At 31.8% G+C, this 144,179-nt stretch overlaps 12 protein-coding genes and 1 long non-coding RNA gene across 22 annotated transcripts; 9 read left to right on the plus strand and 4 right to left on the minus strand.

Annotated features, from left to right (window-relative positions):
- The first annotated feature begins 3,549 nt into the window (after positions 1–3,549).
- Positions 3,550–9,159, plus strand: LOC146942726 (uncharacterized). 3 transcript variants are annotated; one of them, XM_085756781.1, is made up of 15 exons: positions 3,550–3,746; positions 3,836–3,876; positions 4,314–4,404; positions 4,502–4,650; positions 4,885–4,980; positions 5,095–5,165; positions 5,941–6,002; positions 6,084–6,147; positions 6,275–6,359; positions 6,612–6,738; positions 7,281–7,363; positions 7,506–7,584; positions 8,012–8,139; positions 8,337–8,513; positions 8,664–9,159. In XM_085756781.1, exons 4-14 carry the CDS (start codon positions 4,516–4,518, stop codon positions 8,508–8,510), a joined length of 1,104 nt encoding a protein of 367 aa, XP_085612907.1. In that variant the 5' UTR covers positions 3,550–3,746; positions 3,836–3,876; positions 4,314–4,404; positions 4,502–4,515; the 3' UTR covers positions 8,511–8,513; positions 8,664–9,159. The 3 variants fall into 3 exon arrangements, with proteins under 3 accessions (XP_085612907.1, XP_085612905.1, XP_085612906.1); XM_085756779.1 differs by having other exon boundaries at positions 4,335–4,404; XM_085756780.1 differs by having other exon boundaries at positions 4,335–4,404; positions 6,615–6,738.
- A 1,589-nt stretch (positions 9,160–10,748) lies between these two features.
- LOC146942727 (phosphoinositide binding protein) lies at positions 10,749–13,866 on the plus strand. 6 transcript variants are annotated; one of them, XM_085756788.1, is made up of 9 exons: positions 10,749–10,993; positions 11,286–11,554; positions 11,762–11,815; positions 11,953–12,021; positions 12,126–12,495; positions 13,023–13,187; positions 13,326–13,375; positions 13,491–13,548; positions 13,633–13,866. In XM_085756788.1, exons 2-9 carry the CDS (start codon positions 11,396–11,398, stop codon positions 13,830–13,832), a joined length of 1,125 nt encoding a protein of 374 aa, XP_085612914.1. In that variant the 5' UTR covers positions 10,749–10,993; positions 11,286–11,395; the 3' UTR covers positions 13,833–13,866. The 6 variants fall into 6 exon arrangements, with proteins under 6 accessions (XP_085612914.1, XP_085612913.1, XP_085612910.1 ...); XM_085756787.1 differs by having other exon boundaries at positions 10,855–10,993; positions 11,759–11,815; XM_085756784.1 differs by lacking the exon at positions 10,749–10,993 and adding an exon at positions 11,017–11,117 and having other exon boundaries at positions 11,759–11,815.
- LOC146942728 (lactoylglutathione lyase GLX1-like) lies at positions 13,760–16,263 on the minus strand. 2 transcript variants are annotated; one of them, XM_085756790.1, is made up of 9 exons: positions 16,120–16,263; positions 15,819–15,996; positions 15,449–15,573; positions 15,259–15,323; positions 14,842–15,054; positions 14,687–14,734; positions 14,444–14,551; positions 14,180–14,320; positions 13,760–14,058 (listed from the first exon to the last, which is right to left on the minus strand). In XM_085756790.1, the coding sequence occupies exons 1-9, from the start codon at positions 16,241–16,243 to the stop codon at positions 14,017–14,019; spliced, it is 1,044 nt and encodes a 347-aa protein (XP_085612916.1). In that variant the 5' UTR covers positions 16,244–16,263; the 3' UTR covers positions 13,760–14,016. The 2 variants fall into 2 exon arrangements, with proteins under 2 accessions (XP_085612916.1, XP_085612915.1); XM_085756789.1 differs by having other exon boundaries at positions 15,819–16,029.
- A 4,524-nt stretch (positions 16,264–20,787) lies between these two features.
- LOC146942729 (protein JINGUBANG-like) lies at positions 20,788–22,440 on the minus strand. The gene has a single exon (XM_085756778.1). It carries the CDS (start codon positions 22,304–22,306, stop codon positions 20,927–20,929), a length of 1,380 nt encoding a protein of 459 aa, XP_085612904.1. The 5' UTR covers positions 22,307–22,440; the 3' UTR covers positions 20,788–20,926.
- Positions 22,441–25,131: 2,691 nt separating this feature from the next.
- LOC146942730 (E3 ubiquitin-protein ligase ATL42-like) lies at positions 25,132–26,621 on the minus strand. The gene has a single exon (XM_085756791.1). The coding sequence runs from the start codon at positions 26,384–26,386 to the stop codon at positions 25,262–25,264; it is 1,125 nt and encodes a 374-aa protein (XP_085612917.1). The 5' UTR covers positions 26,387–26,621; the 3' UTR covers positions 25,132–25,261.
- A 2,165-nt stretch (positions 26,622–28,786) lies between these two features.
- On the minus strand, positions 28,787–32,905 carry LOC146942731 (carotenoid 9,10(9',10')-cleavage dioxygenase-like). The gene is made up of 13 exons (XM_085756792.1): positions 32,691–32,905; positions 32,458–32,598; positions 32,278–32,380; positions 31,400–31,659; positions 31,071–31,250; positions 30,885–30,963; positions 30,716–30,797; positions 30,395–30,457; positions 30,161–30,299; positions 29,580–29,835; positions 29,393–29,463; positions 29,134–29,289; positions 28,787–29,046 (listed from the first exon to the last, which is right to left on the minus strand). The coding sequence occupies exons 1-13, from the start codon at positions 32,799–32,801 to the stop codon at positions 28,924–28,926; spliced, it is 1,764 nt and encodes a 587-aa protein (XP_085612918.1). The 5' UTR covers positions 32,802–32,905; the 3' UTR covers positions 28,787–28,923.
- A 3,626-nt stretch (positions 32,906–36,531) lies between these two features.
- Positions 36,532–40,118, plus strand: LOC146942732 (putative glycosyltransferase At5g03795). Its single transcript, XM_085756793.1, has 5 exons — positions 36,532–36,708; positions 36,820–37,541; positions 37,630–37,760; positions 38,389–38,737; positions 39,207–40,118. The coding sequence occupies exons 2-5, from the start codon at positions 36,858–36,860 to the stop codon at positions 39,870–39,872; spliced, it is 1,830 nt and encodes a 609-aa protein (XP_085612919.1). The 5' UTR covers positions 36,532–36,708; positions 36,820–36,857; the 3' UTR covers positions 39,873–40,118.
- Positions 40,119–40,919: 801 nt separating this feature from the next.
- LOC146942733 (putative glycosyltransferase At5g03795) lies at positions 40,920–43,691 on the plus strand. Its single transcript, XM_085756794.1, has 4 exons — positions 40,920–41,772; positions 41,864–41,994; positions 42,160–42,508; positions 42,832–43,691. Exons 1-4 carry the CDS (start codon positions 41,176–41,178, stop codon positions 43,489–43,491), a joined length of 1,737 nt encoding a protein of 578 aa, XP_085612920.1. The 5' UTR covers positions 40,920–41,175; the 3' UTR covers positions 43,492–43,691.
- Positions 43,692–46,133: 2,442 nt separating this feature from the next.
- LOC146942734 (uncharacterized) lies at positions 46,134–48,939 on the plus strand. Its single transcript, XM_085756795.1, has 4 exons — positions 46,134–46,446; positions 46,687–46,833; positions 46,920–46,990; positions 48,448–48,939. The coding sequence occupies exons 1-4, from the start codon at positions 46,267–46,269 to the stop codon at positions 48,740–48,742; spliced, it is 693 nt and encodes a 230-aa protein (XP_085612921.1). The 5' UTR covers positions 46,134–46,266; the 3' UTR covers positions 48,743–48,939.
- Positions 48,940–66,197: 17,258 nt separating this feature from the next.
- LOC146942735 (uncharacterized) lies at positions 66,198–67,898 on the plus strand. Its single transcript, XM_085756797.1, has 3 exons — positions 66,198–66,860; positions 66,955–67,374; positions 67,461–67,898. The coding sequence occupies exons 1-3, from the start codon at positions 66,750–66,752 to the stop codon at positions 67,761–67,763; spliced, it is 834 nt and encodes a 277-aa protein (XP_085612923.1). The 5' UTR covers positions 66,198–66,749; the 3' UTR covers positions 67,764–67,898.
- A 9,474-nt stretch (positions 67,899–77,372) lies between these two features.
- Positions 77,373–78,416, plus strand: LOC146942736 (dehydration-responsive element-binding protein 3-like). The gene has a single exon (XM_085756799.1). It carries the CDS (start codon positions 77,432–77,434, stop codon positions 78,002–78,004), a length of 573 nt encoding a protein of 190 aa, XP_085612925.1. The 5' UTR covers positions 77,373–77,431; the 3' UTR covers positions 78,005–78,416.
- A 9,083-nt stretch (positions 78,417–87,499) lies between these two features.
- Positions 87,500–91,153, plus strand: LOC146942737 (protein FAR1-RELATED SEQUENCE 5-like). The gene is made up of 4 exons (XM_085756796.1): positions 87,500–90,303; positions 90,388–90,515; positions 90,601–90,702; positions 90,786–91,153. The coding sequence occupies exons 1-4, from the start codon at positions 88,185–88,187 to the stop codon at positions 90,855–90,857; spliced, it is 2,421 nt and encodes an 806-aa protein (XP_085612922.1). The 5' UTR covers positions 87,500–88,184; the 3' UTR covers positions 90,858–91,153.
- Positions 91,154–113,439: 22,286 nt separating this feature from the next.
- On the plus strand, positions 113,440–116,140 carry LOC146942738 (uncharacterized). Of its 2 annotated transcripts, none has more exons than XR_015032842.1 (4): positions 113,440–114,039; positions 114,525–114,634; positions 115,655–115,753; positions 115,843–116,140. It is a non-coding gene; the product is annotated as an uncharacterized LOC146942738 (long non-coding RNA). The 2 variants fall into 2 exon arrangements; XR_015032841.1 differs by having other exon boundaries at positions 113,449–114,039; positions 115,846–116,140.
- The last annotated feature ends 28,039 nt before the right edge of the window (positions 116,141–144,179 follow it).

The following is a 144,179-nucleotide window of genomic DNA, read 5'->3' on the forward strand; positions in this document are numbered from 1 at the left end:
ATTTGTAATTTGAACCTGATTTACATAGTCAGAACTTGGACCGACACTCCAAATTGGGTGATTGTGTCAAAAGTATGATTTCCTAATAGTTTAGATCCTGGATCCAAGTTGGACAACTATATTAAATTGAGGCAATCAAGTTCAACAATGTTGGACGTGAGCAAAGGCCGGTTATGATGGTGTGCAAAGAGAAAGAACAACACATGACCTCAAAATTTTGAGGGTTCAAATTGAGATTTTGATATTTCATTTGGTAAAATTATAATGAAAATTGCTCTTCTCCCTTTTCATTTTGCTTATTCTCACCTCAAACTTTCAAAAATAATTAACTCACTCGGTACGTTCATGTTGACCCAGTGGCGGAGCACCATTTGAAATGCGTAGCGAATTATTTTAAATTTTTAATATGCATAGTTTAATTTTTATGTTAATGCTTACTGCAACATAAATTTGTTTTATACTATCATCGTTTACTTTCGTAGTCTACCCAAATATATATTTTTTTGGCTACGCCACTAACCCACCCATAATATGTGTCATCTCCTTCTTGCAAAAGATTCCATGTTCAACCTCGTTCCAAGACTCTTCTCATTTTCAATACTTTAATTAGTAGTATACATGTTATGTGTGTGAGACCAAACACTATTTATTTGGTCTTGTGACCATATTAAAATTTCTCTTTGAAGAATTATTAGTGGACAGGTTTGACCTATAAACGTGCACTTGGACACTTGTGCTCTGGGGGCCGTACGCAAAAAGCAGCACATTTGCGAAACTCCACTTGAGAGGAGGCACCTATTTTCTTTGACTAATCCACGCTTCTATTTTCAATTTTTCACCAACCTTTCTTTTTTCTTCTTTTAAGAGCTAAAAATAGTCTTCTGTCTACAGTTTAGTGACATAGATTCAAACAAAAATTGTTAAATATTTATAATTAAATTAAATTACTTTAAGTATAGTGTTCCATACATTAGATTGCCAATAGGAGTAAGAACAATCATCATTTCTATCTTCTAAAAATAATCAATCCATTCAAATTCAAAATAATACCAAATTAAGCTAAACCTAGAAGACCAAATTAAATTACAATTAAATCAATAATAGGAAACCACATCTACAATTAAACAAAATACCAATACCAATTTTGAGAGTGGAAAAAATCAATAGAACTGAAATTGCCATTAAATCAATGATTTAAAATTCTAGTTGAACAATTTGCCTGTAGTTCTTGAAATACAATTGGTGTTATGAGTTGTGATGTTTAAAGAGTGTTTAAAGAGTATATGAAACTTTTATGATCCGTTTGGTACACAAGATATAATGAAGATATGATATAAATATAAAATTGGATAAGGATAAGAAATAATAAACAAAATAAATATTTATTCTATCACATGTTTGATGCACACAATAACAAATATAATAGTATCATATATATCATAATTAAATGACAAAATTATCCTTGACATAAACTTAAAATTTAAGAGCATGCTCATCTTTAGATTTTAGATACTACTCCACTTTGTATCAACAACTTTTATTCTAAACCAATTTAAACTTTGCTCTAACTTCAATCGAATCTGGTTAATAAATGGCCAGATTAATCGGTCACCAGATTAATCTCAATTAAACAATCCGAGTTTAAAAGAAAAACACTAGCATTTGATTATAATGAACAGTTTTCTTATACACTTTGTCCAAAGATTTGATCAACTCATCCGCTAAGGCCGGAAAAGTTAGCAGCATCTAGTATTATAGTAAAGTAGCATGACGTTGATACCTCCCATTCCATTGGTTGTTATTTTTCCTTTCCTTCACATTCATTTTCCCCCCTTTTTCACCTTGCAAGATACGCTAATAATTTATTTTATTAAAAAATACCAACAAGCGTAATCAAAAAGCGGAAAATAGAGATTTTTTGCCTTCATATATCCAAAGAAGCTGAGTTATGTTAACAAGTGCTTTAAAGATATTTTTAACTTGTGAAGGAAACTAAAAATAATATGTTTATATTGGATTCAACAACTTTTTAACTTTTAAAAAGATAAATTCATCACTTTTTACCATTTTTCAAAACAATATTTCTTTTTTATCCTCTTATCTAATGTCTCAAATGCACTATTTAACATTTTCCAAGAATTTAATATGCATGTAAACTTTGTTTAAATGTCTTTATTATTTACTACTTATTTCTGTTTTATTAAAAAAAAATATTCGTTAAACTAAATAATTGAATTAATGTGGTTAGACTATCCTTGCCTCACGACCGAACTTCCAACTGTCAGGACCCCTTTCTTTAGGTACCAAATGGTTAAAAAAAATAATTCGTTCAAATTCTTAGATAAATAAGATTAACCGATCAATTGAACTCGAATGATTAATGAGTTTCACCAAACGATGAATTGTCCGGTGTTAGATTCTTGAGTGGAACAATTCTTGACTAAACTTTACTTTTCTCTAGCCGGAACTCCGAATTACTATGGTTCATTAACCACTTAAAATAGGAGGGTTAACGCAAAAAAGAATAAATAATATTTTTGTTTTAAAGGACAAATGTTGATAATTAATTGTTAGAATAATATTTTTTTGATGCATAAGTGAATTCAAACCGCCAACTCATTTAATCTTTAACGCAAATCAGCTGAACCATCTGTTAAAATAAAGGTGAATCAATGAACAAATTCACAACATTAAAGTTTATAAATAATATGATAAATAATGTACAACGTTGACCACGTAATTATTTGTTGAATCAACGATTAAAATTGATTATTCAAACTGCACCAAATAAAATCACAGTAAAATGGAAAATCAAACAAACATTGCACCATCGTAGTAAGAAGACGAAACCACAAAGGAAATATAAACTTCAAAGTGACTAAATAAATACCATGTAATTGAAATGTCATACTCCTATATTGTTGTTAAGAATCCAAAAATAGGATACCTTCCATAAAAACCCTTACCTATAATAACAGGATAAAACAACAGTAGTCTTTGGGTGTGAACTGTGAAGTTGGAGGGTCACAGGTCAATGACAACCTTATCCAATTTCAAAAGCAAAACGTGGCAGCTGTATTTTATTTTATCCAAAAATCCATATCAGTAAAGTATTCTACTACTGTATGATGATAGCAACCAATCATAATAATTAATAAAAATCATGCAAAACATAAGGTAATTTCTGTGCATTATTCAATCAATAATTGAACTTAAAGGAATTATTAGAAATGTAGAATTATCGAAAAAGACACGCAAATAAACTGAATTACTAGTATTATGGTGCTGAGTCAGATTATGTTTATCCAATGCAAAGAAAACCGTGTTTTTCAATATCTCCACATGGGAGGGAGACAGTAACGTACATTTACTCGGTTCGGAAACAGTTGAGACATTTGTTGTGTGTTATGTTGTGTTAGGTAACAGAGACAACTTAGCTAGATAGCAAGTACAGGTCAGCACCAACCGACTTTTGCTTTGAACAACGATACCTTCTATTTCCCATTTTAACCTTACCTTTTATATTCATTCTCTTCTTCTTCTTTCTTCATTTCAATTCAATCCATTTCTATCTTTGTCTCTACCAAACCCTCTTTTTCATTCCGTTCGTTCATCGCCGCCGCTGTTAACAACCGTCGTAACGTATCATCGCCGATCATCCGCTAACAACATGGAGTGGGTCGTTGGCGGAAAGTTTAAGATTGGTCGCAAAATCGGAAGCGGTTCATTTGGTGAAATTTATATAGGTAATTTATTATTATTCATTTCTATTTCATTTGTATTGTTCTATTCAACATTCATATGCGGATGCTGATTATCTTGTTGCTTTTTGCAGCCTCTGATATGGACACCTCTGAGGTCGTTGCCGTCAAAATGGTTTGTTTCTTTCTCTTTCATTTCCCATCTCTTTATCGTTCATCTCGTTAATTTTGCTTAAAGTTTTTTTTATGTATAATTTGTGAATGCTCCGGTAATCTAAGGAATAGATCATTTTATCCTAATGAGATCAACATTTTGTATCGGGTTTGATGGGTTTGGGTAGCTCAACTGATTAGGGTTAAAAGGAGTTTGAGGATCCGAGTTTAAACCCTGATCATCAAGGTAGCTACTAATTATTAAGAAATGAATGAATGTAGCTTGATAACATGGAATTAGGGATGTGTTTTTGGATATGCATAAAGTGAATTAATCACTACAAGTATAAACTTATACTTGCTTGCTAGGTGTAAGCTATGACCTTTATTTTTTACACACTTTCATATTCAATTGCTCAACAACTATTGTGTACAAGGCCTAATGCTGATTCGTACTAGCTACATTTCTTTATTTTGTAGGAGAAGAAGAGAACAAGGCATCCACAACTATTGTATGAGGCCAAATTATACAGTCTTCTCCAAGGAGAAAGTAAGTTATAAAAGAAGCATTTGGGTATATTTGGATCTCATATGGAAAAGGCTATGTTACTTGTTTTTTCTGATTCGTCTTACACTTCGGATTTTAGGTGGTATTCCAACTATGAGATGGTGCGGTACTGATGGAGATCATAATATTCTGGTTATGGATCTTCTGGGACGTAGTCTGGAGGACCTTTTTGTCTTCTGCGGGAGCAAGTTTACTTTAAAAACAGTTTTGATGTTAGCAGACCAGATGGTAACCACTGATTCATATCTGGATTGCTTGCTTTATTTTTCAATTGGCATCATTAGTTCCTTGATGATATTAAATATGGCTTTTGGAAATAACTATCATGTTTGTTGCCTATCAATATAGTAGCAGTTTTATATCGAAAAGTTACCTCTTGTAGGAAATGCTCCTATCCACAGGGACTTTCAATGAAAGCACATTAATGTCAGTTTATTTCTGCTTTATTGTACTTGACCACAGCTTTCGAGAATAGAGTACATGCATTCCAAGGGATTTTTACATAGAGACATCAAACCAGATAACTTCCTAATGGGTATTAGGAGAAAATCAAGTCAGGTAAAATCATCTAAATTCATTATCTTCACTGGCTAATTATGTTGATAATTTTCCCGTCCCATAATTCGTTTCATATGTCTTACATTTTCTTTCTGCAATTTGTTACATTTATAGGTTTATATTATTGATTTCGGACTAGGAAAAAGATATCGGGACCCCAAAACAAGCAAGCATATTCCTTATAGGTATATTTTGTTGTTTAATTTTAATTATATTTCTAATCTTTTATTATGGATCATGTTTTTACATGTTATAAGGTTTTCTTGTGTCCTAAAAATACTTGATTTGTTTACTTTTCTATTTACAAAAGTTCTAGAGGTTTGACCACATGAAACCAGATTGTTTTAATGTCACACATGAAGTAAAAAAAAAAAAAATATGAGAAGATAAATTGAAAGTTGATATTAATTATTCTTCATTGGATAACAGTTAATAAAGGTATTCAATTAAGTTTTCTATATTTCAAATCTTATAATTACCAAAAACTTCTGTAACTGGTGTGATCATTGCCTATTTTCTTATGGCATCCTTGATGTGTACCAGTACTACTGTGCAGTTATAAGCAAAAAAAATGTCTAAATTTGATGGACTCAAAGTGTCTACTGGTGTGATCATTTAATGTTACTATTACAAAAACACCCTTACGTTAATACTTTAATGTTGTGAGGAGATGACCATAATAAGTGTGGAAGTAGGTATTTTTTGCTTATAATGGAGTTTAGAGGGGGTATTTTGTGAAATGGTCTCTCATTTTTTTTTTTTTTTTTTTTGTAAATTAAATGTACATTGCTGTTTATCAATAGAGAGTCTTCCAACTTGTAATCTGTGTAATCTCAAATAATTCCTTTTCCGGACTCTTCTGAGTTCTGATTGTTTCATTCTCACTGCTACTTGTGATTTGCTAGTTTAACTAGTCAAGTTAATGGTCCCTAATGTTTTGACCTTGATAAACTTATACAGAGAGAATAAAAGTTTAACAGGGACGGCACGATATGCAAGTTGCAATACTCACTTAGGAATCGGTACGTAGAAATAACTTCTCCTTCTTTACAGCTAAGCTTGTAACCCACAAATTTCATTCTATTTTGGTTTAATTTATTCAGAGCAAAGTCGCCGTGATGATTTGGAGTCTATTGGCTATGTCCTTATGTACTTCTTAAGAGGAAGGTATGTTTCTTCCCATTCATTGTAATTTTCTTACATTTTGAATTTTAAAAAATGGTGCATATGAGTATCAATTGCACATTCTTTTTAGGTAAATTTAGGGCTTGACTATATGGTTTTTGCATTTTAGCCTTCCTTGGCAGGGTCTGAAAGCTGTCACCAAAGAGGAAAAATATGACAAGATTCGCGAGAAGAAGTTATCAACTTCCACTGAGGTATACATTTTCAATTCCATAAAATGATTAACCCCTGACCCCCAATCTAGTTTTTAATTTCCTTTTCTTCTCGCCCTCATACTTTGACCTACATGAATACCTGGAACTATTGACGAAACAATATTAAGAGCTTTTAAGGATTGCTATTACTGGATTTATCAAATTTTAGTTAGCCCCTCCTCCTGAGAGGTTTTATCATTGAAGTGTTTTTGTTACTCAGAAGTTTAATGAACCCATATTCCTTGTTCTCAGAAGCTTTGCGAATCATATCCCGTGGAGTTTGCGTCTTACTTTCATTATTGTCGCTCCTTGACATTTGATCAAGATCCAGATTATGGATTCTTAAAGCGTCTGTTTCGTGAGTTGTTCACTCGTGAAGGTATTGACTGCTTTTTTATCTTATACTTGATTTTAAGTAATTACTGTCAATTGGACATATAGGATATATGACATTGTTTGATGATATGATAATTTGCTTATTAGTTGGTTGTTTTAGCCTGTTGAATGTAGGAGGCATTATAAATGACTTCCACTAAGTATTTAACCTTTCTTCTTTCTCCTTTAGTTATGCAAATTTTGTGCCAGAATATCTCTACTTAAGCACATACTGCATACAGTACATAGGTATACGTTTGAGATGAGACCTACATGTGGTCTTGAGAACAAAGCCAACTATCTAACATTTTATGATTTTATTGTTTTTCATCCATTACTCTATATCCAAAAATTCATGTTTTGGAAATTTTATGAATTAGTTCGTTAATTCTTCATTTGTGTTTGCTTGGAAATAAATGATTTAGCTGTATCATGTACTAGTAACCAATCTTAGGGTTTCAAAGTTGTTTCTGGTAGCCTCTTGTGTTGTATTTATCTTCTCCCCCGATGTAATAAGAAGTTTATTTGGCTGAATTTAATGAGCAGGATATGACTATGACAATTTATTCGACTGGACCATCCTAAAATATCAGCAGACGCAACAGACAAGGAGACAAAAGCAATCATCGGTTAGTATTTTATTTTGAACCTTTAAACATTTTTATGGTCTAGCTTGCATTTACTGGAATGCATATGGATTGTCTGATAGCCCGATTATTAAACTTTCCTGATTTTATTCTCTTCCTCACTTGAATCAATGACTATTTGCAGCCTTCAGATGCCGTGCCTAGTGCTGTTCCTAGTGCTGTGCCTAGCAGTCTACAACCAGTGGTTGTGGAAAAGCATACAGGTAACTTCAGTCTTCTTATGTTCATACAATGAGGTTAAAACTTGAACGAATTCTGTTCAATTGTGGGAGATTTTTCCTAGATAATGTATATTGAAGTGATTTGCTAGATGAGATTTATTTTCCAGTAGAATGAGTTAGAATTTAAAGTTACATTTTAATGCTCATTGCAAAACGGAAAAAAGGCAATAGTTTCTATCTTAATATAAGCTTCTGATGTACAAAGAATTAAGATAGTTGCCAAGATTGACAGATATTTACCAACAAATTCCTTGTTATTATTATTATTTTTCACTTGGAAGTTGGAACTTGGAAGTTTTGCTTTGCTGTACCGCTGTTCAACTAAGAAAGACTAAGTTTGCAGTATAGTTGATTAATGCTGTCTACAGATTACATCCTGATGATGTACATGTCTTAATTTCCTTTTCAGGAATCAATAATTCACCTCAAGTTACTGTAACAAAACTGCTAACCAATCTTGATTGTCCAAATGTGCGTGTGCAGCCTAAGCCATCCAATCTAAAGAATCTAAATGCTAAGAATCATACGGGAAAACATGTAAGTCACAGTAATTTCTTCCGACTGCCATTGGATTTCTTCTTAATTTTACCTCTATATCCTCTATTAATTGCTAAGACATGGTGGCCTCACTTCTGTCGTCATGTTTGTGCTGTTAGTTCAATCACAAAGATATTTTGTTTTGATTTTTTTTACTTGGCTGAAGAAATTCAACTGATTGAGATAAATTTGTGCAGAATGTGAACAATGATCCGTCCACTTCATCGGCTTTGCCCAAATCAACTGCAGAAAATGTCTCTAAGCCTGAAAGGCCCACAGGAACTTCAAATCTAGGTCGTGTATTTGGGAATAACTCCCATATTTCAAGCAGCTGGATTCCTTCTTTACGGCGAATTTCTTCTACCAAATAGTAGGTAAGAAAATTGTTTATCCAGAGTGTGAAATTGGACTCTGTTATATTATTATCAGGCTTTCCCTGTCATTGTATTTTGACCGTCACAAATTCTATACCATAGTTGTAAAATATTTGGCTGATCCACCGCCTCTGTTTGTTTCTCATATAGGTATTTTGGAGGAGTCTGTTGGAGCTTCTTTTTTATGTTCACTGTTGCAAATATCATGCCGCTCACTTCACCAGAGGAACTGTAGATTATAATGACAATCAAGATTCCTGACACGATTAACTTCCTTCAGATGACACCTTCCCATCAAATGTAATGGCTTGTCCCACTTGGAGAGAGAGAAACTTCAAAGGATTTAACAATTTTGAAGGAGGTATGCCGGTGGATGTGAGACAAAGTCTGGCTGGTTTATATTTTCTCTATAAATTGCGATGAGTCAAACATGCATGAATGAGGGGAAGCCATAATTCTTCTTTTTGTATTAGACATTATTTAACTTCCTTTTGATTTTCTTTCAAGCATTTAGTACACACAAATTTGTTTGTCTTTTCACGTGTACAGTTAGGTTTGCTAGCATTCAATTTGATTGTAACCGTTCCCCCAACTAATTTATTCACAAACCAATCTGATTCATATTTGAAACAAACATTTTGTTGAATTTGGTGTTGGAAAGCTACTTAGACAGTTAGACTTGTCATCTTGGAATTGTGTCATCTTGGAATTGATGTTATTCTAATTTCTAATCAACATTCTTGTGGTATATGGAAGAAATTCATAACAAGCAAAATTGAATAATCCAGAATATTAGATGCTGATTGGGGGAGTTTATTTTTTTGCATTTTTCATGAAATAAGTACTCAGATTTTCAGTCAAGGAATGAAGAAGTAGCTTAGAGCTTATGCTTTTGAAAAGCTGGCTACGTTTTTAAATTGGCAACATGCAGCTTTTGGTAAAACACATTAGGTAATGGTTGGCAATGGTCACTTTATCGTTTTAATTTACTTGCATAATTTTGGTCGCAAACATGGTCCTCCTCTATCTAATGGACCAATTTCCACCTTCAAAAACCAGTATCATTTTCTATATTTTAAAAATCCTCCACCTCTAATATTTTTTGTTTAGGGATCTTCCACCTCTCTAATTTGTTTTTCAAGGTTCCTTATTCCACTTGACAATAGTGTCAGCAAATAATCCTTTCGTGCATTAGCCTACTTTTTCATAATTGTCTATGATATCAAGAATCATGTCATAATGCAATTTAAAACTTCTTTCTTAAAGGATTACCAATTATTTATTTTATACACGGTCAAAGAACAAAATTATGTATGCATATTCTTTCCCACTCCAACTAACGAATAGCAAAATTAAATCTTAAAACAAAAAAAAAAAAAGAGTAACAAAAATAAAGAAAATGAGGTAAAGAAGGAAAGAATCGTTTTGTCATTGATCTGAACGGGATAGAGAAGTTGGCTCTGTGGAAGACGGTTAAGCAGTGTTTCAAGTATGTTCATGGGGTGGTACCTGCAAACACTCCGACATCCATGTAAATAAGCAAAGCGAAAGAGATAGAAAGTGTGTACCTTTCCCTCTATCTATGTGGTTCTTATAGTTGGACTGAGGAGATTTCAAAGAGTTGGGCGCTTAATGACCGAATTCGTAACAGTTTTTACGTCTCCTTAACATCCACCCTTGTCCCCGCCTTTGTTTCGGTCGTTATCCTTGCGAGCCGTTATTAACTTGTTGAAGAAGCTTTGACCCTTGGTTAGGTTGTTTGCGTTATGTCAGGTTTCTTATGGACTGAGCCTAGGCCCTGTCCAGAACAATCATTTTATTTTGTCGACAAAAAAAGGAGAGCCACGTGAGCAGAATGACATCGTCAGTGGCGATGTAAAATGTTAAGTTGTTTTTTCTTAAAGCAAGGTAAAATGTTGAGTTGTTTTTTCTTAAAGCAAGGTAAAATGCTAAAATGCTGAGTTAGCAAGCACAAATGTACGTAAATAGAAGTTTATAAATATTTCTGTAAAACAATAAACTAAAGAAATAGAGCGTGTGCATAAATGGGTCCCTAAATTCTACTTTAAAAAATGATAATGGTGACAAAGAATAATCCTATAATGATGAGCTCCGCTGCCATAAAAACAGGTCTTTAACTCTTTATACATAAAGCACTAAGAGGTGGAAATGAAAAGATACAACTAAAGTGGAGTCAAATATAAATGGCCTTTCAATTGGGTCCTTTTGGTCATCACTAAGATTCTTTTATGTTGTTTTTTTATCATCCTAAATAAAAAACACTATTTTTTTTTCAGGTAAAATAATAGTGAATTTGATTTCGGAGGTTTGTCAGGGCCAGACAGACCTCTTGTCTCATAGAGCGTTTAAAAAAGTACTTTCAGATTGTCAACCAAGGTCATAACACTAACAGGTGGAGTTGAATCGACATCTCTGCGGGGTATGAGTCAACTCATTACCAGCTGGACCAACCTACATTGGTAAATATAAAGCACTTCAATACAACATCGCATTTTCTTTTTAAATATCTAACTATTGCTCATAAGTTCTCTCATCATATTGCTCTCTTGAGTTATTGAAGCTTTAGGGTATTCATCTTTACAAGTGAGTGTTAAAATTGGTAAAATAGAGAAAGTTGTTTTCCATTTCAACATGACTGACTACTTTAATTAATATGACAAAAATGAAACCAAACTACTTTTAATTCTTATGTTCAAGTTTCATTCTCATGAAAATATTTAACTCATTTTTTGTGATTAATTTCAATGACAGTGAACTCAGTCTCTAAATGCTCAGTTCATCAGCTGGAGAACATAGATGAGAATGTTCTTGTAGATAGACCTGCATCATCTTGCGCCGCACCTGATACCCCAACTGAATCTATGGAGTTCCTTGCTAGATCATGGAGTCTTTCTGCTACAGAACTCTCCAAAGCACTGCACAGCACCAATTCTACGACCTCCACCGGCATTGATATTCAACTTTTATGCCCTTCTGACCAGTTTTATACCAAGGGTTTTACTGCCTCAAAAGAAGATCCTGTAAGAACGTTTTCTTAAATTTTGTTTAAGAATTTAGCTACATCCTTTTCACAATGCAATGCAACACAGCATGTAAATTGAAAACCATGTACGTTGTAGATAGAAGTCCTAGGATTCTTCAATATTAAGAGGCACCTAATATTGTCTTGTGTTCCTGTTGCTTTTATGTATTGGTTCTCAACTTCTGATACAAGTTATGTTTAGCAGCTATCTAACGGACATTGTTCTCAGATTTCGCCAAGAGAAAGTAGCGAAACAAAGGTACCTAGTTTACTTACTACTCATGTTAAACTTGTACGGTTCATGAATATAATCATAAAGCACAAGAAATAATTTCGCACAGCAATTAAATCTTTAGTATATATAATTGGAATAACATAGTAATCGTTCATATGCAGGAATTATTTTTACTTCACCAAGCACTTTCTCCAGAATTCCTTTCCAGTCAAAACTTGCTGAGAAATGGGGTATCTTGCATTCAACTTGTGATTATATTCATCAATTATAATCAGATAACTGCTCAATCTGTAACTATTTTCATTAATTTTTTGTGAAATTTTTTGCTCATCAGCTTTACAGGAGCTTGATAAGAGGGAGGACTACGGGTAGGTGGTTGAAAGATCAGAAGGAGAGGAAAAAACAGGAAATCAGGACTCATAATGCTCGGTTGCACGCCGCAGTATCTGTAGTTGGTGTTGCTGCCGCTGTTGCAGCAGTTGCAGCTTCAATAGCATCATCCGAAAAGCCTAATCCCAACCAAAAGAACCCTACCATGGCTTCTGCTGCAATTGCATCTGCAGCAGCTCTAGTAGCCTCTCACTGCATTGAGATTGCAGAAGATATGGGAGCTGAACAGGACCAAATCATAACAGCAATTGACTCTGCTATTAATGCAAAAACCAATGGAGATATTATGACTCTAACAGCCGGAGCAGCCACAGGTATCAGACTCTAAAGTCGATTTATTCATCTCAGACAAAATTGAACCTTGTTTACTAACAGTTTAATTTATTTTTGAATTTCGATAGCTTTAACTATGTTTTTGGTCTCTGCAAATATATCAATTTTTGCTTTTGATTCTTGTATTTTTTTTGTTTTTTTTGTTTTTAGTCCCTGCAAATATACCAATTTTTGCTTTTGGTCGTTGTTGTTTTGTTTTAGTCTTTGCAAAATTTATTGATATTTAAACTGGTCCCTTTAATTTGTAGAGTATTTGATTTTAATCACAAAATAAGAACTAAAATGAATATTACAGAAACCAATGTAAAAGTCAAACCCCAGACCAGTTTTAATGGCTATATAAATTTAGTTAAGCTCAAAGGAGAATAAAAAGAAAGAACAATTAAGTATGAGCAATGTAATGGTATGAAAGTTCGAGCTAAAACCTACAAACTGAGTTCATTTCTATTAATTCTGTCAAACAAATTCTACGACAAAATAAGATAAAATACAATGAACTAAATGGCAGCATTGCGAGGAGCTGCTACTTTGAAGGCACGTCTGGAGAAAGGGCTTGGAGCTACTACGATTCCAACTGTTGAGGAGAAGTGCGGTGTAGCCAAAGAAGCAAACATCTTGACAGCACTGGACTGTGTCTTTAGAGGAGGAGTACTTCTCAAACGTACAAGAAAAGGTATGTCTAGTGTCTACTGCCATGTTTGTAACAATGACTTCATTGAAATTGAAGAATAAAAGAAGAAGAATACCAAATGTTTAAATCAGTTTACGCTTCTAATGTAAGTAACCATACTATTTTAAATGTCCATAACAGGAGTTCTTCACTGGAAGCAAGTCTCTTTCAATATTAATTCAAATTTGCAGGTAATTAATTGAAGACACTCCTACATTCATTAACAAATCACACACGAGTTATTGGTAGCATGTATATCTCAATTATATAATTATTTGAAATATCTATTCAACACAATGACTACAGGTAGTAGCCAAAATGAAAAGCAAGCATATTGCAGGAACATTCACAAAAAAGAAGATATGTAAGCCAAATTTCAGTATACAAAACTTACTTATTTTACTTTGTTACTGTAAGCAATGTTAAGGTATGGCCTATAAAATGGCAGATATAGTCACCGGAGTGTGCAGCGATATCCCAGCTTGGCCCGGAAGGGAAAAGGAAGACAACGGCAAAAAGAGAGCATATTTTGGAATAAAAACAGCAGATAGATTAATAGAATTTGAATGCGGAAGTAAAGAAGACAAACAGTTCTGGTTAGAGGGAATCCAGTACATGTTGAATTGCCGCGCCAATGTAACATACTGAAAAATAATAAGGATGAAATTGTGATTGCTGTAAATACATGTTTATTTTCTTCCCTTCCTCCTTCATATATAGTGATTGGAGGGACTTTTTATAGTTATAAGATTTTTCTGAAAAAATTGTTGGCCTAGTAGCCTACTATAAGTTTAGTGAAGAAGTGTAGGATCTAGCTACAACCATGCTATTGTCACTCCAGTTCCTTCAGAAAATCAACATTATCAACAAATACCTGCAAGAAGTAATAAATAAGTCAATCAGTGAAATAAACAATGAGCGACATACAGAGGTTGACACAGTAGGAACGTTTCAAAGAACATATTACATCAAATACAAGGAAAAAAATGCCATACCAATTTCCAACCATCAGGGTCTAAGCAAACAACAATCTTGGTGTTGATACCAGGTAAGGGTCCAGGTTCACGGATAATCTTCGCTCCACATGATTTGATTGCTTCTGCAGTCTTATAGACATCATCCGTGCCTATAGCAATCTGTTCAAACACAAAATGTCACATTCTTATAACGACATGCATTATACATTCATGGAGGACCATGTAAAAATCATAAAAATCATAAAAACCCTCTTCTGAAAATAGAAAAAGAATAGAATGTACCTGTGCATAGCCATTTCCTTTGTCATAGTTAGTGACGCCGTAGTTATACGTCAGTTCTAGAACAGGACCATTAGCTTCAGGACCATATCCCAACTTGGCTACTGTGTACTGAAAAACAATCATAATCAATGACAAAACAACAATCATAATCTTTATTATGCATATTACAAACATCAATCAAAATAGTAATCCCAGGAACACGGATAGCCATGCATCTGATTAATAACCACAAGTAGTTGTTACCTTTTCCTCAGGGTTGTCTATCTTGTGGAGAAGTTTCATGCCAACAGCCTTTGAAATTAACAACGACAAGAAAAACATTTAGCCTCTTGCATGTGTTTGCATCTAAGCAAGCAGAAAGAACCATCATAACAATTACATTAACTAAATACACTCACTTTTTCATAGAAGGCTATGACACGATCAAGGTCGCCTACTCGAAGCATCACTTTGCATAAGGGTTCGCGAGTAGGTCTTTTCTCCAAAAGCTCAAACCTATAACCACTAGGATCTTCAACGGAAGCAGTTACTATAGAGCTACCTTTGACAGACCCTGGTTCTCTTGTAACCTTTCCCCCTTTCGCCTTTACAATATCTACTGTCTTGGAAACCTGCAAAAGCGCAGTATAAAACCAAAATAGTCTTAATTGTCTAGTCTTTTCTTTCATACAGATCAATTCTCTCTTTTATTCCTTTCATTCAATGTTCATCATAATAAGGGAATTCAAAAATGCATAATAGAAATTAGATATATAGATATATGCTTTGCATTGAAGATAAACATTAATGCTTTATTATATTTTTGAAGAGCTTACATCTTCAGCTATAATACCAAAATGACCAAAACCAGTTCCAATGTCATAGTTATCCACTCCATAATCTGCAATCACCGCGAAATAGCAACTATGATGAGGGAGAATTTTGTGTAAGTGGTAAACATATACATGATATGCATAATAATGATTTTGCCGGAAAAAAAAAAGTAGCATTAAGATTTCAACTTACTATAAGTAAGTTCAACTGTAAAACTGGAATCTTCAGGCCCGTATCCAAGAAAAGCATTTGAATATTTGTCTTCCGGTATATCACGTTTTCTTAACAGCTTCATGCCAAGGCATTCAGTGTAGAATCTGTCAAATTTCACACACATTTGAATTGACTTATTTGAGCTTATCCACTTACATAAACACTTGTGAGTTTGATTGGAAGAGCTTATGGAAACAGCTTATATGAAAATAATTTGAGTTTACTTTAACTTTTGTTACAGAATAATGAAGAAATTAAAGTGATAAATGCTTATGTTATAAGCGCTTAATTAAGCTATTTATACTAATAGAGGTTAAGTGTCTATTTCCAAAATTGAAGTAGAACATACTTTATAGTCTTGTCCAAATCTCCAACCTTGTATACAACATGTAGAAATCTTCTATTATCATTTTGGACCCAGTTAACCAAGTTTTGGTCTGGTTGGGCAAGATTTACTGCAGCATTAGCCTCTGCTAATTTGAACAATTCTGATCCTTTTCCACCAAGTAATTGGGATTGTGGTAGAGCTAATAACCAAATGCAGCAGCAGCAGAAGAGAACTAACTAAGTCAAAGTCATAACAATATAAATGAATAAATAAATAAATGAAAGCTTTGAGAATGAGGTGGAGAAAAGTAGAGAGAGATTACCAATACCACCAGTGGTGAGAAGATGAAAGAGAGCAATTCTTCGTGAAGATGACGATGGAGTGATGCTACAACTACAACAAGGTCTTAATGTTGTAGCAGATCGTAACATTAAGGATGAGATCATTGTTATGTAAAATGAATGATACGCTTCTAACTTTGTTTGCTCCTATGTTAATGCTGCAGTTAGTTACACACCCGACCAAACATGTCTTGGATCTCCTACGTTATTATAGTGCCACGTTACTATGCAACCATTGGCTATGTCTGTATCCAAATCCAGGTATGTCATCTGTGATTTATTGGGGTTCATTTTAGTATTTTTTTTTTTTTTTGAAAATTGCTTTTCTGACATAGAATACTTAAATGACGATTTTACTCCAGCGGCAGTTAACAGCCGCTGGTTGCAGTTAACAACCGCTGGAGGCTTCCAGCGGCAGTTAACTGCACTACGTACGTTCTAGGATGCACCGTCCTTTTCACCATTCAACCTCTTTTTCTTCATTCATTCAACACATATTTTCCACATTCAACCTATTTTCTTTCAACATTCAACCTATTTTTTCTACATTCAACCTCTTTTTCCATCATTCATTCAACTTATTTTCTCTACATTTTTCCCCTATAAAAACCCTCACATTTCCTCACATTCTCTCCTCCTTACTCTCATTTCCTAGCATTCTCTCCTCTTTACTCTTTCTTCTACAAAATGTTTGTTTGTCATAGTCAAGTACTCAAAGAAACTCAACCAGAACTTGTTCATTGGTTATATATTCAAGTAAGCCTCTTTGAATTGGTTTTACCCCAGGATTTAAGGTTTAAGGTTTATGGTTTGTGGTTTTTTTTTTCCTTTGTTTTAACTCAAGCGGTAGTTAAATATATTATTAAACAACAAGAGTGCAAATGTGAGGAACAACACGAATTGCAGCATGAACCTTCTTATAAAGCTTCTCAAGGTCATCTGCCTCGATTCCTTTTTTAATGTACTCACTAAAGTGAGTCTGGTATTTCTCAGGCTCATCCTCAGTCAACAAATGTACGACGAAGATGACTCCACCTATTAAGGAATAAATGTACGACGAAGATGTTATTTTTAATGTTATTGGTACGACGAAGCAGATTTAGTTTTACCCCATTGTAAATTTATTATTATATTAATAAAATGTGATTATATATATATATATATATATATTACTTGTGTTCCTTTATTTTAGTTTTTATTTTCATTTATTTATATGAAATACAAAAATTCAAATAAAAAATGTGTATTAAAGAAATCTAACGTGAATCTAACGTGAATTTGAACAAAAACTAATAAAATCTAACGTGAATTCAAATAATTAAAATTGCGTATTCTAATAAAAACTAATTAAATCTAACGTGAATTTGAATAATTAAAATTGCGTAATGAATAAATAAATTCGAAAAGTGACTAAATAAGATAATTATCACATGACATTACATTACATTCCAGAATGTACCTTCCAACTACAACAATTGTCTTGCCCCTGAATGGGGTAAATTCAAACTTGCCAAACAACAGGACTCAAGCATTTTGCTCGACATTCATGCTTTCCTTTGAAAAGAATAAACTTTTGTCATGCTTGATTTAGATGATGGTATTCAAGTGTCAACGAAATGAGGTCCATTCCTTGACACTTAATACCATCATCTAAGCAAGCCTAACAAAAATTTAATCTTTTCAAAGGAAAAACATGAATGCCGAGCGAAATGCTCGAGTCCTCGCCGTTTGACAAGTTTGAATTACCCCATTTCAGAGGTAAGACAATTGTTGTAGTTGGAATGCACCTTACCCTAACTAATGACGATCTTTTGGCGGAATCAAGCTGTTGATGATATCTTCAGTTGATCTCAGCAACGTCACCTGCATATCGATCCACTGGAACTTGGTGCGCTCCCAAAACATGGTTGTCACGTTTTCGTCCTTCTTTAACTCCACCCAAGTGAATGATACCCTCCCCTCGTCGAGCGTTGGACGTTTATACCGGACGTGTTCCACCCTCCTTGTGTCTCTGGGGTTGACTCCTTGGTTGAATTCATTCAGTTGATCCTTGAGATCTCTTAACGTTACATCAAGGCACCGAACCTTCAACCTCTGAGATTCTCCGCCGTTGAATGTTGCATGAACGTCGATCCACCCGGCCATTGTTTCAAATCTACACACATAGAAATTAAAAATAATCAATGAAAAACCCATTTAAACACTTGTAGTGAAAATTTGACATAAACCCTAAAAATCCTAAACAAACCCTAAAAAATTTATAAAATTCGAAAAAAATTATAAATTCAATCAATATAACTTCATTATAACAGGTATTTATAATATATGTTAATAGCATTTCAGATCTACAACATAACTATATTAAAAACAAATATTCAAACCCTAAAAAATTAATAAAATTCGAAACAAAATTATAATTTTAAGCAATATAACTTCATTATAACAGGTATTCATAATATATGTTAATAGCATTTCAGATCTACAAACATAACTATATTAAAAACAAATATTCAAAATTTAATAATGGATTAAATATGTTTTTGATCCCTATAAATATGTCAACTTTTCGTTTTAGTCCCTCTAAAATTTTCCTTCAACTTTTAGTCCCTATAAAATTTTCAATCTTCACTTTTGGTCCCTCTTTTAAAGTAAACTCATATGTAGAATTCATATTATATAATAAAATTTTCCAGAAAAATTCAAAATATTATAAGAATCAAACCTAAAAAAATTCAGAATTTTTTAACAAAACATGAATTTAATATGAATTTTTATATTTTTTACGGTTAAAAATTCATATCTAATTTGTGTTTTGTTAAAAAATTCTAATTTTTTTTAGGAATTTTTTTTAGAATATTTTACACATTTGTGCACAATTTCATTAAAAAAATACAAAAATTAAATTAAAAATAGGGACCAAAAGTAGTAATTGAAAATTTTATAGGGACTAAAAGTCGAAGGAAAATTTTAGAAGGACTAAAACGAAAAGTTGACATATTTATAGGGACTAAAAGTATATTTAACCCTTTAATAATTAAACAACAACTAAAATTATAAACATATAAACACATATACTAACTAAAATGTATGACAATAGCATAAGTGATAACTTACTTGTGATTTAGTGGAAGAAAGTTTGGATGATTTGGTAGAGTTTTTTAGAGAGAGAGTGAAAATTTGAGAGAAAGATGGTGATGGTGAAGATGGAGACAGTGTCTGGATCACTTGAATATATCACGAACACAACGGTAGTTAACTGTCGCTGGAAGCCAACGGTTGTTAACCACCGGCGCTTATACCAGCGGTTGTTAACTACCGCTTAGGGTAAAAGCGTCATTTACTTGTGTCAATAGGAAGTATTCATTGTCAGAAAAACAATTTTTTTTTGTTACAGCTTCATTTTAGTATCAATAATCAATTTAATTTTAGTCATTTATAAAAAAATATTTAAAAATTAAATTTAGTATCAAAATACTTTCTTTAGCTATATATTGTTGTGGTCCTAAACCAAGGGGTCGAAGTTAAATGATTAATGAATTTCAGTTAAGAAGGAACTGTTCGTTTGGGACAAGTTTGAATTTTAGTTGAAACAATATATTCTTTTAATTTTAAGATAAAACTAAGGTGCATTTTCTCAAGAGGGGTTTTTCGTATGGTTATTCACATAATATACTCATCACTAACGATGATTTCTCAAATCTACAAATTTCTCATTGTATGTTATAAGCATAAAAAGTAAATTTTTAGCATAGAACCACACAAAAATCATATATAGAAATGCACATAAATTTTGTCTATAATTTTACTCATTTATATAATATTGTGGTCCTTAATCAAGGGGTTGAAGTTAAGTGATTAATGAATTTCTGTTAAAAACAAATCGTTTGTTCGAGACAGTCCGAGTTTAAATTTTAGTTGAAACAATCCTTATCAAACTTTACTTACAAATGCAGATTACTAGAGTTTTTTTCTTAGGAACCCTACGATTAAGAAAAATAAATAAATCTCACTGTCCTATATTTTTCTTAGGAGGCTAAGGTTCTCTAGAATTACCGCAAAGAAATTTCAAATTGGGCACTATTTTTTTTTTTTTTGGTGAACAATTGGGCACTATTTTTTATCCTTTATGTTTCTACAAGCATTTTTTTTACAATAAAAAAAACAAGCATAATTTGTTAGGAAATTCACATTTGGACGATAAAATCTATATGTTTTTATTTTTATTTTAATATGTACAGCTAAAATCATATTGAGAGATGTAGAATGTTTCTCTTTTGGGCTGTGCCTCTTCCGTTTCATAGGGGAGAGAAGACTATACAATTGTCCATTGATCAGTTACTTTGTTTACATCATTGTAAATTATCTTATGGAAAAAGCTATGTATAGCGAAAAATCATCTCACAACGGCATCCCGACATGTATTGTGGCCAAATTTGACTTTTATTCCCATGAATTATAGTCGAAGAATATTAGAAACACACTCTCTTACATACTCCTTTGAAGTTTGAACAATACTTTATTCTTTCAAATTCAATTATATATCTCACCATTTATATAATTAGTCCCACAAAATTGTGGATGGAACTTAAATTTAGTAGAATCTATCTAATATAATTTTCAACAAATAAAAGAGAGATTGTTCAAAAGAGTGAGATTGAAAATGTGCTTCATTTTGATTGATGGGATTCATGGAAGAAAAAGTGGTACTGGTTAGCATACATATATCATAAGATTAAGAACATAATGTAATAATAATAGAATAAAGATAATATAATAATATTATATCCTTTACTGAAAGGGACTACTACCCTGAAGTTTCTTCTCAACCCAAGAAGGTGACAAAACTGGACTCATATCATACTCCCTAATCTTCTTCACTCTCCCATCACACTTACTATTATCACCATCCAAACACACATTCTCATCCTCAGAAAAAACCTTAATCCTCCAAACCTTAAATGTTTGGTCCAAACTAGCACTGTAAACCAAAAACCCTACAACAACTTTCTCCATCTCAAGACAAGCAGCCAAACATCTAACAGGTCCTCTATGTCCATCCAAAACCATCAAACACTCATGATAACAACTATCTTCCTCTCTTCTCCACACTCTTATTGTTGTATCTTCTGATCCACTAAACACCATGTTCCCTACCGTTTCAACACAAAGTACCGCGAAACGGTGACCCTGCAAAAACCCTCCATGGTTGAATCTATAACACAACCTTTCCTTCTCCCAAAAATTTATCATTCCATCTGAACTTCCTGAGTAGAGGAAACAATGGTTGAATGAAGAACTCAATGCAAGTGTGTTAACTGGTGAATGTTGAAACTTCAGAGTCATTGTTAATGTGTGTGAGTTTTCTGTGTAGACCCTTCTCCATATTTTCACTGATCCATCAGAAGAACATGTGAAAACACAACCATCATCTTGGTTTACTAAGATAGAGTTTACATGATCTTCATGTGCTACAAATGAGTCGACGCATTTTCTATCAGAGATTCTCCAAGCTTTGACTGTTCTGTCGTGTGAGCCAGTGTATAAGAGTCCTTCTGAATGGTAATAAGCCATGCAAGAAACTAAATCTTTGTGTTTGTAATTGTGTGAGTTGTTGTTTTTTGTTCTGCTGAAGTTTAGAAAGGAGTTTTTGCTTCTTCTAGGAAGAGTAGCTACTTTCTTGGATTTGAAGTTTTCTGAGACGTTGAAGTTCCATATTCTGATTTTGTGATCTTTGTGTGAGGAGAAAACCATGTTGTTATAAGCTAAAATGGTGCGGATTTCACCGGAGTTTGATTTGAGATACCCTTTATCCATGCAATCTGGCTGCTTCCAAACACGAATTCGGCTACTGTTGGAGCCTGTAAAGATGAAACCCTTGGAAACTGCGATGGAGTAGATGTTTCCTTCGTGGCGGTGGAGGGAGGCGATGCAATGGTAGAGTAATGAAGGGGAAGGAGGTGGAAGAGAGGAAAGTGTCCACGGTGATTGTGGAAATGTGGTAGAAGGTCTTGGTGGACTAAATTGAATGTCTTGTTCATTTGATTCTCTGTGAGATTGGATTTGGACATGAAGATGAATGTTGGGGGATTCTTGTTGTTCTGTTTTTTCCTTCTCCATTAAGGTGAAGAGGGTTCTGTTGCCATAGAAATCCATGGCAATGGCATGCATAATGAGAACTGTATCTTGAATTTGTGGTACTTAAAAAGGCATTAGAATGGTTTGGTTGATGGGTGGTGTATTCATGAAGTATAAATGTTTTTCTAATTGTGCAATGAAACGAGTCTCTTTAACAAGCCGTTGTGTTGGGGTATGGCTAATAGTAGTATTTAATACAACCCTAAGTTTTGAAATCAGATTGCCTTCAGGCAAGAAATTGATTCACTCACAGATTTGACATATCCTGATCGTTAGATTGTGATTAGACAACTAAATTTTATCGCAGATTTTTTTTCTAAATAAACATACCGAACTTAAAGTTTGGACTATCAAATCTTGATTCAACGACTAGGAATGTACTGAATGCGTCAATTTCTTCACCGTAGACAATCGAAGTTCTAAGTTTTTAGCGATAATAGCAAGGTACTTCAACCGCTCTGGAGCAAAAGACGTTAGCACAATTTTTGGAATTCCGTAATCAAATATCTTGTGTTCTCTGTTCATGTTTTATATGTTTACTTTTAAATCCTAGTTCTAGGAGATTGCATCAGTCTTCTCATATTTGAGTTATCAAACTACTAATTTTTTTTATATATAAGAGTTAATTATCATATTTCGTTGTCTTTATGTTTTTAGAAAGACTTCAATCAATGAAGCATATGTTAGGAGTCCTATATATAATAAATACTCTATTCGTTTTAAAATGAGTGTCACTTTAAAAGAAAAAAAAATTGTTTAAAAATGAATGTAATTTTCAATTTTTTATGCAATATTAGCTATTTCTTTAGAAGTGTACCCTCCGATTGATATCATGTTCACTATTCTCAAAGCATGACTTTTACTTTAGTGGAAAACAAATCAATAATTAACATGAATAATTTGGTAAAATATCAATTTTTTCCTTTCAATCATTGCACTTCTTAATATGTGTGTAAAAACATTAAACGAAATTCATTTTGAAACGGATGAAGTAGATAAAAATGTTTAATATGGTATTTAAGTCATGAGCTTTCCCACTTAATATGGACTAATTTTGTGGATTCAAGTCTTCTGATATGCTCAAGTCCTAACAAGTAACAGCTACAAATGTGGCCTGCTCTAATGGCTATGCACACACAATTATTTTGCTTGAAGTAAGTCAAAGTATGAATAGGTATGGTGGATTTAATCATTATTGTCAAGCAGGCCAGCTTCAAGAGTGACAGGCTTTTTAATTCTATTAATATGGCTGGTAGAGTTTTGATGTTTAGTATTAAATTTTGGAGCTTTACTTGTTCTGCAAAATTACTCAACATTATATATATTATCATCACAAGAACAAGGATCTCGGGTGGGAAGCAGGTTATGGGGCTAAATCAATGCAAAAGTTTGGTGGTTTGGTTGCAATTGAGATTATAGTGTCCAACAACAGTGACAGTTGGCTGCAATTGATGCAAGGGAACACCAATTAATTGCCTCTTCATTGTCTTCAATTGTTTTTCTGCAAGAGGAAGGAAGGGTAGTATAGTACTAGTACGTAACACAGACAGGGAATTCTGATAAGATACCTGTATTGTAGGACAAATAAATTCTTATAAATTTCGAATTTAATACATTTTTTTATGTAGGTTTTCTTTGGTTGGTTTAATTTTTTTTGAGAGGAAAAGAGAGGGGTGCAATATTATTCCAAAGTCAATTATAGCTCTCCTCTAAGGGTGGAAGATTTAGAGGGATGAAGATTAGGGATGTACAAAATTAGTCATTTTCGTGAACATGTCCCGACCCGTACATTATGGGTTGAGCATGACCCTAACCCAAAAAAGGTGGACAAAAGGGTATCCAATGGAATGAGGATCCAAATTGACACGCGGGTCATCCTTCGTTTCCATTAGTTTGTGAGGACACAAGGTTTTTTTTTTTTATTTGTAACTAGTCTCATATTGATCTCATTCTATTGAGACAACACATTCGACAATATATGTTGTTTTATTGGATTTATTGGGCGTGGCTTGTTTTATTATGTCATATTATTGAGCCAAAGTTTATCCCCGTGTAATTGAAACTTTGAAAGTAGTTTGTATTTTAGAATATAGTAGTTGCATTGCATCTTGATTCTTGTGTTAATATAAGAGTGAATAGTTATTTAAAATAAATTTGAAAAAATATTGTTATGTTAGAGTATTGTGTTAGTAAAAATGTATTACTATTTGGTGACTTGAGATCAACCGATCTTCTTTTGTATGAATTTATTCTTATTGAATTGGTACCTCATCGGATTTAATCGGGTTAAAGAACGGGTTCAAACTTAAAAAGTTGGTCTGATATATTGTTAGGGCATAATAAGAGACATGCACAACCCGACCTAACCCGTCATTCGTAAACCCTAGTCAAAATTTTGTTTTAAATTTGGACTTTAATAGTATTTTATCTAATATGACATTAAATACTACATGTTAAACCCTTTGGAAATCTATGAATGATGCTATATTTTTTTATATAACAATTGGCTAGTTGGGCATTGTCATAATTCAAAATCATTCATTGGTTCACCAGATTATGGGACATGACTCTAAACAAAACAAAAATTAGAGATGTTATTACTCCTTGAATAATCTCAGTTGTTGATTTGAGATTAGACGGTTCAAATTACAGTCAATTTCACAAAGTTGATGGTCTCAACAGTCAATTCAGATCGGAGGACAGCCAAGACAAATAGCGTGTGACTTATTGTAATCCAAATTGATTAATGTGCCATCGCACTCCTAATTGTTTTTTGCAAACAGTGACATTATTATGATAACGAGATGATGATTCCCCACACTTTACTCCTAATCAAAAACTTAGAAGAACAAAAGGAATGATACAGTATATCTTTACTACTACATATTCATAAACCACACTTTTGCATGCTATATTATAAGATTGTAATCCTCTAGTAAGTATATTTTATCTGATTAAACCGACAATGAATCAAAATGTACACAATGATCAAACGTTTGAAACTAAATGTTTATGTTGTTGTAATTGAGCAGAGTTTGTTTCTTGTCTTGCAAACCATTGAACTGTTCTCCTTGCAATTGGCATCCAAATCCTCCACATCCTCTCATCACTTCCATTCTCCCCGCTTCTTCTGCTGATTTCGACAAACCTTGGAACTTTTGATATCTCAGACATACTCCTCTTCTCACCAGGATTCAATGCTGTAAACGAATTTTCTTCTTCATCAGAATGAACACTTGAAATTCCATGAAATTCAGGAGAGAATCTCGTGCTTGACATATCATGAAGCATTTCACTGTTCAATGATAACAAATCTGAAGAATTAAGATCACTCCACCTACTCCTTGTAACAACATCAGAGATTAATATTTTATGATTAATCATATGCAAAGGTTGTTCTTGCTTCCACTTTGTAACATTGCTGCTTCCACTTTCTTCATGATCAAGAAGAACAAGTTCATGTTCTTGTTCTTCTTTTTTGTTCTTTCTTTGTGACGGTTGTCTCTGAATAAAGATTTCAAGATTTGGGTCCTCGCTTAAATTTGAAGGGACTCTTAAGAATCTTGAGCTGAATGAAAAAGTGAAGTTTCTGATGTCACTTTCTTCAACTATGTACCTGCAAAGAGGACAAGTAGAGTGACTTTCAAGCCACTTGTCAATACAATTCATGTGAAAAGCATGCTTGCATTTCGGCAACAATCTCAGAATCTCTTCGTCTTCAAATTTCGATAAACAAACGGTACATTCTAAGCCTTGTTTGGATCCTTTTAAAGAAGAGAATTTGAAGAAAGGAAGTGTTTCAATTACTTTTTGTTCAACGCCAGAATTTATAGACCTCGATCGAGTTTGTCCTAGATTGTTTTGAAGATTAAGAGAGTTTGGGTTTAGAAGATGAACAGGAGTAACACGACAGAATTTGACATATACAAGTAAGATAAAAGTTATGAAAAACATTATGGAAAGTACTATTATTACAACACCTTTACTTGGAGTAACACCTTTTGGTAACTCTGCCATGTTCTGTGTTTCTCTATTTTCTTGGCCTTGAGTGTTTAAGACCAGTGAAAGAACCATAATTAGTATTAGAAAATGGTTTCTATTACTATTAAACATGTTATATCTTCTGGAGTATTGTGTATATGATTAAGGGTTTTTCTCTCTGGATTTATCCCTACTTAAGCATATTTGGCATGGTATCTCCAGTGGTGTACTAGTATGTATGATGAATGAAGACAATTTCAAAAGCTTTGAACTTTGTCTTTTGATTTTTGTAGTAATTTATTGTTAATAGTCCCCACCCTGATATGATATGATAACTTTACCTGTTTGTTGGTTTTGTTGTAGTGCTTGTCTTGGACAATTAATTAATAATATCTTGTATTTAAACAAGACAAATTTTGCATCAGCTGAGAGCTATATCTCTTGCTAAGACACATTTTTCATGGTTGACATATTATATTATTATCAATTTATTATACAAAATAAATGGCATTATCGTGCATAGTTTGTTTTTATCAAAAACTGTCCTAGTTAAGCACTTGTTGAATCTCTTTTATTTTCATTTTTAAATGGAGATTTTTATTTGCTTGAGCTATCAACTCCTTTTAATTTTACTACTTAATGCAAGTTTGTAATCATATATTTAGTTTGACGAAATCAATGTGACACGTAATTTTGTTGAAGCTTTAAAATGTAGTTTTTATCAAAATTACAATGACTCATTGTAACTTTGTCATTGAGGTTTACTCGGTTAACCCTTACCCTCAATTCTGGTTCCAGTGGCAGCTTAGAACCAAATTTTGACTTGGCTTTTGACAAACACAGGCGAATCAATCCACATGTCATTAACAGGCTGATACAAGAAAATAATTTTTTTCAGAACTTTGATTCAGACTCAGTATTGAAAACACAAACACAAGATACCAATAAAGCCTGTGGAGTCTGCCAATGGATTCTTAGGTCAAGAATAAAAAATGAATGAAGTATAAACAAAATATGAATATGAGAGATAAAGTTGTCACAAAAGTTGTCAAAAAAACACCAATAAAAGAGAAAAGAGAAAGTAGATGGATTGACAGAAGTTACTTCTAACAGTTAGCTAAGTCATAAGTTGGAAGTAGATAGTTTTTCCATATTTGTCCATTATTTATACTTGAATAGAAGGCAAGCGGATAACAAACTGCGTCTCTAGGCCTTTTTGAATGGCAAAACTAATCCTCGTAAACACAACATTCATGGACCATTATAAATGTATTTTATTTTCATCGTATTCTACTTCATTATTTTATCTTATTTTAAATAATTTAGGTAATAAAATTTAAAATTAATTGTTTTATTCTATTTCAGTTTGTTTCATTTCATTTATTTCAATCACTTAATTCTTTGTTCAAAAAGAAAAATATACTATATAATTCCATTTATTTCAATCACTCGGAATATTTTGTTGGGTTCCAAAGAGCAACATATTGTTGGGTCCCTAAGTTGCGTATGGCCAAGGACCTACTTGGACCATTATAATAAGTTACTGATATATATGAACCAAATAATTTCGAAATGACAACGACGGTTATATCTAAACTGGTAAAATTGATTGCATTATGTATTGACTACGAAGCTTTAGGTTTGATGATAACTTGTATTCTTTACTAAGTTGGTCATACGTAAGTATCAATAACGATAGGGCGTTCTAACATGTCTTAACCTTTATAATTTGGCAACCTCGTATGTTCCATTTTTTTAAGAATCTTTGATATTTTATTTGTTGCATAAGAAATATGAGGTAGAAGTATTGAATTAGATAGAAAAATGAAGGTGGAATAATATATAAGTAAAAAGACCCATAAATCTATTGTCCGAAAGTCTTTGATGAAAATGTGGTGTCTCTCTCATTTGCGAACTTTGTTTTTGGCCCAATGTGGATGATTTCCCAGGCTCTCATCATAACTAAACAGTGGTCTCAGAGTCGATGGTTTATAAGAGGACCAACTCCTTGGATCGAAAGTTTTCCTGACAATGGTGGTCATGTGGTGTGTCATGTTGATGCATCGACAAGAGCGTTACGGTGATGCGTGTATATGTGAATGAGAAAACCGGTTATCATCACTTGTGTGAGTTTGAAATTTAGAGGATGCAATTAGACATCTTAAAAGAAATAACCCTACTCTGAACACTACTTCGAAAGGAATAAACGAGACAAATGAAGAAAGGAGAACGTTCAAACTTTTTAGAAAAATACACTATCAATTTATTGACTTCTTGACCTATTAGCAAATGTACCACTACGTATTTACAGGTACACGGCACAGCTTGATAAAAGTTTATATTGTTCTTCATTATATTGAAATTCTCGGTTTTACTTTCTTCCTTTTTTTTTTTTTTACTACTGTTGGTTGATGGTTTGTTTTCTGGTTTTGAATAGTTAGTTAATTATGCTCTTGTATCAACGGTTTTGGTTATTCTCATCACTTGCAATTATTGTTATTAATCCATAACAACATACAATGAGAAACACTATGAATCGTAAAATCCATGAACAAATGGATGAATGAAGTTTATTTAGTTACTCTACTAACACAATTGCTCCATTTTCAAAATCTAGCAATATGATCTCAGATTTTAAGGCATATATGTTGATGTATAAACAAATCTTTTTAATAATAATCCTGGAAGGAGATTGGCATGAAGGCTCCATGAAACCCATATGGAACTCTGCAAGACATTTCAATTTTGGCAACCGTATCGCTAGAAAAATTCTTTGTATCGATTATATGAACCTGAAAGAAAATCGATAAATGTGTTAATAACTATTCTGATTCTCAACATGTGTAATTAATTTCAAGAATACAAGCTACTCAACCTACTTGAGATGTGTTAGTATCTTCATTGTGAACAAAAGTAATGATCCAACCATCATCTTCTTCGACACCTTCATCTCTAGGCACAAAGGCAGCCCCATTGCAAAATGTATTCTTCTCAAACATATGGTATTCCATCCTTATAGGTTCGTCTTTTTCTCTCTGCTTCACAAAATCTAAGTTATGACATTGATAATAATGCTACTAAGGAATTATATGAAATTACCACTAGGAAAAGGAAATGTTAATTATAGCATCCTTTTACCTTTGACATAGATAATTCTGCACATGATTCTTCTAAGTATAGCTTAGCTAGACCTCTATATTTTGGCACATCTAAATAACACAAGAACAAAACCATATTATAAATATTTATATAGAAAGTACGAAAGGCTAATTACATGTTACAATTCTCTGGATAAAGAATAAACTGATACTTCATTGTTAATTACCTTGAGTGGTAGAGCTTGCAATAGGATCAACTACTTGTGTGTATGCATATCTATGCTTAACACCAACAAAGTTTTCATTGATCATAGGAAAATCCATATAAACTGGTTTGTCACCACAAAGATCTTTCTCCTTAACCTCTCCAGTTTGCATATTCAATCGCCATTCATGACAACGAGATAACCACTCAAATTCTTTTGAACTCGGATCAGGTTCAGGAATTAAGGAATCAAGAGATCTGCAGCCCCTCACTACAACCTGTTGATCCACACAATTAGACATGCCTTCAAAATTTAATGCAGCCCTTTTATTCTAATAATAACCAATATATGATTTGAGCCTTTTGAATTAACTTATTTGAATTTATCTACTAACATAATTATATGCAAGATTGTTTGGAAGAGCTTATGGAAACAACTTTTAACATGTATGTAAGCAGTTTTTACCTTATTTTAACTTATATGAAAAAGATTTGTCTTTATCTATCTTTTGTTATACGAATAACTTACGCGTAAACGCTAATTAAGTTGCTTATCCAAACAGCACCGAATCATTTATATAGTACTTCAGGTTAACAACTTGCCTCATCTCCATCCTCAAAAGAATTGACAATGTGAAATGTGCAATTAGGTTCCACCTCAAACCATTTGATTGAGTTAGCATTGCCATAGCGTGGCATTACCCCAATCCTTGCATATTCTTTCCTATCATACTTTATTAATCTACACAGAGACAAGAGATTCTGAGTAACAAGAACTTTTCTATGCCCTAAACATGAATAAACTAAATAGAAGGCATTCAGTTCATATGTACTCACTGGCCTCCTCTTAGAAGTCTGTTTAGATCAATGGTTAGTGGAAAATCCATGATCACATTGTACCTGCAAAAAAATTTCCCATAAAAAACATATTTTACATTGCATTTTTTTTTGGTCAAATGCGTATGTATTTTATATCGGGCATAACTGATATGTACAAAACCTACATATAAAGTGACTTGCGTTGTTTTTTCAAGATCTTAATTATAACTCGAATTTTTTTTAATACACCTTCTCGCCCTATGAACTAGTTTTGTAATATGAAGATTTAGTATTCTTAGAAATAGTAACGACAAAGCAGCATAATCGTCAATAATCTACCTTTGTGTAACACCTATGTCATGGCAAAGACTACACCTGTTTAGTTTGATATCAACTTTATGAACCAATTTCTTTCCATCGGCTGAAAAAAAAAATAATGTCAAAGTAATTAATATTAAAAAATTATTTGTTGTTCAACTTTTTTCTTTAACAAAGCACAAGAGCATACCAGAAATAATTCCAACCACGGCAAAAGGTTTAACTGGTTCCACACCTAATGTAACTAGCTCCCCTGTAATTGGAGCTTTCTGTGATATGATACATCAAAAAGAATTAATTTGAGAGTGAACAAACAATAGTAGAGAGCAAAAAGTGTTGATTTGCAAAGTAAATATAATAGGTAAACCAAAAAAACCTTTGGATGGCTGGTAAAAGGTCGATTCCAAGCTGCACTGAGTTCCCAATTGTTTAAAGTTTTCAAGGAAAAAATATCAATCTCTTGTGGCATGTGACTTTCAGCAACTGAGTAAAACTTTCCTGAATGCTCAAACACATTGGTGTTGCTAATGTATTTGTTTACTTTGCCAGATCTCAACTGTTAAGTCCACAAGATTTAACCAAATGAGTTCATAATACCGTCTTTAAGGGACCGGCATCATTCAATTTAAGGGACTAAATTGCTGTTTCGTAATTTTAGAGGACTAAAATGACTAATTCTAACGAAAAATGAATTAGGAAGCTGACCCAGTTGAAGAGATAAGCAGACAAAATGGCGAGTGAATTGCCATCTATGGCAGGCAGAAACAATGGTTTGTTTCTTTGTTTTTCAAGTTTGTATGTTTCCGTTTCAACGTGCTTGTTGTTATAGAGGACTGTCCAACTTCCATGATTTGATTTTTTAAAATACAATGCATGAAGCATTCCTTCTCCTTCCACCCAAATATGACTTGATCTACCAAAGATAGAATTTGTTGATTTCAGTCCTCCAAAAAGTGGATTTGGTCCTGCACATTATATATCAATGTAGCCATTAGCAATACATATATTAAGTGTCAGGCTTATGGCGTTCAAAAAAATATATTACAGTGACTAAAACTCAAACTCGTTATATTTGTATGGACTAAATTCATATTTAAGCTCATATATAAAAAGATAGCTTATATAACTTCGATTTAGATTCTTGCTGCAATTGTTTAACGCAATTATTGTCCAATCGAAATAAACGATCGAGGTTGTTTTATTGTGAGAAATCAAGTTTAAAATATGAACTGTCCGATCTCAAATCAATGGTTGAAAAGCACCTAAAAACACTATAACAATGAATACAGGTCCATCTAAGTTGACCGGCTAAAAAATAAAAATCCAAGTATCATGCGTTTGTGTTGTTTTTATCAACAATATTGTAGATTATATAATGACAAAAATTGCATAAGAAATGTCAAGTTCCTTCTCTCGTGTCCTAGGGAATGGAGTTTATCGCATCTGTTTACCCTTGAATTGATCATCAAGCTAGTAACTTACTATGCTTCATGTCACATCATCCCTTTGATTATATACTATCTAAAAATGTAACTACTAACTAGAAATTATATATGTTGCGTTAATGTATATATCATGCTGACCATTTCTAATGTAGACACCCTCTGGAAAATCATTAGGAATTCGTCCATGGATGCAAGTCACAAGTATGGCTTCCTCCAACTCTTCCACAGGAGCAAAGTTACTCTACAGCACATTGAACAGGTAATGAATATATAGAACAAAATTTAAAATTCAAAAGAACACAATTTATACATATATACCTTAGATGGAAGCAATGGCTTGTCGATGAATTCAAAGAACGAATCCACAAAAACGTCAATCAATTTAGCCACAGTATTTTTCATAGTTTTGGGAACATCAATTTTCAAGGAGACTTCAGGTAGAGCTGGTCTCTTGTTCGACTGCTCAGTGAGTTAATTAGCATATCATATTCAGCCAGTGAAAAATGTGTTAAAACAAAAAAAAAAAAAAAAAAAATTAAATGCATGCTTACCTTAAAAATAGAGAAGAGTGGAATATTGTTATAGTGACGAGATCCTTTCTGAATGCAACAATTTACTATAAATCCATTATTATTGTATGAAATGGCCATAGCCTTATACATGTGGGTTAGTTAGCAGGTTGTTGTTTCTATATATAGTATGGTGGGCACTAAATTCTGTTTTATAAGGTTTGGGGTGCTCAGCAGCTTGACAGTATGAGTGCGACTGGAGTTGGACTATTGAAGTAAAGGCTTTATTTTCATTTCTTTGAAATAAAAATAAAAAATGGATAATAGTGATAATATCGACTTTGTCAAAGAGGTAAGTAAAGTCATATAAAATATTGTACAAAATAAGAAAGACTTGTCAAATAATATTTCGTTCGAGATTTAAAGTTCATAAAAACAATTTATAAATTTATTGATCATTTGATCTCAACCAATTGATTTTACTTTTCATTTTGGATTGGACACTAATAAGATTATACACTTGAGAAAAGAAGAAGAAAAAAAAAGATTAAAAAATTGAATGTGATGTGATTAATTATGGAGAGGGAAAAAAACAAGGTAGATGTAAAATAAAAAAAGCATAAACATGAGTTTACATCTAGAAAAGAGACGCATCTCTATGCACTAGTAGGTGAAATCAGGTTTTTGGCTTTATTTGGAGCTTTCAACACATTCGAATATTCCTTTTAAGCAATCTTTTATTTTTTTCGCAGAAGCAAAGTTAATTAATCAACTAACAGCCATAAGCTATGCGCAAAAAGTTTACAAGATCAATGAATCCACCAAGAACAATTTGATATTAAAAACAGCAGCTCAATAATACAACAGCTCGAGACAAGGATTCACCAACACAGTCGGAACTAATTAAAGTGAATACCCCACAACCAGTTACTTTATGACTAGCAACAGTTTAGAGCATCGTCATGGCCTCTACAATGTTGAGTCCTTCACTTAGTTAACAAAAAGTTAAATAAACTTCTTGTTAGAACAGCAAAAATAATAGAAGAATAAAAGAAACAAAAATCAAAAGACAATGTGACAATCTTTGTTTACATTAGATCTATCGAAATGGGTTTAGTCCGTATAGACTGGTCCACCAAGCCTGATAAATTGTAGGGTTTGAGTCTTAAATTTTGAGCCTAAGGCTTAGCCCGTATGGGATGGTTCACCAAGTATGATAAATTGTAGAGTTGGAGCCTTACATTTTGGGTCCAAATTTTTCTAGGGTTTTTTTCTCCTGACCCTAAATAGCCTGTTATCCTATGAAACTCGAATACATAGTACGGGTGCGAGTACGATATAGATACGCGGATATGCAATTTTTAAAAATATTTAGGATACTATACAACTAAGATACGTTAACAATTTTTTTAGTGAAACTTATATGCATGTAAAATATGTTAGAATCGACTTGAGACCTTGTTGAGGAGTACACTCCAAGGCTTAAGCCAACACCATCATATGTCAACCCAAGTGGGTTGTTAACGAAAGTATGACTAAAAGAACTTAAAACAAGTTTTGTCTAATTTTGATCGGTTGAGTCTCATCTCTCATTGCATGCATCCCCCAAAAAACACAACTTGTATGTATGGTTCATTGAAAGACAATTCAACCGATTCACATTTCAAATTGAAAAATTTACATCTTCATTGAATTCTCACAATATTGTCTCATGTTTTTTTACCCTTCATTTTTCCTTGAATACGTATCAATGAAGTATCTTATAATGGGATGGGTAGTCCGCTTTGGCAGCTTTAGTTTATGCAGTGTGATCTATGTTGCCTACATCTGCAACTATAGGGCAACTATAGTTTGTATATTTCTTGAGTGAATTAGAGTTTATAGTGTTACAAGCAATATATAGGATTATGATCCAACTTACAAAAATACCTCTGAAATGCCCTTTGTCTCAATTATGTGTCTATATAATGGCCATACTCAACAATCTCCACCTTGAGGAATATCAAGCTCCTATGAAGATTTCATGTACACATCCTAAAAACTGGGAGTACACCTCCTACTTAACACCGAGAAACATGTAATAAGTTTAAGCAATGCTTGAATATCACTTGTGACTGGCTTGATCAGGATATGAATTGCATTCTCTGAAGTACTCCCTCCGGTCCTATTTATAAGAGAAAATTGGGTCAACAAAAGTTGATGTATCTAGTTAAAAATTCAGTCCAATTACATTAACTTTTGTTGACTTAATTTTCTCTTATAAATAGGACCGGAGGAAGTATGAACTTTTTCAAGTAATATACGTCAAGATGCAAATAACTCTCTGATCTTATGTGTCTATACATGAGTCATTTTTTTATCCAAATTATAAGTCAAAGATTTCATGTCGTGAATTGATTATTTTACTTCTAACCCTTAAATAAAAAATAATAATTTTCAAAGACAATTTAATGTAATTAGGTGATATTTAAAATAAAATATCATAATTGTAGTACTTAGTGTTTTTATTGATTTAGGTGATTTTTTTTTCTTCCTCTAATAACGCGTCACTAGATAAAGCAATTAGTCGTTAAGCTTCCCCATTAGTAGATCAACTTACAAGTTCAGAAAAGGGTAAAGGAATTGAAAATATTGTCGTGTTTAGAAATAGGGTTAAATATGTTTTTAGTCCCTATAAATATGTCAACTTTTCGTTTTAGTCCCTCTAAAATTTTCCTTATACTTTTAGTCCCTATAAAATTTTCAATCACTACTTTTGGTCCCTATTTTTAATTTAATTTTTGTATTTTTTAATGAAATTGTGCAGAAATGTGTAAAGTATTCTAAAAAAATTTCCTAAAAAAAATTAGAATTTTTTAACAAAACACAAATTAAATATGAATTTTTAACCGTAAAAAATATAAAAATTCATATTAAATTCATGTTTTTTTAAAAAATTCTGAAATTTTTTTGGAGTGATTCTAATAATATTTTGATTTTTTCTGGATACTTTTATTAAATAATATGAATTCTAAATATGAGTTTACTTTAAAAAAGGGACCAAAAGCGAAGATTGAAAATTTTATAGGGACTAAAAGTTGAAGGAAAATTTTAGAGGGACTAAAACGAAAATATGACATATTTATAGAGACCAAAAACATATTTAACCCTTAGAAATATGATACTAGTTCACCATTGGATAGTGTTATGGAAAGGATATGATATTAATTTAGCATATTACAAGGGAATGAATGAATCTTCTTCCATTGACAAATTATATTGTTTGTGATCCCTAATTATCAGGTGGGGACGAGAGCATAATAGAATTGGGAAAATTTAGAAATAGGACCCACCGCTAGTGCTATGATGAAAATCAAAGACTACTCATGAAAAGAAACACAGACACACACGGCAGCCTCTTAATTAACTTTCACGTGCCTCTAATCTAGTGGCGTACTTAGCAGAGATTGTAAAGAGAACGATTATGAGCTTCGTGTAACAATAACCAAACTATTACTATTATGATTTTATGAGTCATACTCCCTCCGTCTCACAATAATTGTCACTTTAGCATTTTTTCCTTGCCTCAAAATAATAGTCACTTTAGAATATCAATGCATCATTTATTACTTTTTTCCACCACCATACCCTTATTTATTGAATTTCATCTAACTTAATTATTCCACTTACTACAATTAATAAGGGTATATTAGTAAATAATATTGATTTTACCATTGAAATCAACACAATTAATCATTTCCTTAATTACCGCGCACAAACCTTAAACGACTATTATTGTGAGACAGAGGGGTATCATAATAATCGATTCCTTTCTTGAAATAGTTGACTGACAGCTTCTTCTTTTTTACTACTAAAGAGAAAAAGAGAAGAATATTATATTTTTACTGTCCTAAGTCCTCGTCAAGAGAGAGAGAGAGGAAAACCGTTAAACTGGGTGGTGACGGGATCACAGGGGAGTTTGGTGTCCGACCGAACATCAACAGCACCGCTTTTGTCCTGTTTTGCTTCGCTACAACTTCCTTTGACTTCGACGCTCCTATCCGGAACTACTTAGTACCAGGTAGGTACTTTCTATTTCTATCTTCAACTTCAAATAAACCACTTTCTATTTCTATCATATCTACCATGTTTCTTAGTTCTCACTCACTGGATCTTGTGTTATAATTTGCAGACTTCACATGTTAATGTTTGTTCGGTAATTCTAGCAAAATGGGTCAAGAAGTGTTCTCCTTATTTCAGCTAGATAGAAAGAAATTGTTATGCATTATTGGTATTACCTTTGCACTTATTTTAGCATTCCAATATTTTGACCTACCTTATGGTAACATTCTAGTACCTACATCATATTCATATCCTAGTAGTAGCAGTAGTAGTATATTTCAACCTGCAGATTCACCATCTGCCTCTGAAATATTTAGTAACAATATGACCTTCTTGAATCAAACAAATTCAGAACAACCTCTTGACAAAGTTAATGAAACTAGGGTGTATCAGGAAAATGACACTATTTCAAGAACTGTTATAGGTATGGATTTGTCAAGGGAAGTCAACAATTCATATCATAATTTTCATTCCCTTTCTCCTGCAATTGCACCAACATATTTAACTCCACCACCTACTACGACTCCTCCAACAAAAATTTTATCCAATGATTCTAAAATTTCTACAAGTCCTCCAACAAAAGCCTTATCAAAGGACTCTGAAATTACTGATTCCATGAATGATGAGAGGTTCAAGCCATTAAAAGACGACGTCAATGTAACGAGCAATAATTCTTCTATCGTAACTGTGCCTAAGGTGACTACAAGTTCTCTTATAAAAGTTCCAGAGATAACATCAATATCAGATATGGACAAGCTATTGATTCAAAGCCATGCTTCGTATCGATCTATGGTATATGAGTAAATGTAATTTTGTTTATTTGTTTTATGAATATCGCGTATTCTTGTGTTCTGTTCTTATGTTGCTAACTTGTGTTTAGAGGCCAAGGTGGTCTTCAGCTGTTGATCAAGAGCTACTGCAGGCTAGATCAGAGATTGAAAATGCACCAGCTGTAACTGATGTTGGAAACCTTTATGCTCCTCTTTTTCACAATGTTTCCATGTTTAAGAGGTATCATTTTATTATTATGGTATTTCTGGTTTTGAAAATGGTTCAAACGCATCTTCTGCAAATTAACTCTACTCCAACAATTTACAATTTAATGCTATTTTTGTAATGGTATGTGATTGTGAACTACATTTTGTTTGGACATATAGAGATATTTTTTATTTATGGTTTAGATGATGAACAGGTTCAACTTTTTTCTGTCTTCTGATAACATATATATGACATAAGCACTTGTGGCACTGTTAGGGAGAGCATATGGAAACAGCTTATGACCTATCCAAAAGTTGTTTTCAGCTTATTTTCATAAGCTCTCAATGATAACTTTTGAAAATATTTTTGATAAGTGCTTACATGAAAATATTTTTTATTTTATTATATCTTTTATTATAGTAGTACTTTATGCATAGGTACTTATATGATAAACACTTATGCCATGAGTGTTTATTAAGCTGTTTATCCAAAGGGTCTACAGAATATCAGTGTATTTATTGATCGGCTCATTCAAAATTTGTGAAAAGTGCTGAATTTCATGATGTCTTTCTCTTTTTTTTGGCTCAATTTCGTGAGATATGAAGCAATATTCTTGTTGTTACTGCTAAATTTTCATTTCACCTTAACTGCCAATTATTAGGAGCTATGAATTGATGGAAAAGACTCTCAAAGTGTATGTATACAGAGAAGGGTCAAAGCCAATAATGCACTCACCATATCTTTTGGGAATATATGCTTCCGAGGGATGGTTCATGAGGTTGATGGAAGCTAATAAAGCATTTGTCACGAAAGATGCAAAGAAGGCCCACCTGTTTTACTTACCTTTTAGTTCTCGAAGGCTCGAGGAAGCATTATATGATTCAAATTCACATAGTCATAGGAACCTAATGCAGTATCTGAATAACTATGTAGACACGATTGCCAGGAAACATTCTTTCTGGAATAGAACAGGAGGTGCTGATCATTTTCTTGTTGCTTGCCATGATTGGGTATGTTTTTCTCACTTCAATCAGTGAGTCTTTTCTGTGTCAGTTTGTTAAGGCACTAGCTATAATTGTTTACTATTTCACATCTAATGCTTTCATTGTTGTTGTTTGCAAACAAAAACATGCATTGTTAAACTCTTGATTGAATCACCAATATATTTATTCTGTGAAATTATAGTAGTCATTCAATTTAGTCTCTGAAATTAACGAAATCTGAAAAAATGATTGTTGAAATTGAAAATCCTTGATCATGTAAGTCCCTTTGAGACGATTTCAGGGAATAAATTGGGCTGCCCAAAAGTGATCACAAATTTTCAATTTCAAGGATTATTTTGAAATTTCATCAATTTCAGACACCAAATTATGTGACACCTACAATTTGAAACTAAATTGATGATTTATTTGGTAAACTATCAATTCTATTAGTACCCTTCTTTCTTTGCATAATATACCTTTGGACTGCAATCTGCAGGCACCTTCAGAAACAAAGCAGCGGATGTCAAAGTGCATAAGATCCCTGTGCAATGCCGATGCCAAAGAAGGTTTCGTGTTAGGGAAGGACGTGTCACTTCCTGAAACTTACGTCCGCAATGCACAAAATCCCACCAGAGACCTCGGGGGAAGACCGGTTTCAAAGAGAAAAACGCTTGCATTTTTTGCAGGCGGTATGCACGGTTATGTCCGTCCAATTCTGCTGCAGCACTGGGAAAATAAAGATCCCGACATGAAAATCTTCGGTATGCTGCCAAAGTCGAAGGGAGACAGGAGCTACATTCAGTACATGAAAAGCAGCAAGTATTGTGTTTGTCCAAAGGGATATGAAGTAAACAGTCCAAGAGTTGTCGAGGCTATCATCTACGAATGTGTTCCGGTTATTATATCGGACAATTTTGTGCCTCCTTTTTTCGAGGTTTTGAATTGGGAATCGTTTGCTGTTTTTGTTTTGGAGAAGGATATTCCAAATTTGAAGAGTATACTTGTTTCCATCCCAAAAAAGAGGTATCTTCAAATGCAGATGAGAGTGAAAAAAGTACAGCAGCATTTTCTTTGGCATAAGAGTCCTGTCAAGTATGATATATTTCACATGATACTCCATTCTATTTGGTACAGCAGAGTCTTCACTGCAAGAACTAGATAAATTACTTTTGTGATTTCAGAGACACTCCATGTAGAGTAAACAGGATTTTCTTCATTCCTTTTTGTAAAAAAATATAATAATAATTTTCACTTGAAAGTTAAGAAACTTTAGTGCCTAGATATTGATTTACAATGTCATATTATTTATTTGTACAATCTTTTGAGTTTTTTTGTGTAAATAAATTTATGAATCCTATTCCTTCGCTGATTGGCAGTTTAATTGAATTTTACCGTGTCTTGTGAATCATATGGTGTGGATGTGTTGTTTAATAATGTCATATAACATAGTCATGGATTTCAAAACATATTAGCATCACTAGTGTGCGTTTGGAATTTTGGATTAATTGTTTACATACTTAAAAATATTTTGGGAATATTTTTAAACCTTGGGAATACTGCCAAAAATATTTTGAACTTCGTATCTATGAAAATGGTACAACTTAAAAATGTACATCAAGGTGACAAAAAAAGGAGATAAATTGGGAATTGAGTTTGGAGAAATGATATTTTGACAACCACTTTTTGACAACTTTTGGACAACTTTCTCTCTCATACTCACATGATGTTGTTATCCTCTCTCTTCCTTTTTCTCTCTCCATTGTTTTTGACCAATAAGAAGTGAGAAAAACAAGGTTGTCAACAAAGTTGTCATCAAATGGATGTCAAAATATCATTACTCTTGAGTTTATTAAACCATTTTACTGGTAGATGTAACAGACAAGTTTTTGACTTTTTCGCTTTGATGTTTGCATGTTACTCTCCTCATTTTTCTCCGATCTTCTACTCCTATGTTTTTCTATGCAAACGGTGACACGTTTTTGGGCAGAAGGTAAGGAATTCAAAATTAGAAATTTTTTATAGAAGAGAACACAAATTTGACTTTAAAAAGTTGAATGCACAACTTTGAAGACAATTATTTCTATTTTAAATTTCCTAACATATGCACTTAGGGCACATCTTAATATTTGTCTTTTTTTTTCTTTTTTCTTTTCTTTTACCTTTTGAAACAGACAGAACATAAAAAGTCGCATAAACAAATCCTTTCTCCACTGTCGGTGCATTCTCATGATCCGGTAACACGTTATTTCTCTCTTCTTACAACAACATTCATCTCCTTCACTTCACTCACCCATCAAAAACCTTCACCAAATTTAGCAACTTTTGTACCTGATCTCAAATGGGTTTGCTTGAAAATTCCAAATATGAACCATTTCATGATGGGTGATCCATGAAGTTTCCATTAAACCTTGATTCATTTTCTTGTGGTACGTGTATTGTATGTTAGTACATTCTGCAATTGTAACATGGATCTGGGATTTTTTAGATTTCTATGTCTAGCAGAAACAAGAAGATTAGTTTCATTGTTAGGAATAATAGTAGCTCTAATTTTAGTTCTTCAGTTTTCTGAACTTCCAAATAGTAAGTTTTTTTCTTCACTTACTGCCAGAATCAAAAGTTTTACATTGGATACACCTTTGGTTAATTCTACAATTGATGATAATAATGTGAAACTAAATGCTTCAAATTCAAACTCTACTAATCCATTACGAAATATAGCAATTGGTCCTCAAGCCTCTTCATTAGATCAAGTTACAAATTCAGAAAAGAGTAAAGAACTTGAAACTGTTGTTGGAAAAGATGTAAATTTAACATCACAAGGGATTCAATCTTCCTTGCTTGCACCACAGCCTATGGTGCCATTGTCCAACGGAACATTCTTTGATTCAAAAATGTATCCAAAGGATGGAATTTTGGAAGCTTTGCAAGCTAATTACAATGCAACAAAAGGTAACGATAAGCCCACGATTTCGAAGAATTCCAAAAAGAAGCCATTGAAAGTGGTTACGATATCTGAGATGAACTTAATGTTACAGGGTAGTCATGCTTCTTCTCAGCTACTGGTATGTACTGGATTATGTGCCATTTGTTACAATGTGTAGATGGAATGTTGTCATTTGATTTCTAATTTGTCTCGTTTTTAATGTTTTGTAGAAACCGGCGAGTTCTTCAGCTGTTAATGTGGAAATAATGAAAGCGAAGTCGGAGATTGAAAATGCACCTACCATTATGAATGATTCAAGACTTTACTCACCTTTATACAGAAATGTCTCCTTGTTTAGAAGGTAGGTATCATAAAAATTATCATGTTTTAATGTACAGAATCTACTCTTGAGCTAAATCACTGCATTAAGGTTCAACCATAATTGACCAAGATTCTAATTGAATCTTATTATTATGCTGATTAGTAAGTTAGTAGTTATGTTAGTTTCCTTCGGTGTCTCTTGCAGGAGTTACGAACTAATGGAGAAGATGCTCAAAGTTTATATCTACGCGGATGGAGACAAGCCAATCTTTCATGAGCCATTACTGGATGGAATATATGCATCTGAAGGATGGTTTATGAAATTAATGGAAGGAAACAAACAGTTTACCACTGAAGATCCTGAGAAGGCTCACTTGTTTTACATACCTTTCAGTTCAAGATTGTTGCAGCTAACTCTTTATGTTCGTAATTCACACAAACGTTCGAATTTAATCGACTACATGAAAAATCATGTTGACATGATTGCTGGAAAGTACCCTTTCTGGAATAGAACTAATGGAACAGATCACTTTGTCGTTGCCTGCCATGATTGGGTGTGTATGATTGCTTATACTTGTGCAAATTATGATTAATGCATTTTCTGCCCCTTAGCACAAACAAAAACTATAATTTTCCCATTTTTCGTCATGCATTTGGACTGAATGCATTTACTTTTTTGCTTCTATTTAAGTCTAGAAGGAGTAATTTGTAACCATCTCACTCAAATACAGGGAAAATTGTTTTTGATGTAACCTATTTGCTTTTGGACTATAGTATTTACAACAGAACATGCCTAACCATTATTTATGATTGAACCATTAATTTCAGTCGCATCAGTAATTGAGTGGAAGAATAATTAACAAGCACAATTTCTCAGGCTCCTGCAGAAACAAGAGGGCGCATGCTTAATTGCATCAGAGCTCTTTGCAATGCTGACATTGAAGTAGGATTCAAGATAGGAAAAGATGTATCTCTTGCAGAAACATATATAAGATCAATTGAGAATCCTGTCAAAAATCTAGGTGGCAACCCTCCATCTCAGAGGCCTATCCTAGCATTTTTTGCTGGTGGTTTGCACGGTTACGTTCGGCCTATGCTGTTGAAGTTATGGGAGAACAAAGAACCTGACATGAAAATATCCGGTCCGTTGCCGCATGTCAAAGGTAATGCAAACTACATCGAGCTCATGAGGAGTAGCAAATTCTGTATCTGTGCAAGGGGTCACGAAGTTAATAGTCCGCGTGTGGTAGAGGCGATATTTCACGAATGCATTCCTGTTATCATATCTGATAATTTTATTCCTCCTTTGTTTGAGGTTTTGAATTGGGAATCATTTGCTGTGTTTATCGAGGAGAGACATATTGCTTATTTGAGAGATATACTACTTTCTATATCGGAAGAGAAATACTTGGAGATGCAGAAGAGGGTGAAAAAGGTGCAAGAACATTTTATTTGGCATCATGAGCCTGTTAAGTATGATTTGTTTCACATGCTTCTTCATTCAATTTGGTACAATAGACTTTTCTATACAAGTTAGATGTAGTAATCATGTGTCAATTTTGTAGAAAACTCATTGTGTAAACATAACAGCTAAAACAGGAATAATATGCTGGTAGGAAAAAAATCATTAGTTCTTGTTGAGGGTCATTTTTATCCCCAACATGAAGAAATCAACATTCATTGTAAACGGAAAACTACACAGCAAGCAACAGATTAACCTCTTTATTTTTATTTTAAGCAACCTCTTTATTTTATTTGTTTGAAAGATCCTCTTTATTGTTTTGAGCTGTTGTGTTGTATTCACGGAAAAAGAGAAATACACAAGTGTTGTAATTTATTTTCATTGTTTGAAATGGATCTAAATTAAAATTGCAAATCGATAAAACAAAATTGAAAACCGCACAAAACTTAATATTATTGAAAGCGTTTGATTATCCTTTTGATGAGAACCACTCATATTGAATATGATTTCTGATTTATTTTCCAAAATCGAACCAAACCATATACATATATTTTAGTCTTTTTTAATATGTGTTTTTTATTCCCTCGGTCCATAAGTATAAGTCTGCTTTAAATAAAGATGTTGTCCCTAAATATAAGCTCTATGAATAAAGATGTTGTCCCTACATTTTAATTTTTTTTCAAACACACCCCTGATAGATACAACTAGTTGATCTTGAAAAATAAAAAATTATAGTTAAACATTAATATACAAGGTGTATTTTATAAAGATCTACTTACAAAATGGATACATTAAATTTACTAACCATTTTTTTTAATATATGAGAAAAACAAAAGTCGCTTATGAAAAACCTAAACCTTAAAACGATTAGATAAGATGATACATGTTTTTTTTTTTTTTTGTGGTGGCCGGGGTTCGAACCCCGGACCTTGCATATTTTATTTTATGCACTGTCCCTATCAACTGAGTTAAGTTCATGAGGACAAGATGATACATGTCTCTTCTAACTTAGTCATAATGCTAATTTTTAATATATTATATGTAATTATTTTTTAGGGATATTAGGGATATGATATGTAATATATTGCATCAAAAATATTTTTTAACATATCTTCATAATATTGATAGATTTTTTAAAAAATATTGTAATTTAGATATCAAAATTAAACTGCATTTAATTAAATCGGATTTTGTTTTAAATGAGACATCAAAATTAAACCATATTTGATTTTATCTTTTAATCAAATGATTTTTTACCTTAAAATCAATCAAAATGCACTGTGAACTAGGGGTGTTCGCGGTGCGGTTTGGTTCGGTTTTGAGCAAAAAAGTCATCCAAACCGCGAGATAAAAAAGCATGCGGTTTGGTTTGGTTCGGTTGATTTTTAAAAAGTCATCCAAACCAAACCAAACCAAACCAATGCGGTTTGGATTGGTTCGGTTTGTGCGGTTTATCGCGAGATAAAAAAATATTACATTAACTCTAATATTGCCAACTTGTTACAAAATAAACATAGGACATTTTATTTTGATGTTTATATGATAAAATATTAGGTAAAACTTATATCAAAATAGGTAAAATTAAGAAGAAACATAAGCATGAAACAAATTATTGGGAAGTAAAGAAAACAAATTCATCACTGGAAATGAATTGAAAAAGATGGAAAAGAATTATAATCGAACCTGATGGTGCAACGATGGAAAAATCGAATCAAAAGAGATTATTCTTGAGCTATGTCATTGGGCTAGTACATATTTAAGTAATATTCATTATTCTTGCGGTTTGGTTTGGTTCGGTTCGGTTGCTGAGATGCGAACCGAACCGCGCGGTTCAGTGGAAAAGTCATCCGAATTCATCCGAACCAAGTGCGGTTTTTTGCGGTTTTGGTTTGGATTGGTTTGGTTTGCGGTTTTTCTATTGGGTTGGTTCGGTTTTGAACACCCCTACTGTGAACACCCTTACTCATGGGTCGTCATTATTTTTTTTATGCAAGTGAGATCATTACCATTATAACGTGGATTCAATTTTTTTTTACCATTATAATGTAATATTGTTAACAATATTACATTATAATAAATTTAGTCAAAAAATCTTACAATAATACATATTTTTCAAAAAATATACTATAATAAATAATAATTAATTATCATATCATAATAAGCGACTTTTTTTTTCTTTTTTGACCAAAAAATAAAAAATTTACTGCAATACTGCACTATACTCTTTTCTTGAGATTTTTTACTGATGTCCTATTTATAAGAATATTTTGTAAAGAAATAAAATAAAAATTATAAGACTTTTTTCAATTACAATATAAATTAATAAAAAATATCATCAAAATACTCTTAATAATTTTATAAAGAGGATCGAAAGACCAACAATTTATCTATTTTAATCCTTTTTTTCCTAAATGGAAAATGTTGAAAGTTAATTTTGAAAAGAATTTTTGATTATGTATTGGTCAAAAGTAGTAAATAGAGAAAGTAAATAGATAGAAACAATTTTAGTCAAAAAGAATGAAAATGGAAACAGAAGCAGAGGAGTAAATGTTTAAAGTTAACTAACACACAGTTACACGTGTGTTCCGACCACCGTTAATTAACGTGAAAATCAGTGAAAAACTGAAAAACAATGTATAAGGAAAGAAGAAAAACTCTGTTTCTGTGGTCCCCACCTTAAGATCTGTGTTATCTTTTCTTCTCAATCTTTCTTTTGCAGCTACAAAGATCCTGCAATCTTTCTTAAAATCCCAGAATTCTTTTTCTCTTTAAATATCATCACAAAACAATATCAAATCCATTGTTGATGAAATTAACAAAGTTAAATTTGGTTGAATAAAATTGAATAACATGGCTGAGACCAAAAGCACTACGGTTAAGATCAAGTCAAATCCCCAAAATGTTCCCTCTAAACCAAAGATTACTGATTCTAATTCATCTCTCAATAAGAAGCTCAATACCTCATCAACCAAACATCCACCTGATTCTAAGATGAAATCTGTCACCACCACCACTGTCACTAAATCTGAGGTACTACTACTTTCATTCTCAATTTCATTTGTTATCTTGTTCTTAATTTTACATTTTTCTTGGATTTTTTTCATTATTTAATTGGCCTAATTGTGTTGATTAATGTTAGTTGGTGTTAGATATAGTTGAATTGTTTGTTGAAGGTGGTTACTTAGTTGGTTGATATTTGTTGCAATTTATATATGTTAGTTTAGTTGTGATTACAATTTTTTTTTTTTTTTTTTTTTATAAACTTGATAGGTTAAATCAAAACCAACGACGACAATGTCTGCGTCTTCGTCCAAAACAATATCGAAAACAAAGACAAAGACGAAAACAACAAGTACCAAAGTGAGAGAGAGGAAAGTCTACAGTTTGCCTGGTCAGAAACATGATCCTCCTGAAGAGGTTCTCAATTTCTCTCTATTTATTATTTCTTGAATTTACAATCCATTGGGAAATCAACTCATTATATTCAAACTTTATGTTGATAGAAAGAACCCCTGAGGATTTTCTATGAGTCATTGTCAAAACAGATACCAACAAGTGAAATGGCCGAATTTTGGTGAGTTTCCTTCCAATCTCACAGTTGTTAATCATCCATGTCTTGCCCTTCTATGAAATGAAATTAACATGCATGCATTGCATGAAACTGGCAATTTTGAACAATTCCTAGTGAATTGTGAATAATATAGTGTTAAATCATTCATTATGTTTGGATCTTAGTGTTAAAGTCGTCTCCAATAACTTCATGTTTTATATTTTGAGTTTTCATGAGCCATGTTGCTTGGATACTCTGGATAATTTGTTACAATAGTCCAATTAGAAATACAAGTTATTTTCATGCCAAATATCTTCATATAAGGATATAGATTTTCCCTGGTAAAACAAGTGATTGGGCTCAAGGGTTTCATGAGTCTCAGTTAAGATCAAATCAATCCAAAGCACCTGAGTTCAATCCTTGGCAAGAATAATCTTTGACCAGATTTTATTTACCTCCCTGCCAAACTCGGAATTATCGTTTGCTATGATATTGATATTATCAAGATATGTGTCTAATCCTATGCTAACTTTCATCCAGGATAGCTAGCTGTAGCTAGGATGACCGATTAAAATGTTCTGTTTTAGTTGATAAAATTAATGTTTCATGTCATTGGATTTCATTATAATAAACATTATGGTCTTCACTTGTGTCCGCAGACTCATACTTTCTCCATTCATGTCTCACATTGGCAACTTCTGCATAATAATAAAGGATGCTGGTCAGCTAATGCATTTGCAAGTATCTGATTCCTCTTCGTGTCATTAAGATAGACATTTGTAGTAGAAAAACTACAAACTTGTGTCTATACATTTAAGCTTATGTTTATCTATAACCTTGCATTCGTGCAGAGACATGCCCCTGGAAACCGAGTGTTATTTTAGTTAGGGCTTTAATAACTCATTCCCTGTCATCTTATATTTTTTTCTTAAAAGGAAATGCCTAGACAATTAAATATATTCTCTAACTTCTCTCCTTTTTTTATTTAATGTATATTGAATAATGATGATCTATGTAAGTGGTACAAAGTTAATTCTGAACTAAATTGTTGATGAGAAAGAAAATGAATGTTCATAATGTAAAATCTAGCAATGGTTACTATGATGGTATCAGAATTAGCTCTAAATTTGTCGCGATTCTTCATGTCCCATAGTAAGGTAGCATCTGTCTTGCCTGTTGCTAATCCTTATATCTTCCTATTCTGTTTCTCTGCTTCCTCTGTTCACATTCGATTTGTAGGATTCAATAACTGATTTTGGAGTTGATTAACCCCTAGCACAAAAGAAAATATTAATCGTTGTGTCTTAAACTGATGATGATGATGATGATGTCTTGCATTCAAGATAAGCAATAGAATCAGTGCTTGAGTATTGAACTGATGATGTTGTTTTGCATTAAGCGGAGCATTCTTCTGTTGCCGTTTTTGTCATTGTCCTTGCTATTACAAACTAAGGCATAAAATTACACACCTCATTGTGCAGGTTGATGGAACATGGGTTGTTGTCCCCTCAAAAAGCTAAGAAAGCATTTGAGAAGAAGCAGAGGAAGCAAAAGGAACTTCGAACAGGAACTCCCATAAAATCATCATCAAAGCCGCCGACTAAAACAGGAACTTCACAGAAGCAGCCACAGAGATCAAATAATGCTGCAACTACACAGAAGCCGCAGCCGAAATCAAATAATGGCGACATTAAAGCCAAGAGAAAAATTGATACTGACAGTGATGACGATGATGATGACGATTTCATTTTAAGTCATAAAAGAAGAAAAGGGTAAGAAGAAAAGCCTCATAATTTTTATTTAATAAAGGGAAGAAAAAAAAAGGGGGAAAAAATAAAAGAATTATTGTAATGTAACTTAAATTGTAAGATTAAAATATTCTTCATGTGTTAAACTTACTGATACAGCAAGGAACATGCATTGTATGTGTCTTTTGCAAGCAACAAATGAAAATGGATAATGCTTTCACTCCATTACTTCCGGCCCTTAGAATTGACAATTGACACAATTGTGTCGTGATTCTTTAAATTGCAGAGAATTGTGATTGAATACGGTTAATGTGGTTTTAATCATAGTCGCGAGAGATATCTAACCTCTCATTTAAAACAATATTACTCATCATCATAACGACCTTTGACAAATTTGGATTATCTGCAATTGAGTGTTTTTTAGATTTTCTTGCATCTAGGCAAAATTTGAATGTTGGATGTGTATGTACACCTTTTAGTACGTTTGTCAAGAAAAATGATGGGTGTGCATTTAGGCTACCTGCTATATGTAGCGAAAGTTGTGACTAAGAAATGTCACGAAACAATGTGTCATTTGTTTAAAAAAGTAGTAAAACATTCAAAGCCTTGTTTGAAGGAAAACATGGGAGGGTTGAGGTGAAGTTTGAGTAATCTTAAACGTTTGTGGATTGTTGTGATTTGGCAGTTAGTAAGAAACAACATTTTCCTCTAGGAATACTGCTATATGTAGCGAACGGTGTGACTCTTGAATCTCACAAAACAATGTATCATTTGTTTACAAAAATACTAAAACTTTCAAAGTCTTGTTTGACGAATAGCATGAGAGGTAAAGTTTGAGTAATCTTAAATGTTGACGGTTTGTTCTGATTTTGCAATTCGTGAGAAACAACATTTTTCGTTAGGCCGCTATACCATTATAACATTGATTTTTATGAATGCCCCTCTCTAGTGGAGTGTGTCTTGGCTTTCTCCTCTGGAGCCTCCTCCCTCCCATGTTGGGAATTATTTTTCTCCCAATTTTTGGATTTTCCTCATCCTTTCATACAATAATTAACTCTACATCTCTGTTGCTTCTTCCCCTGCCCTATGACCAAAATCCACCATGTTTTTCCTTCCCTCCACCAACAACAAATATGTTTTCCTCGCTCGAATCTAGTCTTTGAGAGCACAGATCTTAATTCGATATCATTAACCAACTCGCATTTCTTTATTAGAATGACAATGACATAACATTTAAAAATAAGGGTTACTGGATAATATATCGTAATTTCTACTAACTTAAAAACATAAAAAGGTCAGTAACTTATTATCTAACAGTCATGAGAAACGACCTCCATCAGATATTGTCTGATGGGGGTCTCTTTTGTATGGGGCATTTTTATGGGTAGTTTATTTTTAGAATACACTTCAGATGTTTGTAGAAATTTCTGAAAGAGCCTTTGAAATAATATAAAGGTTGAAGAATCAAATGGGAGTGACATCAATCCCGACATTCTTCTCTCACTATCATTTGGTTTTCGAACATGTGGTTTACTTGGACAACCATGAGAGAGACCACCATTGTCGAAACAAGCTTGCAAAAGTCAAAGAAAGTATCCGTAACTAGATAGAATTTAACATTGTAGCTTCTCAGTCCTCCTTTGTCATTCATGGCTTATGAACCTTGCACAGAACAAGATAGGATGTTTCTTTGAAATTGGATTCTGATTTGTACATATCCATTTGATTTCAATTCAATCTATATGCAATGTTTTTTATGTTTAAAAAATGAAATTAGTGTTTTACCGTTAAAAAAAGAGAGACAAAATTACCCTAAACTTTTGCCTAAATGCAGGAAATGAAGGAATTTCTGACTTTAGGGAATCCAAATTTTTCTTTGGCTGCCTCTTCTTTCTTTATGCATTTTTTACACTTGTTATTTTCAAATTCTAAAACTAGTACTATTTGACAATCTAATATGTGTAGAGAATCTTCCAACGTGTTTATGTTGGAAATTTTCACCTTCCTCAATTAGCCAGACATAAAAAAACTGTATTTATTGAAAAGGAATCAAATGGGAGGGACTAGTGGTGTGGTGTGTGACACTAGACTAGACTAGAGCGTGTTAGAGTTGATTCAATTCAATTCAACACACCGTAAAAACACGCATTGTTGTTTATAGGCACAGATAACTGGTTGGTACTGGCAGCATTGAATTTCAGTCGTGTGATTTGGACATAAACCTACAACATATTTGTACTTGCTTAGTTTCACCTCTTCCATGTTTAGGTTGTGTGTGAGGATGATATTGTACATCGGAATAGACCACAAAGGGACCATAGTAATTAATTTAACAAGTTAGTTTGGTCCCAAACGAAGAAAAATGCATCATGTTTAGTATAAAAAAATGCAGCATAAAGGCCTAATGAATGGGAATTAAATTAAAAAGGTCCCCTTTTCTTTTCTAATGTACTATTTCAATGAAAAACAATTAAGATAGAGATTGTTATCTTTCAAGAGTTAGAGCCACAAAAGAAGAGAAAAACCACTACGTTCTGTTTATTCATTAAAGAGGCAGAAAAACAGATTCAAAGCGAGACAAAATGTCTATGACATGTCCTCTTCTCTGTATGTATACCGTACGTACTATGCATATATGATTTATTTTTCGTCGTATCATCAATTTCTTAATAAAAGTTTTTGTACTTTGTGTCGATTTATTTTCATCTTTTGTCAGAAACATTTACATTAATTTAAGTATCATTATAAAACATGATTTCAATAGATTGTCATATACGTCCGAAAAAAATTGTCATATAAAATCATAGTCTTTAGGTGAGTTGCTTATTCAAAGATGTGCTAATAAACCATACATATCAGACATTCAAAAATGCTAAGTTCATTAGTGGTTGTTTGAACAAGATGGGAAGATAAAGATTTCAAATTCTTACTTTAGATTTAAGATATAAAATCTACATGAAAATATATACCGTCAAATATGATAAAATGGCCACTGATTGGCTGGCTGAACATGGGATTATGAGATCACACAATCCAAATCACTTAAATATTCTATTTTTGAACGTTAGCTCTAGTACTTACATACATACAGTCAAATAAACTCCAGAACGTACATATTTATTATGTGTTTCAGTTCAGCCAGAAGCATATACGGTATTTGATAATTGATATTGTTGTGATGCTGTCTGTAAATGCCGTCAATAATTATAATTATGTATAGAGAAATGATATTTGTACAACCATTTTATGACAACTTTTGTACAACTTTCTCTCTCATACTCACATGATGTACTTATCCTCTCTCTTCCTTTTTCTCTCTCTATTGTTTTTGACCAATGAGAAGAAAGGAAAGTAAGATTGTCACAAAAGTTGTCATCAAATGGTTGTCAAAATATCATTACTCTTATGTATAAGGAAATATTCGTATACTGTCTCAGAAATGACAATCCTAGATTCTTAGGCGTAACTAAAAAATATTGAGAACTTGTGATTAGAGTGGAAAGTCCTTATTGCCAATTGCCATTAGCCACACCCCATGATATTGATAGCCACTGAATGACGAGAAATTCTAATATGGTCACGAGACCAAACAAATAGTGTTTGGTCACACACACATAAACAAATATTTTTTTAATGATGAAAAGAAAATTGATAACAAAATAATTAAATATTTTAAAGATAATATCTTCATGTGAGTGTGTCCAAAGACTATTTATTTGGTCTTGTGACCATGGAAGAATAGCTCCTGAATGACTCAACATTTTGTTCTATGTAGCCTTTTGTATATGTATCTAGCTCAGTCAATCAAATTATTAAATCACATCACAATAGTATAAAACTCAAAACAATTGTATATGCCCTATACACACACACACACCAACTTTTACAAAGAACAAAACTTGTGTGTATTTTTTATATTCTTAAATGTTATCACGACCAGCACTATTCCACTTGGTTCGTAGATATAAATGGTGGGTGGTTCGATAGTAGAAACTTGTGGGTGACCTGATAGCAGGTGGCCCAATAGATCGTGGTTGCGCCTAAAATGATCCTACAAATCCAACTTTTAAGGTAGGAATTACCCCCACTTATAAACACATTCAGGTCATCTTTTATCCGATGTGAAACTCTTTAGCATGTATGATTCTTAATTTAAAATGTAAGTAATACTATATATATATATATATATATATATATATATATATATATATATATATATATATATATATATATATGGGTTTTGTTACAAGCCACCCTTTGGTGGTGTCTTTTATCAAGTCACACCTTAAGGTGTGATTTTCACTTTTTAGTTATAACTTTGCTAAAAGACACCTTCATAAAAGTAAGTTGGTGTCTTTTCGCAAATGCTCATAGAGTAACTTGATAAAAGACACCTTCACAAAAGGTGTCTTCTATCATAACCCTATATATATATATATATATATATATATATATTATAATAAGACCGGGGTGAGGTGACTACATATTTTGTGGTTATAACAAAGTTTTAAAAAAATTGTAGATTTGAAGAGATCGGGAATAGTTAATATATGTACAAAAAAGCAAGTAAAGAAATGTAAGTAAATTTTGTCCAAAGATGAAATAAAATGCAATAATTTGACCCAATCCAATCCCACTATTTCACAAGAATCCATTGAAGTCAAATAACCTATCTAGAGTTGCCTTAATTTGTCGGGTAATGCTTTAATGTGGCCCTGATGTCTCTCATTCTTAAGGTTCCTCCTTACTTGTTTCCTTAATTAAGTAAAAAGAAAAGAAAATTTTGTGGCTGCAAAACTTTTCCTATTTTGCTTTGCACTGCAGGTGGATTCGTCATTCGTGTGTGTTACTGTTGCAAAAGACCACTATAGTTCGAAAAATTAATTTTATGGGTCCAAAACGTGTATCAATCAACATGTAACAACTCATTATTTGCAGGTACAATTTCATGCTTTGGAAAATTGGCTGGAAACGCGTTTATATTTATATGAATAATAATAATAATAATAATAATAATAATAATAATAATAATAATAATAATAATAACTTCGTGGACTATATTTCGTCGTTATTGAGGTAAAGTGCAGGAGAAAATAGTACAGACAGCCACTGCCACTAAAGTTAACAAGTTATTATCTCTCTCTCTCCCTATAGGTTTATCTTTCTGCTTTTCTGGGTAAGCTGTTTGTTTGTTTGGCTTGCACAATAATGGCACTATAGATAAATTATGTGTCAAGTCTTAATAATGGGTCGATCCCACAGTGTCTCGTATATTGAAGGAACAAAAAACCTAAACTCTCATTAAAAAAAAAAAAAAAACTAAACTCTCAATGTTGGGGAAGATTTTAATGGAAGGGAGGGGAGGGGTGGAGAGGGGAGAGATTTTAATTAATGGAAGAAAAATGTAAAATTGCATTTTCAAAATGAGGGATGCTATATATCGCGAGGGAAGCATCTCGCAAATTCACGAAATGGATACGTGTTGCTTTGTAAAGCCTTTAGTCAAAATTTGAACTCAGTTTTTCCAGAAATCATGGGAGGAGTGGAGGTTAAGGCTGTGTTTGGTAACACAAAAAAGGTAGCTTATAGCTTCATGGATTAGCTTATAAGCTTGTTGGATGAAAACGTGATGTGTTTGGTAACAAGCTTTTCTCACGAGCTTATAGCTTTTTTTGAAAAGTTATTTCAAGTAGTTTTTGAGCTTATAGCTGGTAGCTTTTTATATTTTCTTCCAATTTTAACCCTATTAATTTAAATTAATTATTTTTAATAAAACAACTACCCCATGTTCATGTTAATAACTGCCACGTTTTATCAATTAAAAAAAATAAAAACTGCCACGCTTTTATTTAAGGAACGTTTATATATATGTTTTTTTAAAAAAGAAATGCTTTATTTATTGTTATAACTAGCCTACTTAGCTTCCCTGTAGCATTTAGTTTCTGCTTTTATCTTTTTTCTTGTTTATTTTTGCCTTGTTTTACCAAAAAAAAAAACAATAAATAACTGGCCTATTGTACACTGTAAAATTTTATATTCTAGCTCACATTTTGTCTCCACCTTCCTCTTATTTTTGAGATTCATAAAAGCAGAGATCAAAATTGTCGGTTAAATTTCTTTGAGGATTAAAAGTCGAAGAAATTTTTTATGGAGACTAAAACCAAAAGTTTGAATATTTATAGGGAATTAAAACATATTTAATCATATATTAAAATATTTAAAAAATACATACATTAGAAAAAATGTGTGTAATATATATATATATATATATATATATATATATATATATATATATATATATATATCCTATACATACATTTTAGAATGGTGGAATGAAACAATACACGTGGCATAACAAAATGAAATACATAAGAAAAGTGACGTGGCAAATTGAATCATAAACATAGGAATAGAAAATAAACATATATGTTACAATTTTAAAAATTAAATTTCAATTACTGCCATTTATGACTTACCAAAAGGGCAAAACATACACCACTAACAATTAAATATTGAACTTTTTTTTTGAAATTAATTAAATAGTTGAATTATAAACATTAGAGAGAATAATAAAATATAAGAGTAGATTTGATGTATGAAATAAAATTAATGAGTTGCTAAGGAAATAGTCTAATTTCATCGATTCACATTTCTTCCGCTTTCATTAACACAAAAATTATAATGAGTTCATTCAAAAATAAATAGTACGAAACTTTAAAAATTAATTTCTTAAACCATTTATTCAAAATATAAATAAGCTAGGATACATAACTCTGAGATAAGTTAATCCAGTTAATAATCAATTATAAATAATAAATTTCACTAATTCATTATTCATGAGACAAATATTTGTTACCAATAAATATTAAAAAAAACACACGAGACTAATATTTTTCACTAATAAATATTAAAAAGTACGGGAGACATTTATGTCTAATAGATAAAAAAAACACGTGACACATACTTATAACTTATAATACATATAATAAAAGATAAATATTAGTAACCGATACATAAAAAACACGGGACAAATATTTGTCAGTGATATATACAAATATTCATTAATAAATATTAAAAAAATTAACTGAAAAATATTGTTATTGATACATAAAAAAAACAAGAGATGGAGATAAAAATAACACAAGACAATTTTTTTTACCATTACTTTAAACAAAATACACGACAAATATTTATCACTGATAAATATTAAAAAAATCAGGACAACTATTTGTCTCTTATACATAAAAAAACATGAGACATAAATTTTCTATAAATAAATAAAAAAACGTACATGAGTAATATTTACCCCTAATACACAATAAAATGTGAAACAAATATATATCACTGGAAAAAAAAAGTGTTATTTTTCATTAACACATAAAAACACGGGACATATCCATTCTATCATGGCAACACAAAACTGTCACAAACACAAAACAACCGGCAAAACCAATAACAAAATCGACGACACCGCAACAAATCAAAGAAGGGGAGCAAAGATCCATTCTATCATCGACGAAGCAGGTCTACACCGAAAAAAACAATGACAAGAACAACTACAAACCTCCGAATAGAACAGATCTACGCCGGATCTGAACACCATCGCCGTAATCATCAAAGCCCAACCGAAGATTGACCGACAATGGAAGTACAACAACTGAGCAAAAGAACTTCAAGATCTTAGTCACGGAAAGAAACACCGAGCAAATGTTCTTCCAAAGAACCACCGCCGAAAAAACAGGGACGAAAGGCGATGCAGATGGAGGCGGTTTGAAACGAAAAGATTTGGATAACAGGGGAGGCGGTTTGCTTGGATTGTTTAGAGAGATGTCAGAGATTGTACCCGAGTGATGAAAATGACCTTTAGAAATATACTATTGGCACCATCTTTTTCAATGAAAATATATTTATCATTAATAAACATAAAAAATATATGACACATGGGATAAAGGATTTTCTTCGATAAATAAAAAACAAAAAATATATATTTGGAAATTAAAAAATAGCAGCCTATCACCCGTGCATTGCACGGGTTAACACACTAGTAACTTAAAAAAAATGTCCTTTTATGTCATTTTATACTTATCAGTCACTTCAACAACTAATTTTACCAAACATATTATTTTTAATAAGCGAGTTTTTCAACTATAAGCTATCAGCTATCAGTCATCAGCTATCAGCTAGCTTTTCAGCTATAAGCTAGCTTATATCTTATTTTTACCAAACAGAGCCCAAGTAGGAAAAATTTAACACCTTCGCAATGTCTTCGTGAAATGAAAATTCTCTATATGGCTCTATTTAAAATGACATTTCGTTAAGATAACATTGAATAGAGATATTTGTGTGCAAATTAAACGTGAAAGAAATATTCTTTAACCTCCATATCCCTATCCCTATATATTTAAGGGGAGTTAAATTGAGTTTTAGAGCAACTTTGCTCCCTATGTCTTCCCTCATCTTTTAATAATTGAATCAAACAACTCAAATTTAAAGTTTAAAGTAGTATATCCCTTTCATTTCCCTTTAACCACACACATGAATTATAAGGAGTGTTTACTCCTCAGTTTATAAGTAATTTTTTTAAGGATTAGTTAAGTCCGACTAAACTATGTTATCGTAGTCTATCTATTTGTCTTAATGTGGCAAAATATATTAAAAAATAGGAAAATGTTAACGAGTGCTCCCGGGGCATTCTTTAAGACCCATAAGTAGTAATTATTTTTATAAATGCATGTAATCATTGCTTTGGAAATCGAAATATTTGAATTTTTTAAAGAATAATTACTTATTTTAAGATACTTAGGGGCACTCGTTAACAAGACCCTAAAAAATAAAATCAAAGTTTTACGAAAAATTTAGAAGTACTAAAAAATACACACCAAGACTAGAAAGGGAAAGGTAATAATAAGAAAAAGAGTAATGATATTTTGACATCCATTTAATGACAACTTTGTTGACAATCTTGGTTTTCTCACTTCTTATTGGTAAAAAACAATGGAGAGAGAAAAAGGAAGAGAGAGAATAACAACATCATGTGAGTATGAGAGAGAAAGTTGTTCAAAAGTTGTCAAAAAATGGTTGTCAAAATATCATTTCTCTAAGAAAAAAGTTATTTTGAGAATTTAAGAGTTGTCTGATACCGTATTATACGGTTGTCGTTTTAATAATAATAATAATGTGTTTCTCTCCTTTAATCAAACTAACCCTTGTTTTAGATGTATGTTAATGCTGTGTTACAATAGTTGTCAAATATTAGTTGTTTAAATATAAATAATTGGCCCACAGTAACTAGAAAACACCAAGGTGATGAACGCCAATAACAATATCCCCACAAACTAAAATTGAGAGGGAGGGAAGAAATAAAGCATACTCTATCGAGAAATGTAACATAAAATGGACAGCCAGCTCAATCTGACGTTGTTATCACATATCAACTCAAAGACGAAGCAGTTCCACCTTACCTCCTCCAACTCATAGCACGTATAAGAGTGACTGGAGTTCTTACCAGAAACCACTTCAACGACGAGAATTTGTGTATCACCCATCATTTATCCATGAAGACTTGATTTATAAAAACAAGTTAGAACCAATATAATTAAAAAAAACGAGGGATGCTATATATCCAGATGAAATATATCCCGAAAGCTTCACGATTGGAAATTGCTTTGATTCCAAAATATAAAGAAAAATGTTAAAGTTCCCGACAGGTTTTTATCCCGAATCAGCTCGAGCGTGTATTCCACACAGCCACCTTTTTTGACTTCCTCCTTTTTCCATATGACCTACCATGAATTGTGGGAAAAGCAAAGCTTTCATTGGTTGCTTTTAATTCTTGATGCCCTCGGGATGGATTTTTTCGGGTTGAATAGCAATGCTGAAATATAAAAACTGCTCCCACTTACCATTAATTGAATCAAAGCATATTTATCCCTAATAATTTCTCTTTAACCCTAATTAAAAGTGATATGATGATAATTTAATCTATGATGATATGAACTTATCAATATCTAATATGATGCAAACATTTAATCTATGGAGACTAACATGTACTCCCTCTGTTCTTAATTATAAGCAAATTTGACTTTTTAGGTTCATTCAATTAATGATGTGTGTAGTCTACAATATGAACCACATACATCATTAATTGAATGAACTTAAGAAGTGAAATTTGTTTATAATTAGTAACGGAGGGAGTAGTTTTGTATTTGATGAGATAAAATAGAAATATCAATAGTTAACACTAATTTGTGTTCTATAAATAAAAAGGTTATGATCTTCATGTCACACACATTTAATAATCATCATCGTTGACATCTCATTATCACAAAGAAATAGAGAGAAAATCAAACCACATTATCATTTGATCATCATGAATTCATATATGCTTTTCGAATATTTACTTTTGATGATTAATATGATTGATTTAGAGTTTTAGGATTAATTTTTGGTATTTTAGTATTTTAACCAATGCCCTAAAGATATTCGTTGATATTCTTCTTAATTTTTTTTTACCTAAACATACGCCAGTTCGTGTGTGTATATAAAATACCAGGAAAAGAGATTTTGGAGTAATAGATATATTCCATCAAATTACAAATGCAAGGCCTGTCCTTTTCAAACTATTATTTTTCAAGTCAGCTATGAATAGAATTCAACAAACTAAACACCACTCGTAAAACAAACAATGACTTCATTTCCCTATAGTTAAGAACCAGTTCCATAACATCACTCTACACGATAAATCTTATTGTCAAAAATGATTGATTCGGATTTAAGAAATAAGGTGCTTTGTTTTGGCATGTATGTGAGTTGCTTATTCTGTGGGTATCTTTATTTCGGTCCCTTCCATATGGCTGTATGTACGTAGAGCTCTCTCTTTTGGGGTGTTTTTCTTTATTTGCCTTGTCCTTATTTTTGGTTGGAGTCTACGTTATAGTGCTATGCTCTATATTTCCTTTTTATATATTCTCCTTGCCTGTAAAATTGAATGGCTAAAATTCAATTAAAAAGTAAATTAAAAGAAAATAGATTAGGTAGAGGATTATAAAAAATTGATGAACTATATCATTATAAATTCTATCAAAAACAAACGAGTTATGATTGGTTTTTTTCTACATTATCCTCTCTTGTTTAGGGGGTATTTACCCCTTCAAGATATCAACTAATCAAAATGTAATATACAAATGTAACATTAAATGTCAAATAAATGAGTCAATTTTTTCTATAAAAAAAATGAATTTTAATAAGGTAACTTTTAATTTTTATTTAATTATATTTAGGTATACAATCTTAATTAATTTACACTATAGGGCTTGTAACAATTAAAATTTCACATCAAATTCAACCCATCATGGCTGTGTTTGGTAACACGAATAAGCTAGCTTATAACTTGTTGGACTAACTTATAAGTTTGTTTTGATATAATAAGATGTGTTTGGGCAAAAAGCTTTTTCCACTAGCTTATAGTGTTTTTTGAGAAGCTATTTCAAGCAGCTTTTCAGCTTATAGCTGGTAGTTTTTTTATATTTTCTTCCAATTTTAACCCTATTAATTTAATTTAATTATTTTTTAATAAAACAACATTTTCATGGCTTAAAAAATAACGGCCAAGTTCATAGTTTATTTTTTAATAAAACAACTGTCACGTTTTCTCCTTTGAAAAAAAACTGGCATGCTTTATTTTATTTTTTAACTAGTAATAGACCCGTGCGTAACGCACGGGTCACGTAACATTGTGGTAATCATATAAAAAATAAGTACTTTGTTAGTACTATCAAATGTTTTTTTTCATATATTATATATAAAAAAATGTTAAATATTTGAATCGCGTATGTTGTGGATTTTATTTTCTTATGTACACGAAAACAAATTTTTATATACACATATAAGAAAGTCAATAAAATAAATTTTTTAAAACTCATGATTATTTTCAAAATATCAACATCAATGTAGTGTTTCTATTAAATAACTTTTTATTTTATATGCACAACACCGTTCAATGTTTTCACCGTACCCGTTGTAGATTTTATGTGATTTATCAGTAGAAATAATTTTTTATGTTAATATATGAGAAAGTTGATATGATAAAATCGTAGAAACTCATTAATATTGTCAAAATATAAACATTAATATAGTGTTTCTATTGAATAACTTTTTATTTTATATGCAAAACACTGTTCAAAATTTGCACCGCTCCCGTTGCAGATTTTATGTGTTTATATATGCATAAATAAATTTTTATGTACATATATGAGAAAATCGATATGATAAAATTTTGAAAACTCGTGACTATTTTCAAAATATCAACATCGATGTAATGTTTCTAATAAATAACTTTTTATTTTATATTTAAAACACCGATAAATATTTGCACCACACTCATTGAAGATTTTATATACTTATATATGCAGACGAATTTTTTTTTTTTTTTAACAATATGTAATAGTCAATATGATAAAATTTAGAAAACTCGTGACTATTTTTAAAATATCAACATCACTGTATTGTTTCTCCAAAATACAGTTAAATATTTACACCGCACTCATTGTAGACTTTATTTGCTTATATCTCCAAAATCAAATTATGTATACCGATATGAGAAAGTTGATATGCTTAAATTTTGAAAACTAATGATTATTTTAAAAAATTTAACATTATTGAATCGTTTCTATTAATTTTTTAAATATGCAAATTATTAAGATTAAGAGATTAAAATAGATGAGAACAAAATGACGATATAGAGAATTAGTTAGGCTTGGAAGTGATAAATATGAAAAATGAAGGTACATAGAGAATTAGTTAGGCTAGAAAGATAAACAAAAATATATATAATATTTTTTTCAAAATGAATAAATTTGTATTTTATTTTGTAAAATGACGATTAAACCCATAAAATTAAGAAGATTGTGAGGATAATTATGAAATTTTACTTGAGTAAGATTTTCTAATTTTCTTATTATAGTATTAGTAGTAGTAGATTAGTAATAAAAGTAGATATTTAAATTTGTTGTGTGGAATTGAAAAAATAGTTGTCCGTAATTATCATGGTACGTAATATATTGGCTTTTAAGAAGGACAATTATGAAATTTTGTTGGATTTTGATTTTGATATATTTGTTTTAATAATTTTTTTATATATTGTTAGTAGATTAAAAAAAATATTTAAAATTTTAAAGTATTTCAAAGACTTGTTAATTTTGCAACAAAAATAAAAATATTGGTGTAAATTTGTTATATCAACTTATCCGTGGAAGTACAAATTAGGAACAATTTTTTTTTAGAGAAAAAATTGGCTACACCTTTTTGTTTTTAATTAAAAAACAAATAATGTTTTAAAAGTATTCAAAAACTTATTAATTTTGCATCCTAAAAAATAAATATTTATGGGTTGAATTTGATGTGAAATTTTAATTGTTACAAGCTCTATAGTGTAAATTAATTAAGATTGTATACCTAAATATAATTAAATAAAAATTAAAAGTTACCTTATTAAAATTGATTTTTTTTATAGAAAAATTGACTCATTTATTTGACATTTAATGTTACATTTGTATATTACATTTTGATTGGTTGATATCTTAAAAGGGTAAATACCCCCTAAATAAGAGAGGGTAATCTAAGCCCTTATTAAAATTGATTTTTTTTATAGAAAAATTGACTCATTTATTTGACATTTAATGTTACATTTGTATATTACATTTTGATTGGTTGATATCTTAAAAGGGTAAATACCCCCTAATTAAGAGAGGGTAATCTTAGCCTCACCGTTGTGATTGTATAATATACTATATGATATTTTTTTATTACAATGAGAACCAAAACCCGTTTGTATGATATGATTTTAGTGTTCCAAATTTTTACAAATAAAAGTCACCTACGATTAGATGGTGAAATACTACTTCTCCTATTTACTGTTAAGTGTTTGAAATTAATGGGAGTGATGAGATGAAGTAATATTCTCTCAATTTAAGAGAAATTATTGCATCTTTTAGGAGCGACGAATAACATTGGTTAAATGGGGAAAAAATCCAAAAACCTAACAATCATTGTTGGCCCCTGACTCTTTAGTTTTAAAAGCAGTCACATGCCTTGGTTGGCTTATATAATATCTCCACAATACCTATCCTAGCTAGCTATTGAGACAATCTAACAGACTCCATATATAGATATCGGTTATCAGATTTTAGATTACTATATTGAGGAGAAATGTACAGCAAGCAACATACTCCCATTCAATAAATGATGTATGTGATCTATAATAAAGACCACATACATTATTTATTGAATGAACAAAAAAAGTGAAAAGTTTCTTACATTTGAGACCGGATGGAGTATCTCATCAAATAATCAATCAAAATTGTTGACAGTCAACCAAATTATTAGTCAATATGCTGCAAGGGATCAGCCAAACACATGAACAAATAACTCGCATAATTTTCTGTTCTATAATCCACCCCATAAACCTGCAAGTTTAACATACCGGATTGGTCCATCCGCCAATGATAACGAACTGTAATAAGTTGGTCTGAATCCGTCTTGTATTGGTCTACAGTTAAACGAGCAAATCCGCTTTAGATGTTAGCATATTATCTTTTGCCATGATTCGAATTATGTACTTTAACTCCTTTAAACTCATAGTTCAACCAAATGAGATATCCACCCTTCATTTTATGTTGTAACTTGTAAGTAACAAGGTAAAAAAAATGCACAAATGATATTTGAAAATAATTTAATAGTTCAATTATACTATATATACACAAAGTGTAGTTAATATTTAAAAATAAAAATTACACAAACCGATAACTTATGGTTAAAACATTCCAACCACGTGAACCAAAACAACTGATCCAAAAGCATGTATGAGTCATTGGTTAAACGAGCTGGTCCGCTCTGATCAATATGCTTAGCTCTATGCGTATAAAGAGTAACTAGATTGTTGACCCGTGCGTCGCACGGGTTTATTGTTAAGTGATTGACATACGAATAATAAAATGCAATATATAATTGGTAACGGTGAAATTAATGGGAGTGATGAGATGAAGTAATATTCTCTCAATTTAAGATAAATTATTGCATCTTTTAGGAGCGACGAATAACATTGGTTAAATGGGGACAAAATAAAACACTTCATAAAATGTATAAAATCTGAAAAATATTATAAAAGAAAATTCGGTTGGCATGTAGTTTCATCACACATTGCGAAATACTTCCTCATATACGACGTTAGACGTCACATTGGTATCTTCATCAGTGATCAATATTTTTAGTCCTTCTCTGGATGTAACTCTTGAAACAACATGTTATGCAAGCACTTGAGCAATAGGGTGTTCATAAGTTGCAAATCGAAAGAGTGTCGCCAAAGGATAATTAGCAAAATACAGTGGAATTTAAATTGTACAATTCAAAAACACTACTGATATATGCTTCAATATGTTATATGCTTTAAAAAAACACTACTAAAAACAATCCAAAAACCATTACTTAAGTTATATGCTTCGAAAAACATGCTTTTTTAGGTGTCTATCTAATAAAACAACACTCTTGTGTACACATTCTGTTCCATAATTAATTCTTTTTGAGCAGCTGTTCCATAATTATTAATACAATTAAATTGATGATGATATTATTAGTTAAAAACAATGACCACCAGTAAAATAAATGGCTACTTATTTAAGTAAACAAAAAACCACCAAGTACTGTTGCAGAATCACTTTCCCCTTCCTCTATATGCAATCCGATCCAAGGAAAGGTGATTCTCACCTCAAAATTCATTCACAGTTGCACAACTTTGCTTGCAAAGAAAGAAATAATAAAAATATGCATAGGAAATAAAGGCTAACAGCAGAATAAGGTTTTGAACGAAACAAATTCAGATTAAGTTCAAAAAACATGACATTACACGACACAGTCTGAATCCTTAGATAATAGACCAAGAAATTGCGACAAAACTAAATAGGAAGATTGCCAAAATTGGTGTAAACATCTCAAACTAAAAACAAAAAATGCAAAAAGGATATTCCAATTCTCAAAAAAATATGCATATCGATAAAATGCATGTTAAATTAGAGTACCAGTTAAGCAGTGGTATGAGAGGAAGGTTGTAAGGTCACGTCCTTCCATTTACAAAAATCAAAATATCAAAATATATTATTCTTCTGCTGTCTGTGTAATTTACCAAGGTTTAGGTTTTTTTTTAGAGAAACACGGTTTAGGGTTTGCTATATATAGCCGAGTTTGCATGGAAATTAGGGTAGCCGAGTTTGCATGGAAATTAGGGTATTCTGTTTGTAAACGTATTAAATAAGTGTAGAACAACTTGTCAAAAAAAAAAGTCTACAAAAACAATAGATATATACAAACGATGACACAACATGATAGGAATGAAATACTCATCAGTGAGGAGAAATATTAGGGATTGCTGCATTTTAGAGGGAATTTGTTAGGTTAAATTGGTGTGCTGCATTTTAGATGGAATTTGTTAGGTTAAATTGCTGCTAACCTAATGCAGCATTTTAGAGGGAAATTATTAGGTTAAGTTGCTGCAGACCTAATAAAATTAACTAGACTTTAGATCCGTACGACGCACGGGTCTTGTCGACTATAATAGAGACCAATGAATAATCTTTAACCCGTAAGATCATGGGTCGATCAATAAACGCAAATTAGATTATTAGAGATACAATATTACAATCAAATTTGTCTTACTATGTCCTTCAATGGCACTTGAATCTTATCAAATTTTATATTTTAGTTTTGAAAAACTTATCAATTAAAGATTTATTTTATCACAATATATTATTGGGGCATTATCTTCTCATTTTTTTTTAAATTATAAAGAAAAAAGATAAAAAGAATACAATACTATTATATCGTTGCACGGGTCAATTTTATTTATTACTTTTATAGTTAAACATCAAAAATTAACTTGTAATAATTGTTTTAAATTTCTACTAACATTAAAAACAAAGTCACTTCAATTAATAGAATTTCTAATTTACACATTCATCTCTAAAAAGAATAATTACACTTTGATATTTACTAAAAGTAATACTATATTTTTCCAACCAAATACATATCATATCTGCATATATAGAATTTAATAATAGAAGAGATCTTATACAATGTATTAATTATTTTGAAGATGTGTGCTTGATTGAAGAGCTGTGTAATTTACCACGGTTTAGGTTTTTTTTTTTTTTATAGAGAAACACGGTTTAGGGTTGTTATATATAGCCGAGTTTGCATGGAAATTAGGGTATTCTGTTTGTAAACGTATTAAATAAGTTTACAACAACTTGTCAAAAAAAGTCTACAGAAACAATAGATATATACAAACGATGACACAACAGGATAGGAATGAAAAACTCATTAGTGAAGAGAAATATTAGGGATTGCTGCATTTTAGAGAGAATTTGTTAGGTTAAATTGGGGCGCTGCATTTTAGATGGAATTTGTTAGGTTAAATTGATGCAGACCTAATCATACTTATTTCTAATATGAATAACATTGCTAACAAAGTGTGCCAACCCTAATTCTACTCGCTTTTGGCGCCTTGCTGTTCCTATTTTTTTGGAAACGCTATGCCGTGATTTTTTTTCTTTCGGTGGCGTAGTTATTGATATCACAATTCACAAGACAATGATACAACTTCTATTATCTATGCCTTTCTGATTAGTTTCAAAACATTGATTGAATGGCGGTTATTGTATTCCACCATCCCTCAAATATTGGTTTCCCAAAACGTTATTCAATACCTCCCATTTTCCCAATGTTTTATGGTTTCATATCAAAGGATTTTGCCTTCTATATATTCAAGCTTTCAAGTATGGAGTCCACGTTCCCTTTCCAGTGATGACTCACCACCACAACTTTCAGGCAATGCTTTCCTATCATATGCTAATTGGTGAATATTCATACTATTAATTTTTTATTTTCTGTTTATGTTATTTTTTGTTCATGTCAAACCAAAATGTTCTGAAGTTTTTCTATTTTTGTAATTGCATTTTGTCGCCATCTTTTTGGTTTTAAACCATTTCATGTTTTTTTCAACGTCTTTGATCCCCAACCCAACTACTGATATGGAGAGGAGGATCAACGAGCTTCGTCTGAAATATCGGACATACATGGTTGAGATGGATGTGAAATACGTGGGTGGTCTACCTAATATATTAGTGCACTCTAACTTTCATTACTGTTATGTGTTTATTTTTTAAATTGTTAATGATGACTTTGTTTACTCAGGGATCTGTAATGCTGCCAATGATGTTTTCACATGACTTTGGGGACCAGATACATCAGTATGCAACCCTTATTGATCCAAGAAACAATCATTTTGAGGTATTGGTGGAAAGAAATAACCAGGGAATTTATCTGACTAAGGGTTGGCATGCTATTCGTGATTTCTACAAGGTCCAATTTGGTTCGTGGATTACCATTGTCTTTAAGGGAAACAACATGTTCAACATTAGAGTGAAAAATAGGTTTGGTAAGAGGATTCAGTATCCAACCTTGGAACCACCAATGGATTTTAGGGTTCATCGTATTGTTGTGTCAGTCACCCCTAACTGGGTTGTCCCGCGCCCATTTGTGCATGATGTGTTTAATTTTCAGCTAACTTATGAAAAGATTTCGCGTCTTCATGATGTTATTGTTAGATATTTGGTAAATTCATAACTTTTTTGATCTTATATTTCACTTAACATGATAAATTTTGCTATAATTACTGATATGATTTTTTGACATTGCAGGAACTTGCTGAATTCATATTTGCTCATATGGCTTTGGACGCCAGAATACCATTCAAATTCCAACGGAGGCAATCCCCTATTACGGTTTGTTTTGGTATGACAATTAACAAAAGTCAAGGTCAATCACTAAAACATGTTGGAATCTACTTGCCACAATCAGTTTTCTCTCACTGCCAATTATATGTTGCAATTTCCAGAGTCACATCAAGGAAGGGTTTGAAAATTCTCATAACTGATAGTAACGGCGACTGCACTGACAACACAAACAATGTTGTTTACAAAGAAGTATTCCAAAATGTATAAGCACTTATTTAAACAACACTGTGACATTTTGACAATAACTCATATTAGACATTGTTTCTGTATTGTTAATGACAGTTTTTTTTGGACTAACGCGTCACTTTTCTTTATTCAATAACAGCAAAAAATTTATGTTTCCGGTTTTTTTTCCAATTGTTTTCTTTATTCATACCATATATGCCCCGTGCAGTAGCACGGGAAGGAGATCTAGTAAAATTAATAAATAAAGATAAATAAGGATGAAATGGCATTGCGAAGATACCTCAGCCACCCAACCGAACCGAGAATGAGGGGATGAAGGTTGTGGATCCATTAAATGATGAACAAAAAAAATTCTTTGAGTAAAATACCCCACTAATTTAAATTTAAATTGGAGATTTTTTATTTGGTATTAATCCTCCTGTTTTCAAAGAAAAGGACATTGGTAACCTAGAGTTGGGTAGTAAAGTAAGTTAAATATATTAAAAAATTGTTCTACCGAGAATCGAATTCATTTTTTTTTATAGAAAGAATTTTTTTTTGAAGGAAAAAAAATAGAATTCCTATTCTCTTCAACAATTTATTTAGTGGTGAAGTTTATTAACTACTTGAGACAACTTACATAGTTTATTAAAATTTGAGATTTTGAGAGAGAAAAAGACATGTGAAAGCAATTTTTAGTGACGCGTGCAGTAATTGGCAAACTTAACGTTCAGTTGAGCTCAAATTAAGCATAAAAAACATAAAAATAAGGAAAAGGGTCAAAAAAAATTTTTTTTTTATAAATTTAGGAAGACAAATGCCAAAACCAACATTTTAGAAAATAAATGATATAAGAATTCAAGGAGGCAATATTCAGCATGCATCCAGATAAATCACCCGACCCGTCTTAACCCAGCTTTCTTTCAACGGTTTTGGAATGAAATTCATAGCGATGTCTACTCCTCAGCCTCCTCTTGGCTCGACTCTAGTTCCTTACCTACAGAGCTTAATGTTACAAATATTGTTCTTGCATCTACGGGGGACAATCCTGAATCAATGAAAGATCTCCATCCTATATCCTTGTGCAACGTTCTTTACAAAGTTATCTCTAAGGTACTCGCTAACCGCCCCCGACCCCTTATTAACAAATGGATCTTTCCGGAGCAGGCAACATTTGTTCACTCCCGTTCCATCATGGACAACGCTTTAACGGCGTTTGAAACTCTTCACCACATGCGATGCAAAAGGAAAGGCAAAATTGGCGAAGTTGCCCTGAAACTAGACATATCAAAAGCCTTTGATAGTTTCAGTTGGTCTTATGTGGAAGCTATCCTTACTAAGATGGGGTTTTGTGCTAAATGGATTTCTTGGATGATGATGTGCATTGCTTCCGTCGAATACCATGTTATTTTCAATGGAGACCGCATTGGTCCTATTACCCCACATCGAGGCCTTCGTCAGGAATGTCCTCTCTCGCCATACCGCTACATCTTATGTGCAGAATGGTTATCTTCTATCATAAAAAATTACGAGCTTCAAGGTAAATTACACGGAACCAGTATTTTCCATTCTGCCCCATCGGTTAGCCATCTTTTATTCGCGGATGACAACTGATAAGTGTTTAAAAGTGATATATTTCATATAGGAGTTTAGGCATTTTAGTGACTTGTTTTGCAAGATTCTCCATGAAAAACTCCAAATATTATGCAAATATGTCATTTATGCTTTTGAGCCTTATTCTACCCTTTTTGTGCAGGAAAATACAAGCAAGGAACAAGAAACGTCAAAGTTCAAGCAAGCTACGTTATAAGCGTGTGATACGCTATTAGCGTGAGCAAAAGATGCCAAAGCCCAGAGAGATACGCCATTAGCGTACCTGGGGCGTGATCCTGGTGCACTCTTGAAGAATACGCTATTAGCGTATACTGAGCTATTAGTGTACAAGCTCCAGAGAGCTACGCCATTAGCGTACCTGGAGCGAAGCTGGTCATGAAGAAACACGCTATTAGCGTGGGTTACGCTATTAGCGTAAAAGCTCCAGAGGGACACGCCATTAGCGTAGCTGGAGCGTAGGAGCAGGGCAAGACCAACATGGCACAATCCCATTGGCCACAAACTTAAACCGCCACACTGCGCTATTAGCGTATATTTCGCTATTAGCGCAGGTGTAAAAACACAGGCCCTTTAAATAGCATTTTTACCTCTCTTTTAGGTCATTCACTATTCCATTGATATTTTCATACATTCTAAGAGAGAGGTCAGAGCTATTTCCAAGAGAGAAACACAAAGCAAGTTGTTTAATAGTAGATTCAACTCAAGATCGCTTTGGACACGAAGGATCTTGACATAGAATCTTCATCTTCCCTTCATCATTTGCATAGTATACATGTCTATGTGTAGCTATCATCTTCTTTGTAGTATTGAGGTAACAAACAAGTTATTATGTAATCTTTTGATCTTTTAATATATAAGGTTCTAGCTTAATGATTCAATATTGTTGTTATTCTTATGTTTAATGCTTTCAATGAGATTCAAGATGATTTGGACACGAACTCTTGAATCTAGAACTAGAATAACAATCTATCTTATGTTATATCACTCTTGACAAGTTTGTAAACCTTTGATAATTACTTTTAATCAAGAATTTAATGCTTTCGGATACTTAATCAGGCTGGACACGGTCGATTAAGTTATCCGATCGACTTTGTTATCGTTTAAGGGATTTGGACACGAATGTTTAAACGCTAACTTAGAAATAACGACGTTGATTTAGACACGAAGGATGTTGTAGAAATGATTGTGATAATATTGGTTATAAAGCTAGAGTCTGTTAATCGATCGAGAGATTGCTGCTGTTATGCTTGCTCGTTATCTTATACCGCAAGCGAAATAGTTCGATCTCCTCTCGTTTTTACTTTTATGTCATCTGTGGATATAGTGTTACAAACAAACATTTTATAAATGATACCTTAATGTGAAAGATTGTGAAAACGCTTATGATTTAACGCAACTCCCTGCGGAAAACGATCCTATATATACTCACGTGTACATAGTTATATGACATGTAGAAATTCTACATCAACAACTTCCTTTTTTGCAAAGCAACAATCTCCAAAGCTCAAAATCTGAAGGAAATCCTCTCTCATTATGAACTAGCATCAGGGCAAGCAATTAATTACAGTAAATCTGTTATCGCCTTCAGTACTAACACGCCTTCAGATGTCATTTTGGCCATCTCCTCCTCCCTTGGGGTTTCTAATATCATCGGTTCTGGTAAATACTTAGGCATCCCCTCTATGGTAGGTCGCAGGAAGAAGGCAATATTCTCTTACCTAAAGAACCGTATCTGGAAAAAATGCCAATCTTGGAGTGCTTGGTCCCTTTCGCGTGCTGGTAAGGAAGTTCTCATTAGATCAGTTGCTCAAGCAATCCCATTTTATTGTATGGGAGATTTCCTCCTCCCTACCTCTCTTTGTGATGAGATTGAAAAAATAATGAATTCCTTTTATTGGGGTTCGAAAAAGAATGGCGCTCGTGGAATCAATTGGGTGAATTAGGTCAAATAAACTCTTTACAAAAAATTTGGAGGCCTAGGCTTTCGTAATATGGAAGCCTTCAACTTATCCATGCTCGGTAAGCAAAGTTGGAAACTCTTATCTGATTCGTCTTCTCTACTTACTCGTGTCCTCAAAGCCAAATATTTCCCGCGAAGGAATTTCTTCGATGCCCCTCTCGGTCATAATCCAAGCTACACATGGAGAAGTCTTCGGAGTACTCAACATTTACTTACTTTGGGGCATAGATGTAAGATTGGTGATGGCTCAAAAATTAATGTGTGGAATATGCCTTGGTTGCACAACTTACCATCTCTCAAACCATCCACTCCTCCTCCCCCAAATTATGAGGACTTAAAAGTTAGCGACTTGATGATACCGGGGTCAACCTATTGGAACCATAACTTCGTGCATTCTCTTTTTAATGATGGTGATGCTCCTGCCATTCTCTCCACTCCTCTCTACAATAGACAACGAGAAGACTCTCGCATCTGGAAGGCAACAAATGACGGTTCCTATTCTGTTAAATCAACTTACCGTATCTGCATTGACATTTTTCATGAATCTCTACAGGTGCAAAATTCCACTTATTGGCAGCTCCTTTGGCACCTCCATGTTCCCCCCGCGTACGTGCCTTTCTTTGGCGTGCAACTCATCAATGTTTACCTACGAGGAACAACCTCTCCAAATGGAACGTTCCTTGCTCTGAAACATGTGTTTGTTGTGACCTTTTGGCTGAAAATCATATGCATTTATTCTTTATCTGCCACAAATCTGTTGTGTGTTGGAATCTCATTGGTGTTAACAACATCATACGCGAACTGCTACCTAGCGCAGACAATTTCCAAATATTTCTTTTTGATTTTTTTAGCAGACTAATCGACCAGCAAAGGCATTTAGCAGCTATGACACTTTGGAGTTTGTGGAAGAGTCGCAATTTGTTGCTTTGGGAAAATACGAACACCACTCCCACTCTCATTGTCACTCGTGCTCAAGAGGTCCTCCATGAATGGAGTTGTATGCAAAAAATCAAAAACCCACAGCACCATGAGGAACAAATACATATTTGGATAAAACCTCGACAAGGTTGGATCAAATGTAACGTCGATGCTGCCATCTTCAATTCTAATACGATCATGGGTTACAAAATATGTTTCAGAAACTCCACAAGCAATTTTCTACTTGGTAAGTCCGATTTCAACTACTCCTCTGCCACTGTTTTGGAAGCTGAAGCTATTGGTCTTTTGGAATCCATCAAAATGGCAATCTCAAAAGCCTTTCACCATGTCATGTTCAAAACAGACAGCAAGATTCTGGTTGACTTACTAAAATCCACCAATCCACCAATCCTCCAATCAATGAAATTGGTGATCTAGTTTCTGAATGTAAAACTTTTACTTAGCAATTCCGACTATGTAGTGTCGTTTGTTAGGAGGCAAGCTAATAAAGTAGGTCACAGCATCGCTAGAGCTGCTTTATCTCACCCTAGCCCCCATGCCTTTCGTGAAGTACCTACTACTTTGAACTCACTGATTTTGAATGAAATGCAGTAAATTTGCCTTTGCTCAAAAGAAAATAAATGATATAATCTTTCAAAAAAAAAAAATATATATATATATATATATATATATATATATATATATATAAATAAATTTTGAGTAAACGATTAAGGATCAGAATTATATTTTATTGAGAATATCAAGAATATTAATTGATATTATCCGAACTTTTTAGATAATAAAAAACAATTATATTCTCTCCGTTATACTTTTTTTCTTTGCCTATTTTTTTCACGAAAACATATTTTATAATTTTAATTAAACAAGCCTACTTGGGTTGGTAAGGTGGTGTTGGTTTTTGATCTTGAAGTGCACTGTTCTCAAAATTTCAGGTTCAATTATACCCCAAATGTCAGTTATGGTGGGCTGATTTGGCTTCGTAAAAAAAATTTAAATTATAGTTTATGAGTAATGATATTAAAATGATGAAGTTAACTAAAATTTCTTTATATTTGAGTCAATTTACATGTTTTTTTACTAATATTTGTCAATGATTTTTTTTGGTTAAACCCTCTTTTTTTATGAATGTATTTGAACCTGTTTTTAGGAAAAAATAATATTGGCAAGTTAGAGTTCATTCAGGATATAAGAACAAATTGGTCCTGGCATGGTCAGGGGCGTAGCCCTTCATATGGGAGGGGTAGCCTTGGCTACCCCAAAAAAAATATTATCCTTCAATTTGTCGTATGTATTTTTATCCGACTATCCCAAATAATAAACATTGAGCTACCTCAAACAAGTTGAGTTGCAAAAATTAGCATAAATAATAAAGTAAAAAAATTACTACAAGATTGATAGATTTATTTGTGTTGATTTAATACTTCCGGTCTCAACAACAACAATAGAGAAACCTTTTTCAACAATAAAAATTATCAAGAAAATAGTCATAAACAAATTAGATGGACAATGAATTTCTTACAAATAACCTATTTATTTACATTTGAAAAGACATTATTGATCTAATATTAAACAAGCAATTATTGATGAAATTGGGTTCTTGAAACGCATTTTGCCCAACGTTTCTAAATAGCGATTTTATGTTAAGTTCCTATAAGATTTGTTAATTTTAGTCCTTACTTTTTTATTAGAGATTAAATTCAAGACTAAAAATACTTTTTTTTGTAAAATTTTAAAAATCTGAGACAAAAATTGAATATTTTTTTAAAGACTAAACCTAAAAAATTATAAATTTATGGGACTAAAAATATATTTTATCCTTAAATTTAATATGTTTGTTTTTTTTTAAAAAAAATCTTCTTTAAAGTTGGCCCCTACATAAATTTTCTGTGAGCTCCGCCGCTGGGCATGGTGTTTGTTATTTTTTTAGTCCGGGTGTAAGCTCATTGTTGAATCCATTAACTCTATCTCTATTTCTTGTAATGAGTTTGGATATATAATTCTAGATATAAGGTTTTATCGTCATCCCACAGTAACTATTTTGTGTGCTATGTTAGGAAGCAAACAAATAAGATAGTTCATAACATAGGTAGAGCTTTTTTATCTCATCTTAGGCCATATCTCCTTTATGATGTTCCTTCTTATTTCTTCCCGCTTATTATTAATGAAATGAATTAGACTTGCCTTTCCTAAAAAAAAAAAATTGGTCAAATATTATTTAAAACAACATTCAAATTCAGATTCTTCCACGAAAACACAACTTTGTTGTGAAATGGGATAGTCCAAGCTATCAAAAGTTTTTTATAAGTAGATATATTTGTATATTTAGATGCTCCAAATAGATGTAAATATTTACATAATTAAAAAAAAATTATTCTGCATAGTTTGCCACTTTCGGTCTATATAGCTACTACAATTAGATTATTTATTTATTTTTTACAATAAAAATAGAAATTTGTTAGTAATGAAAAATAGTAAAGTCAGAATTTAAAAAAAAAATGTGCTGCTTTAATTTGCATTGATTTTTTTAATCAAACCCCTTAAAAAATTGGTTACACCCGGAAAAGATCGAAATATCCTTATTTTAAAATTAAATTTTCAAAACTCATCTTCTTCATTTTCTCTCACTAAATCTCACAACTTCAAATATGTGAAGAGTAAAACCATTTTTGTTGGAAGACAGTGTTATATGTCCAATTATCATGTAAAAAGAAGTTGCAAGATGCATGATGAGATGTAAGTGACTTGGTGCACACTCTCTATATATTGCATGGAAGGCAATTTGCTTGTTGTATGTGAGAAAATTTGGTTTACTTCTTCTATAATTAGCATGCTCCTTTGTACATTGCATCATCCCATCCAGTAATAACCCACCAACAAACACTAGAACTTGTTTAAGAGTGAAAGGAAAAAGGGTTAATACCTCAAATAACTTTCTAATTTGTGTGATGTTTGAAAGTAGCCCTTGTAAAAAAACACAAATTTCACCTTTATAATTGGATTCTTCATATTTTAACCTTCACCTATTTAAAAAATATTTGGACGAAGCCTAAAAATAACCCTTGTAAATGGCTAAAATATAAAGATTCTAAATTACGGGATGAAATGTGTGTGTTTTTTACATAGACTATTTTCAGACCTCGTCTAAATTAAGGTGATATTTGAGGTACTAACCCGAAGAAAAATATAGAGAAAAATTAGTTTCTCGTGTATAGTTTCTTCTAGTGTTGATATTTTTATTTTTCAAAGAGAGTGTAATTGTTCTCTCTTTATATTTAAAGAGATGTCTTAACATTTTTTTCCATTTTGTGAAAATTCTTCTATTCTTGCCACGTTGTTTATTCCTCTTATTTGAGCCGGATTGCTTTTGAACCTTATATGTGTGAAATTCTGAGTACTGGACCAATCGAAAATAAGTAGAACATTTAATTTGAGACTCGCACCCAGATAATTAATAGCCTCAAGTAAAACTCTTGCAAGTGATCAATCTCATTAAGTCAACATAATTGTACAGAAGAATCCCTACCCCAATAAAGTAAAGAGGTAATTAAAAAACCACATTAAAACTTTTCTTTGAAAGGCATAAGAAAGCCTAAAGAGCCAATCAAAATGAGAATATAAAAGTATAAATGAAAGGCCTAATGAGCTATTAGCGAGTCCTTGCCACCACATCAACAACCTTTATAAATCCCACTAACGAACCAAACTTTGTCGCTGCCATTATGTATGTACCTTTTTTTTTTTTTTAGGGAATGTATATGTACCTTAAAATACTCAGTCCTATACATATATGTAGCAAAACTAGGGGCAAATTGATGATAAACGGGAATATTTACATTGCATCAATTTGAACAAAACAAGAGAACCCATCCTTTTGGTTCTGCAGAAATTGCTGATAAGGGAATATACATGTATATATAGGATCAGTGTAATTATATGGGTGAAGAAACAGGAGGCAGTGGTTAAAAAAATAACATGAACCAAACAAACAACATTACATAATTATACAGCAAAGTCACAGAAAGGCCAGAGTTTGTGTGGCACAAGGGCGGTACGTATGTGTACCACTTGTAATTACCTTGCCGGGTGGGTGACCTATTGGATTTGAGTTCTGTGGGGTCAATCACATTTAGACCGTCCGATTAAGATCGCACTTGACTGCACATTCCCAGTTTTAATGTAGATTTTTTTTCCCCTGGTGGGACCCCTTCCCGGACCTGCGTATGCGGGAGCTTTAGTGCACCGGGTTGCCCTTTTTTATTCTTTATAAATATATATCAATAATCACTTACGCATGAATAGAAGGCAAGCGAACAACAATCTGCATCGCTAGCCCTTTTTGGACGGCAAAATCAACCGTCTTCATGGACTTAGGAGACATGACATTGATATGCATAATTCTTTGAACTCTATGAAGAATGTAGATTTGATTATTTTTTAATGTCTAGGATATCAAATTTAAAATTAACTTTTTATTTTATTTGGATATAACAGTCTGATTGTAATCGAGTTTGTGCAATGACAGAGTTGTGACTTGTGAGTGCACACAACCGTAATATGTGATCCATCATATTTTATTCTTGATCTACACCTTACTCTTTTGAAGGATTGATCTACATCTTACTTGTAAGTTGTAATGGAGCAGAATGAATGTTAAGGTGAAAATATCACCTCTCAATTTATTACATAATCTTTTTCTTAACTAAAGTTTTCCAATTGCCGGAATACATGATAATGTTGGCACTAGAGGATTCAGAGTTTGTTGTTAGAAGTTTTACATTAATTCGATAAAAGTTTTCAATTGATATGATTTACCTACCTGATATACTAGTCTTTCGAGAACTCATTTCATGTACTGAGGTTGTAAAATTTATGACTAATTTTCGAAAAATACTTAGGTGACATTGTAGTTGGTGACATTGGCGACATTGGCCAACCACAATGTCACAAGTGTACATAAAACAAAAATACCTTATGAAAGAGAAAGAAGAAAAGTCACTTGTGACATTGTGGTTGGACAATGTCACCCAAGTACTACCCCTAATTTTCTATTGTGGGTCCCAGGTCTGTCCTTTACACTACTACTCTTTTCAATATCAACTCAACCTTTATAAGTGTGATTGGCAAGTGACGGAAAAAACGGTCACGGCCCATTAATTTTCCTTTTATTTCTCTCCTTCCCATTGCCAAACCAAACAATATGAATAGTAGTACTATTGAACAACCTCATAACTCAGAAACCAAGAGTAGCTCAAATTCATCACCACCACCACCACCATCACAATCCCTACAAATAAAAGGCATAAGAGACACAAGCAAGCATCCAGTATACCGTGGTGTCCGAATGCGAAATTGGGGAAAATGGGTGTCCGAAATTCGTGAGCCTAAGAAAAAATCCCGAATATGGCTCGGCACATTTCCCACACCAGAAATGGCAGCTCGAGCACACGATGTAGCTGCTCTTAGTATAAAAGGAAGCGCCGCCATTCTCAACTTCCCTGAGTTAGTAAACTTGCTTCCTCGTCCGGCTTCACTCGCTCCCCGTGATATTCAAGCAGCCGCTACCAAAGCCGCTCACATGGAGTTTCCATCTTCAACAGCTTCATATGAATTGACTGAGATAATTGAGCTTCCTCGTTTGGGAAACGTTGGAGATTTTGGAAAGGAGTTTGTATTTATGGATTCCATTGATACTTCGTGGATGTTTCAGCCTCCTTGCTTGCAAACCATGGAAGATGCGATTTGGAGTGACATTTATAATAACTATAGCTAGTTTTCAGATGAGTTTATTTGATGTTTGTTGCTATATAAGTGGTCCTTCCATTTTTTTTCAATTATTTCTGTGAATGTCTTCGTGTGTTTATCATGTTTCGTTTATTATCGAGGTTACAAAGTTAAGCTCTTGTTGCAGAGACAGAAGCAAACACCTTATTGACAAATAAGGTGTCAATTCTCTATTCTTGTTTTGTATAAATCTCTCTCTTTCTTTCTTTCTTTTTGTTTTTTGTATTTTAGTTTTTGAGTGTCTCTGCTGCAGCCACTTGTGGTTTTTCTCTTATGAGTATGCTGCTCTTGTCTGTTGTGTTGTTTTTTCTTTTCTTCCTCTCATTTGAGTTGCAATGTAATTATGGTTTAGAAATTATAATAATAATAGTAATAAAATAAGAGAATGAGGAAGTGGTAAATTATTTGTTTTCCTTTTTCTGTTTTGGCAACGAATGTTTTTATGACATGCAGGTGGTTGCCTCGTTCTTTGAGACTGTCAAATTATACAAGTCTTTGTTGCTGTTGGCTAAAGGTAAAAGATAGAAAAGATAGAAAGGGAAATATTGATATGATGTTATTTAACGATAAGCTATCTAATCTAACCAGTTCCAATCGTGGCTTTATTTCGTTGGTGAAGAGATTAAAGAGTGTGTTAATTATGTGTACCCCCACTCTCACTCCTCTCACTCTCAATTCCAAGGGTACGTTAATGATACATAATGGTTACGAGTTTTAATTTGGCAAATGGTGAGTAGTGATTGGTGCAACTTGGTTTGATGTGTATATGACATTGAGTCAGTGACAATATCATTTTCATCAAAGAAGAGAACACGCATATCATATTTAACATGTACGTACACAAACGGGTATGTAATAGTAATTCTAAATAAACGAGTGGTGTGCATAATGCAGAGTGGTTTCGACTCAAGGAATGTAATCTAATGTAAAATTCTCTTGATTAGAAGTGCAGTGTCTCTTCTCTTCTCTTCTCTTCCTTGGATAGTAGCTAGCTAGAATCGATGGTTTTGGAACTTCGTTAATTATGACTTCCAGTTCACATATGTACTAACTGTCGTCTGTCACTTACGATTGGACTCTCATCACTGATATTTTCGGCAAATAATATAGATTTCATATCTAAATGATTTGTTACTATTATCGAAAAAGGAATCTAAATGAGTTGTAGTTTTACTCAACAAATGCTTGTAGCTTAACTAGTTTGAGGTCAATAATTAAAGAGGTTGAGAGGTTAAAGTTTTTGAGTTTAAATTCTAAAAAAAAGTATTAACCTAACAGTTAATATAGTAAAAAAAATAGCTTAATTGGTTTCGTGGACAGTTAATATAGTAAATGCTGAAACAATTCTTCATTGTTTGCGAGATTGTGAATTTGCGACCATCTTCTGGAAATTTATTGGTTTCGTGGACCACTTATTCTACTAAGGAGATGATTTATATGACTCGTTGCAGCAAGAAACGTCGCACCACTGTTTTTCTATTTTTGGCTGCTTGTTAGTGGTAGTGGCGTGGGCGAAATAAGTTGTGTTTTGTGAATGAATTTGTGTCTTTCTTCACCTTACGGTACACCACTTTTAATTATGCTCAGCTGTTATCGAAGTGTTTCCTTAAAAACCGGCACGAATTTGTCACGAGGTCGATAACGTGGAATGCGTCCAATGCGAATAGTATGATTTTTAATGTTGATGGAAGCAGTCTTGGTAGTCCTAGTGTTTTCGGTTTAGGGGGTTTGCTTCGTAATGATGATGGTGCTTGGTATTGCGGCTTTACGGAAAACATTGGTTTTTCAATTATCCTGCATGCAGAACTCTTGGCAGTTTATCATGGATTGAGAATGGCTTGGGAACTTGGCATGTCAGAGTTGGTGTATTATTTCGATTCAAAAACAGCAATCAAGTTTATTAAGGAACCTGTTAACGATTGGCATCACTTTTTATTATGATCCTTCATAATATCCAGGAGCTGCTATCTCGAGATTGGCAAGTGGAATTAGTTCATACAATAAGGGAAGGTAATGCATGTGTGGATTACCTTGCAAAGATTGGGGCTAGCTCTCTTGAGGCAATCCAATCCTTTACTGCACATCCAGCTGGAATCAACAACCTCCTACTAGCGGATGATGGGATCTTCTTCCCTAAATAGTTTTTTTTTTGAAGGATCTTCCCTAAATAGGTGTTCCTTCTTTCTGTTTTTTTCTTTTCTTTTTGCATTATGTTACCATGATGTAGTATTTTTGCACGATCAAAAGTAAGTATTATATGTATCGTCTCCTCAGGAACTAGTGTGATATCACGGACCGTTCGACACCAACTATCATCTTAAGTTAAAGATTGATTGTTTGTTTGTTTAGAACTAAGTTAACTATTTTGCGAAAATAAAAGTCGAGATTAATAAGGCGTGAAACTTGTTAGGATTAGAGTTCCTTGATCAAGCATCACACATAACCTAGAGATCATATATGGATTCTAGCTTTTCTTTGATATTATCATGTATCCCTCGACAATATCATTCGTGTCCAAATAATATTGTGACTTCAATTGTATCATTTAATCGTCGATGTCTCAAACTATTAAACGATCCAAGAGTCGGTCTTATCATTTAATCGACGATTTCTCAATCTATTAAATGATAAGAAAGCTTTAAGTTTGGATACAAAGAGTGATTAACAAAACATCAATTCCATGTCTAGAATTTATGTTTTGATAAATGATTATTCTAAACCTAGATTCAAGAGTATTTTTCAATCACAATTAAATCAAACATAAACAACAAAGTGCAAGAATAATCTCAATATCAAATCAAATGCTAGAACCATATATTTAAAGATCAAAAGATTACATGCTTAGCTAAAATCAAGTACCTCTAATCCCAACAATGGAGATTTAGCTACTCATTGTCATGGAAGCTTTGCAAGAATGAATTGAAATAGAAAGATTCATTACAACTTTGTGATTTCTCAAAAAAATGAGGAAGAATCCACCTTCTAACACTCTCACTCTATGAAGAACAAGCCCTCTCTCTCTCTCTCTCTCTCTCTCTCTCTCTCTCTCTCTCTCTCTCTCTCTCTCACTCACTCTAAAGTTATTGACAAGTATTCTATGAGATTCTAAGATATTTTAAATGAAATGATCAAGTGGGCTTTTATAGGAATTTTGTTCTGCATCAACTCGCCTCGCGAGTAACTTCATTCGCCATGGCGAGTTGAGGTTTCTTCACCAGTGGGTTTGTGCCATGTCAGCTCTTGAGAGTTTAGGCTGCCCTAACTCGCCTCGCGAGTAATATCGTTCGCAATGGCGAACTCTTGACCTCCTTACTCGCCTTGCACACGCCATTGTGAGTTGGTGGCGAGGACTTACTGGAATTGCTCACCATCCACACGCCATTGCGAGTTGGGGGCGAGTACTTTCTGGAACTTACTGGAATTGCTCGCCTCTAACTCGCCTTTGATCTCATTTTACTCGCCATTGCGAATAGACCTTTGTACTTCTTCTTTGTTTTTCTTCTTGCTTAGTGTCTTGAGTTAAATTCCTGTATAAATGGGTAAAGTAAGATAGATAAAGCGTAAAAGGGCAATTATCGATTTTCTCTCGGCTTTTCCCTGAGTAACTTGCAAAACAAGTAACAAAAGTGCCTTGAACATTCGTTCAAATTACTACTTTCTAGCACTTATCAGACCAAAAAAAATAGTAAGTAAATCTAAATATAATTCTAGTAAATTATCCCAAAAACAAAAACATACACTATATCACGCGGTTGCATTGTGAAAAATTTAGACAATAGTTTTATCTTTGGGTTCTCAACTAGGTTGGGTAGTTTCTCAATAACGATGACTGAATTAGGGCAATCTTTAATGGTTTTCACCTTGCTTTTGACAGAGGTTTTCAAATTATTGAGTTTGAGTCAGATTCTCAGATGGATATTGCTTTGATTTTAAGCGGATGCAATACTAGACATACTTGTTTCGATTTGGTTTATGAAATAAGGAATTTCTTCTCAAAACTTAATTTCTACAAGATTACATACATCAAACTCGAAAGTAGGGATGTCAATGAATCGAACAACCTCGACAATAGTTTGAAATTTGATCGATAATAAATTCGTTGAACTTTGTTCATGAACCAAATGAGCTGAACTCGAGCTGGGAATTAAATTCGTTAAATAAATGACTGAATTTGAGTTGTATATAGTTCGACTAGGTTGGTTCATGAATTGACTTGATAATATATATTAGTTCAATAAAGATTAATAAAGTGAAAGCTTAAATATTAAAAGGACGAAATATGTAATTTATTACAGACTCCCTATAATATTTATGTACATGTTTTTAGAGAAATTATTATTAATTTAACTAACGATTAACAATAAATATAATAAAAGAGTGAAAGAAAAAAAAATAAGAAAATAATAGAAACATACTTTTGGGGTGTCGGCTTTTAACCGGGTAGCACTTGGGTGACATAGAATTGATGATATTGGTGACATTGGTCAATCACAATGTCACAATTCTTGTGAAAGAAAGAGAAAAAAGTCACTTGTAACATTGTGGTTGGTCGATGTCCATTACATAGAAAATAAAACAATTCAGAATAAAAATAGTTTACGAAAACATGATAGATGTTCACATATTTTGAAATATCTCCTTATATACTACATTTGAAGTGGTGTCAATGTAATCCCCATTGCCATCAGTCAATAATATCTTCAGACCATCTCTTGATGTAACACGTGATATTGCAACGTATAGCTGACCATGCGAAAACACAGGTTGTGGAAGATATATGCCAACTTGTTTAAGTGATTGCCCTTGACTTTTGTTTATAGTCATTGCAAAACGCACAGATATAGGAAACTGCTTACGCTGAAATTTCAAAGGAAGTCTTGTATCTCTGACGGTGTCAGCAACAATCTTGGTATATATACCTTCTCCCCAATCTTGCTATCTGATATAACCCTGCCTTCAAGAACATATCTCCCCCATCTTTGTAATAATTAACCGAGTTCCATTACACAGGCACGTTGTTATGTCCAAATTTTTCAATAAGATAACAGGAACTCCAACTTTCAAAGTTATCTTGTGATTCGGAAGACCAGAAGAATTGATAGTGTTCAAAAATGGTTTGGTTTGGAGTAGTGGCCACAAACATTCACATATCACAGCTGTTCATGCCGTCATATACAATTAATCCACTTTCTAGTTTGTCTTTTATTTACACAAATGCATACAAGCTTTGTAGTATGATAGTATCTACTAATCTAGTCTAGATTATACTCCTAGAAAGTGAAACTCTAATGGGGAATCTCATTCCTTTGAAATTAATCTTATGAGTTTCTAACTACAGATATTAATCTTATGAGTTTCTAACTACAGATATTGTCTACCTAGTAGTGACCCATTAAATCTATAAGTATATATTCCTCTTTAATTTTAGCAATAATGATCCATACGACTGCAAAAAAACAGACGCCATTATTTTGAATCCCACTTCACACCTTCTATTCAGTGCTACCTTTGTTTTCACTGAAAAAGAACAAGGTAGGGATGAAACGAATGCAATAATTTCATCATAATTTAAAGATGGGTCATGTTATGTTAAGATTTAACCGTTGAAGTACTTCCTCCGTTTCAAAATGAGTGTCGCTTTAGCCAAAAAAATTTGTTTCAAAATGAGTGTCGCTTTCAGTTTCCAATGCAATAATAACTTTTTCTTTTCAATTGTACCCTCCAATTAATACTCTGCACATTATTTCCAAAGTATTACTTTTAAAACTAACCAATAGTTAATAAGGATAATTTGGTAAAATAACCATTCTCTTTCTCTTAATCATTGCATTTCTTAATATGTGTGTAAACACCTAAAACGACACTCATTTTGAAACGGAGGGAGTATTTATTAAGAAAAATTAAATTTCAATCTTTTAATTTTAAGAAATAAATTGGTTCAATTTTCAATGTATAATTTTTATTTTTGGCATCTTAAGATATGCACTTAGGGCATAGGTTAACATTTTAATATATATTTTCAATGTTGTTTCAAAAAAAATATATATATATTTTCAATGTATAATTTTTATTTTTTTCAATCTTTTAAGAAATAAATTGGTTCAATTTTCAATGTATAATTTTTATTTTTGGCATCTTAACATATGCACTTAGGGCATAGGTTAACATTTTAATATATATTTTCAATGTATAATTTTTATTTTTGGCATCTTAATATATATTTCAAAATTTTGAGTTTTCTTCTTCCAAAATACTTAGATGTATTATTTGAGGGTTTATTTGAAAAAGAAAAAATATATTTAAAAAGAGACTTATTTAGGTACATATTTTTTGGCAAATGAGTGCTCTCTCCATCCTTTTCAAACTATATTACCTTAACAATTTCACACGAATTAAAAATATATTTAATTTTGTAAGGAAAAGTTAAATTCAAGTTACTTTACAAACAAAATTTCCTCTCAAAAAAAAATTACATTACAAAATTGTCATTTATTAGTGATAGAACAAAGATAAATAGTTTTTGAAAACGATAGAGTAGTAAATAATAAAAGTATAATAGGAATGAAAAATGTTTTATGTATACCTCATTGAGGCGTATACACCTTTGAGAGAAAGTGAAAAAGGAGAATAATGTATGTCTTAGATGTGAGAAGATGATTATGTAATTAGAAGAGCGAGATAGTGATAAAATAAGGTGTTCAAATAAATGTAGAAAAAAATGAGAGTGTACATAGTCTTTGTTGTGATGTTGAATAGGAATGAAGTATTGATGCATTGGTAACTCATATATATATATATAATAACATATAAAATGACACAGTATTTATACTAGAATGACATTTAATTCAAAATAAGGGATGCAGTTTGGTAATCGTTTTGTATAAAATATTCACATTAATTATAATATACATTTTTTTAATATACACTAGCGAAAAGACGGGCACTCACGTGTCCGTCTTTCCGCTCTTTTTATTGAGCTAACGCATGTAATTATGAACGATATTTTATATGAAATTTTGATTAAAACTATAAGTATAAATATTTGTGACTTTCAAACTGTAACAAACACAAAAAAATCATGTTTATCTTTTTCAATAACAACGGTAATTGAACAAATATAATATAAATTCTTATCTTTTTTAATATCATCAACAATATAACATTAATATAGGAAAATTTGTTTAAGAGCATAATTATAATTATAATATTGGTAATATTGTTCTTATTGTAGTGGAATATTTCTTATTTTAATGAAATTTAATTTTTTTAATTAAAATTTAAAATAATATTATTAAAGAATAAAATAGTAAATAAAATAGATTAAAAAAAATTTTGAGAGAAAAATAAAATAGATTAAATGAAGGGTAAAATAGGTAATGAAAAAGAAAGGTCAGCCCAAATTCATGTATTTTAAGCATATTTTCTTTATATATAGTATAGATATATTTTATCTAGTTTGTTACTCCCTCCGTAAACTGACCCATTTCAATTTTCAATACAACTTTCATCATTCCCAATACAATATAACACTAAATAATACTCCCTCCGTCCCGGAATAACTGACCCATTTTCTAAAAAAAAGTGTCCCAAAATAACTGACTCATTTCAATTTTCAATACAACTTTCATCATTCCCAATACAATATAACACTAAATAATACTACTTTTATCATTCCCAATACAATATATTCCACTTTCCCCTTTATTTATACACTTTTCTTAATCTGTGTGAAAAACCAAAGTAGGTCAATTATACCGGGACGGAGGTAGTACATTTTTTTAAGGATAAAGGAAAAAACAATGGACATATATTGTTACACGGTATATTTTGTGCGGTAACAAAAAAAATAATGTTTATTACATTTTTTTAATATTTTAATGTACTCTTATCTATTTGTTATATTTGTTATTTGTATTGAAAATCGAGGGCAATTTTGAAAAGATAAAAAGTCAGTCTAAAAGAATTGAAATAGGTTATTTCTTTATGTATAGTATATGTTATTTTCTTTATATATATATATATATATATATATATATAGATAGATAGATAGATAGATAGATAGAGAGAGAGAGAGAGAGAGAGAGAGAGAGAGAGAGAGAGAGAGAGAGAGAGAGAGAGAGAGAGAGAGAGAGAGAGAGAGAGGGTGTATCAAATGAGAGCACTACTTATAATGAGAGATGAGAGGAGTGAATATGGACCATTGAATTTATTTGCACAATGCAGATTAAATTGGTCAACTTAAAAGTAATTGCACATGATTCTCTTTGCAACATCCTTCTCCTTCCCCATCTCCTCTGAGAAACGCAGTAAAGCCTTGAACCAACCCCTTTATTAATGATTTTTTTTCCTGCTTTCTTTCTTGTAATGGTAATCAACAAAAAAATCCCCTTGTTTTTCAACTTCAGATCTGGCACAAAAACAACCCAAAAACTAGAAAGCTTCCTTAAAAAAACTATAAAGTCATGAATTTCTTTAATCAATTAAACAACGATGGATTTTCACCATTTTCCCTAAACTTAACTTCATTCAAATATTTATCGATTTAATATGCACCTGCTATGCAGTCAGAAACAAATCATCTCCCCAACTTCTATTTTATATCAATCTGGTTTTGTAATCTGAACCTACATCAATTAACTTGCGATGGGTAGATCAAATGAGTTCAGTTTGAGACAAAAATTATGAGATAAAAGGAATTGGGTTTGAGACAAAATCTATGTCATGCAAATTGTAAGCAGCTAAAATGCAAATCATATGGTTGAATTTGATGAGATCTGAAACGAGAGAAGAGAAAGAAAAAGGCTAGGAGGCGCGTGGGAATCTGAGAGATGTAAATTCAGTGATGCATGAATATTAATTACCAATTTAATCCGCACCGTGCAATTGAATCCAATGGTCCATATTCACTTCTCTCATCCCTCATTATAAGTAGTGCTCTATATTTGCTAAATCACTCAAATTCTCATTACCTTGAGCAACCATGTCTTCTGGATGCATAGTATCAACAACATTAGTACCATCCACAAATCCCAATAGAGGATTATTATCAACAACTTCTTTAGTGGCATTATTTGTTACACATTCAACTGATCCCTTTCCTAAATCATTCTTTGGAACAGGCATAGGTTTGTTCCCCGTGCGTTTATGCTTCTCATTTGTGGCAACTTTCTCTTGATCCACTTTAACAAGTTTACAAGACCAAAAACTATGACCAATATTATGACATTGCGAACAAAGAATAAATACTTGCATACAGTCAAAATCTTAATAATTGTAAGCATGAACATTTTTTGGCCGGTTGAGGTTGAAATCTTTGAATAGATACGAATCAATATCACATTAACAAGGGTTTCCTCAAACAAAGCAAAAAAATAGTATCACATAAACAAGGAAAGGGTTTAATTTACTTTTTTTTGGTTAATTCCTTCGAGGGGGGATATACATCATCGCTATCGCCTATCAGAGTATCAGGGACGAGAAACTCTTGGGTGATCACATGACCAAGAAATTGCAATTTGGTCACCACCAATTAAAACATGACACCTCATCATACACATAAAAGTAAATAAATAAATAGTTACAAGAAAGAGAGAGAAACTCAAAAGTTACTTTCCCAAATTTCCCCAACTTTCTCCTCCCGCCATTTTTCAGCCATGCTTCACCTTTCATCATCTCACTAATTTCAAGCATAATCAATTTCTAGGTTGTTTTCATGGGTAAGTTCTTCTTCTTCATTTATTTTTTGATCAAACTGTGTTTCTATAGTGAGTAGAAAACTTGTTGTAGCTTAAATGTGTGGATTGTGCTATGTAGTTTTCCTTATTTCTGCTGTAATATCTTTTTTTTCTGGTTTTTAGCCCTTGTAACTTCCTGCTTTGGATTCCATATTTGAAAGTTTATTGACTGTTTGTGATGGTTTTGTTTATGGTGTAGTATCCCTTCTTTGATGAGATTTTTGCTTATTATTAGCCCTAATGGTGGCTGTATTGGAAATGTATCTAATGAGTTGTTTATTTTGGTTTAGTGCTTCTGTTTATTTTAATTTAGTGCTTTTAACTACAATTTTAATTTCACAAGTGTATTTAAATTGATTTTTCAAATGTGTATTTTAAGCAATAAAAGTGATAGATACAGTTTTTAATAAGACATTGGCTATTGTTGCAGAAAATATGGAGGAAAATGAATGTCAATATGTTGAAATTGAAGAGTCCAAAGATATATTTCTTGGTCAAGTTGTGTCTAGTAAAGATGAAGCATATAGCTTATATCAACAACATGCCTTCAAAATGGGTTTCAGTGTGAGAAAAGGGAAGGAGTGTTATTATGATAATGTGAAAAAGAACACACGTTTGAAGTATTTTTATTGTTCCAAACAAGGGTTTAAGAACAATGATCCGGAAAGGGAAGTGGCATACGAAAGATCTGATTCAAGAACAGATTGCAAGGCGATGGTGCAATTCAATGTAAGCAAAGATGGAGTATGGAAAATTACAAAGTTGGTAAAAGAACATAACCATGACTTTGCACCACCAGACCAAAGACATTTGCTGCGATCTATGAGAAATGTATCACAAGCCAAACGTGGTCTTATAAAATCTATGGTGAATTCTGGTATAAAGGTTACAAATATCTGGAGCTATTTGGGGGAAGAGGTAGGTGGATTTGATAATCTTGGTATGACGATGAAAGATGTGCACAATTTTGTCTACACTGAAAAGTCAAAATTAATTGAAGCAGGGGATGCCCAATCTTTGGTGAATAACTTACGAAATAGACAAGCACATGATGCCATGTTCTACTATAGTGTGCAATTAGACCAAGAGTCGCGTTTGACGAATGTGTTTTGGAGAGATGGCAAGTCCAAAGTTGATTATGATTGTTTTGGAGATGTTGTGGTTTTTGATACCACTTACCGAACAAATAAATATGATTTGATTTGTGCTCCCTTTGTTGGTGTGAATCATCATTGGCAAAATGTCATGTTTGGTTGTGCATTGTTATTAGATGAATCCTCAACTTCCTTTAGTTGGTTGTTTAAAGTGTTTCTGGAGAGTATGGGAGACAAACAACCAAAAACAATCTTTACAGATCAAGATGCAGCCATGGCCAAAGCAATTGCGGATGTAATGCCAAAAACAAATCATCGATTATGTTTGTGGCATATTTCTAAAAATGCTCCTTCTCATTTAGGTGATCTAAATTCTGACCGTAAGTTTCAAAGTTTGTTGAATCAATGCATGTCAGGCTGTGACTCAGAAGAAGAATTTGAAAACACTTGGGCTGAGATGATAAATGAGTACAAGCTTCAGGATCATAAGTGGTTGAAAAGTATGTTCAAAATTCGTCACAAATGGAGCACTGCATATAGCAAGAGTGTATTCTCTGCAGATATCAAGTCATCTCAGAGAAGTGAGAGTACAAATAGTGTATTAGGTGAAATTGCAAGTACAACAACCCATCTACCTCGGTTTTTATTAGAATTTGAGAAAATGGTAAAGAAGTGGCGGCAATTGGAGAGTGAGAAGGAATTCAAAAATAGTCAAAGCAAGCCTCCGCGCGTTATAAACACCAGCAAGACTTTGGAACAAGCTTCTATGATATATACTCACAAACTTTTCAAACGCTTTTCGAATGAATATCTTGAGGGTGCTGGTGGAAGCACCTCTATAGAGATTCAAGTGTGTGATAATGTGTCATATCACGAAGTCATTTCGAATCGTACGCCTCATAAGAAGTATATCGTATCATTTGACTCGTCTAATGCAACAATCAATTGTAGCTGTCATAAGTTTGATTCTTTAGGAATTCTTTGTAGTCATGCTTTGCGAATTTACAACATCAAAGGTATTTTAAGAATACCTGATCAATACTTTTTGAAACGATGGTCAAAAAAAGCAAGATCTGTGATTTATGAGCATACTTGTGAAGGTTCAAAAGAAACTGAAAATGAAATGTCTAATAGTGATGAGGCTGCTATCCTTTATCGCAGTGCCATCATGAAGTCATTTTATAACCTTGTTTTGGATAGTCAACATGATAAAGAAGCTCAACAGATTATGTGGAAGTGGCTTGATGTTGGAGTTGAGCGTGTTCAACAACATTTCAGTAATCTCAATGTAGATTCAAATGCAATGACCAATGGGAAAATTGTTGATGAAAAGGAGGATAATGAGACTGTTGAAATTTTGAATCCTCGTCAAGCAAAAACAAAAGGAATGTCCAGTACTAGAAAGAAAAGTCACTTTGAGACAAGGAAAAGATTAGCTACAAAAGTCAAGCAAAATAAATGTGAGGAATTGTATTGATTTTTTAATTAGATTATCATTATTTTTTGATCTGTTAGTACATGATTTTGTTAATTTTTTGATTTAGCATCAGTGAAACAAAAAGGCATTCAACTTTGTGCTACTAATTCTTCAATGGGGTGTCCTTCTAATGTTTCCAATTGCATGGACAAAGGCTCTAATGTTCTAGATATGTCTTTTATAGCACCATCTCAGGTTTCTATTTTTGGCAATCCATTCTTAATAAGTTATATATAACATTATATTATAGGTAATAATGTTGTTTTATATCCTTTGATAGGAATATCATTCTGTTAATTCCTCAAATTGGAGTTTTAACTCATCATCAATTCCATTCACTAGTATGCTACAAGGAATGAGTTCATATGGTCATTTAAGCCAGGTAACAAATGATCAATATATAATTGTGATTACAAGTTTCATATAGTTAGAGATATGCTAAATCACTTCTTCTTTTTATTGCAGGGATCTAGCAACTACCATTGGTTACCTCCAAGTAACATTCTTCAAGATAGACAAGAAGCCAAAAGAATGTAGATTTAAGTTGTCTTGAACTTTTATGAAGCTGTAGCTGTCTTTTGCATCTTTTTTGAGCTCTCTAATGTATATGTTTTGAGCTTCCTTGGCAGTTGTAATTATCTAGTGTTGTTTTGATATAGTCACAACACCAACATTTAGTGATATATAAGGTTATTTTTGAGGTTTTTGCTGTGACAGTGACAACATGATTCCATGACAGGAAATATTCTACAAGTTACCTTTTGTCAATATTTGTTACTTATAAACATAAACAAGGAAATGCATATGCCCTTTAGATTTCTTTTTCTTTTCCATCTCTGTGGTCTATGTTTTTTTTTTAATAAGCTTAGTAAAATTGAATACGCCTAGCACAAGATGTGCAAATAGGCAAAAGTGTTACAACAGGCCAATATAAAAGCGCAATGGTTGGACAGGAAAAGCAGGAAACCAAAAACAAAGCCTATACACAAAAACCAGTCCCAGCACACTTAAATTACAGCACAATAAACCTGTCATGACAGCAGAAAAAGCCAGAAACTAAGCCACTTAGAAGATAATTTAAAGATTTAATGTTTATCACTTGTAAACAAAAGATTGAAATGTGACTCAATGAATGTCAAAGTAGTATGAAAACTACATAATTTCATTAATTTTAGTTGGAACTTTTACATGACTCAAGCAAATTCATAACCCCTTTTACAACCAATTGACCCAATTTTACAACAAAGTATGTGTCTAAGCTACACTTTTGTCTCTTTAATTTCTTCTGTTTTGCTGAACTGTGTTACAAACCAAAACAGATGACACACATTGCAAAACCAAACACCAGCAAAATTGGTTCCACCTAAGCAAATTTGAGTGGTAAAATTTCATTTTCTCTTCATCCCTCCACTCTTTTACCGCCATCAACGTCATCAACATCGAAGTTGCTGCAGTTTTCACCACCACCCTTGTCGTTCACCTTCTTTGTCACCGTCATCAACATCGAAGTTGCCACCATTTTGACCGCCACCTTTGTCGTCGTTCCGGCATGGCAATCGTTTCACCTTCTCTATCACCATCATCAACACAGACGTCGCAGCTGTGTTCACCCCACCCTCATCGTCATTCCGTCGTCGTTCCGGCATGGATTTAACCACCAACGTTGCGTTTAAAAAAAACAAAATAACGTTGCGGCGTTCCGGCACCTTCTCTAACCACCGGCATCAACACAGAGTCGCAACTGTCTTCTCTCTTTTGTTGGGTTGGTAGTGTTTTTATTTTCACTGGTTTAAGAAAAACAAAACAATAACTCTTGACTCATATATTCTCTCTCTTCATTTTAATTATTTATTTTTTATTTTATGTGTATGATGATGTGTCAAGTTTTAATTGGTTGTGACCAATTGCAATTTTTTGGTCATGTGACCACCCAAGAGTTTCTCATCAGGGACATACATACACACATCACTTTCATTGTCCGCTCGCGACAACTTTTCATTCATTTCTGTAAATTGAATATTTAAAGGTATGTACGATCCCTTAACACACCGTCCCACTTTCCACATTAGTAATTGTTGCTGTACAAATACTCTACGGTACTTTATTGTATTTTCTACACAACTTAAAAAATTATAAATAAATGGAATGGAAGTTGCTTATAATTTTATAAGATTATAATTCTCATAGTTCATTAAAAGTTACAATTATCATAAATGTATAGTGTAATACATTATTAAATATTAATCAAGCATTTTGTCAAAATTAAAAGAATTAATCAATTATCAATCATTTCTAGCTAATTAATTATCTCAAAAATGTAGTTCGACTTCAACCGTTAGATAACATAACACATATACATATATCTGGATAGAATAAAGAAATAGGATATTAAATATAATCAATGTATGTTTTGATTGAACCGAAACTTCAAATGAGAATTTTTGCCAAAATTATGGTGGATCACTGCATCATAATTCTATCAATCTCACGGCTAATTCAAATATACACTTAAATCATGTAATATCTCATATGTGGAAAAATTTGTTTGGCCACAATCCAAAATAATTGTTATTTTTAATGACAACTGAATTTATTAATAAAAGTGATGCAGGAGTATTTCAATCTGTTACAACCCCAATGATTTGGGCATACAGACGTAAAAATACATATCATTTAATTTTTTTAAAATATATATTATTTATTCCATTCTTCTTTTACCATTTTGCATATATGTGTGTTCAAATTAATTTTATTTATGATTGTAAGCAAGCATGTTTTATTATATTTGTGTCTCATTTAAAAAATAATTTGAATAGCGTTAAGAACACTCTCACTTTTCAACACTTACTTTTTATGAATGAAATTAATGTGAGTCGTATATTTTAGAGATAGATCTCATATAAAGAGACATGATTCATACAGATTTCATCCAATAAATAAGTTGTTGTTAAAATCGATATTGAAAGAGAGAGTGTTTTCATGTGGCATATATGACACCTTGTGTTCAAACCGAAGCTGATACGTTTTAGAGTGGTTGGTTATAATACAACACGTTAAATGTTAACTCACGAAGCAAATATAACCATTCAATGTATTCCTTCGAATTCATTGTACTTTTTCTAGAAATTTCATTAATAATATTTTAATCCCAAATAAAATAATTATGTTTTGGGTAATGTTAACCGGTGCCCCGGACACTGGTTAAGGAAAAAAAAGTTTTAAATTAAAAGTAATACTTATTATCCAAGTGATCTTCCATTTCACACTATCTAAGAAAGAGTAGTCTCTCAACCTCAGCTAAGCAATGTGATGTCGACCATAATATAATATTGTATATGAACTCAATAATCAATCTTTATCGCAATAATTAAAATTTCAAAGTGAAATATTTTTTTGACCAAATTAAAAGTGAAGATACTTTCCGGCAAAAAGGCATTTCATTTTTGTTTGCTTTCTTTGGGATACTGTTTTACACACGGTAACAGTGAATCCTTTTATTCAAGTTGACATATCTCATCTGTTTCTTGCATGATACTACTAGTTTCCAACAGCAACAAGGCATAATAGAAACACTATAAATATATGCTCATTGACAGCTTTCTGCTTTAATATGGGTTTCAACAATTAATATCCTAAAATAGAAAGCCATAATTTCCATCATTATTTGCTACGAAAGAATTACCAAACATCGATCGAGCACATACATGCATACATACATATATCTGTGGTGTGGTTGAAAACAGAGACAATAGCTTCAATATGTCTTGGCAGTTTACAAAGTTTATATACTCCCTCCGATCGTATTTATAAAAGAAAGTTAGTTCAACGAAAGTTAATGTATTTGGACTGAATTTTTAACTACATACATCAACTTTTGTTGACCCGAATTTCTCTTATAAATAGAACCGGAGGGAGTACAGACTAAGAAATGATTTAATTAACATATATTTGTATTAAAGTCCTCTTAATTTTATCAATATTTTTTTTACAAAATTCTTATTATTCAAAAAGAAAATTAAAATGAAGTTAGTAGTTGGATTGGATAAGCTAATTGCAGAAAAGGCAAAAGAAAAGAAAAAAGATGAAGTGATTAAACTAAATGGTTAATGAACTCTATCAAATAATAAATCAATGTTTCCCTCATTCCTAGTTGATATGGGACATAATCACACACTTGAAACCCAAGAGTCTCTTCCTTAAGTGTGTGTCACCCACATTACTAGCATGATCCACACTAGGATCTCGCTCCCCACCAAGCCTAATCAGGGCTCTGATACCACTTGTTGGGGAGTTCGGGGAGCCCCGGGAGTGGCAATGAGCCAAACGTCCAGGTCTTCTAAAAGACTTAGACATCAAATCCCCACCCAAAACCTTAAAAAAAATCAGGTATATGAGTCCATTCTCTTTTACATTCAACGTTTTTTCCATTCCTAATCGATGTGAGACATAATCATGCACACTTAAAATCCAACAAAATTTACCAAAGAGGTAATCCTAAAAATAAAATAAAAAAAGAGACAACAAACAAAGAGTAACAGGGAAATTAGCTGCCTAGTCATTATCAAGTGAAAATGGTTCAGCAATTTGCTATACATTTCCCAAAGTCGTTCATTTGAAGTTTTTCAAACTACTCAAATAACTCAATTAAAAGTTCCAATTCGCCCTTCTTTCATTTTCCGACAACCCCTATCCTTAGTCAGTTAGTCAATACATTCATGGGCTATGGAGCCCACTTGCTTCCCTTTTATATATTCTATCTATTCTAAATTATGGAGTAATTATATGTGATTTTAACATTTTCATAAAAATTGTAAAAAAAAAAAAACAACATTTTCATAAAAATTAAGAAATATAATTAATGTTGCATAGAAAAAAGTAATTAGGTTTAAATGTATTTTTGGTCTCTCTATTTTAACTTAATTGGAATTTTGGTCCCTTCATTTTAAAAAGGCTTAATTACACTTTTGGTCCTCGTGTTTTGACCTACTCGCGAAATTGGTCCCGTCCTTTTAAAACAGAACAAAATTGTCCTTCAGTTATCGTTTTTGTTGCACTTTTCGTCCTACCCCCCATTTTGCCCTCCAAAAATGCTGATATGGCAAAGGAACAACTATGTGGCAGTGCCAACTTGGAAAATGTCATTAAAATGTCATCTCTATTATATATATTTGCACTATTTTTTTTAAAAAGTACACGTGGCAACCTATTAGTGAAAGACTCATTTAATGTTTTTTTTTTTTGAAGAAAAAGGCTCATTTAATGTTATTTCTCATGTACACACAAGATATGAAAGAGTTTATAATAGAAAAGAAAAACAGAATTGGAATTAGATGAGTTAACCGAAAATGTTGTGTGCAAAAAGTCAGAATTTGAGAGGAGTATTTAATGCACCAATGTTTTATTTTATGTACACAATGAATATGAAAAAGTTTATAATAGAAACAACAATCATAATTTGGTGAATTAACATAAAATGTTATCTCTATTTGATAGGAGTATTTAATGCACCATGATTTCAATCAAAAGTTTACATATGAAATTATTGTTTTGTTATTACATCATTTTTGTATTGTTACGTCTTATTTTTTATTTTTAATTGGAACTTCAAATTTTGGTCTTACTAAAAATCCAAGAAAAAGATTAGAATGCAACGTCTTTGTAATCTAAATAATATGTGATTCACGTCATTTGAACAAATTCCTTCCATAATATATTAACATATGTGATATTATTTTGTTGAACCAATCATATTGCATCAATTTGATCTTTTACTAAAAAGTGTTGAAACGATTTTTCTTTAATTTTAAATGGTCAACAAATCATAGCCATACTATTATTGAAAATATGTATTTTATTATCTTAAATGCATTGTAAATTAACCGTTATAATTTGACACGAAGATATCTGATGATCACAATAACCATTTTTTTAAGGAATATTTATTTGCCTTAACTACTAAGAAAATTCTAAGCCTATAGTGGTATTCCCGTAACAGAAAACAAGGGATGCGTTTACAGAAAAAATAAAAAAAATAATTGGAATTCATTAATATGTTTAATTTACGTCAGTTGTAAGAATTCTTCCAATATTACATTAACATGTGTCGATGTCATTTTCTTGAACCAATCATATTGCAATAATTTGATCTTATTTGAGAATCTGTACATTAAAATGTAATTTAAATGCGTTTTATTTTGTGTCTTCAAAAAAAAAAAGTAAGTCAACACATCAATACATTCAAATAGAAAAAATTCATTTTAATGTTTGTCCATAAATAAAATAAAAATCATAATGACTAAACTACCACACAAAATAAGTCTATAAATTAGACATCCAGATCAACACCATTGCACGTCACACATTTCTTTCCCACTTTTTTGTCCCTTCTTTTTTTCTTTGTTTTTCGTTGTTGTTTGTTGTTTGTTGTTTGTTGCTTTGTACAATCATATGACACCAAATACGATTATGTTCTCATATATATCCACTTTTAAAGAAAATGGAATATATAGTTCAATTCGTTCACCTATGATTTGTGAGAGCGTTCGCCTATGATTTGTGAGAGACATGAACAAGACAAACTTTCTTATTCTTTGATAATAGAATTTTGATGTATAACAAGTTTAATTTCTGATTTTTCAACACCTTAAGTATTTTATGTAACGTTAATCATATTTATTCTATTATTTTAAACAAAATCATTTTTTTAATTCACGTTTTCGAAAACAAATGTATTTGGTATAGGTGTATTTGTCATTTTTTTAGGGATTGTGTCATTTTTTAACTTCCACTGGAATTTTATGGCTATTTTGTAATATAAACTATGACTATGCGATTTTTTGTATATTTTCAGTCCGGGGTTCAAACCTCGGTCACTGTAAAAAAAAATACGTACTCAAATATATAAATATTTAAATGTTTTTTAATTGTATATTTTCAAAATTATAAGCAATAAAAATATGGTTTCTCATGATAACCCCCATTTTTTTTCATGATGATAAGCATCCTTGATGGAAATTTTAATGATACATTTAATATGTAAATTTGGTTAACTGATTGAATCTCGAAAATGTACAGAAAAAATGAATTTTAACAAGTAATAAAAAAATCAAAATATGGTTATTTAAAAAATTACAATTTTTAGTGAAAACAAAATTTTTTCTACAGTAGAAAAATGAAAGCATTTTTTTCTTTTCTCAACGGTACTAACTATACAAATAACATAACAAATAAATATAATCAACGTAAAAATAAAAAATATAATCAACGTAAAAATAAAAAATTTCTTTGCCATTACTAATTTTCTATATTTTTATTTTCAAAAATACGCTTTTTTTTTCTTATACCACACTCAATTCTATCTGACATTCAAAACTCATTTCTATTTAAATGCATTCATAATCATAGATAGGGTAATGGAATAAAGAATTATTTTTTTTGAACAAATCAAAATGGAATAAATTGCTCAAAGGCACAGTGATTCACCCCGCACAAGGTGTGCTAAAAGTGATGAATCACCAAATGTCAGTTACAAACCAAAAGAATTTAATGTATTTTAATTCTTATTCATATTAGCGTAATTTGTACACGGTGCTCTTTTTAGACATATTTTATCGTATTTATTTCTCATTAAACACATTAAATCTCTATTATAAACATTTGCCTTAATTTTTTTTTTTGAAGAGTACACTTGGCACTCCTTCTTGCTTCATCTCATTTATTACTTGATCAAATATTCAAATCACCACAAATTTACTCAGATTGCCATTTATGTCATTTGTATCACTCACACGAATTTGATATATCTCAGTTCATTTATTAAAAACCAAAATGAAAATTATAAACGTTTTAATAGCCCATCATGAATACGTTTTGTATTATCAGCCAATAAAAATTGAGCATGATTCATGATTGAAGTTACCAATCAATCAAATTTGAGCATACATGTCATCATTCTAATCATTACTTGGGTTGTTTTCTTCTTTATTCGTCTTTTAACTTTTTTTAAGAAAATTAATTTTATTTTTATGTAGTATTTGTTTTTGTGAAATGATGTTAATCAATTTTATTTATTATTGATATTTTATTGTTACAGAGCTATGATCAAGGTCATATATAACATGAAATTTTTGCCTTTTTTCAAACACCATGCCTTGAACTTGAGGAATCCATGATCCCTCTATCAATATATATATGTATGCTGGAACATAATACCTAAAAAGCTAAGCAAGTAATAAATCTATATCTTTCATTTTTTTTTAGGTAACGGTGGAGATTCCCTAAAAAAAAAAGGTAACGGTGGAAATGGGAAGCCAAATCGAAAACACACTAATTCATGAGGATGGGAGACAGGATGCCTTTGAGCCGCAAATGAGAAAATGAGGAAAGATCACTATAAGAGACCAAAACCTAGACTTGACGGTAGCATGGTGATCACGTGATCACCTTAACTGAATCAATATCATCACATTGGATTAAAATAAATCAATGACTAAAATTTGAGATCAAATAAACTTTGACATTTTAATGTCATTTAATTCTAACTCATTTTTATATATTGATTGAGGGTAGTTCTATGATAACAATATTCATGTCACTATTCCCTACTTCAAGAAGAAAAAAAATTATGTCCCTATTTCCCTAAAAAAAAATCATGTCGCTGTTCTTTCAAAAAAAATGAAAAAAAATCATGCCACTATGCGCATATGCTCATACGTTAATCTACGCTTTCCAAGGCTTGAATGTTCACTTTTATAGATTGTTGATATTTTATTTTATTTTTCAATACACACCGTGTTTTAGTTTTTTTTTTTTTATTATTGTTTGGACCATTGTTTTCTAAATTTGTATTCCCAGTAAATCATATAATTCCAACAAATAAAAAGTATATCATATAAATTTTGAATACTATAATTTAAATAATTTATTTTTTTTCTTTTTTTTTGTGATTTTTTTCATGTTATTAAGTTTAATCATGATAAATTAAATTAAGAGTCATTAATGTGACAATTTAAATTAAAATGATTCTATTAAATGTATCATTTATTGGGTCAGATGAAAAAAAAATGTTATTTAAATGATACCATTACATGATACTCCCTCCGGTCCTATTTATATGAGAAAGTTTGGTCAACAAAAGTTAATGTATATGGTTAAAAATTTAGTCCAAATCCATCAACTTTTATTGACCCAACTTTTTCTTATAAATAGGACCGGAAGGAGTATCATGTTTTAAATCACTATTTTTTCTATCAATACTAATAATTGCATTCCTAATCAAGGTTGCCTCGGCTAATAGTGAGTTGACTCAACCTCAAGGGTGTGGATTCAATCCCCATTATTAGCGTGATGATCTCTTTGTTAGGGAGTAACTTGGTATGTGTTCATTGAGTCATGAGACATATCTTGATCTTGATGTGTCCTCCAGAGTCTAACTCGCCTAAATTTTTTATAATAAAAAAAACAAATTTTTGTAAAATTGTAAATTGTAGATTATGATAGTAGTCTTTGAAAAGCTTCAATTTATTTTATGAAAAATTAAGGGTGTGTTTGTTTCAAGGCAAGAAATTACATTTCTTGAAACGACATTTTTACCTAATTGTTTGGTAACAATTTAGATTTCCTGGAATATTTTAGAAATTAATTAATTAAAAAACTAAAAATGGAAATAAATGTTAATGGTAGTGAGAATTTATGGCAAGTTCAGATTTATTACCATGGAAATTTTAGATTCTCATCTTTAAGCATGAGAATAACAATAGAATAAAACTAAATAACATTCCTCTTAATATAATATTCATGGGAACAAATTTTCAAAACTTGAAACAAACATGAGAATGTTGCATATTTCTAATCTCACGTTCCTAAGAATCATATTACAAACCTTGAAATAAACATACCCTAAGGCCTAAAGTCTCTTTGACATATTCTAAAGGAACTTTTTTTTAAAGAAATAATAATAACAAACACAATTTAAAAGGAAATTTGAATGATATCCAAAATGAAATGTTAGCAATAACTCAGTGATTTTGTTAATTTCAATTTTACGAATTTTCAACAATTTTTTTATACAATTTATTTAGGGGTCCCTCACAAAATTGAAGAGAGATAGGGTGCTTCTATAGCCACCCTTCTCTACAAGCACCTTATTTATTTGCTCCACAATGGGGGTGCTTATTTATTGTGGTGCTGAATAGGTGAAGCACTCACCATTGTGGATAGCCTTAGAGATAAAAGAGCACTCACAAATATTTTTATGTTTAATTATCTCCAAGGATACTAGCTGAGTTTGAAACTCAAAATCTCGAAATTCAAAGTTTGTCCTTCTACTACTAGATTAAACCCTTAAGTTGGAAAATTGCATTGAACAAGAAAATGATTTTTTTTTTTCAATTTTTTTTTTTTGTGGATTTTTTAAAAATTTTGAAAAAATGCCACCACAAAATGAACCAAAACCTTAAGTCATCATGTATATTGGTCATCTAACTTATATGTAACATCTACTTTAGCATCCAATATTATAGAACTTTAACTCACACTTGACACATTCGTCTCTCCGTTAAGTTTGAGACTCTTTGTGACTGGGATATAGAGACATAATAAAATAAAGTTAGACGGATGCGCAACATGCTAAAAAAGGTGGGTTGATGGTGGCTTTATACAAAGAGTTTTTATCCCTTTCTTTCATGATAAATAAAGAATTAAGCAAATGAAATCCAAAATAGAAGAAAACAGTTGATCATAATGCTAGGACTTTCGTGGGAGCGTAAACTGGGTTGGATAATCACATTAGACTAAGAGCAATTACTCAATTGAGATTAACATCACATCTTCATCCAAATCCTAAAGACATTGGATTTAGGGGTCATCTCACTTATATGTTTGTCATTGTATTCTCTTGCATCCAATCTGAAACTTTAACTCATATAAGACATGTTGACATCTCTCCCATTAAGTGTGAGACAGACATATGTCATTTGGTAACAAAGCCAAATAAAATTAGATGAAGACATATCATGGTAAAAAATTTAAGTTGGTGATGATCTCATGGAGGGAGGTTTATGTTCCTTTCTTTCATGAGAAGTTACGAAATAAATTAGAAAAGGATGGAAAATAAAAAAAAAATTGAACATGAGAGAAATGATAAGGAAAAAAAAAGGAGCATGTGCTTTTATGGGAGCATATAAGGAATAGAGTGATAATTTTACTGGTTTGATGCAGGAGTTGGACATTTTTTAGTAAATATTTAACCAAAATATTAGACTAATTAAAAAAACGCCATGTTGTTCTAAAATTTCTTATAAGTATTGTCAAATTTCACCAAAGAATAAAAGTGAAGGAGTTTGAAGTAGTTGAGGTTGAATAACAAAAAAAAAATAGTATGAAAGAGAATGGCATCCAATAACTAAAGTTTAAGATAAAAAAAATAAAAAATAAACAATTGACAACTGAAAACTAACAATATAAATTATCATAATGTTGGGATTTTCGGGTGATCTTCACCGGGTTGGATGATTGTATTACGTCACTATCAACCATACAAGTGAGATTGACACCACATCTTTACATAAAACCTTAAGACATTATGTATTTTGGTCATCTCACTTATATGTTGTTCAAAATCTATTTTTCCATCCAATGTATAATGTTAACTCACATTTGACACATTAACATATCCTAATCAATAATGTGATTGTCTGTGTCCATAATTATGTAACGTAGTCAAATAAGTCAAAATTAGGCACAACATGTTCAAAAAGGTTGATTGGTGGTGATTTCATGAAGGGAGGTTTATATTCCTTCCATCCATGACAATAGATAAAGGAAACTAGATAGAAAAATAAAATAAATATGAAGATGAAAAAAATTGAACATGGGAGAAACATTAAGGTGAAAAATATGTAGTGTGTGTTTTGTCCGCGAGAGTATAAAAAATAGATTGAATTATATCGGTAATTATGTGGTTTTGTTGAAGGAGTTGAAGATTTTTGGGTAATTATTACAAAAAAAAAAAATAGACTTAATTATAAAAACGTTGTATCATTTTAAAATGTCTAAATAAACATGTATTTTGTAAATTCATCATGACACATGTACATTTTCCATTGTCACATCCCATCATAGATCATATGCGAAGGAGTTTGAAAAAATAGAGTTTGAATAAGAAAATAGAATGAAAGTGAATGACATCCAAAAACAAAGTATTACTGTAAAAAATGGTTAATTAAGTAAATGTTTCCCATAATATTAAGATTTTTTCCAGTCCCTTGATTTTTTTTTGTATATCCGGATTTTTTGCAAAACATTTCATATCTTGGATTTTTTTTAAGAGCGGGGGATACTTTCTCCCACATTGGACACAGTTGAGCACGTAAACGAATTCCTTCTATCATTGGTTCCAGGAGACGAAAAGGAATATATCAGTTCTGATTCGGTTTGCAAATCAGACGAGAATAATGAGGTACAAAGCGTCAAGTTGTAGATTTGATAAAGAGATCGACAAAACTACTATGTTCAAAATTAATAATATGGGATGGGGCATCGATAATGCATCATTATTGTTTTGATGCATTTAACTGAACCATGCGCGATATAATGTCTTATGATGGTGTTGATAATACACACAAACCTTAGGGGGTGTTTCTGTGGTTTTGGGCGGTGATTTCAGACAAATTTTTCCAGTGATAAGAAAAGGATACAAACAAGACATATTTGCTTCATCCATCAACTCATCAAAGTTGTGGAGTCACCGTAAGGTTTTCACCCTTACAACAAATATGTGTTTACGTGCTTCAATCGTACGTGCCGAGCAAGATGAGATAAGAAAGTTTGTTGATTGGATACTTTCAATTGGAGATGGAATAGGATCCGCCAACGTGAGTGGAGAAATTAACGTACTCATTCATGATGAGTTGCTGATAAAGAATTCCTCTAATCCGTTGCGTTCTTTGGTTGATTTTGTATATCCGGATTTTTTGCAAAACATGAAATTGGATTTTTTCCAAGAGCGGGGGATACTTGCTCCCACACTGGACGCAATTAAGCACATAAACAAATTCTTCCTATCATTGGTTCCAGGAGACGAAAAGTTTTGATTTGGTTTGCAAATCAGACGAGAATAGTGAGGTATAAAACGAATGGTTTACCACCGAATTCTTAAACAATATCAAGTTTTCTGATATTCTAAACCACAAGTTTAGATTTAAAGTTGGATGTCCAGTTATGTTGATTAGGAACATTAACCAAGCAACTGGATTGTGAAATGGGACTAGGTTGATTGTAGACAATCTTTGGAAGAGCTTTATCGGTGCAACTGTGATTACCCAAAAAAATACTGGTGAAAAAGTAATTATTCCAGGAATGAACTTAGTTCTGAGTGATCCTAAACTGCCTTTCAAATTTACTACTATATAGTTCCTGTTGGCTTTGTGTTTTGCAATGACAATAAATAAAAGTCAGTGTCAGTCGTTGTCTCATGTTGGAATCTATCTTTCCGAACCGGTTTTTACTCATGGACAGTTGTATGTCGCTGTGTCGAGAGTCACTTCCAAAAAGGGTTTGAAAATGCTTATACTGGATGAAGAAAATCGAGTGTGTACTGAGACCACTAATGTTGTGTACCGTGATGTTTTTCAGAATGTTTAACCAGTCGTTCTTGATGACGCAGATGAGTATGAGTTTTTTTCTCTTTTAAACTTCGTTGTAATATATATTTTATTTGGATATGAATTGGTTGTTTCTACTTGCAACCATTCTAATAGTTGTGTAAAGAAAGAGTAATGGATTGGTCATGTAGATAAACTACAATTCTGCAACTAACAATTAAGATCACACTTCTTATTTCATTGTATAAAATCCAATGACATTTATTGTTGTGCAAAGAACAGGCTAAGTGATAAATTTTTTATAGGGACTAATATGTTATGTGGAGTAATATTTTTGATCCCTTTTTTACAATATTTTTGGTCTCATGCACCTTCAGGTGCTGGTTTTATGCTTCAGGTGACATGATATCATTCAGTTGTACACAGGCTGATGTTAATGGAATTTCTATGGCATTGAATTATCATTGACTAATTGCAATAGGTGGAATGTCTTCTCTTCGGCTCCGAAATAACACTATCTGATACATTAATGTGTTTATCTACCCAAACTTCGGTTTTTCTATTATATGATAGAGCAACTCCAATATTCTCATACTCAGTTTAATTTTATTTATAATGTCAGTATCCTTCTGATCTTTCTCATTTTTCCTAATGTAAGCCGTACTCTTTCAGTGACCATATTATCAACTATATATGTTCTGCTTTCATTTTTTTAATACAATCAGCTATATATCCGTCTTTTTTTTTCTTTGCTCTTTGGAGCACCTATGTCTATGTGCATGCACAAGACAATTTTGTAGTCCCTTTTTCAAGCCTTTTTTGTTGTGTTTTTGTTGATGGGTTATTTTATAATATGCTTAGTTAAAAAATGTGATAGATAGTTGATGTCTTTGTCGTTGTTTGTTATACTTATTTGCTACACGATTGAATAATTACAAATTAGTGTTGGATGTTAAGATGAATCAAGTGTATGCACGATATTAACTTTGTATATGTAAGAATATCTGCTTAGAAATCATGGAATTTGAAAGAAACTATATATAAGGGCATCTGGTATAGACGATTCGTTGGTTAGGGACAATTAATTGTATATGCAGTGGTAGGCCTCGAGACTCCAACACCCCCAGTTATATGCAAGACATCAAAAAAAAAAACTCACGTCTCCGTGATTAATTTTAGTCATCCGTGTAAAATATTCCGGCATCAAATCTTAATCTTTCGACGTTACATCTGTTAAATCATTCTTGTGTAATGATACGAAAATCCAAATAAATATATACACGTGCAATCGAAAATACAATAACGATGCGTTTTATTAATATATTGTGTATAATGAATTTACCGTTTAATTAGATTTTATATAAGAATAATAATAATAGTTGTAATTCTAGCCCGTGCTTGGCACGGGTTTCCAAGCTAGTAAAAAAACAATTTAAACATTTCATAAATTAAAACAAAAACAAATTGAAAGAAAAAAGGAAATTAAATTAAAAGAAATATATAAATCCTAATTCCCAAATCATATTTATAATTAATTAATAAACACATTTATATAAATTAACAATTAGAAAATAAATCAAAAATAAAAATCTGAAATTAAAAATAAACAACACTACTCATATTCCTATCTTCATCCTTAGCAACAAACACACTAAATCTGGAAAAATCAACAACACCATTCATATTCATCTCTTCTTCTTTAGCACAAAAAATTAACAACATCACAACTTTCTCCCATCATCAACATCAGCCACCACTTGTGTTCCTCTCCTTTTCATCCACACCTACTTACCTTCAATCCCTTAACCTTACTTCTTCACCATTTTCACCCACAAAAAATCCTCGTAAAAGGCATTGTTGCAACACGGTCAAGAACATAAACATAATAATATCCATCATCCACACCAGATCTATCCCTCCCACGCCCAGATTCGTGGCTACCCATTTGGAATAAATCATATAACCCTAATTCCCAAATTGGGTATCAATCCTTCATCCTCATGGTTTTCTTCATCCTTAATCCTCATCGTTTTCTCCTTCCTTGTTATTGTTACTTCCTATCTTCATCAATTCCTTCATACTCATCTAACCCTCATCATTCAATGGCTGAGAAGCTTAATCTTGCTCACAAGAATCTTAGAGGTAACGTGACTTTAATGTCTGAACTCAAAAGTTTGAAGTTACTTGACCTTGGTGAATTGATTCCTCCTGATTTTGGGAGTTTGTCTGAGCTGAGAAAATGGACTGGAAGCATTTGGGGAGGCATTTTCTGGATTAATTCACGAATGGCCTCTTCCATTAACAAGTCATGTTTTTGCCACTACCTTTCTGAAGAACAAGTCATGAAGCTGAAGAAGGAAATGACTTCCATTGAAGAAAGAAATTGCTTCTGGGTCTTGCGAATTGAAGGAAAAAATTGCAAATTGAAATTGGATTTGAAGAGTAAACTTGAAGGTGGATGATTGTGCTTTGTATTTTGTTGTTGTATGTTGGGTTTCTATGGATCAAGGTTTAGAATTGTCACGAGATTATTTGAGTTTTTTCTTTTTATTTGTTGTAGAACAAGTTGCTGGGAAAGCTATGAACATATTTGAGTTTTTTCTTTTTATTTTCGTTTTTTTTATTTTTTTTAAAAAAATAGCTATTTGATAAATTCATGTGTTTTGGCTTTAATATTATGTTTTATTTGATATTTAGTTTTTATAATTTGATAAATTCTATTTTGTTTCCCCCTTATATATTTTTAATTTTTAATTTGTTGTTATTTCTAAAAATGATAAAATGTTTTTCCATAATTATAAAATTAATTTGGTGATTTTATAAATGATATTATCCACATATGCATTGCCACATAGGTGTTCTATTGGCCACATCAGTTAAAAATCTGCCACATCTGCGTTTTTGGAGGAAAAAATTGGGGGTAGGACGAAAAGTGCAACAAAAATGATAACTGAAGGACAGTTTTGTTCTGTTTTAAAAAGGCGGGACCAATTTCGCGAGTAGGCCAAAACACGAGGACCAAAAGTGTAATTAAGCCTTTAAAAATCACTATTTTGGTTCCTCTATTTTAAATTTTTTAGATTTTTTTAGTCCCGTCAATTTTGATGATTTGTCATTTTTATTAATGACGTGGCAGTGATATGACATGTGTGTTGGACAATTCATCTTCCATGTCCTTGATAGCATTTCAATGTCATTAAAAAAATTAATTGAATTCATAATAAAAAAAAACTAATTATTTTAAAAGAAAGTAAAAGAACTAAAGATTTAAATTAATTTAAATATATAACAAACGTTAAATTTAATTTTTCCCCAAATAAATCGGATTTAGATACCTCATCTCTGGGAGCGGGAAGTAATGAATATTGTAGCTTGTGAAGGTTCTCAAAGGGTTGAGAGGCCAGAGACACACAAGCAATGGCACGTTCGGAATATAAGGGATGGATTTAGGAAAGTGCCCTTGATAAACATCTCATTAACAAGTTAAGATGCAAGTTGATAAATGTGTTTTTTTTTTTTTTTTTTGTGGTTGGGGTTCCAAGCCCGGACCTTGCATATATTATGCATTGTCCATATCAGCTAGCTTAGCTCACGAGGACAGTTGATAAATGTGTATCATAGTGATTTCATGCTTGTTGGCTGAATATATTACGTTTCCTGCTGTTGGACTTCTTGATCGTTATGTTGTTGACATATTTTAGAAGCCGACCCCTGCCAATGGAATGGTATAAAACAATTCAGTTTCAGTACCCAGTATGAACAATCAGGTTTCTCGAAATTTCTTGGTTTCTAGATTTGATTGATTTGGGGCAAAATTAAATTTAGGGTTTTCTATATATTTCAATTAAATTTAATCTTTTATTTTCTTTTAAAATAATTAGTTTTTTTACTATGTATTTCAATTCATTTTTATAAATGACATGAAAATGCTATTAATGACATGGAAGATGAATAGTCCAACACACATGTCATGTCACCGCCACGTCATTAATGAAAATGACAAATCATCAAAATTGAGGGGAACTAAAAAAATCCCAACAAATGTAAAATAGAGGGACCAAAATAGTGATTTTTAAAATAGGAGCACTAAAATTCCGATTAAGTTAAATTAGAGGGACCAAAAGTGCATTTAAGACAAGTAATTATAAATTATTTTAGACCATCCACAACAGAGCACCCCACATTGGATGTTTAAGTGGGTCCCCTACGTCCACATCATCAATTTTACGGTAATACTTAATAAGCACCAATTTTCTCTAACCTAGCATTTCAAAAGAAATTATTAAATAGGTCCCACCAATAACTCTATATCATTACATTTTTAACAAAATTTATTCATTTTACTAAGATTTATTAAATGGGACCCATGAAAAATGAAGAGAGAAAGGGTGCTTCCATATCCACCCTCCTCCATAAGCACCCAAATGTTATACTCCACAATGAGAGTGCCTATTTAATGTGGTGCTAAATAGGTGAAGCACCCAACATTGTGGATGATCTTATAAAAATATTTTTCTTTAATGATAAGGAAAACAAAAATTAAAAGAATTGAAAAAAGATAGTAAAAAACTAAGACATAATTGAAAAATAAATATTAATTATTTATTGATATCGTAAGATGACAAATAATTTAGAACAGACAAGTTTTGTTACAATGACTTATAATTTAGGACGAAAGGAGTTTTTTTATGGTCATTATTATAAACAAAAAAAAAATATGTTTTAAATTCACTGAATAACAGATGTACTTAGTCTATATTATAGATTATATATTCAGATAAATCAGTATTTAATAATTAAATAAATAAGTGATTTTTATTTATAATAATGATGAGAGAACATGTCACATTTTTTTTTGGTAGTAGTACATGTCACATATTTAACTTTAGGGTTAATACATTTTTACCCCCCTGTAATATAGGCGAGTTCCGGTTTTCCCCCCTGTAAAAAAGATTCTTTCGATTCCAACCCTGACATATGAAGATTCCGTCGAAAACACCCCTGGTCAAATCTGGCACACGCCAGGTGCTGATGTGGCGCGCCACGTCACCTTTTTTGATGACGTGGCACGCTGACTGTATAATTATTTTTTAATAGGGACACGTGGCATTTCCTATTTTTTAATAATTTTTTTTTTTTTAAGTTTTTTTTAAAAAAATAAAAAAAACGAAAAAAAATTCTGGAAAAAAATAAAAAAATACCGAATTTTTTTAAAAAAAATTGGAAAAATTAATAAAAATGAAAACAAAAATCTGGAAAATTTTAAAAATAAAAAGTAAAATCTGGAAAAATTAACAAAATGAAAACATTATGGAAAAAATTAATAAATTTTGAAAAATTCATATTTCCAGATTTTTTCAATACCGGAAAAATGAAAAAAAAATCATATTTTTTTTCGGAAAGTACTTGTCATTCAACCGTATAACATGATTTATATACCGGTGTCAATCAATATACATTGTATCTTGTTATTCGGACATGGTTTTTATAAATATGATTAATCTTCAAATTTTAGAAAATGATGAATCTTGAAATTTTTGAAAAAAGATTAATCATATTTACAAAAACTAAATTTTCGAAAAAAAAAGATAAAAAAATATGAATTTTCGAAAAAAATATTTAAATAGTAGAAGTTCAAATAGTAAAACAAATATAAATTATGTTTGACTCAAATACCATTGAAACTAGTAGACACTAACATAAAAAATGTTTTGAGCAGTTTGTATGTTTTCGAAAAAAATATGAATTATGTTTGACTCCATAACCATATTTTTTTTTATCTTTTTTTTTCGAAAATTTAGTTTTTGTAAATATGATTAATCTTTTTTCAAAAATTTCAAGATTGGTCATTTTCAAAAATTTGAAGATTATTCATATTTATAAAAACCATGTCCGAATAACAGGATACAATGTATATTGATTGACACCGGTATATAAATCATGTTATACGGTTGAATGACAAGTACTTTCCGAAAAAAAATATGATTTTTTTTTCATTTTTCCGGTATTCAAAAAATCTGGAAATATGAATTTTTCAAAATTTATTAATTTTTTCCATAATGTTATCATTTTTTTAATTTTTCCAGATTTTACTTTTTATTTTTAAAATTTTCCAGATTTTTGTTTTCATTTTTATTAATTTTTCCAATTTTTTAAAAAAAATTTCGGTATTTTTTTTATTTTTTTCCAGAATTTTTTTTCATTTTTTTTATTTGTTAAGAATTTTTTTCGTTTTTTTTTATTTTTTTTACAAAATTTTTTAAAAAAAACTTAAAAAAAATATTTTTTTAATTATTTAAAAAATATTTTTTTTTATTAAAAAATAGGAAATGCCACGTGTCCCTATTAAAAAAATAATTATACAGTCAGCGTGCCACGTCATCAAAAAAGGTGACGTGGCGCGCCACATCAGCACCTGGCGTGTGCCAGATTTGACCAGGGGTGTTTTCGACGGAATCTTCATATTTCAGGGTTGGAATCGAAAGAATCTTTTTTACAGGGGGGAAAACCGGAACTCGCCTATATTACAGGGGGGTAAAAATGTATTAACCCTTAACTTTAACTATAAATATGCATTTTTAGATGAGATTAAAATCATCACCACCACAAACTCACTCGTATTATTGTAACAATTACATTCATATTTAATTGCCTAATTAAAGCCTTTAAGATTTCACACCCGAAAAAAATCAATAATAATGATCATGACATAATTTTTTGGGGGGATATAATAATATTATTAGTGGTATTATTAATTATCTTAATTTTTCTATCGTTAATCATTAAAAAGATATTATTATTGTACATCAAATCAATCAATAGAAAATGATAGAGACCATTGGGTTTAAATCAGATTGACCGGTTAATTTGCAGTATTCTTTTCCCTCGTAAAAAATGTCGTTGCAGATATTTGCGGTGGGTTTTGGCCGCCGCAAATCATTGTCCAACACGTTTGTGTGGGGCTAAGGCCGCCGTAGAGGGCCAACCCTTTTATTCTTTTTATCTTCCTTTCCAATGGATTGAAAACATATTTTTTTTAAAAAACTTAAATAGTTAATTCGTCCTTGTAAGTTCGTGTGTTTTTTACTTTCGTCCCTGTATTTTTTTTTTTATTGCGAAACAAACCTTATAAGTTTTAAGCTTTTTGACTTTGGTTCTTGTTGTCACCATTTGTTACAAAAACAGACATTTGACTAATGGCGGATGATGCAGCGACCTATGACGCAACAATATTGGCTGGTGTGTTTATCCATGTGACTAGTCATTAAGTTTAAGGGACCAAATCCAAAAACAAAAAAATTCCCATATGGACTAAATTAATAATAAAAAAAAGACAATCAAGAAAAATTCAAATTAAAAACTCATTTCTCTTCAATCTTATTCCTCACTTCCAACGTCTTTATCTTCCATCTTCTTCATCTTCCTCGTCCTTGTAAACACACGCTTAAGAATGTCTTCATCATCCATTGTTAACTCTTCTCAAATGATTTGCCTAGATGTGGTTGCAACAAAACAACGAGGATGTTCATCGCTAATTCAGATGACAACACTAAAAGGAGATATTGAAAATGTCCAACCTTTGTGGTGAGTTCCTTGTTATTCTATGTTTGTTTAATGTTTATTTTCGTACATTTTAATTTGCTTAAAATTTGTACATGATTGAATTTGTTTTAAGTTGGTAATAGTTGTAAGTTGTTCATATGAGATGATGGAATTGAAGTACATCCTCCATATGTTCGTCTAGTAGCAACTAAAGCATTACCTTCAATGGTCACAAAGCTTCCATGTAATGCAATTGTGAAAAACATTACCTTCCTATGCCAGTTATGTAATTCAATTCTGAAGGACATTAAGTTCGTGTTGATTCTTGGGTAGCGGCCACTACTATCTCTTCCTCGAAAATAGGAACGAGAACATGTTGGAGTTTATTGCAACATATTAGACGGTTGTTGGATATAAATTGGGAAGTTCAAATTCGTCCTTCGTACAAAGAAGTCAATGTATGTGCTAACACACTTGCAAATATGGCTTGTGACAGAGGTTCACTTTGACGATATATGAGTATTATCTTGCTCAGATTGGTATGCTATTTTTAGTTGATCTAACGGGTGTTTGTGCTCCGCATATTGTTAGGAGATAGTTTCTTTCTTTGTTGGGCTTAGTCCCTCTTGTTATAATATATATATATATATATATATATATATATATATATATATATATGGGGTTTGAATCATGTTAGGATACACCCGCTAGTTTCTAGTTTGTATGTGGGAGTGATTTAGCAAAGATATAACTAAAAAGTTGTTAAATACACCTTAAGGTGAATGTTGCTAAAACGCACATTCTAAAAAATAAGTGGGTGTATGTTAGCAACACCTATAGGCATTTGCTAGAATACACCCACTTAATTTTTAGAAGATGTGTTTTAGCAAGTTATAACTAAAAAGTAGTTAAATGCACCTTAAGGTGTAGCTTGCTAAAACACTCCCACATAAAAACTAGTAGGTGTGTTCTAGCAATATATATATATATATATATATATATATATATATATATATATATATATATATATATATATATATTAGTACCCCTCTGGTTGCTATTATAAATAAAAAATTTCTTTTTAAATACATTGAATAATTAATGTATATAGTATAGATACATTAATTATTCAATGTATCTAAAAAGTGAAATTTTGCTTATAATAATAACATAAAAAAAGTAAGAGCTACCACAAATTATTATACATATGTCCTCGGATAAATATTAATCACGTTGATTTTTGTTCATAACAATTACGGGAGATGTATTAATAATTTTTGAGCAAACAAATACGTACGGATGATTATTTGAAAATACTAAAAAAACTACGTACAAATGATAAAGGGAAGTTAAGGATATGTCAACTGGTATCGGACAATGTGTCCGTCTTCATGGCCACATATTACTTTGATAGCGACTGTCGGCATTCTTACAAGCTCACACGTATTTTCATCACAACTCACCAACCTACTTACTACAATGAGCCTGAAACTGGAAAGGAAAAAAAAAACAACTTTTGAATTTTAGTTTTCGAAAGTTGAGAATGGAAGTTCTAAAAAACGGATGCTAAACTTTAAATAGAAGTGTTCGTACTTTATATCTTAAGTAATTTAAAAATGAAATTTTATTTATTGTTAGTTTATCAAAATAAAAAATTAAATTGGTTTAATATGAAATTGATATATATATATATATATATATATATATATATATATATATATATAAAACATTAAATAAGTTCTATTTATTTAGTTGTCAAAATAAGTTATAGTTTTTTTAGATTAAGAATATTATCATCTTTTTAAAAATAATATCATGTTGTTCCTTTCCTTTTCTATCTGATAAAGTAAGAGAAAGCACATTTACTTTTATTCAAATGTTTTATCAATATATAGAGATTGTGTATATTCTGAGATCTTATCTTAATAATATACAAATCTTAATAATATACAAATGGGGAACAATTTTTAGTCTCCTAATCTTAGGTGTCAATCAATCACATCATTCTTGCCACGTCACATTAAAATACTACTTTTATTTTTACCATTTTAAGCATTCAATCAATCACAAACACTAAAATATCATTTTCTCTCATTTTCCCTCTTCAATTCAAAATTCAAATCTTTCTTCCCTCCTATCTTTTCTCTTAAAATTCCCATACAACATTAAAATATCATTTCTTCTCTCCTCTCTTTTTTTTTCTTTTATTTCATTTCTCTCTCTCCACACGACCTCTTTCTCTCAACCCTCACAACCACTCATCCCCATTCTTCTCCCTCTCTCTCGCCGCTACAACAACATCACCATGTCATTCTTCATTCTTTTTAATTTTTCCCATCAAACAAAATTAGGGTTTTTATGATTTTCCCTTCAATCTCTCACTCACTGTTCTTTATCTTCCTCTCCACAAAAAAATTTCAGATTTTTTTCATTTCATCCACTTTATGATGTAATCGACAGCTGATAGAATAAGGAAGCAGCACACACTTCTGCGACGGAGGTAACGATTCATCCATGGCCATTTTCGAGTGGGCAAATGGAAATCAAATGGAGGGTGCCTTCACTAATAAGAGCATGTAAGTAATAGTTTATGATTATTTAAGGCATCACATGGTAAACTACTCATATGCCAAATCCTCATTTTAGGAACTACTGATCTGACAAAAAAATCCTCATTTAGAACCACATTCAGTTTGGGTATCCATTATTTTATTTTCTTATTTTGAAGCTTTAATATTTAATTATCCGAGAAAAGGGCAATTGAAATTCTAAATGACAATCAGTGATGATTCATATTTGCTATGAAGCTTGAAGTATTATTTCTTTGTTAAATGTGTTACTTTGAATTTGCTCTTTGTTGTGTCCAATGATGTTGATTCTTTATGATATTTGGGATTTGGAATTTTAACCATGTTTAACTTTCATTGGAAGCAACTCGAACTTATCTGAATTCTTAAAAGTTACTTTTAAGAATATGCTTCAGTTGCTCTTATTTTAACTCATACTTGCATATCCTTTATTAAATTTACTTTAAATTTGTAGTTTTTTTTTTTTGTGACAGATTGCAAATTAAAATTGTGGGAGCTATGTGATATAATAATTCACTATAGGATTTTGTTGGGAGAACAAGCAACTCAAATGTTAGTTGGAGGAGTTTGATGCATCTGATTGGTATGACTCAATTCTTTCTATGGGTATTGACTTTTATAACTGAATTATTGAAAGTATCATATTTAGTATGCATTAATATGTATGTTTTTGTTTGAAATAAATGATTTGTGAATTATATTTTAGTGCCACATATGTATTTCCCCTTTTTGAGTGTCTTTGCAACTTTTTATTGTTTCTTTCCTTTCTTTCTGAATCCTTCTTTTGTTTGTTGACAGTAATAACCTCACAAATTTACATTGATTTGTTCTCTATCTTAATTCCCATTTTTATTTGATTTAGCTTTATATGTACCATTATATAATATTCAAAACCTGAGGTCCAAATGACTTGAATAACAGTTAAGATATTTATAAAATCTAGAACTATTTTACTTGATTCATATGCACAACTCAATGAATGATTTAAATTATAAATATGGAAAGTGACACATGACCAAAGAAATTTCAAATTTGGTTATTGGGAACGTTTGCATCATTTCAATGGGTCGTTTGCATCTCAAGGTGAAGTTTTTTGATTAATTTCATGGGGTATACAAAGTTTCTGGTGTATTTCAGGTTGTATGTATCAAGCTTTTATGCTTGGTTTGAAACTAGAGTAATTGTTTTTCAGATTTCTTAAACTATTTTAGTCATTTATAGCTTTTGGATAGAGGACAGTTTCTTCATTGTGAATATGTTAGTCATCTTTGTAAATGATTTCATGCTTCATATCAGATTGTTAACTCTCATTATTGTTTTCTATGTTGAGTTGTTACTGCTTCTTCCATCTTTTTATTTGTTATGCCTAATTTTTGCTTCTGAAAAATAGATTAATTTCCCTAAATTGGCATCAGTTACTTAGTGTGATTTATATTGCAAATAAAATTGTGGTATGAACTTCTTGGTTATTCTTATTGTTTAGTATTTGTATTTGTATACTTGAGAAATACTTCTAATATATAGTGTGGTCTTCTATGTATAAAAGGTTGATGTTATATAGAAGAATGAGTTTCACACTAATATGAGTTTTGTGTTGAGTCAGGGCATTGGTGTTAAGACAACCTGTTACTGTTACTGCTAAAACCTACAATAGGCCATTGATTGAAAATTCCAAAGAGTGTAGTTTAAAAAGCTCTTATAAGTAAGTTTAACATATGATCACTACATAAATTCTTTCTGTTGTCTTCTGAAAATTTTGAGTTAATTGATCCCGTTTGAATATTGAAATAGCAGGCCAAACATTAATGAGGTGGTCAAATGGATGCGACTGTTGGGTTCTACGGAAAAACATTCTCACTCTTCCTTCCACTCAAATTAGCAAGATGTTGTACGGATTCATTTTCTACCGATTTTTTTTTTTAATTTTGGCTTCTATTGTTATTAGAGGATAAAGTTCAAACAATTTTTTCTTTTTTAATTTTGGCTTCTATTGTTATTAGAGGATAAAGTTCAAACAATATTTTTTCATTGTATCTTTACCATTTGAGAGTTTTCTTTTAATTAGTTCAAACAATATTTTTTCATTGTATCTTCAGGAAAGTGGTTAGTGTTCCATTATTATATGTTTGATCATTTTGTTATTAGTGGCAACACTTAAGTTGTAGAAAAAAAGAAAAATATAGGAATGGAAAAGAGAGAATTTTAAAACTCATTGAAGAGTAGCGTAGGAAAAACAAGAGGGACATTTGATTTATAATCTATGGGAGAAAAGGGTGGAAAAAAGAGAATTTTAAAGATGTTCATTTGGTTTACACTTTTTTATACAGCAGAACTCTACTTTTGTAGTTAACTTTTTTAAGTTGATTAAAATTAAGATGACAATTTTAAATTCTTTCACGTTTTTTAAGTGATATTTATGCAAAACAACGATAGTCATTAATCATATATAGATTAACATATTAGTTTATTATTTTCTTTTCAATATTTCCTTGCTGCAATTAAATTATTAATATATCATCAACTTTTGTCTCTATTAAACTTTTATTTTTAATCTACCTACTTTTTGATTTGTTCTGCAGTAGTCTCAATCCACCGAGTGTTCTTTCTTTTAGTGTTGAATGTGATTGCAATTTGTCATGAAACATTATTCTAGAGTGTATCATAGCTTAATTCTCAATCGCTCTTTTACCTTACATTCTTTCAATTTGTTGTAGCCTCTTGGTTAGCCAGCTTTAAGGTTACCCAAAGCTTTCAAGCTTTACGAAACTTTGATTGCCTACTCCACTGGTCTAGATTTATACATATAAATCTTTGTTTATCTCCTATTTAGGATAGTTTGTCAATCCATTCTTCAACCCAAAAACATCGGGGTTTACCGAAAGCGTCCTTTGAGTGAATTTAAACAAGTATGTTTATGTATCTACGACTTTGAGTAAAGTGGCATGATAAAACTATTAAGCCATATAGAAAACATGAAGCAATATTTATTTTGCATCTTTTTTGTTTTGATAATGACGTACTTAATATGAGAAAGATAAATATCAACTATTGTATTTTCTACATTGTTTTATATTATTACTTTGTTTATACATTATTTAGGATAATTTCTAAATCAGCCCATGAAAACATGGGGGTTCACCAGAACCGTGATTTCGGTATTCACCAACTTTTGTTTTAGTTAACACGTTCCCAATAACCATATTCAGATTGTTGTATGAACTATTAACTACTCTATTATATGGTGTCTATGTATTAATTTCAATAACTACTCTATCTAATGGTGTGTGTAATAATTTCTTTCACTAACTCCGTGTTATTTCCAAAAAATATTATTACTTAGGTGTCTACTATTGACACCTAACATAAAAATTGATTTTTAATATGTATTTGATTTAAGTCATAGTTTTATATTTCAAACAAACACGGGAGACTATAAGTATTTGATTTTATTCAAATGTTTAAAATTTTCAAACATGGGAGGCTAATGGTATTTGATTTTAGTCGAAATCTTTGTATTTCTCAAACAACTATAGGTTTTTTATATGATTTTCAATTCATCATAAGTTATATGTATTTAAAAAAAAAACTTCCTTTAGTTTGTACCATAGCCACATTGTTACGTAGGTTATTATAGTTTTACAGAACGATTGACATTTTTTGATAACTAATAGTAATTACTTATTTAAAATATTAAAATAAATATCATATAGGATAAATATTGTAGGTCATTGGTTTACATCCGAGTTTCTGAAAAACATAACATGTTCAGGAATATCAAACCATCACTTAAACTTGAAGGTTGGTAATCCTATCATGTTGCTAAGATACATAGATTAAGGAAGTGGTTGATTATAGTTTTATGAAAACCAGTCATTTTCGTTGTCAATTGATAATACCGATTAATATAAAATATTAAAATCAGTATTATGAAAGATATAAGTATTTGATTTAAGAACTATATATTTAGTTGTTATAGAGTAACTATATAATTTAATTTATATGAACGACAATTTAACTTATTCACTTTGTTATTTGTTTAAGAACTCATACTTCAATGTACCAAAAAAAAAAAGAACTCATACTTCAATTTACTACACTAACCGTTTTTTGCCCGTGCGTTGCACGGGTCAAATACTAGTTTACAACATTCATGCTCTTGCCCTAGATATTTATTTTCCTAATCTCTTGCCCTAGATATATATATACTCTTTTTTTTTTGTTTGCGGGCCATTTGAGAGCAGGACTACTGCATTAGAACGTAATTCCTATGTTTCTTATACTCATAAGGAATAATTACAAAAACAAACAAAATCGTTTTCCTAAGTAGTAATTCAAGCCCACATTGTCTGTCTTTTTGCATGCATCTTTCACCATCAAAACCACCCACCTATTTTCGTAGAGGAAAAACAGCATACTCCCTCGTTCCATTAAAGTACTCTGTTGATAAGAATGTCAATTTGTCTCAAATAATTTATCTTCGGTCTGACAATGCGTGACATATTTATATAAAAAAAAAAAGTCTGTTGTAAAATAAATGACGTTTGGTATATCTAAACTATCAATATTGATATACTCCCTCCGGTCCTAAATATAAGCAAATTTGACTTTTTAGGTTCATTCAATTAATAATGTATGTGGTTCATAATATGGACCACATACATCATTAATTGAATGAATCTAAAAAGCTAAATTTGCTTATATTTAGGACCGGAGGGAGTAGTTAGGTTTAGCATCTTCGATTGGGTTCGTCTACAAACAAAACAATCAACATTGCATACATTATTCTCAGTTAAATATTTTTCACTTAGTAAAAGAACGAAAAGTATTCCTCTTCATTTGCACACTATTTTTAATCCGAGTGAAATGGTCAAATAATCACTTGTTGTGCGACAAAGATAATAATATTTATTAACCTTTTCGATTAATTAAAAAAAGTAATACATATATATATATATATATATATATATATATATATATATATATATATATATATATATATATATATATAGAACATATCTAGTGAGAATGACTTCTTTATGTGAGAATATGAGAATACAATATCAGCCCTTTAGATTAAAATGAAAGGTTTAGATTTAAAGTTCCAAAATAAACATCCGGTGGACCATCGCCTTCTTGTTTTCTTCTCCACGTTCCAACACAACTGCCTCTACGTTTCCTCTTCTTCTTCTCACGTTTGAGAAAAGGGGTCAAATATGCAACCGAAGAAATTGTAACAATGGTGCCAAGAAGCTTCTCCACAAATATCCAATTGAAGAAAAGGGATATCTGCAATTCAACTTTCTATATTCACGCTTTCAATTAGAGAGAGAAAGAAATTGAAAATGGGGGAAATGAAGGAACTACATCACATAGATAGAAATGGAAGTAGTGTCTCATACATAGATAAACCATAATTAGAGATAAATCGACAGGACAGTGGGGCGCTAGATCCAGTGCAAGCATTGTTTTTTTTTTTCGCTTTTAATTTCTTTCCCAAAAATTATATGTGTATTTAATTGTTTTTTATTTCTCCTGTACTTTATTTGATGAAGATGACTTTGTTCTGGAGGAAAAGAGGACTTTGTTCTTAATGTATTGATGGGGAAATCCATTGTTTTTTTTCTTCTCAATCCTAAAGATGAACAGATAGAAGAGAGGGATGTTTTTCTCAAACGTGGAGAAGAAAAGAAGAAGGCGATGGTCCACCTGATGTTTATTTTGGAACTTTAAATCTAAGCCTTTCATTTTAATCTAAATGGCTGATATTGTATTCTCATATTCTCACATAAAGAAGTCATTCTCACTAGATATGTTCTCATATATATATATATATATATATATATATATATATATATATATATATATATATATATATATATAGTTAGTTAGTTAGTTAGTTAGTTACCATGTGTTGACATCATGGTGTAAGTCAAAAAGACTTAGAGCATCTCCAATGGGGGTCCTTACTTAACAAGGACCCCTCCCCGTTAAGGACCCTCCATTGGAGGAAGAAAAATTGAGTCCCCGTTAAGGAACGGAAAACTATATAAGGACTCTCTCTCTCCTGAGTAACTAACGGGTCCCACGTTTAAAAAAGTAATAAAATGTGTACTACTTGGTCCCACTTGCATAAAGAAGTAATAAAATGTGTACTACTTGGTCCCACTTGCATAAAGAAGTAATAAAATGTGCACTACTTGGTCCCACTTGTAAAAATGAGTAATAGATAAATTATTTTTGTTTAATATGTAAAGATAGTGGGACATATTTAAATACTTTTCATTGGAGTCCTTATTAGTGTATTGTCATTGGAGTCATTGAGTCCTTAATAGGTACTTTTATTAAAAAATTATAAATAAGTGATGTGTCACGTGGGGTCCATTTAAGAAGTCCTTGTTAGGGAACTACCATTTTGGATGCTCTTACACAATCCCCGTCTCTTCTTGTCTTATCAATAACGAAAATTGTATGGCACCAATCATCATCCCAATGTTGCAATTTTCTTTCATCTTTGCCACTGGTAGCTTGTGCTGCGGTGGTGGTAGTATGGTACCCTAATGTGGTCTTGGACACTTTAGAAAACAAGATTAATATGGTCCCCTTTACTCTCATGCTTCAGGTTTTTGTAATTTCTATCAATTTTTGGTCAAACCTTCAATATTTGTTCAATCATGCATTGATTAAACAATCATGCATTGATCTTTTAACAAATTCACTACAATACCAAATATATGTTTTTTTTTTTTTTAGGAATATACCAAATATATGCTACATTTCCTCTTGAGTAAAACAATATTTGTTCAATCAAATTACTTCATCATTCTCATAAATTATATATTATTTGAAATCACACCTCCAAATTGTCTTTCTTCTCTTGTAGTTTAATGAGGGATTTTCACATATTTTCAGTCTTCTTTTGTTTGATTTGAGATTTCGTCATATTAACACGACTCTGTTTGTTTTTTATTTTCCGTCTTAATACGGTGTTTATCTCGAAACATGAGTATTCTAAAGAGTTGAATATAGTCATATTTGCAAGCATATATATACATTGTTGTTTTATGCTATTAATATGGATGTTGTGAGTTTGTTCGCATATTTATTTTTTTAGTGATTTTGATTTGTATTGTATCGATATACTATATCAATTTGAATGAATATTGTCTGTTTTTGTAAAGAAAAAATAAATAACTTTAAAGTGGCGATGTTAAATATTTCCAAAAAAAAAAATGCGGTGTAAAATTCGAAAATAAATTACAACACTGAAGGAATCTTATCATTTCAAAAATCAATATGCTGATTTAGTCGTCTTATGCTCCTTCTGAACCAGATGAAAAATGATTTTTGATACTCCATAGTTCATACAAAATTATATATATCAACCCAGTCGAAAACAAAAAGTTAGTTGGAATTCTCTCCTCGAACTTTATTAGTAAAAAAGCACGTTGTAGTAAAAAAAATTATTGCATTGCATAGACATGAAAGAACATTACGACATCTAATTTATCGATTAACCATGATAATTATTATTTTTTTTTTTTGGAAAGGATATATTCATCTTATGTGGTTCATAAGCCCACAGGGTCCCAGTCCAAGAGACTGGGTGTAAATAGTAAAGTATACTGGCTGTGGCCCAAAAGTAAATGCAGATGCCAGCCTAGCTTACCTTTGAACTTCAGAATTTTGCTCTCCACCCAGCACATTTTGCTCGCACCCTGCAGCCATGCCCAAAATGTCCCTGCGCTAGTTAACTTGCGCAAGTGTAAATTAATGCGCATGTTAAGTCACGTGGCGCAAGTTAAGTGGCGCAAGGCTACTTTTTTTAAAATTTATTTACTATATTCAAATTATGTTATTAACATTATTCAAAATTATTTTGTTTATATTAACTTTATTCAAATTATGTTATTTTCTTAACTTTATTAACTTTATTCTAAATTATTTTATTAACTTTATTTTGAAATTATTTTGTTTACGTTAATCTAAATTATTTTCTTAACTTTATTCTAAATTATTGATTCGATATTATTCTTTAAATAAATACAAATATAAATAAAGGTAAATACAACATTAGAAACTAAAAGCAAATATAAAATAAAGGAACAAAATTGAGGCATAAATAATATCTCATTTTATTAATAATTCATACATTACAATAATTCATACAATAAGTTTGAACTTATTCACTATATCTACTTATCTTCTCCTTGGGGTAAAAAGTAATCAATCTTCGTGGGGTAAAATAATGAGCAGCCTTCTTGGGGAAAATACATCAACCCTTGGGCTAAATTTAAATCTGGTTTTTTTTTACCACAAGAAGTTCTTTTTACCCACGGTAAAAAGTTTTTGCGGTTAAAAAAGCAGATTTAAAATTATCCCAAGGGTCGATCACTTCCCCAAGTCGGCTACTCACTAGTTTACCCCGACGAAAATTGATCACTTTTTACCCCAAAGAGAATATTGAAAAGAAAAAAAAAAGAAGAGAAATAGCGGGAGAGAGTGAGGAGGGGGAGAAAGTGAGATGGTGTGAGGAAATAGGGAAATATGTAGATGTATTTACAGGTAGAAATGGGAGCCTAGGTTGTAACTACCATAAATGTGGTAAAAAAAACGTGTAAAGTTTGTTAAAAACGTGTGGATTGAAGGTTGAAAATGTGACCATCGTCCACAAAAACGTCTGTTCTTGTGGACAGACCACCGGCCAATGTGGGTGAGTTAACTCGCGCATAGGCCAGTGGTGCGTGACTTAAGTCACGCATTGCTCACAACGTGCGTTAGTTAAGTCACACTGCGTTTCTTAACTAACGCAGGGGTATATTTGGAAGGCTTGCAGGGCGCGAGCAAAATGTTCAGGGTGAAGAGCAAAATTCTTGAATTACCTGCTTGTCCCACAATTAGCTCTCCAACTAAAAGACAAATTCAAGAATCATCAATAATTCTTGTTCACCATATGGTTATTTAATTTCAGAAATGTTATTTGATAATCCAAAAGTTCTGTAGATTTAAAAGTTTTGAAGATTTATGAAACAAGTGAGTTCTGACTTTACTTGATAAGAAATACAAAAAATATTAACAATAATATATTTAAAAAATGAAACAGAGAAAACAAAGTATATGCACATGTCTAATCTATACTACATATAAAGATAAGAGCTGTTAAAACAGGCGGCCCGGTCCTAACGGGCTTCGGGCTTTATCGGGTCGGGCCAAAAAACCCCGGTTGAAAAACGGGCTTGAAATATACTACTTGAGCCCGGCCCTACACGGGTCGACCCGTATTAAAAATTACATTTTTTATATAAAAAAAATACTATAAAATACTCATATAAATTTTTTATAAATAATATTTTTAATATGCTTAAATAATGTGAAGCACAAAAATAAATTGTAAACATTTTCGTACACTAGTCGTAAACTAAAACGGCGAGGAAAACAATTTTAAATAAATTAGATACGTTATGGTTATAGATATTTATATATTCGATCTTTAAAATTATAAATAACGAAAAGAGTAAATATAATTTTATATTACATTTATATGTGTTAATTCATTGAATTTTCACTTTTATTTTTTACTTTGATAATCAACTAAGTAAAGAATTATTTGAAAAATATATATAATTTATAGGATTTTTTTTGTTATGCAGGCTAACGGGCTACCCGCGGCCTGTTCGGGCTAACCCTAACAGGTACCAGGCTTTTTAGGGCCGGGCTAAAAAGCTCTATTAAAATCCAGGCTCAATATTTATGGCCCATGCCCTATAATTAATCGGGTTAAACGGCCCGGCCCATTTTGACAGCTATTATAAAACGACCTCTTTTAGCGCTTTTGGGTTTGCTTTTTTCATTTCGAAAAATATCCTTAGTGTTCAATACAAATAACACATGTAACGCAATAAAAAGACGTGTCCGTCTTTTCGCTAATAACAACAACAACAACCACCATTAATCAAATGGAGAATAGTGTATTCATACTTTTTTTATTGGAATTTTTTAGTATTCTATTTTTTTATGGAAAAAAATTATAACAGTTGAGAGATATGTTTAATAAGTTAATAAGAAAAAATATTAACAACCCTCTGTTTTTTTAACAACCCTCTGTTTTTTTAATGTTAATTATTATGTTACTATTTTTCTAATTTGTTAGAACTTGAACCGTGAACATTTTACTCTTAAACTTCCTTAATTTTTTAGCTCAATCAAGTGAGCTACTCATCCGCTTTTAACAACACTCTTTAAATTTCTACATGGCCCATTTTTTAAATAGTACACCTATGGAATTCAACAAAAAAAAAAAATTGATTGAGTTCGATGATTAAAAGATTCTATTAATGATGTCCAATCTCAAAATTATAGTAAGAAAAAAAAGACTCTACCTATCCTCTATTAAGTGTCGCAAATATCTAACACTATCATATGCATGAAAGTTTAAGAAAATGCAAACAATGTCTATGTTTGAATGTTTCAATAGTCTCTTTGGTCTTTATTACAAAATAAAGTTTATTTTTTATTTATTCAATAAATTATGTATTTCTCTTAAAAAATAAATAAATTATGTGTTTAGCTTTTTATATAGACAAAATATAGTATCATTTATTTAAATAAATCTAAAAAGTAGTCTTCCTCTTGTAATAGAGACCGAGTAGTATATCATAATCATAATCATAATAATACTAAGTAACGGATTATTAAACTCTCTTGAATTCTCAACCAATAAAACAAAATATAAATGTGTTAGACAGTTATTGATAACACTCATCGATAAGGATAAGAAGTGTGAAGTTTTCGTCGTGCGGCTGTACTATATATGCTCCTGAGCTCTATTCAACTTCAACCAGTCATTATCAAATCCATGTAATGTCAAACAGAAAAATGCTCGAAAGCATCCAACTAAACATCAAGGCTGAGTGTTGGCGGCATCTCATTAAATACAGGTATACGTGTTATTAATTTATTTATTAATGAGAATAAAAAATATGTATGTTTTGTATGAGTAGAGGATGAATAAAAGTATAAAAGTCCCGTAAGTGTAGCTAAGTTGGTAGCTACCAGGGACAATGTTTGCAGGAGCCGGGGTTCGAACCCCGAATTCCCCACTTCTCCACACCTCCACACTTTAAAAGTGTGTGATCTAGCCACTAGGCTATTGAACCAAAAAAGTTTACATTATTGAATTGAGGGTAATTTATCTACAAATAGAATTTGATTCTGAAACAAAAGACATGAAGATCACACTTTGAATGAAGGAGATGAAATTTTTTGATGTTTCTAAGATGAAAATGGCAACTAGTTGTAGGAATAAAGAAAAAGAAAAGGGAATTTTTTCTTTAATATGAGTAACTCTATATATGGGAATGGATTGTCTTCTGTGTAAATGCCTCCAGTTTTCTCCTGTGAAGCAATCACAACCCTTCATTCCTTTTAATGAAAATCAATGGTTATTAATAAGCACAATTAAATAAAAAAAATAAACACAATTCAATTTCATTGGTTTTTGTCGGTTTCATTTCCCTCCTTCCTAACACCGATCTCAAATTTCAATGGATTCTTGCTCAATTCTTTCTTAATTTCAGATTTATAGCGTGCTTAGTTTTCAACTTCAATTTTCTACTTTTTTTTTGTTACCTTCAATTTTATACTTTGATTATTATCAACTTCACTTTTCCTTCTTCCTTTCTTCTCCCATTCTCTGTATTTATTTTTGGATATTGTTTAAGATTGATTCTAATTAGTTGATTATCAATTTAATTTCAGATTTACTTGGTTGGAAACAGTTATTCTGATTTTGTTCCTTAACTACTAGACACAGTCATCAAATTCCAATCACCTGGAATAACACTCACAAATGTTGGAACTAATGGAATTGGAAAGTTAAAGGAATTAAGAGAACTTAGGATTCAATATTGTTTATTGAATGATACTGTTTCTGAATTGGTGAAATGCCACTAATCACAAGCATGTAAATCTAAAATTGAAATGATAATCAATTAGGTTAATCAGTTAATTTTAACACAGTCACAAACAAGTAAATCTAAAATTAAATTGATGATCAACCCAGCCATTTTGCAACAAGTAAATTTGAAATTATGTTAATTAGAATAAACAAGAAATGAGAAGCAATCTTGCACAATACCAGAAAAATAGTTGGCGAGGAAGTTGAGTTCAGATAGGTAGGAAGGGGACGCGTGAGGAATGTGTAAACGGAAAGGGATGCAAAATCCAACAGATATAGATGACTTTATTGGTAACTGTTGATCTATTATTAAAAGAAAATGAAGGGTTGAGATCAGTCAACAGGAGAAGACTGTAGAAAAATTCACGGGAGATGATATGTTCCCCTCTATATATGTATATGCATGTTAAACTAATTTTACATTGCTTAAAAAAAACTAATTTTACATTAACGTTATATATTTCATTTGCTTGTACTTCTTGTTAAGAATATTTCATTTGCTTGTACTTCTTGTTAAGAAACACGTTATAATCAATATTCATAAAAAAAAAAAATATTAATTTTATCAAAAGACAAATTTTGAAAATTATAAATGATATTTGATACAAGTTTCTACCGTCGCTAACTAATGATAATCTTTGTCGGAGAATCTATGAGGCACGTAAGGTTGGTTCTCCCTTCTCAACCTAATTTTTTCATATGCATGAATTATGAATCAAATTCTTGATCACATATTTAAGAGGTCAAAGTCATTTATTATCTAGATCAATCTATTATTGGTTGTTAATGTACTTTTTTAAATGTAGGTAGGTCAAATAGAGGTTTAAAGATCTAAATATGTCTCGAATATACCGGTTCCTTCTAAATACTACTCTCTCCGTCTCGGATTAACTGAGTCATTTACTAAAAAAAAAAGTGTCCCAAAATAACTGAGTCATTTCAATTTTCAATACTACTTTCATTATTCCCAATTCAATATATTCCACTTTTTCCCCTTTATAACTCTAATTAATACTACTTTCATCATTCCCAATTCAATATATTTCACTTTCCCCTTTATTTATACATTTTTCTTAATAAATGTGAAATGAGCCAAGGGCTCAATTAATTTGGGACGGAGGGAGTACCTATTTGGTATCATTTTGTATTCCCTATGTTTTGTGCTTTATGTTTAGAGAGCTTGAGAATAGCTTACATCTATTCTTTGGATGTGCCTCTCAACAACGAAAAAACTATTTTTTGGTTGTCATTTTGCAAAGACTATTTGGTTGAAAGTTTCTAATTGAATGAGGGTAGGTATTTGAGTGATCTAGGGTTCAAGAGTCTGACAAATAGATGAAAATGACGAACCTTAAGAATCTCATCTAGTTTTCTAGCAATGTGCATTGCTTTTAATTTATTAATTTTTTAAAAAAATATTGTTATTTTAAGAAAGCAAAACTAACACTGTGTTTGGTAGAAGAGAAATAAGAAAGAGAGAAAGAGGGAAGAGAGAAGTTGGATAGAGAGAAGCAACTTCTCCTGTTTGGTTGAGAATAGAGATTGAAGAGAGAGACCAAATATGGTGGGACCCATGCCTGTTTTATTTCTCTCTTGATGTGCGAAGAAATAGAGTAGAGATGTGAACTTTTTTCTCTTTTCCAAAACTATCCCTGGTATTGTAGCTGATATAAAACTATTGTCCTTTTTTTTTGTTACCACTATTGTACTGTTTCCATGGTTTTTGTTGTAGCAGGTAAAAACAAAAACTAATACGCAACTCTCCTGCCTTTACCTCTTTATTTGAATCCTCTTTTATTATAATAAATAAAATTAAACTAGTAGTTAGTTAACTAATGAAATAGTTTAAACGACTAAATTGTAATTTCTCTCTTGATGTGCGAAGAAATAGAGTAGAGATGTGAACTTTTTTCTCTTTTCCAAAACTATCCCTGATATTGTAGCTGATATAAAACTATTGTCCTTTTTTTTTGTTACCACTATTGTACTGTTTCCATGGTTTTTGTTGTAGCAGGTAAAAACAAAAACTAATACGCAACTCTCCTGCCTTTACCTCTTTATTTGAATCCTCTTTTATTATAATAAATAAAATTAAACTAGTAGTTAGTTAACTAATGAAATAGTTTAAACGACTAAATTGTAAAATTGTAAATAAATAATTAATTAAGGAAATAAGTTATCAAATTTCTTTGTAAAAAAATTACTTAGTTTCTTAATTAAATTAAGGTAAAAAATTATATCAATTTTTATAGAGTAAGAAATTAATTCATATATAATAAAATTGTATATTAAAGTTTAGTAAGGATATTTTGGTCTTTTCAAAAGTTTAACACACTTCTTTCTTCTCTATTTCTCTCATTTCTCTCTTATACCAAACAATAGGTCAAACCTACTCTATTTCTCACCTATTTCTCTCTTCCTATACTCTCTCTTCACAACTTCTCTCTTCACAACTTCTCTCCTAAACCAAACACACCCTAAAAGAAAGCACACCCTTTATAAAGTGGGTTAAGTGCATTAATTGACGAGAAAAAAACACATTATTTTCAATTATACCCCTCTTGGAAAATGCATAATACTGCATTTAGTAGCGAATTTACAAAATGAATCAATATTTAATATAAGGATAAAATTAGAATAATGATATTAAACATAACAATGAAAGTAGACGTATCCTTATATTTGAGATTTTCGACATTTTTCTGTTTTGTTTTGCTCTATTAAATAATTGAGAGAGGTGTTTATAGTTAGGGCTTGTTTGTTTCAAGAGAAAGTGGAGGGATGGAAGCCTATGGGATGGAAAGTTTCTTGGGATATAGGCTTTCCATAGTTTGGTTACCATAGATTGAGGAAGGAAAGATTGATTTTAGTGGGCCCCATGTTGAGAAAACTTTCCGCAGGGTAATGGGAAGAAGAAAGTTAGGAACTTGCATCTTTTTAAGCAAAATGACGTATATACCCCTACTTTATAGGCATATCTAGTTTAACGTTGTGTTTCTTTATTTTTATTTTTTCATTTTTATGTTTTTAATAGTTGTATTTTACTTTTCTTTCAAAAATAAATTTCTATTTTATTTTGTATTGTCAGGGATTTTTTTACCAATACACTGCCTTTTTATTTACGAATATGTCGCCCCTTATACTTTTAATTTGTAATATTTCATTTTATTTTTTTAATCCAGGGATATATGTGTCATTTTCTAAATGCACTTATATCTTTCCTTTCACTTTCTACTCACATTCATTCATACCAAACAACTAAAATAATCATCATACTTTCCATTCACTTTCTACTCGCATTCATTCCTTAACCAATCTTTCCTCTTACTTTCTTTCCTTATAGTTTCTTTTCTCATCCAAACAATGCCTTAATGTCTTACAATATCTCAACAAGAATTAACTTAAATAAAGGGGACTTATAAGAAGAAAAAAACAAATAATTTTGCCAAATAAATAATTAATGAGAAAGTACCAAAAAAATAAAGCATAAATATTAATAATTAATTATAAGAAGAGAGAAGTAAATATTATTTTGAAGGAGAGAAAACATTTTCAATTATAATTTAAATTACAACGATACCCACCCATTTAAATTGCTTTTTAAAAGAAATGGTAATTTTTTGTCTAAGATAAATGATATTTTGACAACCACTTTTTAACAACTTTTAGACAACTTTCTCTCTCATACTCACATGATGTTGTTATCCTCTCTCTTCCTTTTTCTCTCTACATTGTTTTTGACCAATAAGAAGTGAGAAAAACAAGGTTGTCAACAAAGTTGTCATCAAATGGATGTCAAAATATCATTACTCTTTGTCTAAATATAAAAGGTGTCGTAAAAAAAAAAAAACAAAGAGGATACAACCCCTATAGCAGTCTGGGAGGGCCTATCAGACATCTGGACCAGAGTGCAAGGAAGAAAAAACAAAGAAATAGAAAGCACAAAAAGAACAAAATACAAGTGGGGCAAAAACACTAAGGTTTTGTTTGCGAGTTTGAAGGTGAAAGGAGGAGAGGGTTTGGGAAGAAAGAAGGAGTAAGTGGAAGAAATAGAGGACACTAGGAGGAGAAAGTTTTGGGGGTTTATTTTTCTTCAAAATATAAAATCCTCCTCATTTGAAAGAACTTAAAAAATTGTATTGGAGAAAGGTTTTAGAGGGTTTATATGAATTCTTCAAATTCAATCTATGTTGTTATAATATTTTGAAAATTTAAAATATTAACCATAAACATTAATTTTTACTCTAAAAAAATACTCTTTTAAAAAATATTAAAGATTTATCAATTTTCTCCTATATTTCTCACCCTGAAAGCACTTTATTCTCCTCCCCTCTATACTCCCAAACAAAATTTAAAGGGCATCGTACACCCCTACTAACTCCGGCTGCAAAATCACCCAAAAGCGGGAGGGGGACACCCTAAGGATGAGACCACCAAAGGAACACATCAACCTCACCACTAACACTAAACACACTCACCACGGATACATTCACATGCCACTACCGGTTCCAACACGAGACAGGGCTGCACCTCCCACTCGTAGGGGTGCTCATCTAACTAAATTTTTCATGAGTTTTATGAAGACTTGTAAAAGAGATGAGTTATGTTAAATAATAATTTTCTAATGAGGATATTTTAAAAAAATGATGTATGATCTTGAACAAATACCATCTCACAAGTCACAAGGCTAGTTGAGAATGCACAACGTGCGTCCCTGCGTCAGTGCGCATTGATCAGCACCACCCACATGTTTGATAGTTGGTTTTGGAGGCTGACCCATTGATTAGTCTTTTTTTATAGAGAAATGATATTTTGACAACCACTTTTTGACAACTTTTTGACAACTTTCTCTCTCATATTCACATGATGTTGTTATCCTCTCTCTTCCTTTTTCTCTTTCTATTGTTTTTTACCAATAAGAAGTGAGAAAACCAAGGTTGTCAACAAAGTTGTCATTAAATAGATGTCAACATATCATTACTCTTTTTTATAATAAAAATATAATGTGGTCTCTATGCAAATTAATTGTTGTTGGTTGTGGGAAAATCCTAATTTTGTCTGCCACAGATATTGTACATTATACTTGAATTTTGATTGACGGTTGTGGGAATCAAACAGGGCATGAAATGACTCTAGCAATTACAAAGGTCTTTAATTTCTTTCTATGCAAAAACAACTGAACTATCGTAATCCATCGCTAAGAAAAATTTTATGGTGAAGTTATGAGAATGACTTTTTTGATGAAGTTAACACTATAACATCAAAAATATAGTGAGTAACACCCCACTGTTTGTACAGTGGCATCAAAAGTTCAATCCTCATAGTATCATCAATTCGTCAGATTAACAAGACTACACTTAATCTAATTTTATCCTACCTTGTTTTAAGTATAACACCCCACAAAGTGTAATATCACATAGTATCATCAACTTTGTTTGCATGTTAAAGATGTCAACGATAAAATAGTACCTGTAAGTCCAAGATGTTGCAAGCATTACTAGATGAATTACTATTGATCATTAATCAGTAATCAACAATTTAAAAATGAATCAAACATTAAGATCAAAATTAACTTTTCCAAAAAAGTCAGTTTCCTAACTGCACCATAGAAGCTCCCTAGAATTAATGCACTCATGTGAAACGTTTAGCTCAAGCATATAATGATTAAAATTAGGGATATAATATGGTACAACTAAGATACACTTTTGTTTTCTTTGTGCGATGCAAAATATTTATCAAGTAATTTAAGGATTGTTGACATGAAACTATGAAAGAAGATTTAGTGGCCAACATACGGACCCAGATTGCACACCCATGCAGGGGACTCCACTTGTGTAACATAGTGGATTTCTATGTTATATAACATCATCCAATCAGTGTGTGACACGTGGATTTTGTTCTCTTAAATCGGTTAGCTAGAAAAGCGATTTTAAAAGACTTTTGTCTTTTCTGGAAAAATAAAATTTTTATTTTTATTTTTATTTTTAGTTTCATTTTTATCCCCTAGGATTGTATTACTGGCTCTGATACCAGGTTGGGGCTGAGTCGCCAGCGGAATTTTCTCGAACTTGATTTAACATTTGTTCGATTTTATTTAAACCTTGAAATGGTTTTAAAAGTGTTTTAGCTCTTTCTTTTTGTATAATTGTAAGATTTTCTAAATCTTCTATTTCTTTTAGAAAATCATCAATGTATTCTATATGATATTTTACTAAGTCTTGAGCACAAAAAAGGATTTGTTTTAACACAATTCTTTCATTATAAAAGTTTATATCAAAAATTATTTTTTCTAATCTCTTTTTAAAGAGTTCTACTTCTGTTTTTAGATTTAATCCGGGCATTATTGATTAGTCGCAGAGTTTTCCAAATTTTTGGCCTCTTTTAAGAGTGATTCGATTTGTGTTAGAGCTTGAAAAGGTTCTAAAAGAATTTTCGCTCTTGTTTTTTGAATCTCGGTGAGATTATTTTCTTGAATTTCTTCTAATAGATTTTCAATTAAATCTATGTGAACCATTGTTATAGTTTGAGCCTTATAACAAATTTGTTTGAATACTATTAAATCATAATACCATTCAATGTCACTGACTATGGTTTTTAGTCTCTCTTTTAAAATTTCTAATTCTATTTTAATTGTTAACCCAGGCATTATATGCTTGAGGAACCTTCTAAAATTTTCTCTAAGGATTGTTCAAATTCAATTAATTTTTGAGATGGCCATAACAGGGTTGTGGCTCTTTCTTTTTGTGTAATAGAAACATTTTCTGTTTCTTCTAATTCTTCTATTACTTCATCTACATATGAAATTTGTAGAATCATTAAATCATGGATTCCCCAAATTGTGTTCTTCATTTCTATTCTAAAGAAATTTTCTTCTATTTTGTTAACTAGGGCATCTAGTTTTATTCTGAATAATTTTAGTTCATTTTTTATTGTTATTCCTGGCATTATAATTTTTTATTAATTTTTGAAAGTTCAGTCTTTATTTCTGATAAATTTTTATCAAACTTTATACTGTCTAATGAAGTTCTTGGTGGTAGAAACCTTGGTTCACTAGTATTTTCCTCTTGTTCTAAGAGAGGTGTTCGTTCTATTGTCATAATAGACTTTGATCTTTTTAGTGGCTTTAGAATTGGCGATTCTAGTTTTACTAATGGTGCAAATAGTTCGTCTATTTGTATTTTTTCTCTTCCACTAAACTCTACACTATAATGAGAGTTACTTAGTGCATAATTCATTTTATAACTTATACTAAAAGGATGATTTCCTGGTCTCATAAGTTTTTGGTCTTTGAGTTTATAATGAATTACTAAAGATCTATTTAGATCTATATCATTTAGACTTAAGCCTATTTGTAAATTTATATCAAATTTTATTTTTCCACCTTTTAAATTTCCTTCACCTTGGGTTATTAGTGAATGTTTTTTATCTAACCTAGCATCTTCAATAAGAAGTTCTAGTTCTGAATTTATGCCTTTCATAAAAGTACTTTTTATAATTATTTGTATAGTCGATATATGAATATATCCTATCTTCTGTCTTTTTTCTAACGATAAGTGTTTTAACCTCTCGTTTATTTGTTCTTTATCAATCATAGATATTACAACAGATCCATCTGTTGATTCCATTGGTATAGGAACTTCTCCTATCATCATTCCATATTTTAGAATGTTTTCTCTAGATAGTTTTTCTTTTATTAAAGAAAAAATACTTTTTTGTTTGAAGTTTTCTTCTGGTTTTAAGGTAAAATCTACCTTTTCTATATGATCTATCAATACATCTGCCATAAAACCAGATGAATTTTCTTTTATCATACTATATTCCATTATGAAATGTAAAAATTATAAAGTATTTAAAATATTTAAAATCATACCTGACTTTGCCTTGGATTTTTGATAATTCTGATCTTTCGATCCTTTGGATTTGAAATAATCTTTCGATTATTGATATTGAGAATTAAAATCTTTTGATTTGGTTATGACAACCTCAAATCCTGCGAAGCCCTTTCCCACAATGTTTTTCATAAACTAAGGTACTTACTTCATTGATTTAAGTTGTGCTTTACAAGTGAGCATCGAGGCTCTTATTTATAGAAGGAAAGGACTTACAAGTGGTTCACCTGTCCTTATCCATGACAGCAAAAAAGAAAAACGATTGAAACACGCAAAGAAAAAGAAAACGCATTATCACCTAAAGTGATAAGATTCTTATCTCTAAGTGGACCCCATCTGACTCAGATGATAGGGTTTCACTATTACATCATAATATCTACATGACGCGTGTCTAGGCTTTTTCTTTTGCCTTATCTTTTGTTGCTGAAGTTGTCGGTATTTTGTCTTCTTCTGCCGACACTTTATCTTTTGCGCACCATTTACAGATATGCCCTTTGTAGGTTGAGAAGTATTGGCAACACTCCTGTTGTACTTCATCTGGGATCCGGTGGAGACCATTTTCGAATCCTGAGAATAATTCTTCGAATTGAAGTGTTTGTTTGAGGTGCTCTGCAGAGACCTTTTTCTTTGAATCACAGACCATGAAACAATAATCTGAGACGTATAAGACTTTATAATTGGTAATGGATGACCCATATTTGATTAGGTAATCATAAAAACGCTTCATTTGTTGGACAAATGAGATTAATGTCCATCCAACACTTGTTGCATTTGGTTCTAGATAGGTTTTATTTGAAATACCTATCTTTATAGCTGTTCTTGGTCTTACAGCCATCTGGTTATTTTCTTCTTCGAACCATGGATATGTTTGTTCGAATTGGAGAAATATTTCTCTTCCTTTGGCAAGGAAGTCATTAAATCTTTTTGCTGTATCACCGATCTCTTTTGGAAGATCAGCTAATTCTTGAAATCTATAACCTTCTTTTTCCTCAAGATATACAGTCTTGAGCATTCCATAGTCATAGAATTCTTTAAGTAATTCCTTGGATATTCCTGGAACTGTATTAGCTTTTACCCCATATTTGGTATTAACTGGATAAAAACATTCAATTGCTAGTTCTTCCTTGAAGTTGGCTAGCCATCTCCACTTTCCCATGAAATCATCAATGGTCTTTATCTTATTTTTTTCTTTTTGGAGGTTTATAATTGATCCTACTGAAACCTTCTTTTTAGATTCCATTTTTGATGGTTGGCCAATATCTTTTGCTATGGCCATTTCCTTGTAGGAGGCCTTGTAAGCTTCTTTTGCTTCTTCCATTGTTGGATAAGCTTTGTGTCTGACATTTTTGCCATTAATGTGGAGGCTTGCAATTGCCCAGTTGTTGTAGATGCCTTTCATTGGACCATCAAAGATGACATACACCTTCTTTTCTGGTTGTAGATCGACAGCGTCGCTTGGTTGGTCTAAGCCATTTTTTGACTCTTCATCTTCTTGTTCAACTTTTTCAGCCCATGACTTTTTCATATCTTCTTCTGGCATAGAACCTGCCGAAGATGTTGATGAAAAACTTTGTTGTTCATTCAAAGTCTTTTTTGTTGGTTCTTCTGTTGCTGTTGGAGTTTCAACATTTATGATCTTGGTTAGGCTTTCGATCATTTTAATCATCTCCCCCCTCTCAGAAGAGAGTTGTTTTAGCTTTTGGCTATGAATTTCAATTTGTTCATCTTTTTGCTTCAAGCTATTATAGAGAACTTTTAGAGCTTGCTCCATTCTCTTGTCAGAGTATCTGCAAAACAATTGTTTTCTGATTTTATTAGTTGAATATAAGGATAGAATTGTTGGATGCGCATTTGCCATCTAACAAGTCTTCCTTGTTTATGATCAACTTTTAAATTGTAGCGCCAAAATCCGCTAGCATAAGTTGAATCAGTTCGTAATAAAAATCTTGATGGAATTAAATCCATTCTCCATTTTTCTAAAACATTTAAACAAGAAAGAGTTTCTTTCTCATTGATATGATATCTTGTTTCAGCATCTTTAAAAGAGCCTGAAACATACTTGCATAAAACAAGATCTTTATCCTTAATTCGGATGTTATTACTTGAATAATCAAGTTTTGAATCAGTTGAAACTGATGTTTTATCTGATCGCCCATTAGGGATATCTGATTTTAACTGTGGGGTTGCGCCCACAATGGTATAGGATTGTTGTGGGGTTTCATCCTCAACATATCCATTGAGATTTAATCCCAATTTTTGTTTACCATTAGGTAGAGCTCTCATAACTCCAGCCCATGTAAACTGATTTGCATCAACATTTACAACCAAAAAATCATTTTCTGTTGGGTTGTATAGTTGTGGTAAAACTTTTAATTTTTCTTTTAAAGATTTTACAGCCTCAGTATCTTTTTGTGTCCATGACCATGGCACTTTTTCAGATATCTTCTTCTGTAAAATTTTCCTATCATTTGCTAAATCCTGAAGGAATCCTTCATTAGCAATGTAGTTTAAGCATCCCAAAAATCTTTGGATTTGTTTTCTATCCGTTAATTGATCAGGAAAAAGTAAAATTTTTTCTTGAACATGCGGTGATAAATCGAGTTTTCCTCCTTCTCTTATAATAAGACCAAGGAATTCGATTTCTTGTTTCAAAAGTATTGACTTTTTTCTGGATAGAACAATTCCTCTATCTTTTATTCTGTTTAAAACAGTCATAACATCTTTAACATGTTGTTCTTTACTTCCTTTAGTAAAAATTAATATGTCATCGATATATACAAAACAAATATGATCAAGACCTTTAAGAGTATTGTCCATAAATCTTTGATATATTGATGGTGCTTGTTTTAAACCAAATGGTAAAACATTCCATTCAAAATGTCCTTCTGGACAACTAAAAGCTGTTAAAGGTTTTGTTTCTTCTGATAACCTTAACTGCCAGTATCCAGATTTTGCATCTAAAGATGAAAACCAATTACATCCTCTTATTTTTTCAAAAACGTAATCTTTTCTTGGTAACTTATATGAGTCACTTATAGTTGCCTCATTAAGTTTTTTATAATTGATCACCATTCGAGCTTTTCCTCTTTTTATCTCATTATGTTTTCTGACATAAAAAGCTGGCGCTGAATGTGGACTAATAGAAGGACTTATTAATCCTTTCTCTAATAGTTCTGCTATTTCTTTTTTAAATTCTTCCTTATCTTCTCCTGAGTAAGGGATCTTGTATAAGGCCTTGACTTCCTTTTTAGGATCTTTAAGTTTTACAACAATTAAATCTTGTATTTTGTTTACTATAGTATCCAATGGATTTTCAGAACAAACTTGATCTAGATGATGTTCTAGATTTTGTTCAGTTATTAAGTAAAACTTTCTTTTATCCCACATACATCTAAGGATGTTAAGATTTTCTGAAATTGCCTTTAAAATTTCATTTTTTGTTATAATGTTTGTTGTAACAAATTCACTTTCTTTTGGATTATTGACATCAAACCAGTTTAATGTTATAGTGTCAGTTTTTTGAATAAAAGGGTTATATAACTTTAAAAAGTTGTTCCCTATTATCAAATCTATTCCAGAATCATGTTCATAGATTGATTTTACATAGAAGTACCTATGTTCAATTTTTATAAAAACATGTTTTAGAACAAACCATATTTGATGTTTTTTCTTATCAGCAAAGATAATTTCTTTTGGTTTTTGTAGTCTAATCCAACCTTCCTTTATTATGGATCTCCTACCAAAACATAAAGTAGCTCCAGTATCAATATAACCCATAATTTTCTTTTTATTCAATGTTATTTGAATAAATGTTGCATTAGGGTTTCCATTTTTTAAAATTTTTCTACTCATTCTTCAAATTCTTCTTCAGTAGTATATTCAAAAATACTACTTTCGTCAGAATCTATATCTGATTCTATTGGTTCGAAACCTACTTCCCAAATTAATTTCAAGGTTTCTTTTTTAGAATCTTTCTTTTTAGGACATTCATTTGCATAATGTCCTTCTTCATTACACAACCAACATGTGCATGTTTTCTTTCCTTTAGGACATGAATTCTTTTTAGGATATTTTTTATTCCTCCTAAAGTATTTTTGTTTATTGAATTTCTTAGGAAATTTTCTTTTCCTTTTATATTCAGAGCGGTCTATTTTCCTAAAAACTTTTTTCTTTTTCTTTCTTCTAGGTTTACTACAACCGTAGTTTCCTACTTTATTTTGGATTCTATCACAGCAAACATTTATTTTTGCCTCTCTTTTAGCAGTTTTTTCCATGCATTTTTCGGATATCCATTTCCTCAATGCAGTTATTCTTGTTCCTAGAGTATCGTCTAATCCTACGATTACTTCTAGATGTTCTTGGATTACTTTTTCCATTATTGTTCCTACAGATGATGGAAGTTTATTGTAGAATAATCCTAAAAGGTTATATTGTAATCTCTTTTGTGGAGATATTGCATAATAATATTTGCTAAACTCACATATAAATGGTTCAACATAACACATATCACATATTCTTAGATTAAAAATTCTATGAATGTTTGTATCCATTAGGTCTGCTTCTGCTTCTGGCGCATCAAATCCTACGAATTCTTTTTTCAAAATTGAATAAACATGATTTATAACCTCTTCGGTTGTTGATGGAAGTTCTGAGTCTGATTGTTCAGACATAAAACTCCAAGCATTTCCTATGGTTTTTGTTTTTAAATAATTGAAAATACTTTTTGAACTTAATTTTCCTAATGTAGGATCTAATTGGATTGTTACCATGTGATCATGATACCAACTTCTTAGTTCTTTTTTAGTATCCTCACTACAATCAATGTTTAAAACATTATCTTCTTTGTGACGATTTATTGTAGGTATATATTTAGATGGTATTTGTTTGAATTTTCTTTCATCCATTTTATTTTGAATGATTTGTTGGTCGATAAATTCTTCTTTACCCTCTTGACGTCCTCTCTTACGTCCTTGTTCTGATGTTTCAGGTTGTTCATTAGTTTTCACAAGTCCTACTTGTGGTTCTTCTTCCATACTAAAAGAACTATCTGAATCAAAGTCGTAGACAAATTTGTATCCGTCATCAGATTCTTCGGTCATTTGGTTTTTTCTATTAATGTCTAAAGAAGCCATTAATGTTTGCAATTCATTTAGCTGGTTTGCTATTTCTTCTTCTGTTTCGTCCATTTTTAGGGTAATGGCGCGAAGAAGTTAATTTCTTTCTCTGATTTTTCAATTTTTTCTGAAATTTCTACCATGTCTCCCCCTTCTTTTTTGACAAAAGTTTGTAATTCTTCTAGGGTTAGACATTTATCTCTTATAGGTAAGAGTTTTAATAGATCGATCAAATCATCTATTTTAACACAAAGTTTTTCATCTAACAATTTTTGGTTTTCTTCTAAGTTAGATAGTTTTTCATTGAGTTTTTCTTCAAACTCTTTTTCTAGTAGAACTTCTACTATTTTATCTAACTGTTTCTGAAGTACTGTTAGGTTTTCAAAAATATCTTGTATATTTTCACTTACACCTTTACTAGCCATGTATAAACTTTTGTATTTTAAGGCTTAAAAGATTTGCAAAATTTTCATACTCCCAGTATGTAGTGTAATTATCTTCAAATATTAGAAACCAATATGCTGTTTCTCTTAACCAATTAATTTGGTTTCTCATCCTAATTATATTATTATAATTGGGTTCTAATATAAATGGTTGGGGTATTACTTTCCCAAATGGGTTTATAAGACCTTCCATAAAATATTTAATTTTAGATATTATCCAAATTATTTTATTTTGTTTTAGACTTTTAAAGCCGGTTTTTATAAGAACTGGTTTTGAAAGATTTCTAACATGTGTCAAAATTTTACTGGCCAATGGTACAATGGTACCCAACTACTATGGTACGTAAGTATTTTCCCCATGCAGGTCAACCTAAAAACTAAATTTATTTGTTTTTTGTACTAAATTGCAAGTGGCAACAATTAACATTCCCACTTTCCGAAACAAGTAAGAATTATTTTTTTGTACAAAATGGCAAGTGGCAACAATTGGCATTCCCACTTCCTTAAAGAAGTAAGAACTATGTAAGTACTTTCATTATTAACACTTGTTATTATACTTCAATTTGCATCAAACAAAAATCAAATAGGAAAAAGTGTTGCATGTGTATTATACTTCATTCATGGAGCTTCTTCAAAAAAAAAAAAATACTTCATTCATGGAAAGCATCATCATTTGCTTTGCCATTGAAATGTTATGACCGATGCACCTCCTTAATTTATTTCATCTCCACTTTGGACGGTAATATTATACTAATTCATTTACCAATTCATAATCATATATGTTGCCAATATTTATTAATCTTCGATTACTTATTTAGTTGTCGGCTAATTATTTTTAAGATTAATTAAAATGAGTGCATTAAGACTATTGTTAAATTTGAATATAGCATCTCAATATAGATGAAGTGAAAAAAATATATCCGTAACTTAAGAATGTGACAATTCTTTTTTGAGTAATTGGGTCTAATTTTACCAACAAATTCTTTAATTATCTATTAGGTTAACTTCTACGTGCGAGTCACTCTTTACTCCATAAATAATGGTTAAAATAAATGTAGGTGTTCCATCTTGGATCGAGGTCCAATCCAAGATATGTTTTAAGATGCTCTTTGCACAAGGCTCATAAGATCCATGATATAGACCTTACATAGGACTGTCTGGGAATAATGATCCCTGAAGTCAATTTGGACAATCGGACTATGGATCCAAGGTCATCTTCTCATGATATGCTCACAATTGTCCCTTGGGGACTACAACTGTCCCTTAAGGACAATTGCTCATGTAAAGGTTCAAGAGCCAAAAATCTAAACTTACACTATAAATGCAAACTCACAAGCATTAGGTCAGGTGCGCTCACTTTTACACGAAAATACATATCATTCCACAACGCTTACTAAGTTGACCGCCGGAGTGTGTGCAGGTACACCATCCTCATTCACCCAAGAATCTCATATCCAACTGAACCAGTGATGACTCTACTAAGGACTCTACAAGCCTTTGATGTTTCCACCTTGTGTATGCCCTCTTATACTCTCTCTCTCTCTCTCTCTCTCTCGCTCTCGCTCTCTCTCAAATTTGACAAGAAAAAAAAATGAGAATAAATGAGGCCGCAAGCCTCTATGTATAGATTCTGAAAAAGCACTCTCGTTGGTAGGTAGATTGTTCTCCGGACGAATATACATTACTTCACCAAGGAGTTTCTACAAGATCAGCCATGTGGGACTTAAACCGTCATCACTTGATGGGACATTGAGAGATTTTTCCCTTGTTTCAATTCATAAGTTTCTGACTCGAGTCATCAGGCCATTGATCTGCCCGCCAGGCAAGTGGCCTGATGTGCCTCTTCTAAGCTATTTGCTTGATCATTCATTAATTCCTTTGATCCAATTCTCTACAAAATGTGATGGAAATCAATTAAAGTACAAAGAAAGCAATGTGGACTGGCTTTATACTACTTACAAGAATTTAGGGATTTCAGGCAAAATAAGTTGAAATACATAGTAAATTAACGTGAATTTGACATTTTTCAATGACATATTGTGATATATGCCCCAGAAGTAACTCTAGTTCAGAAACTGTCATGCATGTGATCTGCGATATTGTTTGGGTAGAGCGGGTAGTCTTGACAGGCTTAAAAGTAGCTAATAATTTGTCCTTGACGAAAAAACATTCCTCTTAGCATTTAAAGTACATTCTACTTCTTTCTATATTAGTTTTGTTGAAGTTGATTTTCCTTTGTTGAAGTTGATCTTTTCTGGGGCAGTATTATGGTTTTTGCATGTTTTTATATTCATGCTGAAATTTAGATCTTCATTAAACTGCCCTATATTTATTTTAGTTTTTGTAAAATATTTGATTTCAAAAAAAAAAAAAATATCAGGCTTGAAGAAGACATGAGAGTGTTGGGTCACTGAGGGGAGTCAGGGGGACCGCCCACATCGAGGCTAGAGAGCAACCACACAAGAAAGAGAGACACAACACTCTTACCCAAAACCTTAAGGTAATTGGTTTATGTTGGAACAAAATGTGTTTAACAATGAACCTTAAAGAGTTTTGATGAAAACAAGGTATTAAAAATTGTAAATTGGACTAGCTAATATTTGTTCAAGTGTACATGACCATAGTTAAAAATTTACATCATATAAAGGTTCTGAAGGACAAAAATAGAGCTAAAGAATAAAGAAAAGGAAGCTTTAAAGCGTCTGAAGAAAAGTGCTCCTGAAGACAAAGTGCTCCTGAAGAATGATGACGTCATCAGATGCTAAAAGTCATCAGAAGCGGGTAGTTCAAAAGCGACTTCATCAGAAGCTGAAGCACATCAGAAGCTGATCATCACCACAAGCTGAAGATTCAAGGATCAACACTTCAAAAGCTGTCTATTGGATTTGAAAACACTGCAGAAGACTAGTGGAACTTTGCAACGATCATTTTGGTGAAGATTTGAAGGCTTTGGAAGCTTATCTTCAAAAAACGTTGACATTGTACTATGTACGAACTGTATCTGATTTTTTTTGTGAGCACCTCTGATTGTATATCAAGTGTTCAATCTCAAACAATTTTTTGTGTAATTTTGTTTGTCTAGAAGTCTCTTGCAGTTGTGCTTGAGCATAGAAGTCTCTTGATTGTGTTCTTGAGCATAGGAAGACTCTTGCAAAGTGTGCTTGAGCAAAGGAAGTCTCTTGCTGTGTGCTTGAGCAATTGTAATCAGATATTACATTCTAGTGAAATCTCCTTCGAAGTGCAAGGGGGACTGGACTACTTCCGGATTGTGAAAGGAACCAGTATAATTGCTTTGTGTCTTTCTTCTTCTCTCTGTTTTTATCCGATGCGTTCAAATTCTGATTATCACTTCAGAAGCTGACTCACTTAGCTTCTGACCAGTGTGTTCAGTATAGGAGAATTGAAGAATTTTTCAAAACACAATTCAACCCCCCTTCTTGTGTTTTTCTCACCTTCAATTGGTATCTAGAGCCTTGGTTCTGTTGATAACACCTAACAATGTAACAGTCTAAGATCTGAGAAAAACATGTCTACTTCTACTTCTGGATCTGGACCTGATCATTCTGCTGTGGCTCATGATTACAATGTTGACAACAAGAAATCCAGTGTAGGAAATATTCCTAGATTTAATGGAGACCCTGAAGAATCCTCTTGGTGGAAAACCAACTTCTATAGTTATGTCATGAGTTTAGACGAAGAACTTTGGGACATACTAGAAGAAGGTGTTGGTGATGACTTGGTTCTTGATGAAGAATGAGCTGTTGTTGATAGAAAGAAACATACACCTGCTCAGAAGAAGATTTACAAGAAGCATCATATCATCAGAGGAGCACTTGTCACTGCTATTCCTAAAGCAGAGTACATGAAGATGAGTGACAAGTCAACTGATAAAGCAATGTTTGCTTCTCTTTGTGCTAACTATGAAGGCAACAAGAAATTCAGAGAAGCAAAGGCTCTTATGTTTGTACATCCGTATGAGTTGTTCAAGATGAAGGATGATGAAACTATTGAGGAGATGTACTCAAGGTTTCAAACTTTGGTCTCTGGACTTCAAATACTGAAGAAGAGTTATGTTGCTTCTGATCATGTGAGCAAGATACTCAGAAGTTTGCCTGCTAGATGGAGACCAAAGGTGACTCCATTGAGGAAGCTAAAGATTTAAACATTTTAAGTGTTAAAGATCTTGTTAGTTCTCTCAAAGTTCATGAGTTAAGTCTTAATGAACATGAGTCTACTAAGAAGAGTAAATCAATAGCTCTTCCATCCAAAGGCAAGTCATCAAAAGCTCTCAAAGAAGTCGAATCTGAAGAAGAAGAACCATCTGGTTCATACTCTGAAGAGGATGCTGCTGAAATGGCTATGCTCTCCAACAGACTACAGTAAATGGCCAAGAAGAATATGAAGTTTCTGACCAGAAGGAGTAACTCCAGAAGCTCAAAGAGAGAAGATCAGAAGGGATGCTTCAACTGTAAGAAGCCTGGACATTTCATTGTTGATTGCCCTGATCTTCAGAAGGAGAAGTCAAAGGACAAAACAAAGAAGGCATCTTTCAAACCAAGCAAATTCAAGAAGCAGATTAAGCAGAGTTTAATGGCAACTTGAGATGATTTGGGAAGTGAATCTGGATCTGATAAAGAGGAAGCTGATGAAGATGCAAAGATAGTTGTTGGGTTGGTAGCAACAGCAACTTCAGAAGCTGGATCAGATTCATACTCAGAAGATGAAAACG

Source organism: Medicago sativa, chromosome 3 (assembly GCF_051527215.1).
Source record: "Medicago sativa cultivar Bolivia chromosome 3, Bolivia_mono, whole genome shotgun sequence".
NCBI classification, from domain to species: Eukaryota; Viridiplantae; Streptophyta; class Magnoliopsida; order Fabales; family Fabaceae; genus Medicago; species Medicago sativa.

Bases quoted from the DNA above. Each gene is read 5' to 3' on its own strand.
- LOC146942736 (XM_085756799.1), top strand. From the start codon at position 77,432: ATGAATAGTAGTACTATTGAACAACCTCATAACTCAGAAACCAAGAGT.
- LOC146942727 (XM_085756782.1), top strand. From the start codon at position 11,279: ATGACAGTGAACTCAGTCTCTAAATGCTCAGTTCATCAGCTGGAGAAC. The intron at 12,496-13,022 runs GTATCAGACTCT...ACTAAATGGCAG, and splicing joins AACAGCCGGAGCAGCCACAG to CATTGCGAGGAGCTGCTACT. The intron at 13,549-13,632 runs GTAAGCCAAATT...ATAAAATGGCAG, and splicing joins ATTCACAAAAAAGAAGATAT to ATATAGTCACCGGAGTGTGC.
- LOC146942730 (XM_085756791.1), bottom strand. From the start codon at position 26,386: ATGTTTAATAGTAATAGAAACCATTTTCTAATACTAATTATGGTTCTT.
- LOC146942733 (XM_085756794.1), top strand. From the start codon at position 41,176: ATGGATCTGGGATTTTTTAGATTTCTATGTCTAGCAGAAACAAGAAGA. The intron at 41,773-41,863 runs GTATGTACTGGA...AATGTTTTGTAG, and splicing joins ATGCTTCTTCTCAGCTACTG to AAACCGGCGAGTTCTTCAGC. The intron at 42,509-42,831 runs GTGTGTATGATT...ACAATTTCTCAG, and splicing joins TCGTTGCCTGCCATGATTGG to GCTCCTGCAGAAACAAGAGG.
- LOC146942728 (XM_085756789.1), bottom strand. From the start codon at position 16,243: ATGATCTCATCCTTAATGTTACGATCTGCTACAACATTAAGACCTTGT. The intron at 16,030-16,119 runs GTAATCTCTCTC...TGACTTAGTTAG, and splicing joins TCTCACCACTGGTGGTATTG to TTCTCTTCTGCTGCTGCTGC. The intron at 14,735-14,841 runs GTGAGTGTATTT...TTAATTTCAAAG, and splicing joins TCATAGCCTTCTATGAAAAA to GCTGTTGGCATGAAACTTCT.
- LOC146942734 (XM_085756795.1), top strand. From the start codon at position 46,267: ATGGCTGAGACCAAAAGCACTACGGTTAAGATCAAGTCAAATCCCCAA. The intron at 46,834-46,919 runs GTTCTCAATTTC...TTATGTTGATAG, and splicing joins AACATGATCCTCCTGAAGAG to AAAGAACCCCTGAGGATTTT. The intron at 46,991-48,447 runs GTGAGTTTCCTT...CTCATTGTGCAG, and splicing joins AGTGAAATGGCCGAATTTTG to GTTGATGGAACATGGGTTGT.
- LOC146942731 (XM_085756792.1), bottom strand. From the start codon at position 32,801: ATGTATAAGGCTATGGCCATTTCATACAATAATAATGGATTTATAGTA. The intron at 31,660-32,277 runs GTCAGCATGATA...TATAATGTGCAG, and splicing joins GGGTGTCTACATTAGAAATG to GACCAAATCCACTTTTTGGA. The intron at 29,047-29,133 runs GTAGGTTGAGTA...ATTTTCTTTCAG, and splicing joins AAGATACTAACACATCTCAA to GTTCATATAATCGATACAAA.
- LOC146942726 (XM_085756779.1), top strand. From the start codon at position 3,671: ATGGAGTGGGTCGTTGGCGGAAAGTTTAAGATTGGTCGCAAAATCGGA. The intron at 3,747-3,835 runs GTAATTTATTAT...TGCTTTTTGCAG, and splicing joins ATTTGGTGAAATTTATATAG to CCTCTGATATGGACACCTCT. The intron at 5,166-5,940 runs GTATATTTTGTT...AAACTTATACAG, and splicing joins AGCAAGCATATTCCTTATAG to AGAGAATAAAAGTTTAACAG.
- LOC146942737 (XM_085756796.1), top strand. From the start codon at position 88,185: ATGGAGGAAAATGAATGTCAATATGTTGAAATTGAAGAGTCCAAAGAT. The intron at 90,304-90,387 runs GTGAGGAATTGT...TTTTTGATTTAG, and splicing joins AAAAGTCAAGCAAAATAAAT to CATCAGTGAAACAAAAAGGC. The intron at 90,516-90,600 runs GTTTCTATTTTT...ATCCTTTGATAG, and splicing joins CTTTTATAGCACCATCTCAG to GAATATCATTCTGTTAATTC.
- LOC146942729 (XM_085756778.1), bottom strand. From the start codon at position 22,306: ATGCATGCCATTGCCATGGATTTCTATGGCAACAGAACCCTCTTCACC.
- LOC146942732 (XM_085756793.1), top strand. From the start codon at position 36,858: ATGGGTCAAGAAGTGTTCTCCTTATTTCAGCTAGATAGAAAGAAATTG. The intron at 37,761-38,388 runs GTATCATTTTAT...GCCAATTATTAG, and splicing joins AATGTTTCCATGTTTAAGAG to GAGCTATGAATTGATGGAAA. The intron at 38,738-39,206 runs GTATGTTTTTCT...TGCAATCTGCAG, and splicing joins TTGTTGCTTGCCATGATTGG to GCACCTTCAGAAACAAAGCA.
- LOC146942735 (XM_085756797.1), top strand. From the start codon at position 66,750: ATGTTTTTTTCAACGTCTTTGATCCCCAACCCAACTACTGATATGGAG. The intron at 66,861-66,954 runs GTGGGTGGTCTA...TTGTTTACTCAG, and splicing joins TTGAGATGGATGTGAAATAC to GGATCTGTAATGCTGCCAAT. The intron at 67,375-67,460 runs GTAAATTCATAA...TTGACATTGCAG, and splicing joins ATGTTATTGTTAGATATTTG to GAACTTGCTGAATTCATATT.